This window comes from Pleurodeles waltl, chromosome 6 (assembly GCF_031143425.1).
Source record: "Pleurodeles waltl isolate 20211129_DDA chromosome 6, aPleWal1.hap1.20221129, whole genome shotgun sequence".
NCBI lineage: Eukaryota > Metazoa > Chordata > Amphibia > Caudata > Salamandridae > Pleurodeles > Pleurodeles waltl.
Genome location: NC_090445.1, coordinates 586331144 through 586475322, shown reverse-complemented (window position 1 = coordinate 586475322; position 144179 = coordinate 586331144). Strand labels below are relative to the sequence as shown.

The following is a 144179-nucleotide window of genomic DNA, read 5'->3' as shown; positions in this document are numbered from 1 at the left end:
CATAGACGTTAGACATAGACAGTGGTACACTTACCAATGAGCCAGGCCCTCTCTGTAGTCGCAACATCATTTGTGGGACACAGCTGTTCCTCAAGATGTAAGATTCATGTGCAGATCCCAGAAACTTTGCTGTCACATGGGATATGTATTGGCTGGCAGGACACACCACCTGCACATTGATTGAATAGTGATTCTTCCTGTTCCTGTATACTTGCTCACTGGCCATGGGAGGAACCAAAGCGATGTCGGTGCCATCAATGGCCCCTATTACATGTGGAACATGTGCAGTGTCATAAAAGGCAGACTTCACAGTGTATAGATCATCATGTTGTGGAAACCCTGATGTAGCTGTTCAAGTGCTTGAGTAAGGCATCCAGTACATCCTGTAAAACAAAACTGAACATCGGCTGTGACATTCCTGCAGCCAGTCCCACTGTCACCTGAAAACATTCTGAGGCGAGGTAATGCAGGACAGATAACACCTGTACTGTTGGTGGGATGGCATAGGGATTACATATGGCTGGCAGGAGATCCGGCTCCAACTGGGTACACAGTTCCCTGATGGTCTAACAGTTCAGACGATACGTCTGTATAATGTGTCTTTCTTCCATGGTAGCAAGGTCAACTAGGAGCTGGTAGACCAGTGCATTTCTCAATCGCCACATTGAACGGTATTTAGGCATAGGACAGAACAAATTTCAGGTCATCTGTTACACTGTCACGACTAAAGTACACCATGGAAGTAGACAACAGGACAAATCATGTAAGGTATTCGAAACCTGACACAGGGAAACAGCTATTTACAAACTACACAGCTGAGACATCCTGGCTGTCAATTCCATTGCTTGTCACAAGGGGCTGTACAGAGATGGAAGTCAGACATAGTAAACTCATGCCTAAGTCGGATACAGTTATCAATTGTCCACACATTGAACAGACAATACATCATACATATTGGCAGGTGACATTCACTTCACTGGTGAGTATACATCAAGCAACTTGTGATTAACACCAAGCTATGACGCACCACGATGACATAGATATCTTAATAATATGTAAAATGGCAGCCATCTGTCCTGCATGCAGAGGACAGATGGAAGAGGCCTCATTCTGCCGGCGTTAGTCGTCTTGGCGAGAGGCGGTCGGAACATTCGTGCAACTCCTCATTGGTTAACATTGATGTCTATGGGAAACTGGGGCCAATGATCATCACTGACAGCGGTGACGGTCATGACCGGCGCGGCCGTGATAACACTTTCTATACCCCAGCTCACTTGACTCCTGACACTCAAGCAAGCACGACCTCCACTGCATGAGCTGCTATGTTCTGTATCTGGAAGCCACAATGGCACGTCCTACAGGAGATAGGGCCCCAGCCTTCATCCCAGAGGAACGTGAGAAACTGGTGGAAGGGGTCCTACCCCTGTATGGACAGTTGAATGGGGCTCCATATAAACAGGCCAGTACAATGTGGAATACTTATCTGCTAGGATGGTGTTTGACGGAGAAAGTGTGTGAATATTGATATGGAATGATTGTTGGGGTTGTGTTGTGGACTCTGTATGAGCAGTTGCTGTGCATGCTCTATGTAGGCCACTACTGTAGGTGTACTGTAACTACATAAATATCTCCTTTTGTCTGTGTCTCCCATGCAGGTCAGCGCCCATAAGAAAAAGAGGTTACGGAGAGCCATCGCCAAGCAACGGTAGACCCTGGGGGTCCATAGCCAGTGGAGCACCCACTGCAGAAAGCAGCAGGAGGAGCTGAGGCGCTGGGCCCAGAGGACCGCAGATGCCCCGCTGGGGGGAAATCTTCCCAACGAGGGAGGGGGTGCCCGTCAGACCCTGACCCCCCCTATTGGCCAGCATATTGGCTGTAGCCTACCTGGAGATAGATGGGTGCTTGAGGGCAGTACAGCAGCCACAAGGAGGTGAGTACAGACTATTTAATATCCATTGTATGGGCTTCTATTGTGTCAGTTAGATTACTTAGGTACTAATGAGGTGTGTGTAAAGTAAATAAGATTTTAGTCCTGGCTATTACTTCCACTGTTTAGAAGTAATGTAAGTTACTTGTTAAACACCATGCAAGCAGTAATATGTTGGTGCTATACCTCCTTGTCCAGTTACATTTAGACACACTCCTATGTTGAGTGATTTCCAAACCTTAATTCCCTATCCCTGAGTCTGCATCAGATAGCCAATGTCATCTAGTTAGGGCTGATATTGGGTAATGAGTCCTGTGAGTAGGGAACTTCTACTGTGAAATCATTGCATTGTGAATGGACTTGTGTACATCATGAGTCCTTTACTAACCTGTTCTATATTTTGTGTGCATTGTACTTATCCAGGACATTTGAAAAACAATGTGTCAAAAGAGTCAGATTGGTAAGTATATGTGGGTAGATGGTAGTTTTTGCCATTCTAGACCGACTCATGACAGACTGCAGCATTTCCAAAATAGTCATTTTGTAGGAATGAGGAGGTAGCAGCTTGATTATTAGGTATGTCTTCATGACCAATATTTGGGGACAATGTATCAGCCATTCCTTGCCACGCCAGAGGAGGAGTAGATTACTTGTTGGTATGTGTACTAGATGGGTAGGTATTGACCCTCTCCTCCCTTTCTTTCTCTCAAACCCTCTCTCCCTGACCTCTTCTATCCCTGTGTGCATCAGCATCATAAGGAGAAGGGGCACCGGCGAGTGGGGAAGTTACAGCCCACGAGACCTAGGAGGTAGAGTCCACCAATGCCAAAGGGACCAGTGGGACGGAGGGCGAGGCGAGCACCACTGGGGAGACTAGTACACCTACATCATCTTCAGATTCCTCCTCTGGTTGAAGCTCCCTGGCGGTGGCGGACTCACCTGGGTCCATCCCAGCACCATCCTTGTCCGCCACCACCTTACCAGCACCGCCCTGACTGTAGCTCCCCACCCAGTTGCCCGTACCCGCTCACCCAGGAGGGTGAGCGTCTCCTTCATCGCAAGCACCTCTGCCCTGCTCCAGTCAACCCATCTGCCCTCAATGGGGAGGCTATTGACCTCCTCATAGCCATCTTTGTGGGGCAACGATTGTGAATGCCATCCAGGGACTGGCATCCCAGATGCAACAAAGTATTGCCTACCTGGAAGGCACTCAGTGTGTCTTGGCTGGCCTGCAGAGATCGTTTCAGCCTCTGGCCTCCCCTTTGATGGCAACGAGTGTCCCTTCATCTTCCGTCCCCCCTCCAGCTAGCTGTGCCCAATACAAAACCTCTCCCCTCACCCATCCAGAGCACATATACAAACCAGCATTCACGCACTACAACAGATAAGTTGCTCACAGACAAACGCAGGCACCACAGGACACACCACAAGCAAACACAGTCAACACACACCTGCACACACAACAGCCACTCCCTACACTGTCTCCTCCACCACCTACCCATCACAGTCACATCACCACTCACATCTGCTATCATTACATCAGCACTCCCTGATCCTGCCACCAGTCATGTCATACCCACAGACACCACAAGAGCAGATCCCCAGACATTTATCCCACACACCACATTCACACTCACGACAACCTTCACGGCCACATGCAGCACATCCACCTTACTTGCAGCCACCACCCCAACATACACTCACACAACTTGCATACAATCTCCCTGCATCTCTTCCCCTCCCAAAAAACATAAACGCCCTCACTTGCCCACTCAACATACACCCACCACACACAAGCACACACTATACACACCTGCATCCACGTAGATCACACCAGCACCTCCTACAACCACTTTCTCTATCTTCATATCTAAACCTTTTACCCATGACCGCCCTGTGTACCTAAAAACGTTTTCCTTGCCAGTCTTGACCTGCTCCCCTGCTCCTGTCCCACCCAGTGAAGCTCCTAAGTGCCATGGCTCCCTGCCTCATCACAGACCTTCCACCTCCCAGTCCTCCCATGGCCCCCCTAGTAGTGCCCATGTCCCTCCCCCTGGAAAGAAACCACCCTCTCCAAAGCCTAAGGTCCCTAATCCTACTCCAAAATCCAAATCCCCTTCCCCATAATCAAAATCTAAGCCTAAACTTCCCACTCCCAAATCTAAACCCAAGAACCCCCCTTCCTAGCCCAAGCACCCACCACCACCACTCCACCCCCTGCCCCCCCCCCTTCCCCCCTGAGGTGCCTGCCTGCCCCATTGATTCCCCTGCCATGTGGAGGCCAATTTGCAGTCAGAAGTCAAGTTGGGGCATATGACTGTGCCTAACGTGCTGGACTGGACTGGTCAGTAGGTCTCTCTTGTACATAGTTTTTACTTTTTCATTTTTTATTCAATACATCTGCCACATAGATGTGGATGTCAAGGTTGAGAAATTGTCCTGGATTTCCTTCAACATGGTTCTGTTATATCTGTATACTTTGATATTTGTGTTGTATGTCTATGGGATGTGTCTGTGTTACTGCATGTGCTGTGTTGATGACTTGTGCCATGTGCTTTTTGTGATGTGTTGTTATGGTTGTTTGTGGCATTGTTTAGTTGTGGTGTGTGTGTGTCCATGTGCATAGTGATGCATCTGTGATTTACTTTGTATGTTGGTTGGATGTGGCGTGTCATCTGAGGCCTTGTTTAGATGTCTGTACTATTTATAAGATTGTGTGTTGTTGCTACGTATTGCTGGCAATATGTGTTGTCGGGTGGAGTTGTTCGATGTGCCTTTCTGACAATGCGTTGTGTGTTTTTGTTGTTGTTGTCATTGTGTGATTGTGGGGTGTTGTGTATGGATGTGTTTGAGAGTTGCGGTGGTGTGCTTTGTGAATGGCACATGTCTGTTGGCTGTGGTGTGTGTTTAGCATATGAGTTTGTGTAGTTAGTGTGTGCATGTGTGTCTGTAGATGTGTGTGTTGATACAGGCATTTGCATGTGTGTGGCCGTCATTGTCCGTGTCGGGTGTGTGTGTTGTGTGTGGGTGTATAATACTGCCCTTCCCTCCAGTGTGTGCTAGGTGTGGGTACTTACAGTTGTCATCTTAGTGGTCATTGCTGGTCCTGGAGGTGTATGGCAAGATATAGCAGTGGGAAGACTTCCAGTTTGGGTTCTATGGCGGGCGCAGACATGTGTGTGTGTGTACCTGGAGGTGAGTGTCTCCTTTTATACTGGCAGTTTCTGCCAAGCTTTTCGTGGCGAGCAGACCGCCCCCAAAATCTTGGTGGTCTGCTGACTCTTAATATGGTGGGTGGTGAATTGGCCTCCGCCGGTCTGGAGATGGCTACAGTCGGCTGCAGCAGTCCGACCGCACTGGAAGTATTGGCGGATACTTGGCTGTGCTGCAGTGGGATCACCGCCATGGTCATAATATGGCGGTCTACTCTGCCGGGCCCGCGGCGGTCCGGTGACCTCCAAACTCGTAATGAGCACCAGAGTGTGTAAGGTATAACACATTTCCTTTTCTTTTAAATTGGAGATAAATTCATTACTTTTTCTATTGTTTAGTTTTAATTGTTTTTATTTTTCTCAGTATTTTGTTTTTTAAAGATTTATATATTTTTTAATGTATTTTTAAGTTACATTTTTATAATAATTTTATTGATCTAATTAATTGCCAAAAATGTTTACTATGTTTTTTTAAATATTTTGTTTTGTTACTGTTAATTTTTTTAAATTGGTTTGATATAAATATTGTTTTTATTTTAAAATATGTATATGTTATTTGTAAATATAAACGAGGTTAGATATTTTTGTTGTATAAATGTTTGTTAATTTTAATTTTATTTTGCTCTTAATATATTACATTCAATGTATTAAAAAATGTAGTTTAATTTGTGTTCTATATTTTTTAAATTGTGTGTGTGTGTGTGTGTGTGTGTGTGTGTGTATGTGTGTGTGTAATTATATTATATGAATCTCCCTGTAACCTAAGATATGCAGACAGCACCATCTTCCCTATTACGAAGAGGGTACTGGAGCCTAAGAGAGTGATCAGTAAGAAATATTTCACCTACCCTGTCCTGAGGCACTTCGCAGAAAAACACAACTCCAAAAGTAATTTGTTGTCATTCATTAGTATGGATAGAGCCATGCTATCAAGACGAGGATGTGATAGAGTTAAACAAATGAGAACCTTGGGGTCCCGAGGCATTCCAGAACTGAGTAGTAAACACCCGACAGGATTGAACATGGAGGAGGAACTTGTGGTCCACACTGGGTAAGACACAACTGAGGAGCAATTTTAGTTTGTGCTATACAGAGGAGGAAGATAGCTAACTAATTTGCTTATTGTTAAAACATTATTTTAGGACACACAATAAGACCTTCTATAAGGAATATGCTTTGGACCTTAGGAGCATGATTACCAATATAGGCCAGGCCAGTTTGTAAAGTTATTGGGACATTTGATGCATGGATATACCGCCCTATTGCCTGTCATCTGATATAATTGAGTGAATAAGGGAGAGGTTTTGCCAGGCCATTAGGTTGCTCCTAGTAGTCTTCATAGGGGCATAAGGTTAAGTGTATGAGTATACTTTGGGTAGTGTGGTAATGTGGGTCCGTAGGAACTTGTAGCTAAGACAGAGAATGGGGATATCCTCCCGCCAGGCACTCAATGTCATAACAGGACTGGCAGCAACTTCTCCTTATTCAAGCAGAAAACAGAAGCTTCCTCGAATAGATGAAGAAGCTCAAGGGCACGTGGATCAGAAGTATCCGGGTCCGCAAAATACAGGACAACATCGTCCATGTACAATGCGATTCTGTCTTCAGGGGCCCTTTCCCACCTCCAGCCTCCCATCTGTGCGTCACTTCTGCGTCACACCTGATCATGTGTTCTAGGGGCGCAATGGCGAGGGCAAATAGGCAAGGGGTGCCCTGACGGGTGCCACACTCCATTGGAAATGGAAATAACACCCCGCTAATCACAACCTGAGTTGTCAGGTTGGACTACAGGAGAGATGATTGCTCGTAAGCAAGCACCAAACCCCATTAATTCAAGCACTGTCTGCAGATAGTCCCAGTGGACTGTGTCAAAATCCTTTTCAAAATCGACTAAAAGGAGGGCAACATCTGTATGGAGTTTATCCATGTGAGGGACAGCAACCTGTAGGCCACATATGCAGTGGTGCGTACTGCAGCCAGGCATAAAGCTCCATTGGTCTGGGTCGATTAAGAATCCAATGACTGTCTGGAGTTGTGCTGCTAAGATGTTTGGAAAGAGTTTAACATCAGTGTTAGTTAAAGAAATAGGGCGGCAGTGGACAGTTGGTTGGTCTTGGTAATGACGACGATAGTCACCATTAGAGATCCTGTGGGAAAGACCCTGTTTGTAGCGCTTCTGTATACAGTTGAAACAGGTGAGGGGATGCTATATTGCTGAAGTCCTTTGAAGTGCACCCAAAATGTCATATGTAAACTAGCCAGACCTGTCAAACAGGCTTTGACCCATTAATGTCTAAAAGAGGCCCACTGTGATTGGGGCCTGTCTGGCTGGGATGTGGGGGACTAAAAAGGGCCCTGTCCAAGTGTCAGCTAACATTTGCCTGTGACAGGGGAGGCCTCTGTGAAGTGCAACCAATTGTCATATGAAAAAAGAAAAACGGTAGCCCTGGCAAGCAGGATGTGACATTCAAGCAGGATTAACACCTTTATGTCAAAAAAGGATCCTCACAGCCCCACCTGCATATTCTGACATTCAGAAGGATCATCTCTGCCCAGTAAGGTCAGCCTATTGTTTGCTTCTGGGAGCAATCTCACATCTCACATCTCATCCCTATTCAAATGCTAATTACTGACTGGCAGAAGTAGGAGAATAAATTGCAGACCAAGCTACAGGGCCTTTAGGCAGGGCAAAGTACCAAAATCCATGGTATTCCCCAGAAACTCAAAATATGTGCTATTTATCACATCCACTACATAACGTACCCCATGTATCATTATTTATGTTTTGTGATAAAGGTAACTTTCTGAAAGTCATCTTTCCAAATTATTTATTACAAATCTGACTTCACCAGTCAAGTGGCCTTGTAATAACTATTTTTTTTAAATCAGATTTGTAGTGATTTTCTTGCTGGAGATAACATCTATTCAGGGGCAGCTCCTCCCTTAGGGCGGAGGAGAGTTTCCACCCCTTTCCCCCACACCAGCAGAGTTATGTGCAAACCTGTTAACAAAAAATTATAATAGTCTGTGTTTATTATTGTAGTTTTTTGGTAAAAGGGGCTGGGCCACAGGCAATGAGGGGGAGTGAATAGCACTCCCTCTCAGTGCGCATGTATGTTTGGCCGGCCGTCTCGTGCCGGCCAAACACACTTGCGCAATAAGCTTTCTCCAGCCCAGCAATATAATTGCCGGGCTGGCGACAGCCTGCACAGTAGTTTAACATTTAATCTATTTTAAGATGCCAGGATACAGCAAGTGAATGTAGAAGAGTTTAATTAGCTCAGCACAACAACTTCTGACACACATGCTCTCTTCTCAGCAACTGCCTGCTTTCTGCACTTTAGAATCCAGTAAAGAAGCATCCAGTTGCTAAGATACAAAATATTATATGCAACTATTCTGCTTTTTTATTGCAAGGGGTGTTTTTCACTTCATTTTGTGAAGCAACCAGTTTCTATTTCTTTACATCTCACTGAAAAACGTGCACATCTCAGTTTTTTTTCTGTGAAATATGTGTGCCCCGGAAATGTTGTGCTCCTCCAGGTACATGAACTGTAAGACCATGGCAGCGGGCAGCGCAGCAAGTCACTTTGTTGTGCTGCCCTATGCCAAAGTAAAAGGGCAGGAAGGCACTGTATTTATCCAATGCAGTGCATTCATGTCTTTTGCGCCTGCGCTGGTGCCATTTCGGCAGCCTAGTGCCAATGCAGGCACCACTGCACCATGTTACAAGGGAGCCTGTGTTGTCAACATGATTGCTTTTGTGGAGGAAAGGCACCTTCCTGCACAAAAGCAATCAGGAGAGGCGTTTTCCTCTTTCCATGTGTGCTGAAGGATGCCCCTGGGGCCCCCCTGCACCCGTTCTCCACCAGCCTTTTTATCGTGATGTTACTGCCATGAAATTGCTGGTGGAGAACGAGGTCCTAATCCCTGGGGCAGCACTGCTGGCGGATTAGGACTGCCACAACCGGCAGACGGTGCAGACTGTGGCATGACCGCTGTGGTCATAATGTGGCGCTCGGACCGCCACCACGATTCTGGCGGTCAAGTGACCGCCAGACTCGTAATGACTCCCTTAGTCGTTAAACATCAATACTATTAAACACTCAAAAAAAATATCATTATTTAGCAAAACCACAATATACACATTAATTTCAGATTTCGAAGAAGATGATGGTGACATCAGTAAATTATCCAAATTTCAGATAAAAACATTCAGATTTCAGGGCTGGGCTGTTCCTATCGATAACACAAATTTGGACTTGCATTTGTGGGAACAGGCTAACACAAGTGGGCAAAAGCAAAAGAACAGACAAAATAATTTGGGACAATCATCTAACAGGTTATTCTCTTTGAAAACATGCTGGTGTAACTATCTAATCTGAAAAGGAAACTATAAACCACATTTAGTTATACCTTTCCTCATGGGATAGCAGACAGAAATACTTAATCAGATAGAGTGTTCACCTTCTCATGACATCAGTAGACAGCAGCATCAAGACAGCAGAACACGGGCTGCACTCACGACAGGTCAGCTGTTCAGAATTAGCTAGGCATATTAGTAAATGAACAAATGGGGCACTTAAGACTAGAAGAAACTCCTAATACAAGGATTAAATATAGCAGAAGACTTTGAGAGGGACAAGAGGTGGAAGTGACAGCAACAGTTTTCACCAGACATCAGCAGACACTGACAGAAACGTATCAGACTCGAGGCAGAAGTAGACTAACTTAAAGTTTCAAGGTCCCTCACTAATTAGAAATATCGATAGTCCTTTGACTGGTCCTTCAGGTGGGCTCATCTTATGCACAATATCCAGCGTCCAATGGTGACACAAATATGCAACTTTTCTGGATTTTCTCAAAGAAAGCATGTAGTAATTTCAAAGATTTCACACAGTTCCAACACAATATTAAGTTTTCTAGTTGTTTGTTACTTCAGAATTCTTTCTCACAATACACTGGATGGACTAAACATTTCTCACATGAAAATAATATGTTTCCTGTGTTTTTCGACAGCTAGAACAAATATTGTTACATAGTTAACACTGAAACATGTTTGTCTTCTTCAATACAAAAGGACATTCAATATCACTTCAGCAACTTAGGGAAATAATTCAGGTCAGAGAGAACAGAATAAGCAAATCATTTTCCTTTACTCCTGCAAAATGAATCTTTCAGGCCTAGTCAAGCTAAGAAAGCCTGAATGCACATTAATACAATTAATACATTTATAAAACCTATTGCACACCTTGCAAACATTATTTACAATGTTGGGACAGTTTAAACGTGCGTTTGTTTTTCTGTACACGTAAATCTCACTTTAAATAAAATCCATTAAAATCAATATAAGTACGATAAATTCACATTCATGTAATACTTCACTTCTATTATTCATCTAGTAAAATACTTTTTGCATTATTTCATGTCAGTAGCTTGTTCAAATATAAGTGCACTATATCTTCATGTTAAAATGTAATGTCAAAATACAAATGGAGGCCACGTGGTCCACCATAATTCAAACATGCATATTTTTCATTTAACATTAATGTTCTCTTTTAGGCCCTCTAAATAAAGGTTAATTAGTCACCATAAGCTACCAGAGAAACTGCTCTTTAATCTTATGTTCCTTTACCTTGAGGATCGCTTACAACTCTATCCTTGCTTTTGATAATCAGGGCTTTTGCAAAAAGAGACATGAGTTACACTTTGGAAAGCTGCTTCCTCAATTGTTTTTATGGTGTTAAGTCGTGCATGGGAGGAGTGTAGGAGAATGGCAGGGGGAGTGTTGAAATAGGAGGATCTAGACACAGCCATGTAGAACAAATCAAATTTTATTACATTTAAGATAGAACAAAGCTAGGACATGTCTCCCTGACAGAGAGCTGGTTACTCACCATCCATCTCTGCCATTCTAATAATCATGCCAGGCTAGAAAAACACAGTTGAGCACATGTATGTATATATGTATGTATATGGTATTTCTATAGCGCAAACCCAGCTAAATAGCTACGGATCACTGTACATGGTGAGAGACAAGCATAAAGTCAATTAGTAATAGGAGAGGAAGCTGGGTTGTATATGGTTAATGCTTTGTCATGTAGTGTTCTTTGAAAGTGGTGAATCTTCACCTCTTTCCTAAATTGGAGCAGCATTGGGGCAGCCTTGATGGATGCGGGGATGTTGTTCCAGATCCTGGATGCATAGATTGAAAGGCTTGCTGTCCTGTGTGTTTTATTTTCCCATTTCTGATCGTGTCCTAGTTGCAGATGTGTGGAGATTTACCAGGGATAGTGAGCTTGTCTGCAACATAAGCAGGTTTGCTGTACGTGGTAACTTTGTGAATGATGCAGCTTGTTTTGAAGATTGTGCCAGCCGGCAATGGACGCTAATGGAGTTCCTTTTAAATGGAGGTGATGTGATCATATTTCTTCACGCCCTTGATGAGATGTGCTGCAACATGTAGGATCCCCCTAAGGGTTGCCAGTGTGGCATCTGGGAGGCCACAGGCATTACCACCATCTAGATGCGAGAACACAAGGGCTTGAATATGAGGTCTGATGTTGATTCTGGAAACAAATATTTGACTTTCTTTAGACGAGAGAGATGGTATCAAGCCGTTTTTGTGTGTTTTTTGGCAATGTGTTCCTTGAGGGTGAGGTTGGTGTTCACGATGAATCCAAATGACTTGGCATTCGGTGAAAGTGGGATTTGAAGCTGACAAGGTTCATGTCACTGAGCCAGGTTTGTACTCTATCTTTTTTATTGTTCGTGGCAAATGATACAGATTCTTTCTTGGTTCAGTTGAACTTCAGAAAGGCACTGGACATCCAGGTCTGGGTGATGTGCAAGCGGTGTTGGGTGTCTGAAGCAGAGGAGACGTTTATGCAGAGTTGTGTATCATCTTGATTCTGATATCAGTGAGTAGTGCACCAAACTACTCCATAAACAGGTTGAAGTTGACCAGAGACAGTATGGAATCCTTGGGGACCCCACAGGTGATCGGGATCTTTTGTGACCTGGACTTGTTCATGTGAACAAACTGGGGTCATATGTAAAGGTAGGAGAAGAACAAGAGAAGGGCTTTGCCGGTGAACCCAATTCGAGACTCCAGGGCCAATATGAGGGTGGGATGTTCGACTGTGGCAAAATCAGTTAAGAGGTCCAATAATGTCTGAAGGCAGGGATCATCTTCATCTTTGGTGAAGAAGGCATCATCTGTGATGTGTGCTGCAGCATTATTTGAAGCCAGGCTGGTAGTTGAACCGGAGATGGTTAGCATTGATGTGTTCTTGCAGTTGAACATAACTGTTTTTCCAATGATTTTTGCCAATGATCGGTATGTGAGTGATGGGCCAGAAGTTGACAAAGTCATTAGGGTCCAGGAGAGAAACTGGCATCACATCATATCGCACAAAGGTACTTATACATAAATTGGCCCAAATTAAACACTCCAGTGAATGTCCAATATTGCACCACCACTTCCCCTAAACAGGTTGAATGAAAATAAAGTAGAACTAATAGCAGACAAAATCACACAAACTACTCAGCACTCCTCTTACTCTGGATCAGAGGTCTTCAAACTGGGGGACGGGCCCCCTAGTAGGGCCTCAAGTGATCCCAGGGGGAGCACCAGGCTCTGGACAAAAGAAACATTTTACAGAGAACAGGGCTTTGTTTTAAGCAGAAGCATGTTATTGCATTGTTAAAAAGGTAACAGTACTTAACTGCAATATTTAAATATGTCTAGACATTTAAACATTGCAATCTTTATAAAATAAGTGCGAAGAATTCTGGGGGGGGGCAAAGATTTTTATTTTTCAACCGGGGGAGAGGGGGGGGGGTTTGGGGGATGGATGGGGGAGGGGAGCAGCATTAAACAGTTTGGAGACCACTGCTCTAGATTGTTTAATCTCCTCAGCACTTCAAACTTAATTATTTGTTACTGAGGTACTGTAATCACCATCAGGTGTCTCATTCGCACCAACATCAGAACATAAAACCCCTTTACGGGATAAAATCATATGAACTTTGACTCTCAAGGACAACCCATTAGTAAATTGTACACTGTCCACGGTGCACACATCATCTACATCCATCCTATCAGAATCCAAAGCAGAGTCATTATGAACCGCAGTAATATCATCAGCCATAGTATCTACTAGACTCCCCCATAGCATGAGCACTCGCACTAGCAAGACCCCCATTCTTCACCAACACCATATTACTCTTGCTCAACTAATATCCTCCTTCTACCCACTTGTACTGACTCTTTAGATACTAAGACCACTTTTGCTTATGATCAAAACATAAACAAAACTTTCCTTACTTTTCCAGGACATTTGCAGCATTCCACATACGGTGAGCACGAACCTAAAATAAACTTGTCCACCAGTAGAATAATTCAAATTTCTTCTTTGTGGACGTCAACCCCGGAAGTCCAGAATGAGCTAATGATTCTAATCTTTGCCTTACTCCTATCTGAGGTATAAACTTGTCTCCATTCAACTTCAGATATCTCCTAATGTTCAAAACATCTGTAGGCTAACTCTATACTCTCTCAGCACCCTTTTTTTTTATTCTGGCTAACCTTAGCCTATCATGTCCTCCACACATCTCCATATTTTGGGGCATATTTATCACTATTTCACCCAACACAGCAAGACAACTTGCTGTGCTGCATTGTGTGAAATGGTGAGGGCAGGAATGTTCCATATTTATTAAGAAATGGCACGTGCCTGCTCTCTGTCTGCGTTGACACACAAACTGCCATGGTGCAGGGGTGCCTGTGTTGCAGACAGGATTGTTTTTGTGCAGGAAGGAACACCTTTCTGCACAAAAACAATCCTTTGAGGCTTTTTGTCTCTTTCTACATGTGCTGCAGAATGCAACACGGAGAGAAAGAGAAACCAACAAGGAGAAATCAAGATATTTAGGGCCATATTTATACTTTTTGACGCAAAACTGCGCCGACGCAGTTTTGCGTCAAAAAAATTACCGCCGGCTAACGGTTGTGAGCCATTTTTTTTTTTTACTCAAACCAATGCGTCACGTCGTAAAGGAAAACGCCGTTAATGCGGGGAAAATGACTGTGAGACGGTTTACGACATCACAAACCGGATACGCGCCGTTTTTTGATGCAATTGCGTCAAAAAGCAGCGCAAACACAGCAAAATGTGCATAGGTGAGCCACAATGGATCCCAGATGCTTGCACGGACCACAGGAAGATGACAACAGACCAGGAACCAGCCAGGAGGACCCACAGAAGACCCAGGACAGGGAGAAAAAGAACAGAAAGTGTTGCCTCAGTGCAGAGGAGCAGGAAATTCTGGTTAAAGAGGAGACTGAACACCAGCACCAACTGTTTGTCACCTCAAAGTTGCCAATCAGTAGGAGAGAGGCAATATGGCAACAAATTGTTGACAAGATAAACAGTGTGGCAGAAGTACGGAGAACAGTCATCGAGTGCAAGAAACGCTGGCATGACTGCAAGCGCAGGACCAAGGAAAAGATGGCCAGGAACAGGAAGGCAGCACTGCAGACTGGAGGTGGGAGTCCAGCACTGCAGGAGGCCCTGGACCTCATGGAGGAGATGGTCACAGCCGTCATCCCTGAGGAGATCGTCACAGGGATTCAAGGACAGGACAGCGCAGACTACCAGAAGACAACACATATGCAGGGTAAGTGCATGGGGAATTAAATTGCACAAATGTTAACTGTAAGCGGGGGTGTACATACCTACTACCCAATGCATGTAAGTCATGATATTCGGGGAGTGAAATGGGTAAAGGGGCACGGCAGGGGGACATGGGCCGTTCAGAGGAAACCTGGGGCACACTACTACACAACACCAACAACCTTTGCATGGGGGTATGCTGCCATGCAAAGGTAAAGCCAGGCCAGGAGGGCAGGGTACAACATAAAATTGGCAGCCCGACACACATCAGCCAGTATTCTCCCTACAGTAACTAGGGTCTTATTAACAACCTCTGGCCATACCTACTAGTGGGATGTAACATTGACAACAGTTGCCACTACCACCTCTGCTGTGTGTGCAGGTCAAGTAGCTAATGGCAGTAACATCCCCATGGATCAAACACACGCAAATTAGAGGGTTCAGGATGACAACGTTAGCAATCCCCTGAAATCAATACAAATGTTCCATTCCAGTCAAATGTGATTGTCCAAAGTTGCTACAAACATCAGCCACTGTCATTAACATTAGGAGGTACACAGCACTAATGCCATAGCCATGCTGCATATGTCAGGGTTCACCCTGTGCCTGGTTCACAATAGCTCCAATGCCACCATGCAACATTCCAAATGTCATACTGCTCAGACAACAGCATTGAGGGGGAGGACACATGTAATTGGTTACAGAAATACACCTGCACAGTCAGAGGATGAAATGGAACACTTCTAGGACTATCAGTTCAATCCAATGTACCACACATTCCCCAACATCAGCAGTACACATTACCAATGCTGACATCCATATTGTGCCATTACAAAGCTATACATAGTATATGCTAGATCTCAACTATATATAGGTGGATGTGAAAGATCAGAGACTGGGGCAGGTCCAGATTGTTAAGCGTGGTGCTAGTGCCATCAGAGCACCCACAGCCAATGAAAGGCCTCACCATGAGAATGGAAGTATACAGAGGGTTGAGTAGGACAAGAAATGGCAATTCACAATTTGGCCTGAATCAACACCTAGAGGATGTGATGCTGACAAGTCCACAAACTGACCACAATACATGTGACATGCAGGTGGGGCATAGGCCTGGGAGAATGCTTATATTATAGACATGAACAATGAACAGGAACCAAGATCACAATGTGAAAATAATCGGAAGGCAGGCATGTCACATTACAAAGCCCACAACACAGACACACTAATTGTACCATATCTCATTGCAGAGGACGATGGCTCTCCTGCGGATATGCCTGTCCAGGACTACCCTGATGACATGGATGACGAGCTGACAAACATCAGCCAGCAGACCCTCCAAGATGTCCTTGGAACCCTCCAGACCCCACCTTCAGTCACAAGGATCAGCACAGAACTAGCAGCCATCGCAGAGGACCCACCCACCACCCCAATTGTACGACCTGCCAGCTCCAACACAGTTGATGACTCGGACGACCCTGGCACCAGCTTTGAGAGAACTGTAGTTGGAGTACAGCTGGAGCTGGCCAAGGAGGTGCGGGTGGGGATGCAAACTATGGCAGCAAGCCTAGAGGGGGTGCGTTTGTGCATGATGTCAACTGAAGAACAGGCAGCAGCTATGCAAGGGCGAACAATAATCTTGCAGGAACTTGAAAAAAGGTTGAAGGAAATCAGCACAGCTGTAATAGAGTTAACACCTACAACAACAATCCTGTCAACACGTGCACGGATGCAATATTGAACCCCTAAGGGCCGACCTGGCTGCCGTATAACTGTGATGTGGCTGCTATTCTTAAGAACCAGCAGCTCCTCCTTGCTGCAGTACTGCCCTTAAGAGCCCCACAGTTAGCAGCTACCGGGATGTCTGACTCCACGTCTTCAAACACTGAGGTGTGTGTTGCCCCTTCACAACCACCACCACCAAGGGCAGAGGAGACAACACACACATCAGAAGATGAAGACCTGGAATAGATCACCTCCACCCGTAAGAGCACCCGGTAGCACTAGGCCCTGCCACATGGTCACCTATTACCAAGGTCCTGTGCTTTGTAACTTGCCAGTCTTGCAACAACTGTACTCAAGCACTGTTATTCAGCCCACTGTTTATCTTGTCACCCTGCCCTGTGATTGTCTCTCACTAACTCATTGGCAAATCCTGTCCCTCTGCACTGTCTGGCACTTCACCCCAGCATGTCCAATGACATGTCCTTTTGCACTTGTGTAGGATCACAATGGAAGATGTCACACTAATGGACTCGCAATCATGGACAATGTTCATATAACACTACAGCACTTTTAAATAAATGGCACTTACACAACCACTTTGTCTGTGTAATGTGATACATCAACCGTGATGGCCATCAGTGATGTTTACCTCAGGTCAATGATCATTGATTGTCAATACTCCTGACCTGAATGAATCTTGGCTGATAGCTATGCACAGTGGCCTGGATTGTACCATAATCAGCCCTCCCTGAGGGTTATTTCCTAGGAAAATATAAACTATACACCATAATGCTGTGTTGCACAGAATAACGCTTCCTCGAGGGATGTCTTAGCCAGGAAATAATGCCTTAAATTTGTACTGAAAGTCAATATCTACGTATGTGAAATTTGCCCCAATTTTTTAGCTAACACACACCAAACAGCATGAATGGATGTGTATGAGTTTGCATACAAATAAGTCACTAGGCTGAACATTGTAACAAATGATAGGTGTGAGTTATGTATACCATACTACATGAGAGCATACTACCACTCACCTTAAAAGGATTTGCTTGGACATCATGCTGCAGGCAGACTTAACACAGTGTCCCCAATACCAAATCTGTCAGTAAAGTATGTGACATTGAAAACACATCACAAAATAACCACACTTTGGGATCCATAGTAACCGTGAGTGGTGGGTGCAATGGATGGCTGAATCTTAGCTAAGTAGCTTTGGTGTAGCTGTCAATGTAACAGCTCAGTTGGGATATGGTTGCAGCATGGGACACAAAAGCTAATACAAAATAGACACTGTTCACTCATGGCAAGGCCCTGATCTACAAGCTTTTGACACATACTGTAAAGGGTTACCTAGATATTTATTAAACAGTAAAAATAGAAGCTAAAACCAGGGGAAACACCTTACCTAACCTAAACTACTCTAACTACACATTACCCACAACTGTCCCTAACTAAGTTAAGCTAAACTTACTTATCACATTTAACTAAACGATCTAAACATCAACTCCCCACCCCCCTTATGAGACGGGACACATGGAGGACAACATTTACTAACCTAAACACATACGATCTTCTACTAAACAAATATATTTTTTTTGTATTTTTTTTTTTAAACACCAAAACCCCAACATCGTCCCCCACCCACCCACACACATAATAAAAAAACAGTTGTAAAAAGTATAATACCCCTACCCACTACTACTAACTAAACTAACAGCCTATACTAACCTAACACTAAGCCCCCTAAACCCACTAATTTAAAGAACCAGGAAAGAGGAGGGATGGGAGGGAATCATGGCTGAGTTTAAGTCTACAAGTTGGCCCTCCGCAAGGTCTTTTTGATGGCACACACCCTCCGATTCACTTGTGCCACCTCCTGCTGCAGTCTCGTCATTTTACATAACACACGGTCCAACTTCGGTTGCATCTGGTCAAAAGCTGCAGGGTCTATGACTGCAGCAGGGGTGGTCTGGGTGCCAGTGGAGGAAGTATGGGCCCTTGTCGGTGCCATGTCTGTAGGCTGAGGTGCAGGTGGTGCTGTGACAGGTCCTGGAGCTGTCGATGTTGATGGTCCAGCAAAGGTCCCTGCTACTGTTGGTGCCACCTGGGTAGTAGTGGTGGTGCTGGCGGCTATGGTGGACATGGATGGGCCCCCTTGGGAAAATGCCCTCCAAACTCCGGAGGCTCTTTCATGGCGATAACGTCTTGCCATGTTGCGGTACCTAGACTCCACATCCAGAATGTGTCGGTAACGCATTGCCCTGCGCTGAAACTCTTGAATCTGGATGGGAGTCATATTGGCAGCTGTTAAGACAAATAGAAAACCAAACTTTAAGGTACTTCATTGTGTGAAATGGCTCAAGAAGTAAATCAGACCATACATCTAATGTACCTGAAACAGTCCATATCATCATACAGATCACTGATTGTCCCTGAGGAAGTACATGCCAAGCCAGGCTACACATGTCCTATCATCAAACAGCACATCAAAACCCTAAAAGATGGGTAACAACTGGAATGACTTTGGCATTATTGTTCAGCCGCTTGTCAGGTAAAAATCATGCTGCAAATCCTCCACCACTGACAGGCCAACACATTTCTATGTTCTTGATGGCAATCTAGGGCCACAAGATTTGCAAGTTGTAAATGGAATTGCCAGTATAGAATACAGGTGATAATCATACGTGGGTATCCCAGGTTTGGACAAGTGATTTACATGTCTGTGTACCAAACTTGGATCATCAGTCCTAGGTACACCATTCACAACTCTATGCCTGTGCCTGGGGGGGGGAGGAGGGAGGGTGGACAAGCAACTAATCATTTCTAACAACAAGGACACCCGGGAAGCTTTGGAAAGCTGTACATGGGTTTGGCCAGCACACCACAGGTAAGGAGGTGTTAGGGTTTGTGCACAGCAAAGAGCATGTCCCCTCTCACTGCACTAGTGGGTTCTGTAATAGCTCCCTTTTAAACTTACTATTGAAAGCCTTTCTTGTTATCTCACCTTCCCCCGCCCCCTAGGCTTCTGTGTATGTTGTTTAATGTGCTGTTTTGTTTACACATTGGGCCTTGCTTTTACCAAGGCTTCTTTAAAACACTCCTCTCTAGGCCATGTGTTAATTTAACTCATTTGCATAATAACTGAAACTCTGCACACCTTTCAAGAACATGTGCAGCATGTGAGGACCACACCCAGCTCTTCAAACCACACCCAGCTCTGCACACCTTTCAAGAACATGTGCAGCATGTGAGGACCACACCCAGCCCTGTCTATAAAAGGCAGCCCTCGAGCCTCGCCCAGTGCTTGTGCTCGTCTACCTCCCGCTTACCTGAGGACAGATCCCTCGGCGCTGGCACTCCTGCTCTCTACAGACTTTCATTGGCTTCAATGGGCGCAGCTGCTGGCTCTTCCTTCTTCCGGTTTCCGGTTCCTCCTTGCCTCAGCCTCTCTCCTACAAGCAACCTGCAAAAGAGAAAGAAGACAAGGTTAGACTGATCAGTATCTCTTGCCAGCAACAAGTAAGTGCAAAACTTTTATTACCTGAAAGAACTTTGACAACAATTTCTGGATTCGTGTATAGACAATTTGAAACAAGATACCTTCCACGAACATTGTGATTCAAACTCTTTGTTACAACAATACTTTGCGGAACTTTGTGAAGCAAACATTTTTTTATGGAACTTTTAAGAATCGAACCGTGGACATCATTAACAGCAAGGCAAACAGTAAATCAAGGACTTGCACAAATTACATGCTGTATTTTGACGTAAAAGTACAGTATTTGTTTTATAAAAGATTCTGGAAATATGGGAAAAGTGAGTCTGCTATTGGCAATTTAGGCTTTAGTTATATTAAGATGAATGTTTGATATTGATAATTCTGATAACGGTATTTGTTTAATGTTTTAGAAGCTTTAGAGTAATAGAAAGCACATCCCAGAGCAGTAACACATTCCAAACCTGGAAACTAGAGACCAGGATCCAAGAGGTACTTTTAGAAGAAAATTTCTAATAAATAAAGGGATAGTCAGGGACCCAGTTAGGAATAGGATGTACTTATCTGTTCTTTGTTTATGTTTCATTAGGCACCAGTTTCTACAGAAGTCAGAGAGGGCCGCAGATTTGTGCAGCACTTCAACAGTGGAAACGCAAGAACGCTGTTGTCTCTTTATTTTATTTTATCCACTTCCCCCCTTCCATTGAGCTTCTGTTCTTAGTGCACTGTTTTAAAAACTAGTGTGCTGGAACAAGCAGTTTCAGGGTGGGGTCGGATTGTCTTCAACCTCCATCAGAACTGAACAAGGACTCAGGTGAGCTGGGCTTTGACAGGAGGAACTCCAAATAGGATACACCCAAACCTTGGACAATCCCATCACCACTTATCTTTGGAAATGCAGACCATTGTCAACATCATTTCCTACCAGTAACCCATTACGTACAACAAACAGATAGATGCAAGAACACCTCTGGCCATGAGCTGCATGCACACCGAGGCCATTGTACTCAAGTGCCTCATACTTGTAGCACAACATGTGGAGCTACATGCTGCTAGGAAGTTAAACATACAGTCAAACATGTTCATTAGTGAATAGGGAAGCTGAAATCTGTGGGTAAGACTTTGGCATCCCTATTCTGGGAGAATCAGGGTCTGACTGGCTGACTAAATTACTAATATGGTCCATGCTACATTTTCTGATTTCAAGTTTTATCCACATAACTCATCCCTATTTACATTGCCGTGCCTACAGGACTGACCTAGAATCCCAAAATATGACAATACGATAAGGATTGGCCAACTCAAAGATGGGGAAAAAAATGATACTCCACTCAAGGAACAAAACGGATCATTGACCAGCGCATCACACCTTGCTATGTGTCCAACACACAGGAGTCAATCACACATCATCAGCAAACACAACACAGAACCGAAATATCAACACTTACTTGAGATGTCTGGGTCAACAAATCGAGCCACCTCTCCGAAGTGTAGTGTGCAGGTCCACCTGTAAGGCATGGAAGGGAGAAATGTGCTCCATGTCTGTGCACAGTACAACACTTCAAAATACAAATACCATGTGTAATATCTGTATCTCAGAAAGTAAAGCCTCTCAGACAGGATGATACTGCATCCTACACACCACTGCAAACAAGTACAGACCCGGGGACTCCAGTGAGTGATACACACATATCTGCACACATGCAGTGGCCCTAACTATCATGTCGTAGCAAACATGCTCCTTCATTAGTGAGCAGACAAATTCATGGAGTGTATTCCTCTCATCATGTGTATCCATGAGAGACATGCAAAGCCTCTTTCCGTGTGGACTGCAATACCAGTCACCCAGACATTGTGACTAAGACCAATTTTAGACACACAGGTACAATGTACAGAGGGCTAGGGACAGTTGTTAGCCCTCAATTTGTATCATTTTCTTCATTTTATGTGCCACAGCTATGGTGAGTTGCACCAACCATTGAGATATGAACCTATGTGCATACCTTTTGCCAGCCATCCCTAATTTAAATGTGGCACTACAAACTCAAAATATCAGTCTAAGATGTTACCTGAGGTAAGCTATAACTTGTTACATATGTGTCAGAATCCAGTTCAGACATGTATCCGAAAACAATTGAGGGACACATTATTTCTTGAAAAATTCTGGATATCCAAGATATGTTTCCTGATACACTCACAGACCACACATGAAACATATGTTGGGGCCACATTGCCATCATCAATTGACGTGTAGGCAGCACTAATTTACAGGCTCCTGTTGTGTTTTGAAAGTTAGTCTAGCTGTTGCGTCAACAAATGACGGTAATGTGTAGGAAATATTGTATACCTCACAGGCAACTGTGGCCCATATCTATACATATTTTGCACCGCATTTGTGTTGCTGTTTGACACCAAGGCAGCGCAAACTTCCAAAATACAATTGTATTTTGTAAGTTTGTAAGTTTGCGCCGCTCTTGCTTCAATACAGATCGCAATTGCGGTGCTAACAAAGTAGAAATATGACCCTGTATGTTTCACTAGCATTCCACATGTTCAAAAATATTGCTGGCAGCATATGAACAAATCAGCTACTGTCACTACAGAGCATTTAAACGTGCACATTACTCTGATTTGTACTCCCAACAGGGCCACCAATCACAATCCCCAGGTGGTCCAGTAGGTCTTGCTCCCTGGCAACAAGGTGAGCCCAGTGGTGCTTCAGCTGGTGGTCATTGCGCGGTGTGTTGTATATTCTCTGCAGATGGTACAACACCTTTGCCCACCGGAGCCTCCTTGCCTCTGTGTGATAGCCTTGGATCACACGACCACCTGCCTCTATCATTAAGGGTAGGAAGTGGCACACCAGCCAAATAAACCCACCCAGCTCCTCCCCTCCCATCCTGCCAAGACGAGGCCTACCCAACATTATTGCACCAAAGAAAAGAGGGGATAAAGGGGTACAAAGGCGAATAGAGGGAAAGTAGGACAGGAAAACTCAAAACACAGCCCAACTGTACCCAAACTACCAGTACCCACAACAGACTGCTAACACAACAAAGACAAATGTTGACAACACAAATGACCAAAAAAACACTCACACAGGATACCACAGACAGTTGTTATTAAACACAAAAAGACAATTTAAAGACCACACTGGAGACAAAATCACAAAATGCACAGAGAGACAAGTCTAAACACAGCCACACAGTCAGGAAATATCACAGACTGCAAAGTGAAAGTGAAAGTACACCCACTGTACCAATTCTGTAAACAGGATATCCTATTACATCACTTCCTGCCTCAAATGCGGTGCGTTTTTCTTGTTATGCGTCAAAGTATTATAACGCTTACAGTCTGTGCAGCATTTTTTTTTAACGCACATGATTAGAAATAACTCCGCATACAAAATTTCTGTCATTAACTTGGTTTGGGTCATTTCTTATTTGTAATGGTACACAACAGTTGTGACAATACAGAGATAGGCAGATTGCCCCCACATTGGGCATTATGGTGTATGGGCACATGTGACAGATCATACTACTGCGGACCATGATCTTCTACTTGTTGTGCTGGATTTTCACTCTTCACTGACGCAATAGATGGCCAAACGTGTGGGATACAATTATGTATTACCCAGTTTGGGCATGTTTTGCGTCGAGAGGATAGCAAGGTGACGCAACTCAATACAGTAACTCAATGCCTATGGGTCAATGTGTGTGATTTGGCTACTAATATTGTTGTTGTTGTCCCACTGTGTGACCATCACAAGATGCATTTTTGCAAATCTGCTTGTATGTATGTGGAGTCAATGTGTCCAACCCTCAGATGCAAGTCAGTGTGGAAATGAGGGAGGACATGTGTTAGTCATACACATAGCAACAACTGCTGTGTGCACTTCCTAGGTTTTTTGGAACATAAACACCACCAATGACAAAGCAAGCACTGGATAGATAGCAGACGGTTGTTCATGGCAATGTTCCAAAACTTAGCCATCACATGTCCTGGAATGTTGGCTGCTACTTCCTAGGCACTTGTTTGTTTACCCACCATGAGTCAGGCATTGGATCATACTATGTGGGTACCGTGTTTGTGACACGGAGTCCCAATGATAATAGACAATTGTAATGCTACGCCACAGTTGGAGTCATATAACTGAGTCATGTCTCTCCTGTGGCAGTGAAGGACCAGCAGACCAAGCAGCATGTGTTCACATATTTCCAGTGGTAAAATGCACAGAGATGCCTGGTTCATGTGTGTGGGACAATGTTTAGCCTGTATAATTATTGGGGTCTATGTTGTCACAGTTACGTGCAGGTCTAGTCAGGAGTCTGTGGAGCCATTTCCTGTATCTACAAAGTATCCTTCGCAGATCAATGGAAGGAAAGCCAATGAGGGATTGAGAACACACATGGGGATGGTCCAACCCTGTCACTGCAGACGTGTTATGAGACTGTCAACAGGGCAACCTTGGTGTAATGACAAAGTTAATGTCTCAGGATTCTTATACTGGCAGGTGTCCTCACAACATTTGTACACAGGTTGGCCTCTAAAATTCCCACTGCATCTGGGAACATTAGTGCTTCTGTGCTGATTAATCTCACAGCTATTCACCACACAAGCCACATCAATATGTTGGGAGCAATGTGAATCAGCGTGTGGACTGTCAGGGTCCTAACATGTGTAGACATTTCATGCACATTATCTGACGTTGTATGTTGTGCTGGAGGCACCATACCCAGTCCATGCATACAGCCATGGTACATTGTCACTATTTGTCACTCATGCATACATGAAACCCAGACATGATTTGGCTATTTGGAGACAAGTTCCCCCCCATGGTACGATAAATAAACTGATTATGCTATACAATGTATTTGAGTATGCATTGTAGACCCACCTGACACAATACCCCAGGAGGAATATGAGGGTTGGGAAAGCAACTATGATACAAATGTAGGCACAAGGAACCTTTAGGTTAACGCAAAAACAGGAGCCAGTCAGGCTAACAAGAGGCAGGGTCAATCAGGATCCAAACATTTCACAAGGTAAATACACAGTGGTCGGACAAATACAAGGTGGAACAAGACTGTGGAAATGGAAAACTGTTTGTCCTGTGTGTTGGAATGTAACACATTAACCCAAGGGCTGTGTTACACAGCTGATTTATACGGCAATGCATAACAGTGTTATAGATAAAATGGATGCTTCTATGCTGTTCCAAGCAGCTGTAAGGGCAGTGCATGTTCAAATGGCTGGTCTCCATGGAGATGCTCACAGGTGTGTGCAGCATCAGTCTCTCACAAGTCCTGTAGGTGAGATTCAAGTTCAAAGGGCCAACAGTATCTTTCACATGGGAAGCAATGTACAGGTGATTACAGGTCCTACAGACTACAAGCCAGTGCATTATTTAACCTGATGTCCATGTAGACAGAAGTACAATGACTATGGCCTACCATACTAAAGAGGGAAGCACACTGTATTTACATTGAGAGTCTGGGTGTGTGTAGAGGAGGGATTATCTGGAGACACATTCCCATTCCAGGGACCTCTGAATAAGGGTGGGCTGAGACGGGGAACATGGGTGTGGCTGGACGTAGGACATGGGTGCCATGTGCAGGGGATGTCATGTGAGCAATGGTAGTCATACCTGTGGCACTTGTGGTATAAAGTTTCTGCTTATATGGAAATCTTGTCACACAAAGTCCTTGCAAAGATGGTGATGTAAGACTTACTGCTGTCAAGGGTCTGGTCATACATTCCTGTTACCAATGCAATAGCACATCCACTGCCTCATGTATGAGGCATTTTTTTTCCCTTATTGACTGATGGTGTCTTAGTTGTGTGCCATATGCTGTGATGTACCATGTTGCCAACATGTATGTGTGAAATAGGTGTGGTCCTCTGCTATTGCCCTTCAAATGTGAAATGTACATGATATATGTCATTTACAGTGTGAGTGAATGTGGATGTACATTCATACGCATCAAACTAGTTTTGGAATTTTCTGTGTCCTAATCAGTATTTCAGCAATGCTCCTCTGATTCTGATAGTTAGAGAACATGTTATGCAAAAATGATTATCCAGACCATGATATAGTGATTAGTATAGGTGTTTATTTACATATGGTAAGACAGTGGTGATGGATGAGTAGAAGACTATGGTGCGTGTCCTCCTATGTGCCTCATTATAGGCACGCTCTGCTGCAGTGCTTGGGTTTGCAAATGGGGTCATGATCCATGGCAGGATCCCATACACCCTGATCAGCTGAAAGAGAAAATGAGTGAGAACATGTTGATGTACCTTGCACCATAAAGATCACTTTGCATGGCAGTTATTCTCTTGTGTTTGTCTGTGACTCATCGGTGTTTGTGTTATTGTGTGGAATCTTAGGCTTCTAGGATTTACCATCAGCATTGGGTTGTTTCCTTATCTGAACGGGTGTTTGGCTGTTGACCGGATGTCAGCAGTATTTTTGTGGAGTTGCAGTACAGTGTGTACTCCCTTGCATTGGGACTTGTGAAATAGGTGTCCCTGTGTCTTAACTGGGGGTGACATCATACTTCCATACACAGAATCAATTCGACAGTGGTGGTAACACGGTTGCATCTATATACCCTGGACATCCCATACAATTTCACATATGCAATAGAATTATTTCACCATCAGTGTGACCCTTAGATTTTGCGAGGCAACAATGTGCAGAACATCTCCGTACGTTGTGAGCACTGACGTGTTAACAATTGACTATGCACTAATTTCACTGCAGACCTATTTCTCCGCCCTTGCCAAGTCGACTCAGGTTGTAACGTGTACCTATACTATTGAACATGTTCTAGTTCAGATGGCTAACTTGGTTGGGAGGTTGTCATTTAGAGTTTCAGAAGGTCCGTATGCCAGTACATCTGTTGTGTGTGTGTGTTAATTTGTCGCAATGCGTATGTGTAGGAATGTGCACTTTCAATATTGTCCCATCAATATGTGTTTTTCGTACAGTCCACTTGCTTATTGGTAGTGGGCAATGTGAAAGCAGGAGTGATGTGAGATATTGGTACAGCCTCAATGATTGCACGTGACCTTCATTGGAGCCATCATCATGCTATGTGTGTCATGGTGTTTGACCTGCAGCAAAAAACATTACACACACCTTACACAGTACGTATTGGTTTGAAGGGTGTTGGATTGAGTGTTATTGATGTGATATTGAAAGATTAATCTTCCAAATTGTACTGCCAGTTAGGGCCATGTCTTTGTCATTGTGTCTGTGGAGTGGCATCTGTTGTTATTTGGAACTGTCATTTGGCCCTAGGTGTGTCTCCCATTGGGTGAGTATATCAAACATGCCTAGCGGTGTCACAACCTAAGTGTGTTCCTGTCCACGTGTCAATGTCGTGGTATATGTGTTGTGTGTCCTAGAGGGTTGCTGTGCAGCGTGTTTATAACTGGGTTTCTGTACTTACCAACAAGTAGTCCATTTCCATATCGTCCATCCTGGAAGTGTTGATTGATGGTGCAGTGATGGAAGATGAATGAATCATGTACACTCCCAGGATACTTTGCCACGATGTTGGTGATCAAACCCCGGTGATCGACAATGGGCTGCACATTGATGGAGTGTGTGTGCTTCCTGTTGCGGTATAGATGTTCGGTTGCAGCAGGTGGCACAATGCGGACATGTGTGCAGTCAATGGCACCAAGGATGTGTGGTAAGCCATTAATTTGGTAAAACCCCTGTTTTGTCTCCTGCTGCTTCGCCTGTGTGTTGGAGAAGCTGATGTGGCGGGGTGTGAGGGAGATGATGGCATCCAGTACCTTGGGTAGGAAGGCGGAGAATGATGGCTGTGAGATTCCAGCAACCAGGGCACCAGTGGTTTGAAAGGAGCCACTTGCCAACATGTGGAGTACAGTTAGCAGCTTGGTTTCTGGTGGAATGGTGCAGGATGTCTGCAAGATGGGTGCCAACTGTGGCTTAATGTTGCGTAGCAGTTGCTGAATGGCTTGCCAATTAAACTGTACCTCTGAATGATGTCTTGTTGGCGGAGTCCCAGAAGGGTTGTCCTGGTGGGGTGTATCCTCTCCTGCCTTCTGCGTTGCCTTTGGGGTCCCTGCTGGTGTTGTGGGAGCTGCTGTTGGTCCTGTGCTCTGCGTCTGTGTGCATGCTGGATAAAAAGCACCTCCATGTCTTCCTTTTGGAGCTCTGCTGTTGCTTCTGTGTGTTTTCATTAAGTACAGGTGTGTTTGCCCCATTTTAACGCCTGCCCTGACCCAGGCGTGATTTTTTTTTTAGCAAATCGGGCTGAGCGTCATTTTCCACCTCCCGGCCTTGCGTCATTTTATGCACGGTAGCATAAATAAGGCGCAAAGGTGTTTAAGTCATTTTTTGGACGGGAACCCCTACCTTGCATGTCATTAACGCAAGGCGGTTTCCCGCATCCAGAAAATGACGCACACGGCAGAATTTTGGCGTTCGCTGGCTTGGGCGTCAAAGTTTAAATATGGTGCACCGTTTGCACCAAATGTGCGTCAAATTTTTTTACGCACATTCGCTGCAAACAGAATATAAATATGCCCCTTATTTTCACTATGCTGCTCCTTGGAAGTCGTAGCTTTATGACACAGGCTAACCCCGTCTTGCTAAATCTGGAACTCCACTAAAATCCATGGGTGAATGCATGGGAACACCAATCCTCCACCCATGGAATGTCTCCCTGGGCGGGAGGGCGACACAAAACCTTGATAACTATACCTCTTCATCCTCAGAAGCATCTTAGAACCACTCTTCTTTACTTACTGACTCCCATTCTGTTCTATTGCATTCACTGACCCGACTACACATTCACTCAATCTCTCATCACCTTTATCTTCTGGACTGGAAACTGTGACCAAAAAAACTTTGCTGTGAAACTCTTACCCCTGATATGTGACAAATCTCAAAACTGAATTCTTGTAAACACAATAAGCGTGTTATCCTTAGTCCAGCATTGCCCATACCTTTCTCTTCCAGAAGGAAAAAGAAACGTTTATGATATGTAATCAACTTCAACCTTGTGCCACACAATAAAGTTTTAAAATATTCAACAGCCCAAACACTGGCCAAAGCTTCATTTTAATCGTACTATAGTGAAGTTGTATTTCTTTCAGGCAATGCAAAGCAAATTCTACTGTCTGGTAACAGTCCATCAGTTTCCATGTTTCTTGCATGCAGTCACTATCCAGTCCACTTCTAGGCTCAAAGATCTGAGAGCTGGTTCACGCACAATCATCTTTCTTTTGAAATCAACTGCCTTATCTGGACTCCAAGAACGATTTTACTTTTTACTTTATTTGATTTCCGAGCATCTCTTATGGCACATAAACTTTTTCTTGGCTTACTACCTTCTTGAGAGATCATGTGGCAAAATACTCAGAGGTGCATTAAAATGAGCTACATTTCTCCTTCCTTACAGTCATCCCCTTGCAGCTAATAATACTCAAACTCTGTCAAACAGCACATAATGTGCCTCTTTAATTTTAGAAAAGACCAAAATGTAATTTAGGTACTCTACAAAACTGTATCCATTAATTGTTTAAACAACCATTGGCAAAGCCAATAAGTCTAGCTATTGGGCGAGCTATTGCCTTTGGCAATCAGGTAGGGGGTGGTGAACAGAAGAGTGGGTTGTGGGGCTCAAAGTGTTAAAAATACAGGAGTGTAAGCAAGCACCGGATAAAATAACATTTTCCCTGGCTAAACTGGTCTCATTCCATTCCGTGTGGAGTAAACACCATTCGACATTCTAAGCAATTGTCTGGCTTACTGAGAGGAGCTCTAGGTGGTGATATTTGTGGTGATCTACAGATCGGGCCCCAACCTCTGGAGAGGCCTAGTGACGAGCTACGCGGCAGCGACAGGTATGAGGAAGGCAGCGGAGAGAGAAAGTCCAGCTGGGAGTAGAGGTCGCTGAATGGAGTGCAGCCGTGGCACCCGCTTCTGTGGTGTGATGGGAAAAGCAGACCAGAGAGAGGAGTAGTCTGATACAGCCCACCATGGGGCGTAAAGTAAGGAGAAGGCCGGGGGAAGGGGAGAGGTTCCCTGTTTGGGTGGAAGAGACTGCAAGAAAGGATCTGACGGGAAAGACATATACAGCCTTGGTGACGAGCACCGTGGCAGCAGCAGAGAAGAGGGAGGCCGTGGGGAGGTCTGGCTGAGGGCAGAGGACGCAGAGTGCAGAACAGCCGGGACATCCGCTCCTGAGGGGGGCTAAGGAAAGTGAACCGGAGGAAATTGCAGTTGGCTACGGCCTCAACGAGGGCGTGAGAGAGGGAGAGGTTTTCCGGCAAGGCAACGGCCATACCGAAGAGATGGCAAGGAAGGAGCTGAAGGGAATCACTTCTGCAATGTGGGGGGGGGAATAAGAATATCCGAGAGGAGAAATGGGGGACCTGAACAAGGGCTATAAACAACCCATCCCGGTGGTGGTGGGGGGGGGGAGGGGAGAACAGTGAAACCCTGGAGGTGAGAGTGTGAGGGAGCAGTCTGGAGCTAAGGGGGTGTGACCCCCCCTTTCCCGACACCAATCCTTAGTGAGTGAAGGGGGGCCTTGAACCCACGGCAAGAGGCGGGAGCGCAACAGGAGCTAACCAGCCCCAGGTGCAACTCAACAAAATGAACAACTAAGCAGTTCCAAAGATGCAGGCTGCATCTGGAAACTTAGGGCCATATGTACAAACACATTTTCCCATTGACACAGAATGGGAAAAACCCTTTGCTACATCTGGCCCCAGGCCTCAGATACCACTAATGCACCTGAGCCCTCATTAAACACTATTATAGCAGCCATCTCCGAACAGACACTGGAACCAAAACTCCACGCAGTGACAATCGATATCTCTCTTCTGAGAACAGATCTTCAAAAGATGACGGGCAAAGTCAATAAAGCTGAAACGAATATCTAGGCCTTACAGTCCACATCTAAACGTTTAGAGGAACAAGTCCAATTACTCACCAAGCAACAGCACATCATGGAGGCCAGACTCGAAGACCAAGAGGGAAGAGCAAGAAGAAACAACATCAGAGTAATCGGGGTGTCGGAAGGGGCAGAGGGCCCCAGTGTTGATCTTTTTCTCGAGGATCTTATTCTTAATAAACTCCAACCAAAGCACCTATTCAATTTCTTCTTGGTGGAAAGGGCTCACTTGGCACCGATTCCGCCACCGAAACCAGGGCTCCACCAAGAACAATTATAGCATGGATCCTCAATTATAGAGAAAGGGACGCTATCCTTCAAGCAGCACGGACTCACAGGGACCTACTCCACAAAGATGCACAAATTAGAATCTTCCCAAACTTCACACACCAGGTCCAAAATCTGTGACGTAGCTTCAAGGAAGTTAAGGAAGACCTGCGCAAAAAATAAATCAAACACATGATTCTGTTTCCAGCGAGGCTGAAGTTCATCACAGATGGCAAATCCTGGTTCTTCACCCGACCTGAGGAGGTGTGGGACTGGATAGAGGGCTGGCAGAAAGTAGGACAGACCCAATGGAGAGATGTGGGGAGAAGTGAACTAGACACTAGAAGAGAGGATGATCCCCCACCACACCATGTAAAAGATACAGACACAGCAAAGGGCTGAGAGTCACCATGAGGGATCACATAACACAGATAAGACTGGATGGAACCGGCGGGGGGTATTGGGGGAGTGAAAATGGGTATACTGCAAATAACGGGAATGCCCCTAGGGCAAAGACATTGTAATTCCTTGATTACTCAACATACCAGTTCAGTACACATGTAATGATCTATAATAGGGAGCCAGCCAACAGCCATAACTAAGGGGTTCATATATGGTAGCTATTCCATAGTTACCAAAGGCGAAGCTAACCCTAAATATAGATTGATGTTAATTAATGGGCGACGGGCACTCTGCAAGTTGTTGGGGTGGGTAGTTCTGAACCTACTAAGCAGGGTGGCAGGGAGGGGGGAGTATTATGGGAAATAGTTCTTTTTTGTTACTGTACACTGTTTTTTGCTCACACTAACTTTGCTAGAGGGAGGGAAAAAGTCAGGGATGGGAGGGAGGAGATGATGATGATGATACCCAGTTGTCATATCAGTGGGGGACTCGGTACAGAGACACCAGGGAAATGCAGACGACTAACAAAGGGCAACTAACGGTAATGGCCTGGGCGTCAAACGTACGCTGGTACTGCATTTTATTAAACATCATGCCCCTGATATAGTCCTATTGCAGGAATCCCACTTAAAAAGGAAAAACCACAAGGCAATAAATTGAATGGGACATACGCTACTGGCACACGCTGGGTTTACCACTAACTCCCGGGGAGTGGGAATTCTACTCAGAACTTCCATACCATTCACTCCAGGTCGGGTCTGGACCAATCCTCTGGGTCGACATGTGGCACAGGAGGGTACCTGGAATGGCCAGACATTAAACATTTGCTCTGTGTATGTGCCACCCACGCTGAGGAGCGAAACGCTTCAGGAGCTGTGATTGGTGCTGCTAGAACTGCTAATAGGCATCTTACTATTGGGGGGTGGGTGGGGGGGACGGACATGAATGACACCATAAACCCAGAATAGGATAGACTGACCAGAGCTAGGCCTGGGGCTGTTGAGAGTCAGCGGAGATCCTTTGTGGACTCCAGGGGATTGATAGACCTGTGGAGGGACCATAAACCCCAAGCCTGACAATTTACACACCTCTCGGCATCTCACGGAGGCTTATCCCATTTAGATTACTTATTCACACATGGGGTGGATGCAGGTAGATTCAGTGAGGCACAACACTTAGCTCGAGGGGTATCAGATCATTCCCTAGTAGTGGTTGTGCTCAGGAGCTCCTCGAGAACCACGACCCTACCTCCCAGAATTGCTACGTGGCACCTCAGCAACAACACATTGCAGGGGAAAATCAGAGAGGGGGCATAAAACTACTTCAAAGAAATATAGGATCAGTAGACTCAGTGGGCACTCTCTGGGAAGCATTTAAGGTCGTCTTGAGGAGGAAACACACAGGCAGTGATCGGGGGAGTGAATAAGGAGAATCGACTTAAGTATGACACATTAGAGAGAGGGATCGTAGATTTTGAAATTCTGATGACAGAGGACAGAACCGACCATATAAGACTGTCACAGGCTCCGGCTCAAACAAAAGAGTTTAAAGACTTGGCTGAAAATACTCTGGCAGTGCAGAGACGACTGTATGTTGTAGGGGACAACGCTGGTAAATTGATAGTCTGGCTGGAAAAGAGGGATAGGGGTCGCAACTGTGTGGAGAAGATACAGGGGGGAGGGGAAGGGGAAGAGAGGTACACCTCAGGCCCAGAAATAGCAGAGGCATTTGCCGCATACTACGAGCAGCTCTACGCCACCAGGATGGTCCATGCAGAGAGGGACTGTGGGGAGCTCCTAGGAGACATCCAGCTTCAGATTTTGTCGGAGGAGGAGGATAGAGCGACACTGGACTAGGACCTGACAATTGAGGAAGTACAGGAGGCTATAGCGGGGCTGCAGTCAGGCAAGGTGGCGGGCCCAAACAGCCTACCAGCTGAACTATATAAATGTATTGCAAGCATAGTGGCCCCACACATGCTGGCTATGTTCCAAGAAGCCAAAACAGTAGGATACCTCCCACCAGATCTGCGGGACGCCACAATTGTAGTGATACATAAAAAAGGCAAATTGCAAACGACATGTAGCTCCTACCGACCTACATCAATAATTAATCTGGAAGCAAAAGGTCTGGCGAAAATCTTGAGTAAGAGACTTCAGCTAGTTAAAACAAGGTTGGTGCACCTGGACCAGACGGGCTTTATGCCACACAGGAGCACCAGACTTAATCTTAGGCGACTATATGGGATTCTACATGAGACACAGGTAGCTGAGGCAGAGGCTGACATGGTGCTATCACTAGACGCGAAAATGGTTTTTGATAGCATAGAATGGCCTTTCCTTTTTGCAGTTCTTACTAGCCTGGGTTTTGGCGCCGAGTTCCGCTCATGGGTCAAACTACTATACCAGGACCCCAGGGCCAGGGTTAAGACTAATGCAGCAGTTTTGCGTTCCTTCAGGCTTCATAGGGGCACGCGGCAGGGATGTCCACTGTCCCTACTCCTGTTTGCCTTGGTCCTGGAGCCAATGGCTGAATGAATATGGTAGGACCCGTTAGTGTGGGGCATCAGGGAAGGGGGTAACTGGGAAGCCCAGATCTCCCTATATGCGGACGATGTCCCACTATACATCACAAAACCATATTGTTCAGTGGACAGGCTACTGCACATCATACACACCTTTGGACAATACTCGGGATATAAAATAAATTGGGAGAAGTCCTGGACCTTCCTGCGAAGTGGAGGAGAGAGCATTTTGCCACCCAGATGTGCGATCCCCCTGATGGACGGATTTACTTACCTGGGAATATATATCACAAGAAGACCTGAGGCATTTTACAGGAGAAACCTATGCCCACAATTAGATAGTCTGCGTGACGATGTGGGGCATTGGCGAGCACTCCAGATATCCCTAATGGGCCGCGCGGCCCTGCTCAAAATCATGACCCTCCCTGGACTATTGTATGTGGTTCAAAACACTCCTTATCCAGTGCCCAGAGAATTCTTAGGCAAAGTCAACAGGGAGCTGCGTGCCCTTCTATGGGACGGGGACAGCTCACGTATTGCATTACATAAGCTTCAGGAAGGGGTTTACGAAGGAGGATTTGCGATCCCGGATACCCTGGCCTATTATTGGGCAGCCCAATTGGTCACAGTGAGCGAGTGGGTATATGCTTGGTGTGATGAACCAGCATACAGGGTAGACAGAGCGGCAATGAGGGAGAGTGAATACACAGCAGTGTTGTATATGAGAGAAGAGGGAGGCGGGGCTTCCCCCGCATACCAGAGCCACAGTGTGAGCATGGAGAGAGGCAACAAAGATCATGGGATGGGGGGGGAACACACTGACAAACGCAACTCAACTGTGGACTAGTGACCAATGGTGTGATGTGGGAAGATTGAAGGGCTTTAAATGATGGAATCTTATAGGTATAGAACGGCTGGGGGATGTGTGGAGAAACGGCAAATGTATTACCTTTGAAGAGCTCAGTACTGAGTTCTCCATGCCAGACACAGAGAAATATAAATATCTCCAGATGAGACACACACTTCCACATTACATAAAAGAAGGGGAATCCCCCCTGATGCCTCCCCGTTAGAAGACAGACTACCACTTGAGCCGCTTCCAGACAAGGCAGTATCACTGAGCTATAACAAGATACTGAATAGCACTTTAGACGCTCTGCGCACAGTTCGAGAGGCCTGGGAAGAGACGTAGGTCCTCTTAGTGAGGAGGACTGGCAGGAAGCCCTACAGAGCCCCCAGGAAGTGGGAATACGGGCACGATTTTGCCTGATACAGTTAAGGCTTATGCGTAGGTCACATTACTCCAGATCCTTACTACACCGCATTAGCTGTAGTGATTCTGATTTATGTGGTAGGGAGTGTGGCCTAGTAGGGACCTTTTTCCATATCCTATTGAGTTGTCCGATCATTCAAGGTCTTTGGGCCTAGATAACAGGGGTGCTGATACGAATGACAGGCCTGATGGTACCGATGGAGGCCAGCTGACACATTCTCAATATCACGGGTGAGGAAAGATGGCCCAGATATCAAACAACATGGTTGAGGCTAGCAGTGGGAGTGGCCAAAAGAGACATTGCAAAGGCATGGGGTGCGAGTGAGCCTCCTTCCATTAGAGACTGGAAATATAACATGGATTGGTGCCACCAAGTAGAACAGGCGATCTACAAGAGTCGGGGTTGTAGCAAGAAATACGACAAATCTGGTCCTCATGGCATAATTATAGAGGCATATGAACATATATGTGACATGGTATATGGCAAAATACCTTATGGGTGGGGGGCAGTGAACACTGGGGCTACTGTTTCACTTTTACTGAGAGACTACAGGCTAAATAGTAAATGAACTAAGTTATGGATATGTTGGATGGCAATACTGTACTTTTTCTACTCTCAAAGCAAAATGAAAACCATATAAGGATGAAGATCTTTGGTGTATTCTGAGCATATGTGTATTTAAATAAATAAAAAAAGAGTTTAAAAAAAAAAAAAAAAAAAAAAAGGGGGGTGGGGGGTAGTCCACAACAGTCCCTGGGAATTATAGGGTAATCGGGCTCCTGGACACAGAAGGGAAGTGCTTTGCCAGCATCCTAAACTCAGAGCTTTAAGCCTGGGCTGAAAACATAATGAAAATGTCACTTACCCAGTGTACATCTGTTCGTGGCATCAGTCGCAGTAGATTCGCATGTTTTGCAATAGCTCGCCATCTGGTGTTGGGCCGGAGTGTTACAAGTTGTTTTTCTTCGAAGAAGTCTTTCGAGTCACGGGACCGAGTGACTCCTCCTTTTGTCTCCATTGCGCATGGGCGTCGACTCCATCTTCGATTGTTTTTCCCCGCAGAGGGTGAGGTAGGAGTTGAATTGTAGTAATAGTGCCCATGCAATGGAGTGACTAAGTATGCACCTATTTAAGGTTGAGATGATACATATACAAATAGTTGAAGGTAACTTCCAAACTGCTACAGGCTCCCGGGGAGGCGGGTGGGCACATGCGAATCTACTGCGACTGATGCCACGAACAGATGTACACTGGGTAAGTGACATTTTCAGTTCGATGGCATCGGTCGCTGTAGATATGCATGTTTTGCATAGACTAGTAAGCAGTTATCTCCCCAAAAGCGGTGGATCAGCCTGTAGGAGTGGAAGTAGTCTGAAATAATGTTCTTAATACGGCTTGACCTACTGTGGCTTGTTGTGCGGATAACACGTCTACACAGTAGTGCTTGGTGAATGTGTGAGGCGTAGACCATGTGGCTGCCTTACATATTTCTTGCATTGGGATGTTTCCTAGAAAGGCCATGGTAGCACCTTTCTTTCTGGTTGAGTGTGCCCTTGGTGTAATGGGCAGCTGTCGTTTAGCTTTAAGGTAGCAGATTTGGATGCATTTAACTATCCATCTGGCTATACCTTGTTTTGATATTGGGTTTCCTGCATGAGGTTTTTGAAATGCAATAAATAGTTGTTTAGTCTTTCTGATGTTCTTTGTTCTGTCAATGTAATACATCAATGCTCTTTTAACATCTAATGTATGTAGTGCCCTTTCAGCTACGGTATCTGGCTGTGGAAAGAACACTGGAAGTTCCACTGTTTGATTTAGATGGAACGGTGAAATAACCTTTGGCAAAAATTTAGGATTGGTCCTTAGGACGACCTTATTCTTGTGTAGTTGTATAAAAGGTTCCTGTATTGTAAACGCCTGAATCTCGCTTACTCTTCTTAGGGAAGTAATGGCGATGAGAAATGCCACCTTCCAGGTTAGGAACTGTATTTCGCAGGAGTGCATGGGTTCAAAAGGTGGACCCATAAGTCTAGTTAGGACAACATTTAGGTTCCATGAAGGAACAGGTGGTGTTCTTGGTGGTATAATTCTCTAAGGCCCTCCATGAATGCTTTAATGACTGGTATCTTATATAGGGAAGTTGAATAGGTAGTCTGCAGGTATGCAGATATTGCTGCAAGGTGTATTTTAATGGAAGAGAAAGCCAGGTTAGATTTTTGTAAGTGAAGCAAGTAACCCACTACATGTTCTGGAGTTGTGTGTAATGGTTGTATTTGATTAATATGGCAGTAGCAAACAAACCTCTTCCATTTACTTGCATAGCAGTGCCTGGTGGATGGCCTTCTGGCTTGTTTTATGACTTCCATACATTCTTGGGTAAGTTGTAAGTGCCCGAATTCTAGGATTTCAGGAGCCAGATTGCTAGATTCAGCGATGCTGGATCTGGGTGTCTGATCTTTTGGTTGTGTTGTGTCAACAGATCTGGCCTGTTGGGCAATTTGATGCAGGGTACTACTGATAGGTCTAGCAGCGTTGTGTACCAAGGTTGTCTTGCCCAAGTTGGTGCTATTAATATGAGTTTGAGTTTGTTTTGACTGAGTTTGTTTACCAGGTAAGGAAGGAGAGGGAGAGGAGGAAAAGCGTAAGCAAATATCCCTGACCAGTTCATCCATAGGGCATTGCCTTGGGACTGTTTGTGTGGGTATCTGGATGCCAAGTTTTGGCATTTTGCGTTCTCCTTTGTCGCAAACAAGTCTATCTGAGTTGTTCCCCAGAGTTTGAAATAAGTGTTCAGAATTTGGGGGTGAATTTCACATTCGTGGACCTGTTGGTGATCTCGAGAGAGATTGTCTGCGAGCTGATTTTGGATCCCTGGTATAAATTGTGCTATTAGGCGAATTTGGTTGTGAATTGCCCAACGCCAAATCTTTTGTGCTAGCAGGCTTAACTGCGTGGAGTGCGTCCCCCCTTGCTTGTTTAGATAATACATTGTTGTCATGTTGTCTGTTTTGACGAGAATGTATTTGTGAACTATTATTGGTTGGAAAGCTTTTAGTGCTTGAAAAACTGCTAGAAGTTCTAGGTGATTTATATGCAGTTTTGTTTGATGTACGTTCCATTGTCCTTGTATGCTGTGTTGATCGAGGTGTGCTCCCCACCCTGTCATGGAAGCATCTGTTGTAATTACGTATTGTGGCACTGGGTCTTGGAAAGGCCGCCCTTTGTTTAAATTTATGTTGTTCCACCACAGAAGCAAGAGGTAAGTTTGGCGGTCTATTAACACCAGATCTAGAAGATGACCCTGTGCTTGAGACCACTGTGATGCTAGGCACTGTTGTAAGGGCCTCATGTGCAGTCTTGCGTTTGGGCCAATGGCTATGCATGAAGACATCATGCCTAGGAGTTGTAGTACCATCTTTGCTTGTATCCTTTGTGTTGGATACATGCGTTGTATGATGGTGTTGAAATTTTGAATTCTTTGTGGACTTGGAGTGGCTACTCCTTTTGATGTGTCTATTATGGCTCCTAGGTATTGTTGTACCTTGCGCGGCAGAATTTGGGATTTTGTGAAGTTGACGGTGAACCCTAGTTTGAAGAGGGTTTGTATGATATGATTTGTGTGATTTGAGCACTCTATTAACGAATGGGCCTTGATTAGCCAGTCGTCTAGATATGGGAACACATGTATTTGCTGCCTTCGTATGTGTGCAGCGACTACCGCTAGACATTTGGTAAAGACTCTTGGTGCGGTTGTTAATCCGAAAGGCAGTACCTTGAATTGGTAATGTATTCCCTTGAATACAAACCTTAGGTATTTCCTGTGCGATGGGTGTATTGGTATATGGAAATAAGCATCCTTGAGGTCTAAAGTTGCCATGTAGTCGTGTAGTTTTAGCAATGGCAATACTTCTTGTAGTGTGACCATGTGAAAGTGGTCTGATTTGATGAAAGTGTTCACTACTCTGAGGTCTAGGATTGGTCTCAGCGTTTTGTCCTTCTTTGGTATCAGAAAGTACAGTGAGTAAACTCCTGTGTTTATTTGTGTGTTTGGCACTAATTCGATTGCATTCTTTTGCAATAGTGCCTGTACTTCTATCTCCAGGAGATTGGAATGATGTTTTGTCAAATTTTGTGCTTTTGGTGGTATGTTTGGAGGGAATTGTAGAAATTCTATGCAATAACCATGTTGGATAATTGCTAGAACCCAAGTGTCTGTAGTGATTTCCTCCCATGCTTTGTAATAATGACTTATTCTTCCCCCCACTGGTGTGTGGAGGGGGTGAGTGACATGTGAGTCACTGTTTAGTAGTAGGGGTTTTGGGGCTCTGAAATCTTCCTCTATTCCTAGGGAATTGCCCTCCTCTATATTGTCCCCGAAAACCTCCTCTATACTGTCCCTGGTAACTGGACGGTGTTGCTTGTTAGGTGCTGGCTTGTGTGCTCTGACCCCGAAACCCCCCTCTAAAGGGTGTTTTACGGAATGTGCTGTAATTCCCTCTGCTCTGCGGGGAGTAGAGTGCGCCCATGGCTTTGGCAGTGTCCGTGTCTTTTTTGAGTTTCTCAATCGCTGTGTCCACTTCTGGACCGAACAGTTCTTTTTCGTTAAAAGGCATATTGAGAACTGCTTGCTGAATCTCTGGTTTAAATCCAGACGTTCGGAGCCATGCATGTCTTCTGATAGTTACAGATGTATTAATTGTCCGTGCAGCTGTATCTGCAGCGTCCATGGAGGAGCGGATCTGGTTGTTGGAAATGGTCTGTCCCTCCTCAACCACTTGTTTTGCCCTATTTTGTAGGTCCTTGGGCAGATGTTCAATGAGATGTTGCATCTCATCCCAATGGGCCCTGTCATAGCGCGCAAGTAGTGCCTGGGAGTTAGCGATGCGCCACTGGTTTGCAGCTTGTGCTGCGACTCTCTTACCAGCTGCATCGAACTTGCGGCTTTCTTTATCTGGGGGTGGTGCATCTCCAGATGTGTGGGAGTTGGCCCTTTTCCTAGCTGCTCCTACAACGACAGAGTCTGGTGGCAGCTGTGTAGTGATGAAAACCGGGTCTGTAGGAGGCGCCTTATACTTTTTTTCCACCCTTGGTGTGATTGCCCTACTTTTGACCGGCTCCTTAAAGATTTCTTTTGCGTGCCGGAGCATACCAGGGAGCATAGGCAGGCTTTGGTATGAGCTGTGGGTGGAGGAGAGTGTGTTGAATAAAAAATCATCCTCGACCTGTTCTGAGTGGAGGCTTACATTGTGAAATTGTGCTGCTCTAGCCACCACTTGAGAATACGCGGTGCTGTCCTCTGGTGGAGATGGCTTCGTAGGGTATGCCTCCGGACTGTTATCTGACACTGGGGCGTCGTAGAGGTCCCATGCGTCTTGATCTTGGTCACCCTGGCTCATGGTGGTGTGAGCTGGGGAGTGTGATGGAGTTTGTGCTGGTGAGACGTTAATCACGGGCGGAGGAGAGGGTGGTGGGGTAACTCTTTTCACCACTTTCGGTTGTGGTGTCTGTTCAGTTTGGAACTCCAACCTTCTCTTTCTTCTAATAGGGGGAAGGGTGCTTATTTTTCCTGTCCCCTGCTGTATGAAAATACGCTTTTGCTTATGGTCCACATCAGTTGATTGTAGCTCTTCCTCAAACCTATGCTTTTGCATTTGGGAGGTTAGCGAGTGCTCTTCTGTATAAGAGCCTGAAGCTGGGTCGGTTGCAGTTTGTTTCGGGCCCGAAACTTTGTCTACGTCCTTTTTCGGCTCCGAGGTGACTTTTTTATTTTTTGGGGCCGAAACCTGTCGGCGCCGATCTTCTTCGGGGCCGCTGTCTCGGCGTCGAGCCGTGTCTACACCGGCATCTCGGTGTCGATGCTTGTCTCCAGCACTTTCTCGGTCCCGAGAAGGCTGCGTGCCGGTGTCTCGACCGGAGTCGGACGATCTCGGCACTGTTTGGGCCTTTTTCGGTGCCGACGGTCGGTCACCGAATTTATGGGTGGAGCCATGGCCTGGTGGCAGTGGCGTCCCCTGGGCCTTGTAAATCTTCCTCTGAGTGGTTTTCGACGTCTTACTCACGGTTTGTGTATCGTCGAATCCTTCGGAGTCTGAGTCTTGGATCGAGAAGGTACCTTCCTCTTCTTGTTCCTCAAACTCTCGGTGGGCTGTCGGCGCGGACGCCATCTGGAGTCTTCTGGCTCGACGGTCTCGGAGTGTTTTTCGGGACCGGAACGCACGACAGGCCTCGCAGGTGTCTTCACTGTGCTCAGGTGACAGGCACAGGTTGCAGACCAAGTGTTGGTCTGTATAGGGGTATTTATTGTGGCATTTGGGGCAGAAACGGAACGGGGTCCGTTCCATCGGCGTTCTTCAGCACGCGGTCGGGCTGACCAGGCCCCGACGGGGGATCGAAAAACTACCCCGAAGGGCACCGGAGCTCTTCGATCCTTCGACGCGGTGTTGAATCTAACTACGCCGATCCCGAACGCAACAATACCGTCGAAAATCTTCCGAAATTAGCTATCTTTCCGTTCCGAAACTCGGAGCGACAGGAACACGTCCGAACCCGATGGCGGAAAAAAAACAATCGAAGATGGAGTCGACGCCCATGCGCAATGGAGACAAAAGGAGGAGTCACTCGGTCCGTGACTCGAAAGACTTCTTCGAAGAAAAACAACTTGTAACACTCCGGCCCAACACCAGATGGCGAGCTATTGCAAAACATGCGTATCTACAGCGACAGATGCCATCGAACATATAATTCCTCCAAGCCAGATGGGCTTTCAAAGGGGATGCCACATTGAGGACAATCTTTTATTCCTCTCACACGTGAGTGAATCAACCATGGTCACAAAGGGTAAGGCCCTCCTGTAGGAGGCTGGCCTGGCTTGTAGTGGGTACCAGAGGTACTTACACCTTGTGCCAGGTCCAGTTATCCCTTATTAGTGTAGAAGAGGTGTTTCTAGCAGCTAAGGCTGATAGAAGATAGCTATGGCAAAGCAGCTTAGGCTGAACTAGGAGACATGTAAAGCTCCTACTATACCACTGGTGTCATATGCACAATATCATAAGAAAAACACAATACACAGAAGTACTAAAAATAAAGGTACTTTATTTTTATGACAATATGTCAAAAGTATCTCAGTGAGTACCCACAGTATGAGGATAAGATATATACACAAGATATATGTACACAAACCAAAATAATGCAGGTAATAGCAAGAAAAGTAATGCAAGCAATGTAAAGTTACAGTAGATTGCAATAGGTGCACATAGGTATAGGGGCAACACAAACCATATACTCCAAAAGTGGAATGCGAACAACGAATGGACCCCAAACCTATGTGACCTTGTAGAGGGTCGCTGGGACTGTAAGAAAACAGTGAGGGTTAGAAAAATAGCCCACCCCAAGACCCTGAAAGGTAGGTGTAAAGTGCACCTATATTCCCCAGAGAGCACAGAAGTCGTGATAGGGGGATTCTGCAGGAAGAACAAACACCAGCAATGCAACAACAGTGGATTTCCAGACCTGAGTACCTGTAAGACAAGGGGACCAAGTCCAATAGTCGCGACAGGGGCAGGAGCCCAGGAAATGCCAGCTGAGGGTGCAGGGAAGCTGCCACCTGTTGGAAGAAGCTTGGAGTTCTGCAAGAAAGAAGAGGACTAGGAACTTCCCCTTTGGAGGATGGATGTCCCACGTCGCAATGAAGCTTGCAAAGGTGTTCCCACGGAGAAAGATCGCAAACAAGCCGTGCTAGCTGCAAGGGTCGCAGTTAGGGTTTTTGGATGCTGCTGTGGCCCAGGAGGGACCAGGATGTCGCCACTTGGATGAGGAGACAGAGGGGGCGCCCAGCAAGTCAGGGAGCCCTCACAGAAGCAGGCAGCACTCGCAGAAATACCTGAACAGGCACTTGGAAGAAGAGTGAACCGGAGTCCATGCGAAGTCCCAAAAGGGAGTCCCACGACGCCGGAGGACAACTCAGAAGGTTGTGCACTGCAGGTTAGAGTGTCGGGGACCCAGGCTTGGCTGCGCACAAAGGAAATCCTGGAACAGTGCACAGGAGTCGGAGCAGCTGCAAATCACGCGGTACCCAGCAATGCAGTCTAGAGGGGGGAGGCAAGGACTTACCTCCACCAAACATGGACTGAAGAGTCACTGGACTGTGGGAGTCACTTGGACAGAGTTGCTGAGTTCCAGGGACCACGCTCGTCGTGCTGAGAGGGGACCCAGAGGACCGGTGATGCAGTCTTTTGTTGCCTGCGGTTGCAGGGGGAAGATTCCGTCGACCCACGGGAGATTTCTTCAGAGCTCCTGGTGCAGAGAGGAGGCAGGCTACCCCCAGAGCATGCACCACCTGGAAACAGTCGAGAAAGCCAGCAGGATGAAGCGATACAAGTTTGCTAATAGTCGTCTTGCTACTTTGTTGCGGTTTTGCAGGCGTCCTGAGCAGTCAGCAGTCGATCCTTTGGCAGAAGGTGAAGAGGGAGATGCAGAGGAACTCTGATGAGCTCTTGCATTCGTTATCTGGTGAGATCCCCAAAGCATAGACCCTAAATAGCCAGAAAAGGAGGTTTGGCTACCTAGGAAGGAGGATTGGCTACCAAGAGGTAAGAGCCTATCAGAAGGAGCCTCTGACGTCACCTGCTGGCACTGGCCACTCAGAGCAGTCCAGTGTGCCACAGACACCCCTGTTTCCAAGATGGCAGAGGTCTGGGACACACTGGAGGAGCTCTGGGTACCTCCCCTGGGAGGTGCAGGTCAGGGGAGTGGTCACTCCCCTTTCCTTTGTCCATTTTCACGCCAGAGCAGGGCTGGGGGATCCCTGAACCGGTGTAGACTGGCTTATGCAGAGATGAGCACCATCTGTGCCCATCAAAGCATTTCCAGAGGCTAGGGGAGGCTACTCCTCCCCAGCCTTCACACCTATTTCCAAAGGGAGAGGGTGTTACACCCTCTCTCAGAGGAGGTCCTTTGTTCTGCCTTCCTGGGCCAGGGCTGCCTGGACTCCAGGAGGGCAGAAACCTGTCTGAGGGGTTGGCAGCAGCAGCAGCTGCAGTGGAGACCCTGGAAAGGCAGTTTGGCAGTACCCGGGTTCTGTGCTAGAGACCCGGGGGATCATGGAATTGTCCCCCCAATGCCAGAATGGCATTGGGGGGACAATTCCATGATCTTAGACATGTTACATGGCCATGTTCGGAGTTACCATTGTGACGCTGTACATAGGTAGTGACCTATGTACAGTGCATGCGTGTAATGGTGTCGCCGCACTCACAAAGTCCGGGGAATTTGCCCTGAACGATGTGGGGGCACCTTGGCTAGTGCCAGGGTGCCCACACACTGAGTAACTTAGCACCCAACCTTCACCAGGTAAAGGTTAGACATATAGGTGACTTATAAGTTACTTAAGTGCAGTGGTAAATGGCTGTGAAATAACGTTGACATTATTTCACTCCGGCTGCAGTGGCAGGCCTGTGTAAGAATTGTCAGAGCTCCCTATGGGTGGCAAAAGAAATGCTGCAGCCCATAGGGATCTCCTGGAACCCCAATACCCTGGGTACCTCAGTACCATATACTAGGGAATTATATGGGTGTACCAGTATGCCAATGTGAATTGGTAAATTTAGTCACTAGCCTGGCAGGGTCCCAGTGACACATAGACTAAAACAACATATATACAGTGAAATATGGGGGTAATATGCCAGGCAAGATGGTACTTTCCTACACCTCCATGCAGGCTTTATTGATTTTCAAACTGCCTTCGAGAAGTGTTTCAGGATCAAGGCTTTGGCAAAAAATGTAAGGCCTGAGCAATTCCAATTAACTTACTGAATGCTTTATTGTTCTGCACACAGATACATGGGTAAAAATAAAGGTCTGCGCCAAATGGGCCACTACAGCAAAAATTAGGACTGAAAAGGGCCTAAAACAAGGATGCATATAGGCACCATTGTTATTCAGTCTTTATCTGGCAGACCTGCCAATTCACCTAGAGAGGGTGAGGGCATTCCCCCAAAAAATGGCAGGCACCAGAATACAATCTTTACAATATGCAGACAGCACAGTGCTCTTGGACCAGACACCGATTGACTTCAGCGACTTCTCAATGCTCTTGTGACTTACTGCCAAGAAAACAGCTTGAAAATAAATGTCACTAAAACAAACGTTATGGCAATTTCATCCAAATTGAAAAAGCATGGGGCATCGTTTATTGAGGGGAGGCCCGTAGAAACAGTGGAAACATACAATTATGTAGGGGTCTGGCTGGACCATATGTGCCGCACCATATTGTATATTCAGGCCCAACAATCAGCTGCAAACTCATTGGAGTGGGCTTTTTTGCAAGCTTTGGAAGTCATTGACGTACCCGCTTAACTCTCCTGCTAAAAGCGATGGGCTGTAAACTACAGTGCAATTATATACAGACAGAAATAGGCAAATTGGTTTGATAGGGCACAATCAGCCGGTTACCGCTGAGTATTCGCTCTACCTAATTGCATTGCACATGCTAAAATTCTCCAAGAGTATGGGATCTGAAAGCCAAATTCTTAATATATTGTTCTAAAGCCAAGCAAGCAAAAGAAGGAACACTAAAAAACTTAATTTGGGAAATAATAAAAAAAAGCAATTCAATTGGCACAAGTATTTTAACCAAGCACTGGACACTCTTGAGGCCGGGGGCGATCTGGGCAAGAGGTCTCCCAGGACCATTGATCTACATATTATTGAATAAGCAGGCAAAGCTAATCTTGAGGGAGCAGGGCTGTAAGACAATTAAAAAACGTGCCCATGGCAGCTAAGCAGCCACTCTTTACGAACCAGGGATCGTGCTTATGTACCTCTCCTTGCCGTTTAATGTGGCCCTTAAACAGGAGCTAATAAGAGCACGTCTTGGGCTTGTCCCATTAAAAACAGATGGATATGGTCGGAGTTACTTTGAAGACCAGGACAGGCAGTGCATATTCTGTTCAAGGTACAATCCTTAACCCTACATATCCGTAGCTGCAGTGCCGCCATGGATGCATGTCTGAAAGGTGAGTGCACACAGTTGGCAGCAAGATTCACAAAGTTCTTGAGAGCAGTCTGGGCACTCCCAACAAATTCATCAGACGTTATATCACAAACCTCCACTTAGCATCTTGCAGACATTTTGGATCCAACAGGGGCCCTGAGCCCAGCCCGAGACAAGCCCGTAATTTAGTCTTTTTTGTTTTCATATTTCCTAATTTTAATTGCCAATAATTTAGATAAAGTATTTATTTTTCAATGTTGAAACATGAATGAAACTTAACAAGGTATACTTGTTTTCAATTGTATAATGATTTTAAATAATTGTGCAATAAAGTATCTATCTGAAGATCTTTGGGTATATGTTATTATGCACAACCTATTGCAAACATTTTGTATTACAGATATCTAAGATGTCTCACATCAGGCAGGCACCTAATCTAATCTTTGTTCTGTCTGTGCCTTCTGGTGCTTGTAGTTTTATCATAAAGGCCTAACTAAAAATGGAAGGAGGCAACAGCAAGGAAATTGACTGCATCAACTGTAGTTATTCTCCTGCTGGATTCTTACAATGTCTGAATAAAGCAAAGCAAAAAGTACACCCTACCCTCTTCCAGCATATGTTGATGCCCTATAATGCGAATAGGGACCTGAGGTCCAATAAGCAAGAGCTGTTAGTTGTTCCCAAAATCCAAACAGCAAGAAGCAGGGGGAGGCCATTTACATACCTGGCACCTAAAATTCGTAATGCGTTACCCAGAAATCTGCGAGGAAAACAACCACTTGAGTTTCAGGAGGTAAAAAAACTAAAGACCTTCCTTTTCCCCTGAATCCTCTGGTTAGACTTCCCACTCCATCGCTTCATACAGCACTGGAAAACCCGAAGCCCGAAATGCGCTCTACAAATGATTTAGAATTGGAATTTGAAATAATTTTCTAATCGGGGAGGAGGGTGGTTCGCATGTGAATAAATATATAAAATACCAACACTGAAGCTACAGGTAAGTAGCAAATTTCTTCTCCAGCATTGGGCCTTTCATATATTCACATGCTTGAATCTCATGGATAAACAGTCCATAAGAATTTATTGGAACACTGGGAGTTCCACAAGTCAGCTGGTTAATGACTGGTATAAGCCTTCTGCTCCAACATTTCAACATTTGTTTTTCCGTTTCTCCCCTTTTAATTTAGAACATTCTACTCTCAGTGGGTGGAATGTTCTAATGTCCTTATAGCCCTTCTGCCTCAGGCTAAACTGATTTTTAAAGGCCCTCGCTTGGAGCTCAGGCCTATCAATTGGGTTCAGGGCTTTTAACTACTGGTAAAGCCCTCAGCAGGGGGAGGGGAGAGGGTGTATTAATTGATTCAAGGAAGCAGGCTCATCTTTATTGAAACAGAGGACTGCTTGTCTCACTGCCGAGTCGGCTTCAGCATTCACATAAAGACAATAAAATAGTGCTTTGTGAACATGTGCCTGCTCCTCCAGACAGCTGTGCATCAGTTGCCTAGCAAGTGTAAACTAGCAGAGAATGTAGCCGTAGCAATGCTTCTGCTGGAGTGCACCCTTACTCTTCCCTTGCTGGATGCTTGGATTTGCTATGGCAGAATGTGATGCAGGTTGACAGCCACTATGCTCTCCCCTGTTTGGGTAGGGGTCAACCCATTCGTGGTCTGCTGAAAGACACCCATCAGTTGAATAAACAGATGTATTTCTTCTTATTTATATAGAATACCAATGCATTTGCATTTGTTTAAAGAGTGTAATGATGTTTCTGCTGACATTATTTGGGAAGAATGGGTGTAGTACGACGGGTTCTTTCAGATGGAAGTCAGTAATGACTTTAGGTATGAATCTAAGGTTAATTTGCAAGATGGCTTCGTCCCTTGTGAATCAGAGAAAGGGTTCTTTGACAATGAATACTTTCAATTCTCCTACTCTCCTAGCTGATGCAAGTGATAGAAGGATAAGTTACTTACCTGTAAATTCTAGTTCTCTTCCAGGGGTATCCTCATCAAAGTCATCAACATTGAATATTCCCGCCCTCGTGTGGGGACCCCGGAGCATACATAAAATACACACATAAAAGTATGAAATATGCACAAAAAAAAATATTTATAGCATTTTTAGTAGACAAATTTTCATACCAAACTCATATATGCGTGTGTAAACAAACAGGCTAAAATGCTTTATTTCTATGGAGTTTTATTTTTTATTTTTTTTTAAATAGTCCTTTTTCAAAATTACAATGAGAAAAAAAAAAACAAAAAAAAAAACTTTCCAAAGCCCCATGAAAAAAGAGAAAAAAACTACATTGAAAACAATGGAGCATTATTAGCCAATAGGCTGCATGCAGGTTAACACAGGAGAACCATAAAAACTCTGGCACCGTGCCTTTAAGACCCTGAGCACCTCCAGTATCCCACCATGCCTCAGGGGTGAAGGAGAGGTGACAGTTGGTTCAGTTAGGTCAGTACTTTTTTACGGTGACAACTTGTGTAGCAGATTCGAAAGATAGTGTATCCTGCACTTCTGGGAGACTTGCGTACGGGGAGGAGGGTGGGTTGTTTGTGACTTTGATGAGGATACCCCTGGAAGAGAAGTAGGATTTACAGGTAAGTAACTTATCCTTCTCTTCCAGAGGATCCTCATCAATAGTCATAAACATTGAATAGATTGGCAAGCCCATCCCTTAACTCTGCGGACTCTCTAATAGAAGTGCAGGAAGAGATATGTATTATGCAAACAAATTTCTCAGAGATGCTTGCCCAACTTGGGCATCTGCTCTGGCATCTGAGTCCAAACAGTAATGCCTAGTAAATGTATGTACAGACTTCCATGTAGCAGCCTTACAAATTTCAGAGATTGGAACATTATTAAGGAGGGCAGCCGTAGCCGCCTTTCCTCTTGTCGAATGCGCCTTCGGCCTAGCAAGCAGTTGTTTGTTAGCCAATTGATACGCAGTAACAATACATGAAACTATCCATCAAGATGTGGTTCGTTTTGAGGCTGCCTCGCCTGTTCTCAAATGACCGTAATTTACAAATAAGTGGTGAGATTGTCTAATTAGTTTGGTTTTATCCAAGTAAAATTTTAGTACTCTTTTCAAATCCAGGGAGTGCAAAGCTTTCTCCGCCGGAGTATCCCGATTGGGGAAAAAAGTTGGTAGTGAAATAGTCTGATTGATGTGAAAATCTGACACCACCTTCGGTAAGAATGATGGATGAGTTCGTAGAACCACTCTATTCTCGTGGAAGACTGTGTATGGTTCTTTGGAGGACAAAGCCTGAATTTCACTGACCCTCCTCGTGGAAGTAATGGCTACCAGAAAAGCCATCTTCCATGTAAGATGTTGCAAGGAGGCTTTGTGTATAGGTTCGAAAGGAGGGCCCATGAGTTTCGATAGTACTATGTTTAGTTCCCATGGAGGGGAGGGTTTTCGGATGGGTGGAAAAACTTTTTTCAAACCTTCTAAGAAATCCTTGACTACTGGCCTTGTAAAAAAGGATTCCTGAGAAGGTGACTTACGATAGGCTGTAATGGCAGATAAATGTACCTTAATTGATGACACTCGCAGACCCGATTTTGCCAAATGGAGTAGGTAAGACAGTATGACCTCCTCCTGAGCCAGTATAGAATTCTGACCTTCCTGACGACACCATATGTAGAACCTCTTCCACTTGAACGTGTAAAAATGTCACGTGGAAGGTCGTCTGGACTCCTTTAAGATGTTCATGCACTCCTGCGAGAGGCCAAGGTGCCCATACTGCAGGAATTCAGGAGCTATGCTGTCAAGCTCAGAGAGGGAAGGTTGGGGTGAAGTATCCTGCCTCCCAGCCTGCAAAGGAGATCCGGTCTGCACGGGAGCCTCCTGTGAGGCTGTTCTGATAGGTTGAGGGGATCTGTGTACCAGAACTGACAAGGCCATTGCGGAGCTATGAGAATCATTCTGGTGCTGGATCTGTAGAGTTTGTTGATCACCGCAGGTATGAGGGGAAATCGGTGGAAAAGCGTAGAGAAATATCCCTGACCAGTCGATCCACAGGGCATTCCCTCGAGACCCCGGACGGTAAAATTGGACGCGAAGTCTGGGCATTTCTTGTTTTCCTCGTCTGCGAAGAGATCTAATTGAGGCCGACCCCATTGAGCGAAGATGTTTTCGACGACCTTGTCGTGAAGAACCCAATCGTGGGCGTCCTCGAGATTTCTGCTCAGGAAGTCCGCCTCCACATTTTGTTGCCCTGGTAGGTGGACTGCTGTAAGAGACATTCCCCTCGCTAAGAGCCAATGCCAGATGGCCTGAGACTCCCGGGATAGGGGAAGGGATCTCGTTCCCCCTTGTCTGTTCAGATAATACATTGTTGTCGTATTGTCCTTTTGCACTAGAAGAGATTTCCCCTGAATCGATGGAGCAAAAGACTTGAGAGCCAGATGAACTGCTCTGAGCTCCAGCAGGTTGATGTGGTACTCTCTTTCGTTGTCGGTCCATAGGCCCTGAGCTTGAAGGGAACCCAGATGAGCTCCCCATCCCTGAAGCGACGCATCCGTTACCAGAGTGTCGGGCGGGATTCGCTGGTGAAACGGAACTCCCACTGACAGGTGAGGTCTGTGCATCCACCATCGTAACGATTGTCGTGCTCCTATCGGAATACGCATTCTGTCCTCCCAGCGGCCTGTGCTCTGGTTCCAGTTGTTTTCCAGCGCCTCTTGAAGAGGCCTCATATGTAGCCTGGCATTCAGGACAATAAAAATGCACGAGGCCATGGAACCCAGTAGAGATGTCACCTGACGGGCCGTAGGTGCGTCGTACTTCAGAAGGTCTCGACACTTTCTCTTTATTGATAATAGTCGTTCCTCCGAAGGATACACTCTTGCGACCTCTGTACTCAGTATAGCTCCCAGGTAGTGGAGATTTTGCGTTGGAATTAGTGTGGACTTTTGGTAGTTGACTTGTAGACCTAGAGATCTGAAAACACTGAGCACAATGTTCCGATGGCTTCTCGCCTGCTCCGGAGAGGAGGCTTTCAGTAGCCAGTCGTCTAGGTAAGGGTAAATGAAGATTTTTTGCTTCCTTAGATGCGCCGCTACGCATTTTGAGAAAACGCGAGGGGCAGATTTTAGGCCGAACGGAAGCACCTTGAACTGATAGTGCTGGGAGGCTATCCGGAAGCGTAGGAATTTCCGATGCTTGGGAATGATCGGGATATGAAAGTACGCGTCTTGCAGGTCTATGGAGCACATCCAGTTTCCTCAATGTAGCTGAGGGAAAATCTGGTGGAGAGCCAGCATCCTGAACTTTTGCTTTTTTATGTACTTGTTCAGTAGTCGTAAGTCCAGAATCGGTCTGAAAATCCTTCTCGATCTTTTTTTGCTACCAGAAAATAGCAGGAGTATACTCCTTTCCCTCTGTGCGCGACTGGGACTTTTTCTATTGCTTTTTTCCGTAAAAGGGCGTGAGCCTCTTTGCGTAATAGGCTCATGTGAGCCGGATTGCATTTGGTTGGTGGCAAGTGAGGAGGAGGTTGTCGGAAAAGAAGAGAGTACCCATTCTCTACAATGTTGAGCACCCATTTGTCTTTTGTTATGCCACGCCACTCGTGAATGAACGCTGTGATACTTCCCCCCCACCGGAGTGGTGCACGGTGTTAAGGGAAGCGAGTCCTCGTTGCTTTGCAGGAGCTTTGGGTGTGGACTGCTGCGGTCTGCTTGACCCTCGGTCTCTCGTGGTCTTACGAGATTGGAAAAGTGGACGCCCTTGTCTCTGTTGTGGCCTCTGGGACCAATGAGGGGTTTCAACCCTCTGCTGAAAAGGGCACCTGTCGTAAGGTCTATACCTTCGCCTGAAGTCCTTTTTTCTCTCCAGGCCCACTGCTCTCATGGTGTCCACTTCCGTCTTCATACGCGCCATCTCCTCATCTGTATGGGTTCCAAAAAGCGAGTTTCCATTCAACGGAAGGTTTAGGATACGCTGCTGCGCTTCCTGCTTCAATCCTGTCAGTCTCTGCCAGGAAGACCTTCTCGCACAGACCCCATGCGCGTAACCATGTGCTGCTAAGTCTGCCCCATCTACTGCTGCACTGATGACCTGATTGGAGACCAGACACCCCTCCTGAAGGATCTCCTGAAAATCCTGCCTGTCCTCCCTAGGCAGTTTCTCTGTGAACCTGCTCAGTGAGTCCCAGAGTGATCAGTCGTATCTGTCTAGGAGTGCGGAGGCACTGGAGACCTTCATCATGGAAGCCGCCGTGCCACACATCTTCCTCCCCAGAGAGTCCAGGTGCCTACTCTCCTTGTCCGGTGGAACCATGGAGGATGATGCCACTGAGTGCGTCTTCCGGGCTGCGGCCAATATGACCGAGTCCGGCGGTGGATCAGTCCTGAGAAGCAAAGGATCTTGCTCAGGTGCCCTATATTTCTTCAAGATCCTAGCAGGAGCTGATCTGAGGGTGGCTGGTGCTAAAAAGGTGTCCATGGTTGGTTGTAAAAGACCAGGCACCAGTGGTAGCACTTTCTTTGAAACCGCTCTATGTTGCAGGGTTTCAAATATCACGGATGAGGAGGTTGAAGGTTCCGGGACCTCTATATTCAGCTTTTGTGCTCCCCTGAGAAGCACCTCGTTAAAGATTGTGATATCGTCCACCGGGGAAACTAGCTGGTGGAGAATCCGTTAGTGTAGGGGAGTACTCTCTAACTGAGGATCGCGACGATGACCAAGGAGGAGACCTTCTGTGATGGCGTGACTGTGATGTAGATCTTCTCTGGGAGCGTGACCTGCTCAGAGATGTTGTAGCGGCGCGTCGAGGCCTAGTGGTCGACTGGCGAGACGCAGAACGAGCCCGTCCCACCCGCGCTGTTGGTGATGGTGTTCTCGGGAGAGAAGCTGAAGGTGAGTACATCCTCGAGTATTGAGAGTCTGGGGAGGCAGTCGTTCTATTAAGGCTCACCAACCATCTTGGCGACAAGTTTATGGGCGAGACATGCCCAGACGATGCGGCTCTCGACCGCCCAGATGAACCACTCCTTATAGAGACCACCGGAGATGTTTGGGTGGCCTTATCCGCCAGCGGTAGCCGACGCTCTTGCCCTTGTAAGACAGGCAAAACCTGTGTCGACGTCGACAGTTGCAACGACGAAGGGAGTTACGTGGGTTGCACTGGTCTCAACGTTGAGCGCCTCGACGGTGACCGGCGATCCCTTGACCGCGACCTGCTCGACGTCGTGTGCCTCACCGTCGAGTGATGGGCCGTCGACGGCGGATGTCTTTGCTCTCGCCGTTGAGGCGATTTCGATGTCGTCTTTCGTGCCGTCGAGGGGTGCGAGGCCTTCGACGCCGAATGGGCACGCCGGTGCTGGCTCGACTTCGATCGGTGTGTTGCCGTCGACGGAGATCTGCCCCTGTGGTGGCCATGTTCCTTCGACGTGATATCCTTCGACGTCGGTCGGGTCGCCGTCGATGGTGATCTATGGCGATGTGACGGTGGCAGCGATGACGTCGACGGGGAACAAACAGGTACCTTCCTACCTGCTGACGTCGATCTGGCCTGTCTCTCCAGGAGAATGGCTTGCTGGCTGCCTGGGAGGTGAAGAGGACGAGGTCTTCTGCCTCTCATGAAGACCAAGAAGTCTGATCTTCTCCCTGTCCTTCAGAGTCCTCTTTGACATGTTCTTGCAGTGTCTGCAATTGTCAGGGCAGTGACTCTGAGGCAAACACACAATGCAGAGAGTGTGTGGGTCTGACTGGGCCTTCTTTTTCCCACAAGAAGGGCACTTCACAAAAAGAAAAGGCATTTTTCAGTCAGAAAAAAGTCTCTTTACTCAGACAAAGGTGTAAAATGTCGAGTGAAAGCAGAAAAAACGCTGTTTTGAAGTATTTTTCTTAGAAAAACTCAGAAAAACTGAGGGCTCAATGCTCCAGGATCCTCTCAGAAGAAGCCGGAAAAAAGAACTGACCTAACTGTGAACCAACTGTCACCTCTCCTTCACCCGAGGCATGGTGGGATACTGGAGGTGCTCAGGGTCTTAAAGGCACCGTGCCAGAGTTTTTATGGTTCTCCTGTGTTAACCTGCATGCAGCCTATTGCTAATAATGCTCCATTGTTTTCAATGTAGTTTTTTCTCTTTTTTCACTGATGTTGCTACTGCTGCTTTCCCTGGGCCCAGCTATGGGGCTTTGGAAAGATTTTTATTTTTTTTCTCTTATTGTGATTTTGAGAAGGACGGTTTAAAAAAATAAAAAAAAATAAAAAACCTCCATAGAAATAAAGCATTTTAGCCTGTTTATGAATATAGTCTGCATTGCTGTTTACACACACGTATATATCGGCTCGAAGAGAGATAGGATCAGTTGACCCAGAACAGTGTTAAGTTCCTATGACACTGGAAGGTGTTGCACAAGCAGAAATCCTTTAAATAGTCCTTTCATAAACTGTATTATGATTCTGTTCATGAGCACCATATATTCATCTGCACTATTTTTAACATGAGAAATGTGGATTCTGCTTATTGATTCTAATGCCTTCATAATAACAATTTGAATATAAACATGCATACGGGTCCTCCGCTGTGGTAGCCTGAATTACTGAGGTTTTTTTTTTAAGTCTCTGGTCATTAACAGTACCCATTGAGACATTGTTACAGACATTAGCTTACACCAGGGTCTCTACTGGGTTTCGGGCATCCCCTGTGGTGGTTCTCTCTAGGTCTGAGAAATGCAGCAACTGGCGCTAGACACTTTGTAAATATCCATGGCACTGATTTGAACCCAAATGTAAGAGTCTTGAATTGAAAGTGCTGCCTGCCACTGCAAAGCAGAGGTATTTTCTGTGCTTCCAGTGTATTGAGATGTGTGAATATACATCTTTAAAATCTAGGGATGTTAGGTAATCATTTGTTTGCAGCATCAGGAGGACATCTTGGAGCGTTACTGCACAATTAAGTAAGACTACATATTAAGTCAACTGAAACGTCAAGTTATAGGGACCTGGTCCCTATATCTTGAAGTTGTCCCACAATTCCTAGCTAGCTCACAGTGCCCCATCTGAACCCCTAACCTTACCTGGGTAACCGCAACCTCGAACATGACCACTCTTGTTACCACGGAAGTTGTGGAAACAGATCTACCCTTTCGTCATTAATCTGCATGCCCAAGGTAAACAAAAGGAAGATATAAAAATGGCTTTTCAAACATTGCATTCTTGTATAGAGAGAATAAGCTGCGATTATTAGGCAGAGGAAACAAAGCATTGTTACCAGCATTATAAGAATGGTGAAAAAGATAAACAATTCAACCATGGTAATGTTGCTATGTTGTTACATGCCTATCTGCTGCATCCTGTTGCGTGCTGTGGTGGTAACTAATGATTCTAGTGGTAGCTGTCCTTTAATGTAAATAAGGTCAGTTGGTGCAGGTTTATATTTTTTTTACCTACCCTGGGTGTCGCAGCCCTAGCCCTAATAGGAATGTTAAGTAGGTCATTGGTATGCCAAAGCATACCTTTTAACATGGGTAGGTACTGTGTAGCCCTAAGTGTTGTGGACAGTGGGTTGAAGAGAAAGTCATCCTCTAAGGACTCTTTATGTAGTTATACAGTGTGAAAAGCAGCAGCCCTGGCTATAAGCACTTGATAAGAGATAGCATCCTCAGTGGTGAGGGGCGTTCATGATAGAGGTCAGGATCTGTGTCAGCAAGGGGATTGGTGTCATAGGAATCCAAGGAATCATCTCCTTGTGGCTCTCCAGCCCACCAGTATCTGATTGTGGTGGTCCCTGTGGTGAAATATCTAGTGAGTCTCATTGAGGAGGTGGTGGTGGTGAAGGAGAGTCTGGTAATGGTAGAGGTGAAGATAGTGAGGGACGTGGAAGGGGTGCAGGGCTGGTAGCTTTGCAGATAGTCTCCCTCTTGGCTGTGACTGGCATGTTCAAGTCATCTTCAGAGGTAAGCTTCCTTTTCGGTGGTGGTGGAGAGGAGGCTCTACCAAGGACTCATCCATTCCCAATTCAGATGTGGATCTTTTTCTTGCAAGTGTGTAATTTTTCCTATAGCTTGTGCAGGATTAGCTCCTTCTGTGGATCACGAGCAGGCTTGGAGCTCGATTTCGATGTTATCGGCTCTGAAATCTTTGTCTCTGAAGCTTTCAGTTTGGAGGTGAAAGGTGCAGTAGGTGTCAAGGTGAGTCGACTGCTGGCCGGGCACCAAAGGTCGAGACAATGCCAACTGCTGGTTTCGGTCCAAGGAGGTCGATGCAGAAGATTTGAGCTTCAAATGTGCTTTCGGCACAGAGCTGAAGGGCGGGGCTATCTGTAGCAGTTTTCCGATGCTGATCATAGCTAGACAGCAGCGGTGGGCCAGGAACCTCAGGTTATGCAACCAGAAGTGCAGTTATTTTGGTCGGCTTGGGCTGGAGGGCACGGGGTGCCATATTCACAGGTGGAGCTTGTGTAATGCCCTCCATTTCAAGATCAACCTTGAGCTCAGGGCCAGAACTTTTGTTGAGAGAGAAGGCCTCCACTTGTTCTACGGATAACTGTTCATGGGTGTGCTCATCCCTGAAAATGTTGTATCGTTGGTGGCTCTGTAAGACATCTCGAGGTGACATGCTCTACGATCCCAAAGTGTTTTTTTGATCAGAAAGACTTGCATGCGTTGCAGTCGGCTTCTTAGTGCTCTGGGGACAAGTACAAGTTGCATGCCGAGTGTTGGTCATTATGTGGGTATTTCGCGTGGCTATGTGGGCAGAACCGTAATTGCGTGTGTCCTATCACCAGTTGGGTATTGTTGGAAACTGAGATGGAGTTTAAGATGGGCCCCGAAGGTCGGTGCCTCGAAGGGCTTCAGTCGAACTAAGTCGAACCGGCAAGGTTGTTCATCGATGAACAAATGGGAAACCATGAACGTAAACAATACAGATGGAAGGGATTGGAAGAGGAACTGAAGAATGAACCGAAACGGAATTGAAAACAGAGTGAAGGCACACATGTCTAAACCCAATGGCAGACAGAAAACAAACTAACAATGGAGTCAATGCCCTCCGCATTATCTCCAAGAGGAGGGGTCACTCTACCTTGTGACTTGAAAGACTTCTTCAAAGAAAAACAACTTGCACAACTCAGGACCCAACATTTGAAGGCCGGTTCAGAGCATGTGTATTTAGAGCCACATATGCCTCGAGCAATAGATTTTTTGCTTCAGTTCTACATGTTTTTGAAACCTGGGAGGATTGTGACTTTAGCACAGCAAACCTTTCATTGATGACATTTCTAGGAAATAAAAAAAAGAACAGATACTTTTCTGTGGACCACTTTTTTTCCCAAAAAAAACAAAAAAAAAACATAATGTAGTTACATGTTCGCTAATTTCTCAATTCCTGGGGAATTCACAAGCTCTGGGTACCTTTTGAGTCCCCAGGATATTGAAAAAAAAAGGGCACAAATTTAGTATGGATACTTCATGTGGAAAAAAAAAGTTATGGAGGCCTATGAGCAAACTACCCCAAAAACCGAAAAAAGTACTTAGAATTCTAGAAGGAAAAGGCCTAAAAGTGAAAGGGTTAACATGGTTTACTACTATATAATGTGATAAGTGAATATATGAAAGATCCAATGCTGGAGAATCCCAAAATGACACCATGTTGCGTAGTTAAGCCCTATTTGCAGTAAATATTTACACCAAATGCAACAGAACAGAGGCGAGTAGTTGTTGTTTGTATTGCTTTTGTTATTCCGCACAATTTTTTTTTTAAGAGCAAAATTAGCCCTCCCATCAAAAATTGATGCCCAGCTGCATTTCACACTAAAATATAGCACAATAAGAAAGATATGCATTTAGCATAATTTTGCAGAAATGTTGCACAATTACAAGAGTACAAATCTAGATGCAATGGAGATCAGATCACATTCTAGTCTAACTAATGGCGCAAATGTTCAGACTACCCCTCCGTTAAACTATTTGCTTAAACTATACGACTTAATAAACTGAAAGTACAACATAAATTAATACTCATCTTTCCAACGCTTTTCATTACTATAAAAAATAAACTTTAAAAACGTTCCTTTTCTGTAAGCAAAAATCCGAAATTGGTCTTCATGTTAGCACTTAGTCACTCCTTTGTAGTTTTTTGTGCTATATAAAATTGAAATTCAATTAAAAAAAAGTATAAATCTGAAATGAAATTCATAACAAAAAAAACAAAGAGAAATGAAAAGATTGAGACCCGAATGGTGATAAAAAAGGCAGAACATATGGAAAAGAGCTAGACAACTGGAACTAAAAACAACGAAAAGAGAAATCTGCAAGAAATGAATTGAGTGAACATGGAAAAAATACTAGTGACATGCCGGCTTTGTATGATTAAATTTAAGTGTAATCCATAGGTCAGTGGGTAAATATACTAAGTGTGGGGAGCTTTGTATTAACTTCAAGTCACAGGTTCTAATCACAATCTCAAAACCCATTGGCTCAATGCCCCAGTTGCATGTCTGTCTGTATCCTACAAGCAGCAGATTCCAAATGCAGTGACTCAAAGGACTGCACGCTATGGGTTAATAAACCTACTGCAGCAATGCGAGTGTAATGTAATGATGCATCCAACCCTCATATCAGTGCGCTTACAAAGTGGAACTATCCGTGAATCAAAAGTGCAAGCATTCCGTGTTTAAATGCCAACGGTCCATGCTTCAGAAATCACATATAAGCACGTATTAGTTTAGTGTTTATTTGTACCAAATAATTGCGGCAGCAACCATGATCCCAGTTTCATTTTTTTTTCCTTTTAAACCTCGGCCACTGCCTGCATCTATGAAAAGTTGGATTTTCAGCAGTTTCCTGTATATCCTACCAGACAACTAGGAGGAGCTCATTTCACAGTATAGGTGGGTGTTCTGCAACATGTTTACTCTTCAGAAGTCCAACACAGATCAGGGGATCAATGTATGTAACTGTGGGCCCTAGATCCGCTACGTTTGGATATGTTGGTGCTATGGAAATACCACAAACATATAGCTTGCATATCCTACAGCCTCTTACTGCTGTTTCAGTACACATTTCACCTTGTACCACACAACTTTAACGGTGTCCCTCGGCTCCAGGCCCCAAGTGCACTGCTAAAGAATATCCCCATTACGCTACCCACTAAGGCTAGATCCATGGTACCAAATCATTTTGCCTGCCAATGCTTCATACTGCCCTCAAGTGTGAATCAAACCTACAATTAAGATTCTTGGGCGGAGTTTAGAGTTCATAGCTAGTCGTAGGCTTCCACTGAGGTGGCAGTCTATGGGAACATTGTGATTTTCGTTTTTAGAGAAAGTTGACAGTCATCCCATGTCCATTTTCATTACATTATCTACCTTAGTCTTTCTTTCCTCTAACTAGAATTCTATCCTTCCCTTCCTCACCTCTACTTTTCTTTATTTTCCTTGTAGCAGATCCCTGTCATGCCCTCTACTCTGCCTAGCTCTTAACTCCATCTAGATAGCTGCTAGATCTGTCAATCAAGATTACAACTAGTGGGTCGCAAAGCCCTTGCACCCCACTTGCACCTCTAGTACGCGTCTGCAGGCACTCGTTTCCTCATCATTGTTAGATTTTATAAAGTACTGTACTACTCACGTGGGCGCTGTAGCTTGTCTATACGCACTGTTCGGGAAAGACTGAGGATTTCTTGACCAAAGTTCCATGAATATTAACACCAAGTCCCCCAGTGGAAAATAACTTTACATCTCATGGCAATCACATGCACACAAGCTCCATGCTGGACTTTACAAAAATAAAAATAAAAAAAATGCATATTAAGCAGGAGCCGCTGCTTTGTGCAAATCTGAAATTAGCATATCGCTCCTTTCAGGATGAAGTTTTAACTATCTGGCAAAGGTTTCGTGGCACTTTTAAAATCCTGTGCTTTCTCAATATTTACATCAAAATCCCGGAAATCAGTAACTTTGTTTTTATTTTAGTCATCAAAACAATAAGTTCTTGAACAATAGTTTAATGTAAATCAGTGCAATGAGTGTGAATTCTGCTCCATTCCAACCTCCCGCTGCCAAGGGAGCAGGTTTAGTCTGAACAGTTAATGATGCCAAAGGACGAGGACGGTGGTAACAAAATGCCAGGAGGTACAGGGGCGAGTAGTGCATGATTTTCAGGTATAATGTACATCGCTGAACCCCTCCTCTTAACCTTTCTGTCATTGCCGCCTGTGGGAAGCAACGCCTACCGATTTGTTATCAACTCCCCATTTCACTCTTATCTGCTTCAGTACACCGGTCCCACAGGAGGATCGCCCTCATGTGACATCAGAACAGGTAGTCTCTACAGGTCTTTGCAGGTTGCTTTCTTTACCACAAGCATGGTACCCTCTGAAGAGGCTCGCCAATCCACTCTAACTGAAGAGCATTTTCTTGTACTTAGAATTTGGTATCTGTGCCCGAGCCTTCAACCTGCGGACGGCTTCTCGCATATGCTTGGGCTGCAGCGGCGGCGTCTCTCCCCACTTCTCACAAACGTCCAGGGCTAGGAGAAAACAGAGAACTGGATCAAACCACAACCGTTTAAAAAGTGTCTTCTTAAACTGTGCAATGGGTAGATTACTCATCTCTTAAAAAAGAAATCACCACACGCGTGGATCAGCAAGCAAGATGTAAATACATGAATATGACTGTGTTGAAGCATATATGCGAAGCAAGAGGGTTTGGTGCCAGTGGTTGTCCAACCACTAGATGGTGGAATAATACACAAATATTCATCTAAAATAGGGTCACACTGCAACACTGTTGCGAGCACACACTAGAGTAGCAGCTTTCGTTGAACTGACTACTACTAAAGGCACTAGTTTTGTTAATTTTGTCAATGACTCCAAAAAGAACAAAAATGTTAACAAAAGGGAGGTCAGGATACTCGGCATGGTCAAGACGATACATCCAGCATATCGTAGATTTGTGGCGGTGCACTGCTGTTGGCAACATGTGGAGTAGCTATGCACTGGGGCAAGTGGTCAGGCCCTAAACAATGGCTTCTTGACCTGACATACTTTAAAGAACAGTACGCAGAGGAATTAAAATGTCACTTACCCAGTGTACATCTGTTCCTGGCATCAGTCGCTGGAGATTCACATGTTCTGCATAGCTCGCCATCTGGTGTTGGGTCGGAGTGTTACAAGTTGTTTTTCTTCGAAGAAGTCTTTCGAGTCACGGGACCGAGTGACTCCTCCTTCTGTCTCCATTGCGCATGGGCGTCGACTCCATCTTCGGTTGTTTTCCCCGCAGAGGGTGAGGTAGGAGTTGTGTTGTAGTAATAGTGCCCATGCAATGGAGTGACTAAGTATGTACCTATTTAAGGTTAAAATAATATATATACAAATGTACAAAGTTGAAGCTAACTTCCAAACTGCTACAGGCTCCCGGGGAGGTGGGTGGGCACATGTGAATCTCCAGCGACTGATGCCACGAACAGATGTACACTGGGTAAGTGACATTTTCAGTTCGATGGCATCTGTCGCTGTAGATACACATGTTCTGCATAGACTAGTACGCAGTTATCTCCCAAAAGCGGTGGCTCAGCCTGTAGGAATGGAAGTGGTTTGAAATAATGTTCTTAACACGGCTTGACCTACTGTGGCTTGCTGTGCGGATAACACGTCTACACAGTAGTGCTTGGTGAACGTGTGTGGCGTAGACCATGTGGCTGCCTTACATATTTCTTGCATTGGGATGTTTCCTAGAAAGGCCATGGTAGCACCTTTTTTTCTGGTTGAGTGTGCCCTTGGTGTAATGGGCATTTGTCGTTTTGCTTTAAGGTAGCAGATTTGGATGCATTTAACTATCCATCTTGCTATACCTTGTTTTGATATTGGGTTTCCTGCATGAGGTTTTTGGAATGCAATAAATAGTTGTTTAGTCTTTCTGATGTTTTTCGTTCTGTCAATGTAGTACATTAATGCTCTTTTGACATCAAATGTATGTAGTGCCCTCTCAGCTACGGAATCTGGCTGTGGGAAGAACACTGGTAGTTCCACTGTTTGATTTAGGTGGAACGGTGAAATAACCTTTGGTAAAAATTTAGGATTAGTCCTTAGGACGACTTTATTTTTGTGTAGTTGTATAAAAGGTTCTTGTATTGTAAACGCCTGAATTTCGCTTACTCTTCTTAGAGATGTAATAGCGATGAGAAATGCAACCTTCCAGGTTAGGAACTGTATTTCGCAAGAGTGCATGGGTTCAAAAGGGGGACCCATGAGTCTTGTTAAGACAACATTTAAGTTCCATGAAGGAACAGGTGGTGTTCTTGGTGGTATAATTCTTTTAAGGCCTTCCATGAATGCTTTAATGACTGGTATCCTATATAGGGAAGTTGAATAGGTAGTCTGCAGGTATGCAGATATTGCCGCAAGGTGTATTTTAATGGAAGAGAAGGCTAGGTTAGATTTTTGTAAGTGAAGCAAGTAACCCACTACGTCCTTTGGAGTTGCGTGTAAAGGTTGGATCTGATTATGATGGCAGTAGCAGACAAACCTCTTCCATTTACTTGCATAGCAGTGCCTAGTGGACGGCCGTCTGGCTTGCTTTATGACGTCCATACATTCTTGGGTAAGTTGTAAGTGTCCGAATTCTAGGATTTCAGGAGCCAGATTGCTAGATTCAGCGATGCTGGATCTGGATGTCTGATCTGTTGGTTGTGTTGTGTTAACAGATCCGGCCTGTTGGGCAATTTGATGTGGGGCACTACTGATAGGTCTAGCAGTGTTGTGTACCAGGGTTGCCTTGCCCAAGTTGGTGCTATTAAAATGAGTTTGAGTTTGTTTTGACTCAATTTGTTTACCAGATAAGGAAGGAGAGGGAGAGGAGGAAAAGCGTAGGCAAATATCCCTGACCAGTTCATCCATAGGGCATTGCCTTGGGACTGCCTGTGTGGGTATCTGGATGCGAAGTTTTGGCATTTTGCGTTCTCTCTTGTTGCAAACAAGTCTATTTGAGGTGTTCCCCAGAGTCTGAAGTAAGTGTTTAGAATTTGGGGGTGAATTTCCCATTCGTGGACCTGTTGGTGATCTCGAGAGAGATTGTCTGCAAGTTGATTCTGGATCCCTGGAATAAACTGCGCTATTAGGCGAATGTGGTTGTGAATTGCCCATCGCCATATCTTCTGTGCTAGAAGGCTCAACTGCGTTGAGTGTGTGTCCCCCTGTTTGTTTAGATAATACATTGTTGTCATGTTGTCTGTTTTGACAAGAATGTATTTGTGAGTTATAATTGGTTGGAAAGCTCTTAATGCTTGAAAAACTGCTAGCATTTCTAGGTGATTTATATGCAGTTTTGTTTGATGTACGTTCCATTGTCCTTGTATGCTGTGTTGATCGAGGTGTGCTCCCCACCCTGTCATGGAAGCATCTATTGTTATTACGCATTGTGGCACTGGGTCTTGGAATGGCCGCCCTTTGTTTAAATTTATACTGTTCCACCATAGAAGCGAGAGGTAAGTTTGGCGGTCTATTAACACCAGATCTAGAAGGTGACCCTGTGCTTGTGACCATTGTGATGCTAGGCACTGTTGTAAGGGCCTCATGTGTAGTCTTGCGTTCGGGACAATGGCTATGCATGAAAACATCATACCTAGGAGTTGTAATATCATCTTTGCTTGTATTGTTTGTGTTGGATACATGCGTTGTATGATCTTGTTGAAATTTTGAATTCTTTGTGGACTTGGAGTGGCTACTCCTTTTGTTGTGTCTATTATGGCTCCCAGGTATTGTTGTACTTTGCACGGCAAAATGTTGGATTTTGCAAAGTTGACGGTGAAACCTAGTTTGTAGAGGGTTTGTATGATTTGATTTGTGTGTTGTAAGCACTTTGTTAGTGAATTGGTTTTGATTAGCCAGTCGTCTAGATACGGGAATACATGTATTTGCTGCCTTCTGATGTGTGCAGCCACTACTGCTAGACATTTTGTAAAGACTCTTGGTGCGGTTGTTAAACCAAAAGGCAATACTTTGAATTGGTAATGTATTCCTTTGAATACGAACTGTAGATATTTCCTGTGCGACGGATGTATTGGTATATGGAAATACACGTCTTTGAGGTCTAAGGTTGTCATGTAGTCCTGTAGTTTTAGCAATGGTAACACTTCTTGTAGCGTGACCATGTGAAAGTGGTCTGATTTGATGTAGGTGTTTAGTATTCTGAGGTCTAGGATTGGTCTCAGTGTTTGGTCCTTTTTTGGTATTAAGAAGTACAGTGAATAGACTCCTGTGTTTGTTTGTGTGTTTGGTACTAATTCGATTGCATTCTTTTGCAATAGTGCTTGAACTTCTATTTCTAGAAGTTCGGAATGTTGTTTTGATAAATTCTGTGCTTTTGGTGGTATGTTTGGAGGGAATTGCTAAGACCCAAGTGTCTGTAGTTATTTCCTCCCATGCTTTGTAATAATGACCTATTCTTCCCCCCACTGGTGTTGTGTGGAGGGGGTGAGTGACATCTGAGTCACTGCTTGGTTGTAGGGGTTTTGGGGCTTTGAAATTTTCCTCTATTCCTAGGGAATTGCCCTCCTCTGTATTGGCCCCGAAAGCCTCCCCTGTACTGTCCCTGGTAGCTGGACGGTGTTGCCTGCGAGGTGCTGGCTTGTGTGGCCTGACCCCGAAACCCCCCTCTAAAGGGTGTCTTGCGGAAGGTGCTGTAGGTTCCTCTGCTCTGCGGGGAGTAGAGTGCGCCCATGGCTTTAGCAGTGTCAGTGTCTTTTTTAAGTTTTTCGATTGCCGTGTCCACTTCTGGTCCGAACAGTTGTTTTTCGTTGAATGGCATATTGAGCACTGCCTGCTGTATCTCTGGTTTGAACCCAGACGTTCTTAGCCATGCGTGCCTTCTAATGGTCACAGATGTATTAATTGTTCTTGCAGCTGTGTCTGCAGCGTCCATAGAAGATCGTATCTGGTTATTTGATATGTTCTGTCCTTCCTCAACCACCCGCTTTGCCCTCTTTTGTAGTTCCTTGGGAAGATGATCGATGAGGTGTTGCATCTCATCCCAATGGGCTCTGTCATAGCGCGCAAGTAGTGCTTGAGAGTTAGCGATGCGCCACTGGTTTGCAGCTTGTACTGCGACTCTTTTCCCAGCTGCATCGAACTTGCGGCTCTCTTTATCTGGGGGTGGTGCATCCCCAGATGTGTGGGAGTTGGCTCTTTTCCGAGCTGCTCCTACTACGACGGAATCTGGTGGCAGTTGTGTGGTGATGAAAACAGGGTCTGTAGGAGGTGCCTTATACTTCTTTTCCACCTTTGGCGTTATTGCCCTACTTTTGACCGGCTCCTTGAATATTTCCTTTGCGTGCCGAAGCATACCTGGCAGCATAGGCAGGCTTTGGTAGGAGCTGTGGGTGGAGGAGAGGGTGTTGAATAAAAAGTCATCCTAGACTTGTTCCGAGTGGAGGTTTACGTTGTGGAATTGTGCTGCTCTAGCCACCACTTGAGAGTATGCTGAGCTGTCTTCTGGTGGTGAGGGCTTCGTTGGATATGCCTCCGGACTGTTGTCCGACACTGGGGCGTCATATAAGTCCCAAGCGTCTTGATCCTGGTCACCTTGGCTCATGGTGGTGTGAGCCGGGGAATGTGACGGAGTTTGCGCTGGTGAGACGTTAATTACAGGTGGAGGAGAGGGTGGCGGAGTCACCTTTTTCACCATTTTTGTTTGTGGCGCCTGGTCTGTTTGAAACTCCAGTCTCCTTTTTCTCCTAATAGGGGGAAGGGTGCTTATTCTTCCTGTTCCCTGCTGTATGAAAATACGTTTTTGCGTATGGTCCACTTCGGTGGATTGCAGCTCTTCCTCAAACCTATGCTTTCGCATCTGAGAGGGCAGTGATTGTTCCTCTGTATAAGAGCCTGGACCTGGGTCGGTTACGGGTTGTTTCGGCACCGAAACCCTGCCTGTATCTCTTTTCGGCTCCGAGGTGGCTTTTTTCTTTTTTGGAGTCGAAACCTCTCGGCGTCGATCTTCGTCGGTGCCGCTGTCTCGGCGTCGAGCCGCTTCTACACCGCTATCTCGGTGTCGTTGCTTTTCTCCAGCACTTTCTCGATCCCGAGAAGGCTGCGTGCCGGTGTCTCGACCGGAGTCGGACGATCTCGGCACTGTTTTGGCCTTTTTCGGTGCCGATGGTCGGTCACCGAATTTATGGGTGGAGCCATGGCCTGGTGGCAGTGGCGTCCCCTGGGCCTTGTCACTTTTCTTCTGTGTTGTTTTCGACGTCTTACTCACGGTTCTTTGATCGTCGAATTCCTCGGAGTCCGATTCGTGGATCGAAAAGGTTTCTTCTTCCTCTTGTTCCTCGAACTCTCGGTGCGCTGTCGGCGTGGACGCCATCTGAAGTCTCCTTGCTCGACAGTCACGGAGTGTCTTTCGGGACCGGAACGCACGACAGGCCTCGCAAGTCTCTTCACTGTGCTCAGGCGACAGGCACAGGTTACAGACCAAATGTTGGTCTGTATACGGGTATTTGTTGTGGCATTTGGGACAAAAACGGAACGGGGTCCGTTCCATCGACGTTGTTCGACACGCGGTCGGGCCGACCAGGCCCCGACGGGGGATCGAAAACTACCCCGAAGGGCACCGGAGCGCTTCGATCTTCGATGCGGTGTTGACTCTAACTACGCCGATCCCGAACGCAACAATACCGACGAAAATCTTCCGATATTAACTAACTTTCCGTTCCGAAACTCGGAGCGACAGGAACACGTCCGAACCCGATGGCGGAAAGAAAACAATCGAAGATGGAGTCGACGCCCATGCGCAATGGAGACAGAAGGAGGAGTCACTCGGTCCCGTGACTCGAAAGACTTCTTCGAAGAAAAACAACTTGTAACACTCCGACCCAACACCAGATGGCGAGCTATGCAGAACATGTGTATCTACAGCGACAGATGCCATCGAACCTGCCAATATCGCAGTGCCCTAAAGATATTTGGAGCCCATTAATTACAAATCTAATGCCCGTCCCCCCCAACTGTGAAAATTTGTGATATGAATATGACGCTACTTTGGAGACAACGAGAAAAACAACAAAAAGGATGTACGGGCATAATGCTTTTCTGTACCACATGCATGCTGTATTTCATTGCATAAGGCTACAAATGTCTTATTGATTGCATACTTTTTTTTGTATATGCTGAAAAATCTTAATTAAAAATAAAAATATAAAAATAAAAAGAGGCTGTCAATTTAGTTGTCACCAGCTCTACAGGGGTATTCATTCCCAACACAGACTGAATTAAGTATTTGATTAACATTAATTTGAAGCGGGTGTGGCCAGCAAGATGGTAGAGTAGACATGCAACCTCAGATCTCCGCTAGGTCCTAACCTTATCCTACAGGAATCTGCTACTCCTGAGCCACATCAAACTCACCCAAAAAATCCCAGTTAATCCCAGAAACAGTATTACACCCCTGACCTTCCCAGCAGCACAGGGGTGCGTCCTGACTGTAAAGTCGTCAGAGAGACGAAAGCAAGGCAGCCATAAAATGGCAGTCACCACAAACTGAAGCTGGAGGGGCGAGTGAGGGGCTTGCATCTGAGCTGCTGCTGAAGGAGACGCTGGCAGGGCATTACGCAACTGCGCCCTGCAGTGTATGCAGACGGGGGACTCCAACAGGAGACAAGGAGTCCAGAGCAGGTGACGATGCCCAGAATGAGAGCCGCAGCAGTTACAAGGCCTAATAAGATAAGGAGAGTTGGTGGCGGCGTCTCCCCGCTACACTGAAGTGGCGGTAAGCGCAATAGGACCTGGGCAGGTCAGATGGCAAGCAGTCAAAAGTCCCCCTCACCTTGGCGCAGCCCCATGATGGCCTGTAGAAGAGTTGGAGGAGAGGATGATGAACATCAAGGGGAAGGGTCCGGCTGAGACCCGGTAAGGCCCCAGGAGAGCTCAGAGTCCATCTTGCCTCCCAACGAATCTCCCCACCTCCCCCCTGGAGCCACACAGCAACGTTTGCGGTGACTACTGGCGGTGGGGATCTGCGCCATGGCCTAGTTGCAAAGCAACCAGCCCGCAAACACCTTTGTACCCAGGGACCCCTTAGCTCCAGCAGTGTGGGTGGTGATGAGGAAACCAACGAGGGTCTAATTCGAACATTTACGTGGGTATGGTGCGAGTCACTAGGAAAGACCCCACTGGGGGAAGAACTCAATAACAGAGGGCCCGATTGATGGCAGTGGCACGGTACCCAGGAAGTCAGTGCCGCGAGTAACCAAACAGACCGGCAAAGGTTGGGGGGGGGGGGGGGGAGGTTAAAACAGGTGAGATTAAGATAAAAATGCTAAGTAGTTGAGACACTTGACCTAAAGAGATTACCGCAAGGGATTGTGGAAGACAATAATGTGGCAGTGAACAGAAGGACATGGTGAAAGATAGAGATCTTATAACTCATCGCCAAGAGAAATTAGACAAATATACTAAGGTGGTAGAGACCGTACCAGAACCTGATGTGCCGCCTACAATGCCCGATAATGTGACCCTCCTCAATGCAATCCAACTAACGAGATCAGCATTGGAAACAATGATTAGAGAGGTCTGATCCAAAATATCGCTGCTTAGACAAGACCTTCATAACACAGCTGATTGAGCGACCGAACCAGAGGGACGAGTGACAGAAATGGAGGACACGACAGGCCATGAGACATGAAAGAACTCCAAGCTGTAACCAAAGATTTATTATGGAGAGTCGATGATGCAGAGAACAGGGCAAGACAAAACAATATTAGAATGGTAGGCTTCCCAGAGGGAGTTGAGAAATCCAACATGGTGGACTTCCTGGAGAATTAACCTCAGTCCACCTCCAGCTGCTTTGTAATACAGAGAGCTGACAGGGCACTGGCTTCTGGACCTACACTGAGAAGCCCCACACGAGTTGTAATTGCCCAACTTGAACTTTCAGGACAGAGACACAATCCTCAGGGAAGGTGGAGGAAATCAAATATGAATCATCAGCCATAATGATATTTTTGCCAGTCAGCAAGACAGAGATCTGGAGGGCTTTGTCCATGATGAATCTTGGGAAGGGGGGGTGGGGGCGGGCAGAATGACAAAGAGGAGAACTGATGAGGAACTCAAAGGAAAAGCAATGTGATTTTGGCCCAGTGGGGCCAAACAAGGGGTGGACGATCCCAGCAACAAAGGACCTGCTCGCCATCCTCCTATTTCCCCCAAGCTGGAGAGACGCACATTGGTGCTGTGAGTGTCGAGTGAGTGTGGGTAACAGCTGGAGTGCTAGGATCTGAAGATCGGAAGTGAGTTGAATGGATAACAATGAAGAGAGAGAGCGAGTGAACGGGGTACTTGTGTGAGTGAAGGGCATACGAGTGAACAGAATTACTGCCCTGAATGTGTGCGGAACCAGTGAAGTTGGAGTGAGTAAGTGGAAGTCAGGCGTGACTTGTTCAGGTTTAAGTTACATTGTTGGGATATAGTTTGAAAATGGGAGGGGAGGGGACAGACCTCTCAGGCCTAACCTGCAACACAGTCGTCTTGTTGACACGGAGGACACATAGTGCTGGAGAGGGAGGGGAGGCGGGAAGGAAAAGGAGTTATTGGGGTTTATTAGTTGCATGGGGGGACTGAATTAACACAGGAGGACTGGAATAGGTACAAGTCTAGAAACCAATATGAAGTTCAGTAAACAAAGCAGTCAGACAAAGTTCTGAAATCCAAATAGGAGGGGATAAGACACAGGATTGCCAAGGGAAATCCATAATGACCTAGAACATGAACGGACTGGGTCACAAAGTAAAGCGAGGGCTGGTGACAATGTACATTAGGAGACATAAACCAGATGTGGTTCTGCGGCAAAAGACCCACTTGTGGGGCTTCCAATGTAGACTTTTAGGTGGGGAGGCTTACACAATGCTGGCCCATGCTGAATTAACCACAGGATCCCGGGAGATAATCATGCTGATCAGGACCCCTCTCCCCTGTTTAAAATAGATATATCCTGGATAGATCCCAACAGGATATATGTGGCAGTTCAGGGACAATGGGGATGATTAGACATCACCCTTATTAGCGTGTATGCCCCTCCAAGACTGCACAGACAAACCCTAGATAAAGTTACCAAAATACTGTTAGAAACTGGATCTACTCTCCACATCGTAAGGGGCCGTGGGGGGGAGATTTCAACGATGTTTTGAATCCCGTTCAGGCCCTGCCCCAGCAATACCTAGAGACGCGCCAGTGGCAGGTTTTGTGATGACCTTGGTGCTATCAGACCTCTGGGAAGCTGCCATCTAGAAGACCGCAAATACTCTTACTTCGCAGGCACAAAGATTATTCCTTAGACTAGATTACATCTTTGCCCCGGGAGGAGAGCTAGACAGGATGTCTAGAGGCCCGTCAGACCACTCACCCCCTCTGGCTCACACCTCAAAGCCTCGGGACGGGATGGAGGGATGGAGATTGAATGCTTAAGAGCTGAGAGATCGAGACTGTCTCCCAAGAACTGAAAATAGATACAGAATTATATATTATAGAAAACAAAGACTCAGTAACAGCAGCGATCATACTCTGGGAAGCCCACAGAACAGTAGTTTGAGACAGAGCACAGAACATTATTGCCCATACAAAAGGAGAAAGGTATGGTAAACAGTCACTAGAACAATGTCTAGTAGAATCAGAAGGGCGAACTGGGGTAGAATCAGATACTTCCTTTCACAGTAGGATAGCAGACCTCCACGAAGAATACCAATTACTGGAACAGAACGAAGTGAAAACTCAGATTCAAGTGCAGCAACACCGTCTCTACGATATGGCTGATGAGGCCAGAAAGCTACTAGCATAGCTAGGGAGAAGGAAGGCCGAAGTGCACTAAGCCCACAGTATCAGGGGAGATAATGAAGAAGTGCATAATACAGATCAGGAGACAGCCAATGTGTTTGCACCATACTTTGAAGACTTTTACAGAGCACGACCACTGGCAGACACGCCACAAATAGAGGAATACCTAGAAAGAGTGACGGTCCCAACCCTAACACAGGAGGATTGGTTAGCCCTATAGGAAGAAATAACTCTATATAATAAGTGATCTGCAACCTAAAACCGGTTAAGACCCCCTGTCCAAATGGAATACCGTCTGAGTTTTTCAAAAAGAATGCTAGGGCACTAGGTCCATACCTGCTCAAAATGTACATAGAGGCTAGAGATGAGGCAACCCAACTGCCCGATCTCTGTCGCTCCACAAAAGTGGTGCTTCATAAGCTAGGGAAACCCGCCACAAATTGTAGTTCATACCGCCCGATCTCACTTGTTAAAATTGAAATTAAAATACTGGTGATGGTGCTGGTCAAACAGCTCACTATGGTCAAACCCTCCCTGCTCCACAAGAATCAATCCAGCTTCATGCCAAAGAGACTGACTAGGTTCAACCTCCGAAAACTCCATAATTGGCTGGCAAAAGTTCAAGCGAGAGACAAACCCCACATATTCCTGTCCCTTGATGCCAAGGAGGCCTTTGATGCGGTTCATTGGCCCTTCTTGGCACAGGCCCTGAAGAGGTTTGGATTTGGTCCCAGGTTCCTGGCCTGGGCAGCCCTGCTATATGAGAATCTGGTGGCAGCAGTCAAAGTGAATGAGAAGCTATTACTGGAATTTCCCATCAGACGGGAAACGAGACAAGGATGACTCTTTTTTCCCCTCCCATTTGCTATTGCACTTGAGCCGTTGGCCTGCATAGTACGGACTTATTAAAGAGGAGTCCATGCAGGATGAGAGGATTTCACTTTATGCAGATGAAATCCTACTCTGTTACACGCCCAACCAAGACACTGCCGGGAGAGTTTAGGACCTTTGAGCAGTATGGAGCCCACGTGGGCTACACAATAAATTTGTGAAAAATCTTGCCTATACACTGTGGACAGAAAACTAGAATCACTGGACCTGCCATGGAAACTGCGTAGAGATAGGGAGGGATTTAAATACCTCTGGATATATGTGACCTCAGACAGAGCGCAGCCTTCAACGAAATCTTCGTTGACAAGATTTCCACAGAAATGTAGAACGCTAGAGAACACTGCCATTAACACTGTTAGGAAAGGCAGCTATGTTCAAGATGATAACCTTACCAAAACTCTTATATGTCCTTCAGAACACATATCAGTAAGTCCCGAAAAAGATCTTCACCAGAATAGATGGGGAGGTCTGGAAACGCCTGTGGAACGACGGGCATCCAAGAGTGGCACTGAGGACACTGCAGCGCAACCAGTACAATGGAGACATAGCCTTCCTGGACAATCGGTCATACTATTGGGCGGCACACTTGATAGCTGTAAATGACTGGGGGTATTCACCCAGAGACCATCCCACTTACATACTAGAGAGAAGCCAATTTCACTCTAAATCCTATTTACACTACCTGTACAGAGGGAGGGGGTGAGAAAGTTATTACCAGAAATCCAGATGACAACTGACGCCTGGAAAGGGATGGGGAAATGCATGGGATCGGCAGTGAAGATCACCTGAGAAACCCCCTTATGAGAAGGAGCCCACCCAAAAGAAATCAGGAACCTGTGGGGTTTGGGGCATGGGACACAATTGGAATCTCAAAGCTGGGAGGATGAGGATCTGACTCATTTCAGCTCCCTCCAGCGAGGCTACAAGCTCAATAACACAATATTATAAATGCGTACAGCTCAAACACTCCTGGAATGCAGAGACTTGATTTAGAAGATATTCCGGGATACATACCCCCAGAGGTGAGACTCCTTCAGGGGAAGTTAGGTGAAAAAGTGGTTTCCTGGATGTACAAGACGATTAATAATAATATGCCTGACTCATTAAAGAAACTGACAGAACGTTGGGAAAGAAGATAGGAGAACTGGATGACACAGACTGGGTGGCGGCAACAAAATCTAGACTCAGATGGATAAATTTTAAGGTACTGCAAAGGATGACAGTGTACTACGACAAAGTCCGCCTACACAAATTTGGGACAGCAGGGTCCTCGTACTATCTTAGATGTAGAGCAGGGGAGGGGTTGTATTCACACACACACACTTTCACCGTCCCAGCATACAAACATATTGGACTGAAATCATGAGAGTTTAGAACAATACTGGGGCTCACATCCCGCCAGACCCAAAATACGTTCTCCTGGGTATACCACAAGATGGTGGCATCCCACAAGCAAAACTCCTTATCAGTAACTTGGGCCTAGTGGTGACCTAAAGAAACATGAGAAAATACTGGGGAGCCCTGGGACTGCCATGAATGGAAAAGAGGAATGGACTTATACAAGGCAGCTGAAATGGTCATGTACAAAGCTACAGGGTGCCTGAGGTAGGTCCGTAAGTTATGGGGTCCCTGGAGATCAGACTATGGCATGGATGCGGAAGAAAGTGAGGGAGGGCTACGATCGCTACAGTCACAATGGATAACAGACCCAAGTGTTCTCCTACCTGGCAGTCGTTTGAACACATGAACACACTGAATATGTACTGTACCTTCAAAAGAATTTTAAGACTGCATTTCCACTCCAATGCACTTGTTGTATGTGCATCGTTATGCCCCATGTACTGTTCATTGAAAATCAAATAAAAACATTAAAAAGAAACATTTGTGTTTTGTTTTTAGGGATGGGCCATCTTAAGAAAAGAACAGAGAGCAGTAATGGTTAAACAGATTAACATTTTAGGTATTTGATTTAGAATGCAGCAACTACACCCTCCATTCTAGCAAAACCCCAAGCCTTACCTGCACCCTAACTTGGTGGAAAGAGGATAAAGCTCATAGCGGCATTGGTTTCATAGGCAATGCCAACTTTTCTCAAAACACAGACTACCCTTGGGGTATGCATCTTCCAGAAGTCCACATATGTGCTTGTCTAACTTGGCTCTTGTAGACTGAATCTTTCTGTCTCCTGGCTTAATTCACTCAACAAACAATGGAAAGGAACACTGTGATCATTATGCAATGAAACGGACTAGGACTTACTGGGTACCTTTGCTAAACTCTCTGCAAATCCGTTTCTTTCCCCTTATGGATGTAACTTCTCCACATTTCATCCTTTCCATGCGTACATTAGCAACACCTATTAATGCTTTGTCCCTGCACACTATGACCTTCAGACACAACCAGGCCTAACTTTCTCCTGTCAAAATTAAGGGCTCAAAATGTAACATTTTAAAGGTATTGCCTACAAACTGCTTTAAGCTGTTTGTTGTCAAAGAGACCTATTGTGGCTAATACCAATGCTTATAGTAGGCTTTAAGTCGACCCATTGCTTACAATTTGTTGAATTTCTTGTCAGTCGTATTTCCTTGTTCCTCAGTTGGTTTTATTTCCTCTTCTTGTGTTTTCCCTCCCCTGGAACATAGCTTCTTTATCAACATTTAGAATGGATGACTTGTATCCTTTCACTGCTCACAATCATGGCCCTTCTTTTTTCGTTTTTTCTGCATGCCCTATGAATGCATGTATTTTCTTGCTCTTTCCCTTATGAACTTACTCCCCCCCCGTTCTACTTTGAATATGCACTCCAAATTGCTTGCAAATCTGAGGAGATGACAGTTACCTTAATGTTTTTTATTGATGTTTCTGGTTAATGGAAATTAATCTCCAGAGAAAAACCCAATGTAGACAACAAACATTTTAGTAAGAACTGCGTGGGGCAATACATTTTGCTTCTGTGCTGGACACCCCCTTCTGGTCAAACATTAGGAAAAATGCTGCTTGCCCTTTAAGCTTCTCTTCATACCATGTAGTACTGCAGATTCACATGTTCTGCTATGAAAATATTTCCTAGTAATGCCACCGTTGTGGCCTTTTGTGAGTAGAGTGAGCCCTGGGTAAGACTTTGTGATAGGTCAAAGCCCTGAAAACGTGCTATCAATGTAGTACAACAGTGTGCTTGACATCTAAGATGGGGAAGGCTCACTATGCTACAGAGTCGGGTTACGAGAAAAAGACTGGGATCTCTACAGTCTGTTTGAAGTGAAAAGGTGAGACCACCATAGGGTGGAAATTAGGGTCAGTTCTAAGTACCACTCTATCTTTAAGAACCTGAACCTGAATGAAGTGTTTGTGTATTGAGAGGCCTTGTAACTCAGTAATATGTCACATAAGTTATGGCCACGAGGAACAACACCTTCCACAAGAGATACTGGAGAGGACAAGAGTGAAGGGCTCCGACGGGGTGGCACATGAGTCTGGTAAGGACAATATTTAAGACTTCACACTGGAGCAGGGGGAACTATGGAATGAACAACCCTTTTGAGGTCTTCCATGAAGACTTTAATGACCTGTTATCTGAAAGAGAGCGAGAAACGTACCCTGTTTTGCATGTAAGCTGCTATGGCAGCTAAATGGAGCTGTATGGAGGTGGAGGTTACGTCCGACTTTTGTAGACAGAAAAGATAGAAGATAATATCCTGGACTGCAGGTATTACGAGTTCTGCATGTTTTTGTTGATGCAGCTAGGAACCAATTTCTTCCACTTTCCTGTAAAACGGGCCTGTGGAGTCATAGAGGCACCCACAAGGTCACTGTCACTCCCAGAAAGTACCCTACCCTCGGTGGAAGTGGAGTGCCCAATGCCAGGTGTTCTGTGCCAACAGGGAGAGGTTTAGTGAGTGGGTGCCACCCTCTTTCTGTAGGCAGGCCATGGAAGTCATTTTGTCCTCACAGAAAGGAAAACTTTGCCCTGATCGAGCGCTAGGAGGGATTTGAGGGTCAAATGTATGGTGAGGAGCTTGTTACAGTTGATGTGGAGCCCCTGTTGATAAGTAGCCCACACTCCTTGTACAGAGGTATGGTTGAGATGCACCATTCAACTTGCTTGAGAGGCTTTCGTGGTAATGGTAACTTGAGGAATGGGGTATAAGAAAGGCCAACCCAGCAACAGATTGTTGTTGTTCCACCACTGCAGAGAGTGGTGTAACACTGGCCTTTACCAACACTAGATCTTCTGTTTAACACTTTGCTTGTGACCACTAGGCCAAATGGCACTACTGTCGCATTGTGTAGCAGGCTGAAGAACTGTGGCGATGCATGAGGCCATCATACCTATGAGGCTCATGAAGGTTTTGACTGAAAGATGACGATTTGGCTGATAAATAGTTAAGTGCTGCTGGAATGCCAGGACCCTCTGTGGGCTGGGGTAGGCTTTGCCTGTGACTGAGTTCAGTGCTGCCCCTAAGAAAGGTTGGATTTGTAAAGGTCGTAAGCGAGGCTTAGTGGCACTTATAGTGAACTAGAGGCTGGAGCGGAGTGAGATGTGAATGCACTGGTGCTTGTCAGTGCTCTTGATCAGCCAACTGTCGAGGTACGGGAAAACATGGATGGCTCCCTCCATAAGTGGGCAGCCACCACTGTTTGGCACTTGGTGAAAACCTTTGGTGCAGTGGTGACAGCAACTGGAAGCTTTTTGTACTGATGACCACTTACCACAAAGCATAGGTAGTGTCAGTGGGCAGTCCAAATAAGGATGTGAAAGTAGGGATCATTGAGGTCTAATGCAATAATTGTACTCACCTTGTTGAAGTAGAGGGCTGACATCCTGTAGTGTTGCCATATGGAAGAGTTTGGCATGGCTATACAAGTTGAGGGACATGAGGTCCAGAACAGGCTTGAAGGAACTGTGGATCAGAAAGCAGAGAGAGATGGACCCCTTGCCTGGGGAATTGGGCGAACACTGATTCTATGGCCACTTTTTGAAGAAGTACTTATACCTCTTTCTGCAGAAGGTTTAGAAGATGTTCTCTGCTGAGAGTCTGGTTGCAGGGTGGGGTGTTGGGAGGGGTGCAAGAAATTCTAGCCAGTATTCATTGTAAACCACTACTAATAACCACTTGTCTGATGTCATTTCCTGCCAGTAAGGAAGGAAATCCTGTAGTCTTCCCCCAACAGGAGTTGCGTCATCAGAGGTCAGGGGAGGGGGAGGTTTTGGGGAGTCAGTGTTCTGAGGAGAAAACACTGGATGGAACTTCCTTTGCTATTGCCTATTGTGGTTGTCCCTAAATGCAACCCTGGTGTATCCTGGTGGTGTACTGGTGTCTCCAAAAGGAACCTCTAGAAAATGAAGTCTGGAGGGCACTCATGGCGTTGGCAGCATCAGTGTCCTCCTTGTTTTTTGTAAACATCTGATCATGATGTTCGCCACTGAAGGGCAGGTTGAGTGGATTTTGTTGAACGTCTATTTTAAAGCCCGGGAAATGGAACCATACTCGAAGTCTGATAAAGATGCTAATGTTAGCCTCTCAAGATACTGTGTCAGCAATGGAGATGGTCTTCCCTACTGCCACCAACTCTTCCCCTTTGTTTTTAAACCCCTTTCGGAGATGCTTATCTAACCTCTGCATCTTGTTCCATTGAGCAATCTCATACTGGGAAAAAAGATAACCGAGTTGGCAGTCCTCCAGTGTGTGGTGGCTCCTAAAGCTACCCTCTTCCCAGGATCATCAAGCTTCTTGCTCTTTTTGTCAGATGGGGAGCACTGCCTGTGGCCTGAGCAGAAGCCCCCTTGCATGCAGCATGGATTACAAGGAGTCAGAAGGGACATGATCTCTGATGTAAGGTGTGTCTTTGGAGGATGGCTTATATTTTTTCTCAACCAAAGCATTACCACCCTCCCCTTGACGGGTTCTTTGAAGACATCTGTGGCTGATCTTAGCATGCCCTTCAGAATGGGGAGGAAATGAGCCATCCTCTCTGACCCAGACAGTGTCTCCACAAATAATTTATCTTCTTTCTGGAGGACAAGCATATCTACATTGTGCAAGGTGGCTGCCCTTTGGATCACATCATGTTTTTTTTTTTTTTTTTTTTTTAAGGGGGTGGGGGTGATGCCCTTACTGGATAGTCATCCAGGTCTGGCTCTCTTGGGAGATCAACATCATAATTGTATGACAGGGCACTGGTGGGCACCAGGTCTAACAGCACGTCATAAAGGTCAGTGGAATGGAAAAAGAGTGTGGGGAACCCTCTGGAAAAAGCAGGGGTGGGAATGTAGGATGTAGCGGAAGGGGTGTCGAGGAAGTGGTGCTGAAGGTGGTGGAAGAGGAAGCGGAAGGCAATGGGGTGGGGTGGGGGGTGCGAATGTTGCTGCCCTTGGGTCTTTTTGCCAGGGAGATAGGAGGAGCTCCGAACCAAGCTCTTCCTCGAAATTTAGTGTCCTCTTCAGATGCAAAGTCTCTGTAGTATTGGGTGGACAACTTTGAGATTTTCCCCATTTGGGGCTGTATGAACAGTGACTTCTACCTTGCAGGATGGGCTGCTCCGAGTTCGTTGCAGCCTGCTTTTAAAAAGGAGCATTTTGCACCGATGAGTCTTCATGGCCAAAGGGTGTCAACACTGATAATGTTTTCGGCACTGATGGCTTTGAGGCTGGTTTTGGTGTAGGTGCCAACATGGTCTTTGACCTCTAAGAGGGTGGAGGCCTTGGTCTGGTATCTTCGGGCTCAACGATCGCGAGGGGTTAATTCCTGGACGTGGGAGTGTTGTGGGCTTCCGAGGCATTTAGCTGGTGCAGATCAGAGCTCAAGGGTGGTAGAGGTCCAGAAGCCTCTCCAGTAGTTGGAGAGCTTGAAAACCCGAACCCCTTGAGGGTGGTGCTCTGCCTCAACTTGGGGCTTTTAGAAGGTCTGGTGTATTTTCCTATGCTGACCACACTTGCGGTCCTTGTCGAGGTCTTTGTCCAGGGAGCGAAGGGCATGAGACGAAGGAAGCCTCCTGAACTTTAGGCTCTTGATCAGAGTAGGAGAAAGAAATTGCATCTAGGCTTGGCGATGGATGGTGTTTTGGAATTCCTGAGGGGACAGCTTCTTAACTCTTCGATGTCAGGTGAAGCAAAACAACATTTCGAATTGCCTGAAAATCCACAATTCCTGCTGGCTCGACTTTTATAGTCTCACATCTATATATGTTCGATGGCATGTGCAGCTGTAAATACACATGCTTTCAAAAAGTCTGCCACGTAGGGGTGAACTCTGAGTGTTACAAGTTGTTTTTCTTCAAAGAAGGTTTTCGAGTCACTGTTTAGTGACACGAAAACCTTTTAAAATTAATCTTATTTGTGGACAATTTGCTTTACTACTAATTCAAAGTCCTCAAACCCAGCTCTTATCCAAGAATTTGGCTAGCCGCTGGTGAAGATGGCGGCAGGCTAAGGGAGCTCCGCCATCGCCCTTGTATAATCCCCTTCAATCTGCACAATATCCTGCTCGTGCCCGCTGGCCGTGACAAGGATTTTGTGCTGGGGGCCCAAAGACACAAATGTACGGCATCAACTATGATGGCATAACGGGGCACTGCGAGAAATGACATCGGCCCAGTGCATGATTCCGCAGAACATAGCAGACGGACCCAGGAAGGGGTGATGGTGCAGCGGAGACAGCAAGTTGGCTCCGAGTCACTGGACGCATAAGATTGTCTGCCCCGCTCACCTCAGCTGGACTTGGTGGCAGCAGGCGAGGGACTCGTGCCACTGATACCATGTGAGGAGGAGTGCAACTGGAGCAGCAGAGGCCTGCTGGGCCGGGAAGACGCAGTGCCCGAATCCATCCAAGGTACACGGGTAGAGCGCCATGTCGGGAGGGATGGAAGGTGATCTTGGTAGAGTGCTACAGATCCCGGTGGTGAGGAGATAAGAGTTCCCTTCCGGATTGTTGTCTCGGAGCGGGAGGGGCATGTTCTCAGCTGCTATCTGCACCCGCTCTGGGGAACCTGAAGCTGGAGGAGGTGAAGAGAAGGGAGTCCATCGGAGCAGTGGATGTTTGAAGGAGCTGGATGTGGGCCTCTGGGGTGGTTTGAGCTACTTCTCGGCCATACAGATCCTGCCACACTCTGACTGGGTCTGCCTGGGGAAGACCAGGAAGTCCTGCGGTTGGGGGCCCCACTTAAGGAATGCAAACAATTAACTTCCCTCGAGCCTGTCCAACTGTACTGGGGTGTCAGAGGTGGCCCACGAACAAGGAGGAGAGAGACCACTGCTTCAGCCGTGCGTGTCCCGGAGGCCTGCTTGCTTGTCCCCTTACTTGTGAGCCTCACTGTGAAGAGGAGACAAGTTCCTGCGTACCCATGCCACGGCCAAGGGCCGCGCGCAGAAATCAGTGTAAATCAACAACATTGACAAATACACAAGGCACAAGAGAGATTGCCAAGTGAAACCGATAATGGAGGAGAAGCAAAGGACCACCTAAGGGGGAGCCAACCCTCCTTGCACTCCATATTGGTGGCTATTCAAGACCTCTGGGGTTCCATAAAGCCTACGAGTCCAAGCTGGATGCAATAACAATAGAGGTAACTCTACTAAGGACGGACTTTGGCAAAATTGCGTCGAAAGTAGAGGCGGCAGAGACACACATCGAGGGATTGCAGTCCACCACAAAGCATCTTGAGGAACAAGTACAGGCGCTCACCACTTAGGGGGCAGTAATGGCAGCCCAGTTGGAAGATCAGGAAGGAAGGGCCTGGAGAAATAACTTAAGAGAGGAGGGTGTGCCAGAAGTTATGGAGGGCCGAAGTACGGATCTTTTCCTGGAGGATCAAGTCCTCAATAAACTCAAGCCAAAGAGATTGTCTAACTTTTTCTTGGTGGAGAGGGCGCTTAGGGAGGCGGGCCCAACCCAGAGGCCGCCCACTCCCCCCCTGCGCACAATAATTGCTAGGATCCTGAATGACAGACATCAAGATGCTATTCTGCAAGCAGCTAGGTCTCACAGTGACCAGCACATCGACAAAGCAGCAATTCGCTTTTTCCCCAGATTTCACCCTACAACTGTAGCACCAATGGAAAAACTTTTAGGAAGTTAAAAAAGCGCCAAGGGCAAAATAAGTTTAATATATGATGCTGTACCCTGCCCAAGCTATTCGTATTAGCACTAGAAGAAGCATAGGACTGGATGGAGGGCTGGAAAGTAGTGGGCAAGAAATCGATGGAGACTTAAAAGCGCACTGGCCAATTGAAAAGGTGATACACGTCTAACGGAAAGCAGCAGTCACGGCACTCCTCATCGGACACATGAGCGGGGGTCCCTTGAGTTCTCCACTGGCCGATACAGTGGCTCTAAATGGAACTGCATTCAGACACTTTCATGTGCGATTTGTATAGGCAGCGGGGGTCTACCCTAATCACAAGATGTTACATTTGGGCAACAGGCTCTCTGTGAGTTGGGGTGATGGGTAGTTCGGGGGCGGGGGGGCTGAGTTGGTGGACAATGTTCTAATGGTTTTATTCATAATGAGTTTGTTCATACACAGGACCTGTTTTATGACAGAGAGGGCTCTCGCTGAGGACTCAATGTATGGTTTCAGATACAGATTTATGTGGGGACGGGCAGTATGAGGGCTCGACATAATGGTACTAGATTTCTCTGGCACACATGACACACAATATAACTCGGAACCTGGCCATCTGGTGGTGGAATGTAAATGGCTTAGGTAGTAAAATAAAGCATACATTGGTCTTGCAATACCTGAACACCATGCATCAGACATTGCATTGTTACAGGAGAAACACCTCAAGGGTACTTATTATAAGGCGCTGGATCGATTTAGGTAAGCTTCATATGACGAAGGGCACCTTAGAGGATCAGGCCACCTTAATGGTCCTGGATGCTAGGATGGGGTTTGACTCCATAGAACGGCCATACATATGTGCTACCCTATAGAAGCTTGGGTTCAGGCCACAGTTTAACGCTTGGGTTGGACTACTTTATGGTTCCCTCAGAGGCCGAATGAAGGTCAATGGGGTGGTCTCCCGCAACTTTGAATTACGGAGGGGAACCTGTCAGTTCCCCATGCTCTTCGCGTTGGTGCTGGAACAATTAGCGGCGTGGATTCGTATGGATCCTTTGGTGTGGGGGATACGGGCCCCTGGGAGATGTGAGGAGCAGATCTCCTTGTCCGTGGATGATGTACTTCTGTATGTCAAGCAACCCTCCCTCTCCATTGCTAGACTGATGCAGATATTTGGCATATTCAAGGAGCATTCAGGGTACACAATTGGTCCAAATTGTTGGTCTGTCCTCTCTCGGGCGCGAGTCCTAGACTGCCCTGGTGTTGTGAGGGACTGCTGGCCATGGATGGCTTTAGGTATCTGTGATTCCCCACATGTTCCTAAGTAGGAATGTAACTACCCAACTGGAGAAACTTCACAGTGATGTTTTGAACTGGCGGGCTCCCACTGCCCCTAATGGTAGGAGCAGCTTTGTATAAGATGATCAGCCTGCCGTTATGTCTATATGCAATCAAAAATCCATCCTATCCTTCCAGAGGATTTCAGACATACTGAGAGAGAAGTCCACTTGCGCCTGTGGAACGGCGGTGCACCCTAAATAGGCTTACCTAAATTACAGAAAGGAATATACCACGTATAAAATGACGCAAGAAGGGAGCTTCTGCTGCATACACAGGTGGTAGTCAGGGCCTAGAGGGATGCAAATAGTTCCCTGGGCTGGAAAGGGAGGCTTACGGGCCTAGTCCTGCCTTGGCACAGTGATTTACTAAAGGACGTGAGGAACTGAAAGGGTTCCTAAAATGGGAACTGCTTGGGATTGAGCACCTGAGCGATGTTTGGAGAGGAAAGGCCATGATTAGCTTTGGCAATCTACATTGGGAATACGACCAAGCTGCGACGGAACATTAAAGATACCTGCAGCTGGGCCATGCACTCTGGGAACATATAAGGGAGGTTGAGGAGATACCTGAGGCTTCCCACCATACTGACAGAGCCTATACCGGAAAAAGGGATTTGGCTAATCTACAGGAAAATGGTTAATAATTCAACTGACCAGTTGGGCCGACTAAGGGCAGCGTGGGAGGATGATGTGGGATTCCTCAAGGATGAGGAATGGGAGGAGGCCCTCCAGGGTCCCCGGGAGATAGCAATATGGGCTTGTTTCTGACTAGTGCAATTCAAAATATTGCATAGAACATACTACTCTCGGACAATGCTATACAGAATTGGCAAAGTTCCCATAATATTGTGCCTTAGAGGGTGCAGCGAGGAGGGCACATTGATCCACACACTTTGGGGGTGTCCAACGGTAAAAGAATACTGGTCCAGGGTCGTCCAGGTGATGTCCAAGGTTTTCAAGTTAGAGAGCCCACTTGACGCCAAGTGGCTTATATTGGGTGTTTCAGGGGACTCAGCCAGGCCTAGATATTAAGAGATTTGGCTACAATTATCAGCTGGGGCTGCTAAACGAAACCTGGCCAGAGCTTGGGGTAAAGTACTGACTCTGACCTTAACAGACTGGTAATCGGACCTGCACTGGTGCCAGAGCGCCAAGCGAGTGATATATAAAGGCAGGGGTTGCCCCAATAAAGGAAGGAAAGTGTGGGGAGCATGGGAGGAGTATAGGGGAGCTAGTTTGGAGAAGTATAGTGGAAATGTATACCATAACAAAACATTCACATTGCATGCTGGCCGTAAAAGCACTGACTGTGCTTCACTTGTCACTTGTGTCATTCCATGCTGCAATACAATAAACCACTGGACTGGTTAAGTCTGGTGATTCTATGCTATTGTAATTCTGCTGTATGAACTTTTCCTGCTCAATAAAAAGAATTTCCAAAAATAATAAAATTAATGATTTCCTTATTGACAAAATTCGGAATTCCACATATGCCCTACACATCGTCAGCTATGGTGTGGAAGATGGTGCAAAGAGTAGACTGACTCACTCTTTGGAGTACTTGGGAACCTACTCAGGGCGAAAAGGTAGCGTTTAAATGCAGGCAATGCCCCCCCCCTCCTTTTGGAAATTATTTTCAAAGACTTATAAGTATGGAGGAAGCTGCAGATATATTGGTTTGGAAGAATAGCACTTCATTCCCAGACTGGTCTTTGTCACCCAGACTTACATGTAAGGGCAAAACCCCAAAGGTATCTAGGCACATTTTACATAGAGGAAAATATGATGGGGGGGGGGGCTTGTGCTTCCCTCAGATTGAGAGATAAATTGAAGCAGCTCATTGTCAGCCATTGGTTTACCTCACTACCATAGGAAGCACAAAATTGTAGTTAAAAAATGTGATGTAAGCCAAACCAGTGTACGTATTACTGTGGTTTCCACCCTAAGTGAGAAACGATTTTGATTTACTGAAGTCCACACAATTTACACTAGTGTACCGGAATGCCAGAAAACAAAAGTGACTTCTAACACTCCAAGTATCGAACAACCCTCACTTTCTACTGGGTTTATTAAAACAAGGGATTTTGCATATGGTTCTGAAGCTAATATGCCACTTTGGATGACTTATTCTTGAAGAGTAGATCTCTTGCTCCTACTGATATAGGTCAGTGATAAAATATCGAAGGACAGAATACCTTTTGTTGGAAACAATTATTCCACTGAACTATTACTGAGACCAGAAGGACAGTCGCCACTAGAGCTCTTACACATATTTACCTAGTTTCATGACACCTCATGTAAACCTTTCTAGAGATTATGTAATGCTAATTGATACTGGGTTTGATTATACAATAAGTTTGAAAAATGCAATAAAAATATTTTCAAAATAGATCTTCCAGAAGCTATCAATATCTGGATGCTCCTATGCCCTATGCTGCAAAGACAAGAGAACTCACCTCACTCCCTGTTTTAAGAAAAAGATCTTGCTCCAGCAAAGCTCCCAAAATCAGGGGCACCCTCTATTTTCAAGCTCCTCAAAATGTTAAATCCCTTCTTAAGAACAAGGTCCTGGGGAGACATCTGCACTGTCATTTATTCTCAGGACTCATGTGTAACCATGCAGCCCTGTAAACCAACTCTTGGGTAGTCCTAGTCATCTGACACACTTCTTTCAGTCTTTTAGACCCCTTACTCACTCTATATTTATCACTCTGTCTGCAAAGGTGCATGGTTTGTCTTCTACTCAGTTATGACCCTTAACTAGATCTACATTACTTTCAACCCTGCTTCACACTCTCTACTTGTATTTAGCTTGACAATAACGTTAGCCCCAACATGTGCTTATGTCTGTTTTGGAACACCTTGCATGGGTGGTCTGCCACAACTTGCAACCAAAATTAGGTTTCTGGTGGTGCTGTTCTCAAGTCATGCTGTATAATACTTTAATACCCGTTTTTTCAAATTGTCAAATGCTACTATTGTTAGCCTGTATGTTTTATTTTAACTAAATCCTGCAGGCTGCCCAATCTTGCACTCGGCTGGGCATTTGTATTGCTTCATAACAGTAGAGAGTTCTGAAAACCAGTTGAGTTTAGGCTGTGCTCTATAAGGCAATCTATTTAAAAAAGCCACAAGTATATCAAATTAAATGCATTAATATTGTTACAGTGTTTCCCTAACATGTCTACAGTACTGACTTGCTAATGGAATATTACAAGCCCTCTCAATTTCAACATTTAGGCCACCTGAAAGTTAGACTTCCACCAAACGATCAACATCTATTCAGACCTAAACCGCGCAATTATGAGCAAACAGTAAAAACCTTGTATTTCAAGTAGTTTTAGCAGTTATCATCAACAGATAGGACTGTAATGCTTCAAGCCTGGTGTTTATAAAACAATACATACTACAATAATCTACCTACGTTGCATCATTTTACATAGAAGGTACAATAGGTTCTCTCTAAAAGCTTTTTTCTTAACCCTAAATTTAAATTTTCCAAACTGTCTTCTGGCCCCAGTTTTTGTGCGCTGGGAGTTAGTGAGAGCTATATGGATCACTAAATATGGAGATTACATTTTGGGGGAAAACAAAGATTAAGGGAATATTTCACTGTTAAGTGACTAAAAGTAATTGCTGTTATAAAGTAAACAATACCCCTTACACAGCGACTAGCACATCTGCAAAGCCTGTAGCAGAGCTGTTATCGCCCAAAAGACACAAAGCACCTGTTATCAACCCCAAAAGGTTGAAAGGCCAAATTAAATAACATTATCAGCAGCACTTAAGAGTGAGAGGACAGCCTATTCTAAAGTAGTGCTGTTTAATATGTATCAGCCAAACTTTGTTAACAAACAAGTTGTACGTGCTCTTAAAAAGGATTTGACGATACCAAGTGTTAATGGTGGAGGTGTGGGGGGGTGTGATGGGAGGGAGATACTTTATTATTTCGCTGGACTAGCTGAATAACCATAATTACAAGATCACCCCTCGTTCAATGCGTTATTCGATCAATTCAGCCCAATCTCATTTCACAAAATTCTCTCTCCCTTCAAAAGCTATGACAGTACTACCTCTGCAAATTATGTGCATGGGAATGTCAGTCACTCACCTTCCTCCACGACTTCTCCCACAAAGACCTTGGAGATGCCAGACATTGCAATGACCACATTCTGAGAGACGGAGCAGCCGGTGATAGACTGAATCAGCTTAAAAGAAGACAGAAATAATTCAGCAGACCATGCTGGATCCAGATGCTTGCAAACATACAACCATCCCATAAACAGTTTCAAGAGGCACGGACAGAGCCACAGATGTCTGCCAGATGGTAGTTATCACAGGCATGTAGTGGTGGTGGTTGTGCCAGGCATGTGGTTGGAGGAATACAGTACCATATTTAGCTCACAGTGTGGTGCTCATACATTGCATCCTATGCTAATCTCTGGCATATGATGTAGCCCCAAGGGCATGTGAGACAGAACATGCCAATGGGAGGTAAAATCAGAGCAAAGATTGTGATAAAGAGGTATAAGAGGATGTAAATGGGAATGTGTGGCGATAGTGTACTTAATACAAATGAAAACTATTATCTGAGGGCAAGCTTTGCACATTTAAGAATCACATAGTAAGTTGATTTACCTGCCTCTACATTCTATGGTTCAGCCAATTTTATGAGGGGCCAAGCAGTCCACAAATGTGCTTTGTCGTCTAGCCAGAGGTATGTAGCATTATGTAGACACATATACAGTACAATATTATGTTGTAAAACCTGGTACTTGGCCACAATGGTTTATCAATTTCTAGGGGAGGGGAGCATTTGGTAGAGATCAACCTTTCTCGCAAACACTTATGGTGCAGGTGACACATACTCCTTCGAAATAACAATCAAAACATGTGGCTTTTAAAACCAAATTCTTTACGATATGCACTGGAAACTGCAGCATCTGTTACCAATTTTTAAATAAGTGACCTCAAGGAGTGACAATCCCAACTTTTAACACACCTATGAAGCTTTAGCCTTAATTATCTGCAACCACATATAAGTGCTCTAGAACTGAGTATATGGAATGTGTTCAAGATGGCAACAGCGTAGGTACTTTTGCTACCTGCTCTGTGCTGCACCAAAGAAAGTTCACCCTTGTGTCTCCCCACCCAGGCGCTCAGAGCAGCAGTGGTGGTGGTTCTCAAGCTCCAAACATCTGATGAGCCCCAGAGCGAGCACTCCCATAGTCTGTGCCGCTTGAACCCACCCTGGAAGTGTAAAGGGAGTGGCGGCGGGCAGTGAAGGAGGAGCCAGTGCCAGGCCAGGCCCTGTGGCTCCAGGGCAGAGACAGAGGTGCTCTGGGACTGATAGCTTCAGAGTCAAAGACTTGTTCCTTGGCCCGAGGGAGAGCAGCAGGGGCCCGCTACAGGCCCTGTGTGCTCCCACCTACATACATTATGGGTTAAAGAGGTGGTATGAATCGGCTTGGATGCACCATGTCGCCCTGGAAGTGAAGGAGACGGGGCTACAGGCGCACTATCAAGGACTGAAGCCACACACACCTGAGTCCCCCATTGCCAGCAGATGGAGTAAGGTAGAAAGCCGGGATTAGACTGCTGGAATGCGACATGGGACACTCAAAAGCACCCAGCCTACTGCGCAGAGAGGGACATTATTTGGCGATTTAGCCCTGAATTGCTCACCCACTTCCAGGACCATAGGGCAGAAGATCACCCTGGGATCCTGAACTGCTGCCCTGTCGCTTACTGGGTCGGCAGGGGCGATGTCCACAGAATCTGGGCAGACCCCTGTGGACTGAGAGCAAAACAATAAAACGGCTCTCCAGGAGAAGTGGGGACATTAAGCCCTGCTCCAGGGAGGAGCGACTATGACCAACACCACCACACAAGCAGCAGAGAGTGGCACAGAGACGGCAGACCGCAGGACATAGTGAGAATGGCATCCTCCAGAAATAAGAAAGATGCTAACCTGAAGGATATCCTTCAAAAGCAGCCACAAAAAAGATGGAGCACGGGAGGGACTGCACGAGTGAGGGGTACCGTAGCGGAGACCCCTCTCCCATCAGACAGTCACAGGTGGTGGCCAGAGGCGCCACTCACTGGTACCTTAATGGAGGACTTATTCAGCAAGCTACACAAAGACATTGCAGCCCTGCAAGACAACTTCTTCAAAGACTTAAAAGAGATGAAACACGAGCAGGGGGATTTGGGACAGCAAATCTGCACACTGGAAACCGCTGGGACTCCAGGGAACAGAAAGTGAAGTGCTTTGGCAGGCAGTCCTTGAACTACGAGACCAGAATATAGTCCTCCAAAGCCACTTGGAATAACTGGCAAACAGATCCTGGTGATTCAAAGTTCAGATACGTCGGGCCCCCAGCAACATAGAAGAGTTCGCCCTCAAGTATACGGTTTACTGTTGTTGTGTGGTTACTGGGGGAGGGAAGCTGGATCCACGACTATCACCACTGTACTCTTGTACTCTTAACATACACATTCAAGCACGGGCACAAATAACACTCTAGGACGCTCATAGGACGAGGCTCTACCTCTTTGAGCTTACGATGGTGAAGGTCCTAAGCTTTAATGTGAGAGGAGTAAATGTCCCAGCTGAGCGGTTAGCCTTGCTTTCTTTCTAGCAGGACACAGATAGCAGCCTCTGCCTCCTTCAGGAAAAAACATTTTAGCAAACTGGACTGGCCGATGCTCCAATTGTGCTGGTTTAATGATGTACAGTTACTATCCTCTGGAACCCAAAAATTTGAGGGAGTGCCAATCTTGTTGGCTAACAAATTTCACGGTAAAGTGATGGACACAATAACTGACATACACAGACGTCTCCTGGTGATACGTATACTGCTTGGACCCACCACCCTCATGTTAGGCTCAATAAAGGCCCCAAACTAGAATCGGGAATCATTCCTCAAATCCGCCCTCACTCAAGTCCCAGTTTTCTCAGTTAGGGACATACTGATTAGAAGGGACATCAACATAGTTAAGGACTCAGAACCTGGACAAGTACACCCAAATGGTGGGGCAAACCAGAACGCTCTGGAACGTGAGCCTTAAATGGCTGAGGGAAATGGGAGCAGTTGACATATGGCAAGACGCGCACCCAATGCAACCCTACCCTACGCTGAATTATTTTCTGGGAATTGCGTATATCCCCGCAAAGACCATGAGACCCAACATTTAAACATCAACCCTTTCCAAACACTTGCCTAGCACAATCGAATTACATATAGCATCAATAGACACTCCTATATGAACAAAGAAATGTAACGACAATCTACTGAAACACAACCCATTGATAAACGTAGCATCCTAGATTACTGCAACATTAGTGGCACCCCTGGCACGACCACCCTGATACTGTGGGAAGGGGGCAGACGTAGAAAGGGCTCATAAACTAACGGCGTCCAAACACATGTGATGCCAACTCACATTAGTGAGCCAACAACTCAAGGCACTAGATACTGACAAGGCAGAACTGGCACTAATAAGGCTAAAACAACGCTAGCACTCAGGGAGCAATAGGACAGGCCGCTTACTGGCCTGCAAGTCACAAGCCAAATGACAAGAAAGCACCATAAAGCTTATAACTACATAAACTGGAGGGACATTACTAGTATGGCAGACATCATTTATAGCTTTGCGGAAAGGCTAAACACAGCAGATCACCTACCCCCATCAGACACCTACACATACCTAACTGACATCTTGCTACCAACCGTAATGCCAGAACAGGAGCGTGCACTAGACGCATATATTATGGTGGCAGAAGTCATGTCATTGATCACATGGGGTAAGTGCCCGGCCCCAATGGTCTTACGATGACTGTCTATAGAACATTCTGCTCCTTGCTGGCCCCACTTCTGATGTGGTCTAGAACACCTTTGAAAGGAAGGGTGCTTTGGCTCCATCTAAGCTGTCAAATCCAAGTCCGGGAAGGACACTGCTCCTCCTACAGGCCCATATCACTACTAAACATCATCATGAAGAGTTTTACCGGAATGTTAGCCTTACATACAGAGGCCTATAGACCCAGACCAAACAGGCTTATTTCTGAACAGGGGTGGAGGGCAGTGACAAGTTTAAACACCTCCTAGATAAAGTGAAGCGAATAGGCCACTCCAGGTTCCTACTTTCCATTGATGCCAAAAAGGTATTTGGACAAGTACTTTGGACATTACTAGCAGCAACCCTGGAAAAAGTGGGCCTGGGGCCCCAATTCAGGAAGCAGCTAAGTAGCTGCTATGTGGACCCACAGCCAGAGTTAAGATCAATGGCCTCTTTTCAACAACCTTTGCAGTGGAACGGGAGACGAGACAAGGCTGCCCTCTGTCTCCCATCTTTTTTGAACTGTATATGGAGCAGTTGGCCAAAAAGATACAGCTCCATGTAAGTAAAAATGGGTTTATTTCGGAGGGCACCAACAAAAAATAGCCCACCAACTATGTCATGTTTATGCTGGCAAATCACTGGCCCTTCATCCGGCCCTGCATTCTGAACTGGAAGAGTTTAGTAAAGCTTCTGGGTTTAAAATGAACACTTCTAAATTCCTAAATATGAGGATTAAAGCAACTCAAGACCTTAAAGACACCATCGCGCACAAGTAATCACTACTTTGGACACAAAACACAAGTTGTGTCTGCTTTGTGCACTTGACAATGTAAGAAATATCAATAAAACAGTTTTAAACCATAAAAATGAATGTATGAAGTGAAGCAGTAGATTTAATGAAATTGTATAATGCTTTATGATTTTATATAGCATATACATCAAGGCACTGTACAGAGAATAGCATGTTACACACAATACAAACTAGAGAAAAAGAAGGGGCAGCACAAAAGCCTATGATATCTGCGGTCTGACACGAAAAATACTGCCCAAACTAGAGGGCCTAAAAATTACAATTTGCAAAAAATCTTTTACACATATCTAATGCAGGTTATAGATCTTTAAGACTACAACAGAAAATCCCTTGTTCTAAATGTAAGGTTATATGGTGCCAAAGTGCATTCTTGGTATCCTCCATTTAATACTGTTAAGAACTGATTTTGAGGCTTCATTTTCAATGATATATCAAGGGGAGATATTGGTGTTTCTCAATTTATCCATCTCCTGAACCTGGCAGTAGGCCAAGTATACAGGTCAGTAAAGGAAGTAGACAGACAGAAACATAAATCTGTTCTGAAAAGTGAACAACAACAAGGATTTCTTGTTTGACATCCAAAATATATTTATTACTCCTGTGGCTGAAAATGAATAGATGGAGACCGTTCTTCTGAGCTTAATCCACTGCAAAAATGTGTGAGGGGTCTTCCAAATATATTAGTTATTTTATCTTGAATTTAACAATGAGTGTATGATCCACTGAGGTTATGGGCTAATGGGCATGAGATACCATGTGCTGAGCCAATATGCCTCTTATGTATCTCTGTACCTCAAATCATAGTTCACGTTTCTTTTATTGTGTCATAAACTACTACTTCTTAACAATTGTTAAAAAAAAAAAAAAAAAGGTAAGCTAAGAGCATGATAAGAGACATTAGATGTTGTATATTGGCTGGACTGGTTAAGATAGTTGATGTTAAGGAGAAATCCAATCTATAAAATGGACCAATTACGCTGCAGGACAGTCTGAGCTCCAATATGGCTGCTTCTGATTTGGGCTCTGGCCAAGCTGCAGTGCCTCCAACACCCCACCAGAACCTTACACTGAGGTGTAGGGTGGTGGTGGGTCCTGTTGAGGGGCCTAGCCAAATTCTCTGCATTAGCAGCCCATAAATCCCAGAACATGTCACGCACCACAACTGTATAGTGGCCCCTTTGCCTAGAAGATGATGGTGCTCATCAAGCTTTCTCAGAACTAAAGAGCTGAATGCACGGTGGACACCCACACCCGAGCAGACCTGAGATGCAGTAGAGGTGCAAGAGAACCCTCAGTAGGACTGGATTCCAGAGGGAATCACCAGTGATATGGCAGCAGGAGTGGCCCAAGTGTGCAGTAGGGAAGTATTTTGGGCACAATCGCGGAAGGGCTACCTTGGACAACTAAAACAGGTGGGCCCTCCTCTGTGGGCGGTGTACTAAAGTAACACCCCAAACCTTTGAGATGATTTGATTTGCCCTGCTATCCTTAATTCACAAGTAGAACAGAGGTAAATGTTTTTTTTTTAATCCCAGAGGGCTCCAGGTCTAATGAATTGATAGGAAAAAAGGCCTACCACCTGAAAAGAAGACACCTCACCTACCACCCTTATTTTTTTTTTATATGGGGTGAGACAATGAGCACATCTTTAATATGGCAGATTTACACTGTGTTTGTGTTCCCTTTCAATGTTAGTTATACATTGTCTCTGATGTGCGCTTACTAAACTATAAAACAGATGAATACTTGTGTGACAAAAACGTAAAATGAAACTAATAATTTAAAATAAATTTCACTTTGCAATTCAGCGTGTTTTACATTGCACTGCAGCAAGAGAACGGAAAAGAACTCAGTACAACACCAAGTGGGAGACAGAAGTCACAGTATGACGCAAGGGAAACAGTGTCCGGGAGATCTAAATATGGTACGGAAAGAGGGAAGAATGAGCTTAGTAGAGGATCAAGGTCATCAAAAGATTTCAATCCGGCAGCATAAAACATGTCATGTAACTAGGAGGGACAGAGAAAATTAGGCATGTCCTTGTGGTGCTGGAAATTTAAGTAGTTAGTAGTTCTTCCTGAGGAGGACCAAGAAAGAGCCAAGCGTGTCATCAAGTTGGTCACTAGAACATTTCATAGCAGTTGGAAAGACATAAGGTCTACATAACACAGGAAAGAATGTTAGAGTCAAACATAACAAAAAATGCAAGGGTACAGAGAGCTCAACATATGAGCATAAGAGAATATCAACAAACTCAAAGTAGAGATAAGAAACCTACGCATTGATGAGGGGACAAGATAGAGCTCAGCACACTGGGAGATGGAACACACAGAGACCATTCATTACACAGATTACAACAATTATTTAAAACTTTACCCTTTTGATGGCTGCTTTAGGGAAGGCAGATCGTCGGTACATCTCATAGCGGTTCAGCTGTTCCTCTGAAAACGAAGACACCAATATCCTGATAAAAAAAAGTTTTGACATATTACATAAAAATAGTGTGTGTGAAATTAAGTTATTTAAATTGCTAAATTAATTTAGTGAGTGGTGTGGCTAAGACCATAAGGCTATATTAAGTTGGTAAAGGATTTGGAGTCATTTACAAAAAGAGATGCAGAAGTGTAAAAGTGCTCTTGAAGACACAGGTTTCCCTTTAAATACGTCTTTGTGGCCCTTCTGAACGCATCATAACTACATTCACAACTTTTCATACAGCTTGCAAATAAGCACTTCTAGAATGGGAACATTAGACTATTTTTGTGACGGTGGGTTTTTAAAACTGCATGTGTATGTCCCCTTGTTTATTGGGCACTAATGTCATGCTATTCCTGTCACAAATATACCCAATATAGCCATCTAACACGCTGGTCCTTGCTTGAGCAGAAGGCGCTCCATTAGTGAGATGGTGCGGCAGAGGACCAAGCCGTCAAAATGATCTCCAAATACTTCCCAAAGAGGAAAGTAAGTCACAGTCCCAAATCAGACTGAGTGCACTTAATTAAAAAAAATGGCAGTCTAATGCACCCTACATGTTTCAGTCATTCTTGACCTTTCCCACAGGTGATATATATATATGGCAGCCCCCTCCCTGTTTTCAACCACTCAGAAATTTGCTTCATATTAGTGACTCCCTTCAGTGGGCTGCCCCAGTGGCTTTTTCTTCCTGAGAATTATGAAGAGAGTAGTGTAAACAGTCAATACTGGCCCTCCAGTGGGTGGGTGGGGGGCAGGGGGGTCACCATGTGCCGATGCACTGATTGTTTTTACCAGCCCTTTCCTTCTGTTGTATCTGCACTTTCACCAGCTCACACACCCTCTGTACCGCAGTTAATCTGCAGCGGCATCCATGCCCTTAAAGTGCTCAAAACACATCCAATACTCATGTCCTTGTTTGGGCAGAGGATGCTCCATTAGTGAGGTGGTGCAAACAGTGCAGCAGAACCAAGCTGCTAAAATTATCCCCAAACACTTTCCCAAGAGGAAAGTAGGTCACACTCCCAAATCAGGCTGAGTTCAGTTTATGAAAAAAAGGCAGTCTAATGCACCCTACGTGCATTGACCTCTCTCACGGGTGATACACACACACACACACACACACATTTTACATACTGGCGGTCACCAGCAGGTAGTTATATGTTGAGTCTGTAACTAATACTTACATGTATTTAGAAGCTTATGGTGTCATATAGAATGTTATGAGGTAAGAGTGAAGGCTCCTGCCTGGTTAGAATGTTATCACTTGAAAGTGGTAGTTGCCAGACAGAGGGAGAGAGAGAGCGAGAGATCAGTTGTGTTGGCCATATTAATGGATACTTATAAATAAAGAAGATTTTGCCACTACCAACTCGTGTCTACATAAGATTTTGGCGACGAGTTGTGGAAGGTACAGTGCTAGCGGTGAAGTGTTGCAGATGTGACTTTATTAAGGATCGTGGAGAAGGCACTGCAGCCGAGAGTGTGGAATTTATACTTAGGTGTGTGTGAGTACTCTGTTTCCCTGTCCCTGGCCAACACACATCACGGTCTCTCGCCTCAACACTTTATGGATATTTAATTTGTTCTATGCTGCCAGTCGTTCACTGCCTAGCACTGTAACAGTTTGTTCAGTGAATGCTGATTCTGGGTCCCCGTGTACAATAACTGATAGGAAGCAATGGGAAGAAGAATTTGCAAATGTATTAGGTGCATCTTTGAGTACCTCAGATGTCTCTCCTGCACATTTTACTGGTGAATCCATACCTATAATTGGTTATAGGAAAGTTATGCTTGAATTTTAAGGGGGGGGAAGCATTAGGAAGATTTTATGTGGCTGAAGAAGGTCCAGCTGTACTTGGATGGATGGATCAAAGAACATAAAAAAATTATACTGGACCCCAATAGTGAAGAACAAGTACTAGTAATGAGTGAAAGTGAGAGGAATGGTGCCGAATTAAGAACTACTTTTCCAGAAGTTTCCTTTGAAAAAAATAAAAAATAAAAATAGTTACACTCAAGGGTTATTCCCATAAAATTGTATTAAAAAAACATGCTGTACCTAAAGTACACAATTCTAGAAATATACCTTAGGTACTGAGAAAGGACGTTAACAAGGAATTGGAATCTCTTTTAGAAAAAGGAATTATTGAGGAAATGGAGACAACTGAGTTGATTTCGCCATTGGTGATAGTTCGCAAGGCCAATGGAAAAATACGCGTGTGTATTGATATGAGAGAGTTAAATAATAACATTGTGGTGGAAAAATTTCCTCTACCAAAAATTAATGAAATGCTTGCTATGACCAAAGGTATGGAATGGTTCACATCTGTAGACTTATCTGCATATCATCAGATAAATGTGCATGATGATAGGAGGGATTTGACAGCGTTTATGACCTCTCAAGGGTGTTACTGATATATTTGTATGCCATTTGGTCTTGCCTTGGTGGCAGCTATTTTTCAGAATGGTCTTGCCTCGGTGGCAGCTGTTTTCAGAAGTTAATGCATAAACTGTTTAAGCATATGGCAGGAGTAATATATTTACAGGACAATATTTTAATCATGGGGAGGATAAAGAACAACAAGATGCTAGAGTGGAGAATGTTTTAACCAAATTATCAGAGAATGGGTTAACAGCAGAGTATTCAAAGTGTAAGTTTGGTGTACAAGATTTAAATTACTTGGGGCACAAAACAGCAGCAGAAGGGATTAAACCAAAAAACAGGACTTATGTCAGCTATAAAACAGTCTCCAGCCCCGTGTAGTAAGGACGACTGGAGATCATTCCTTGGATTAGTGGAATTTTATGCTAAATTTGTAAAGAATTTTTCAGAAAATACATTTAATATGAGACAATTATTAAAAGACAAGTCTAAATTTGTTTGGACAGAAATTTTGCAGGAGGATTTTGAAACTATAAAGGATAAAATATGCAAAGCAAGACCTTTGTTTGGATTGTATACTAAACTCCCTTCTGTGTTAACCACTGATGCAAGTAATAAAGGCATTGGTGCTGTTATTTCAGAAAAACATTCAAGGCAAGGAAAACACAATAGCATTTGCTTCAAGGGCATTATTACTTGCAGAAGAAAGGCATTCTATTACAGAAAAGGAAACCCTTGCAGTAATTTGGGGATTAGAACACTTCAAAAACATTTTGTGGGGTTTAAATGTAGAGGTTAGATGTGATCATAAACCTTTATTAAAATTGACTACAGAAGGTCTACAAAAAGCCACATATAGGATAGGAAGGATGTCCGTAAAATTGTTAGATGTTAAATATAAATTGGTGTATTTACCTGGAGTAAAAAACAAAACTGCAGATTGTTTGAGTAGGATGCCATTATTCCTAGAAGAGAATTTTGAAGATGACGAAGAGATAAGTATAGCATGGGCAGGGAGTAAGAAGGGTGATGTCATTAGTAGTGAAGATTGGATAGACGCCACATTACATGACAAATTGTTAATATCCTTAAGAAATTATTTTCAGAATGGATGGCCAGACAAAACAGCAATGAATCCTGAATTGATTAGTCATTTTGAGGTACATAATGAGTTATCAGTAATAGGAAATTATATTTTAAGAGATGGCAAGATCATGCCACCAAAAAAGTTATGGGAATCCATAATTAAAATAGGCCATGAAGGTAATCTAAGGACAGTAAAGACAATGAAGAGGATTAAGGAAAGCTATTGGTGGCCAGGAATGGATATAGAAATTGAAAGAATAATTAGGCAATGTGACCTATGTTGGAATGCTGATAAGTCTCAAGTGACGTTAAAACCAATGCTACATCTCATTCCTTGCCCAGATATGCCATGGGAAATGATTGGTGTAGATAATATGGGACCTATTGTTAACGGCAATGAAGAACGGTATGTAATGGTTGCCACGAATTACTTTTCTAAATGGCCAGAGGTTACATTTGTTAACAAGGCTAGTGCTGGAAATGTATTGGTATTTTTTAATGAACTTTTTGAAAGAGAGGGGCTACTGACAAAAACATATTAGGGACAATGGTGTACAATTTAGAAGTGAAGAGGTTGATAATTTTTTGAATTGGAATGCTATTGAACATATATTGATTTTAGTGTATCACCCTAGTGGAAATGGAGAAGTGGAGAGATTTAATCATGTGATTAAAGACTCCTTATAGTTGGCCAAGTATAAAAATGTTAATTGGAAATCTAGTTTTAAGAAAATGATATGGATGTACTGGACCACACCAACCATCACTGGATACAGTCCATTTACCATCATGAGAGGTAGGGTTCCCTTCACTATGGACAATCAGGGGTGGTTGATTAGCACCAGGTTAAAGGATTGGTCACCTTCTGGAGTAAAAAACACATTTAGAAAACACAAAGTGAATGTAAGGACTATATGGATAAAAAGAAAGGAGCAAAGGAAGTTGAACTGAAGAAGGGTGAAGTGTGCGTGTCAAATTACCTGTTACGGTTAAGAAGGGAGAAAGCAAATATTATGAGCCAAGGATGGTGGTGGTGCGAAGCTAAGTGATGGACAAGTTTGGCACATGAGTCATTTTGTAAAGCTTAAAGACAGTAATAGAAAGGGAAGTGAAGATATAGGGAAGCAAAAAATATTTCTGGTTGGATTGAAGTCAAAATAATTAACTTGACGTCATCCAGGGTGGATACTAGGGTGAGTGAAGAAGAGGAAATTCAAGAAAATGTGGCTTTTCCACATGGAAGTCATCAAACGACCCATGTATTTGCCAGATTTCATTACAAATTAGTTTATTATAGTTTATGTTTTTATTATGCAGGTCAGGTAAATGATTATATTATGTATATATGTTTATTTTGTATATCTTATTATTTAAGAGAGGAGATGTGTTGTGTCTGTAATTAATGTTTACATGTATTTAGAAGCGTATGGTGTCCTATAGAATGTTATGAGGTAAGAGTGAAGGCTCCTGCCTGGCTAGAATGTTATCACTTTAAAATGGCAGTTGCCAGACAGAAAGAGACAGATCAGTTGTATTGGCCATATTAATGGATACTTACGAATAAAGAAGATTTTACCACTACCAACTTGTGTCTACATATATATAACATTATAGTTAGGACCTAGTTTCCATAGAAAAAGTGTCTTTTGACTTAGCTATATGTTTGGCACTGTTTGCAGAATCTTCATGAAATTTTCCAAAAAAGTGCCCTCTCGGGTCTTGTTGTGCATGTAAAGTTTCAGGGGGATCTGTCAAGCAGGGGCCGGGAAAAAAAAGGGGGAGGGGAGTTTTGTTTGTTTGTTTTTTAAGTGTGTTTTCCGGGGGGCGTGGCCAGGGCGTCAAGATGGTGGCTGCACTTTTATACTGCTCAGGACCCCTCCGTCATCCGCCTCTCATAAAATCACTATCCGTGCACATCAACACCGTGAACGCTTCATCGGGGTTCCTTTATCCTACCCCGTCCTATGTGGTGAGTTCCCAGCCCTCCCGGCCCCGTGGGACTGAGATTTTGGCTGCCCGGTGTTCGACCGCTGCTTCCCCGATCAAGATGGCGGCTGAGGGACGGACCTGAGGCGTGGCCCGCTGCGGCGGAAAGGTGGCGGCAGCCCAGACGGCCTGGAGGCAGGGCTGCGGACCCCGAGGCAGAGGAGGTGCGGGTCGCGGCCGGGGCCGCTGGGCCTAGAAGAAATCAAGGTAGGCCCCGGGCCAGCGGCGCCGAGATTCTCTGGTCTCCCTGATTTCCCCCCCTTCCTGTGGTGACCGAGGGCCGGGAAGGGGGTCGGGGGCGCTCCGTGGGCCGGAGGCCGGCGTGCACGGCCGCCGATTGTGCGGGGGGCCTGGCAGGCCCAGAGCCCGATATTAGGAGGAAGACCTGCGGACCGCTGTGAGGACCGCCGGAGTGGACGGGTGCTCGCCGGGGCACGGAAACCCCTGCTGACGCTGCTATAGGCCGGGATGGAGTGCCTACCAGGGGTGTGATCGGCCGGGAGAAGGTTTTGGAGCCCGGGGCTGGCTGCAGTCCGGGGCTTAGACAATACATCGCCTCGAGGTGCTGCCAACTTGGGACCATGTCGCAGTGACACGCTCCCCACTGGTCTCCCTGGGAGTGGGGAAAGGAAGAAATCAAGTAACAGTAAACAAGCAGCAACTACAAACGTGAGCTGGGACAAACACTGGGACACTGAGAGGTGAATCAGGACCTTCAGGGCCCTTGAGCAGAGAGGAGCCCCATCTCCGTCCTTCGGACCACGGTGGGGTGCGGTCTGGAGGTGACACATTAGAGACTACAAGGAGTGTCTCCTTTTTCACCCTTTCCTTATCTGCTGACCGCCCCTCATCCGGACGCCAGGCATCCTTACCGGCTGGACAAGGGAGAAGTCCCAGGACCATATCGAGTGAATAAAAACGCCGCCAGGGTAAGGGACATAGAAGGGGACAAGACAATTACATAACAAAACAGTAAGATGAAATAAACTCTGCAACACCGTGTTCCCCCCAGTACCCCTGGAACTATCTAATAGATTCATAAACTAGGATATACCACAGGGGGAATCAGATTAGATCCCCAGGGATCTCCCATTGGGCCCTACAGTAGGGCAGAACGAAATTGACCGATCACTGCAACCCTAGAGAGGGTAGAACCACACCCAACATCATGGGCAAAGACAAAGTGATCAAACAAACAACGGCACAAACTCGTATGGATCAATTCACCACAGGTACAGTGGGACCACGGTCGGAAGACCCAACCACAAATGGTGGTAATAACCCACAAACATCGTCCAGCGACCTGGCGGTGATTCTTCAGGCGATTCAGGCCTCCCAGACAGCAGTTGAATCAAAAATAGGGGAGGTCGCAGTGGATGTCGCCCTGATCCGCCAAGATCTCCGCAATGCAGTATCCCGAATCACAGAGGCCGAGTCCAGAAACTCCACGGCAGAAGATGAAATAACAACTCTAAAAACCCAAATCTCAATGCTGAACAAACACACCTCAGATCTACACAGGAGGGCTGAAGACGCCGAAAACAGATCTCGACGTAACAATCTTCGCCTAGTGGGTCTTCCCGAGGCCACTGGAGAATCATCGTTGGATACGTTCCTAAAGGAGTGGTTCCCATCCTGGTTGCCGGCAGACCACCTCACGCCATGGTTCACAATCGAACAAGCCCATAGGTCGCCGCGCACAAGGCCTCCGCCTGGCTCCCCACCCAGGCCAGTAATAATCCGCCTCTTCAACTTCAAAGACAGAGACCTGGTCCTGCGGGAGGCTCGCTCCGGAGGAGACCTCCTCTGCAATGGAACGAAAGTACTCCTTTTCCCAGATTACACATTAGAGGTACAGCAACAACGCCGCTCGTTCATGGAAGTGAAACAAAAGTTTCGATCAATGGACATCCAGTATCGTCTCCTGTTTCCAGCCAGACTCCGGGTGATCTATAATAACAAAACCTACTTCTTTGAACAGCCGACCGCGGCATGGACCTGGCTAACGGAAGAAATCCCACTAGACATGCATAGAACAGGATCGTGGCCACCGCTTAAGATGACGCCAGCTCACCCAAGGGGGCAACAACCGATGCGCAGTCAGCGAACACGCTCTGGGAAACGAAGAGGAAGACATAGATCCAGCTCGGACTCCCCTCCCAGGGCTCATCGGTCGGAACCCAGACACCCACAATCAAAAGAATTCCAGAGCCACCCTGACAAGCCTGAAACCACAGGACACAATCAAGGTGCAGCCGGAGACACAAGAAGACTCTGACTTGTCCCGTAGTCCAATCCTGTGACTGCATAGGTGGAACCTATTCTGGGAAAGACTTAAAACAATGAACACAGAAATAGAAGCGTTATGCCTAACTTGATCACACATCGAGTAATATACATTTATGCATGATCCGATACTAGGGAGGGGTCCACCGCCACCAATACCACAGCCTTACCACTCGAAAGCCACCTCACCAGTTTTAGAAGTGAGGGGCTATGTATATGGGCGACAGATGCTTCTGGGGGGAGGAGTTTGGGGTGGGAGGGAGTTGGGGGGCAAGGGGGTTCCGGCCTCGTTCTAAAGGGCAATATTAGAATTTGCATGCGAAGGCAAGGTTCATATTTTTTTAATTCAGGCACAGGCAGGATGCTTAATGACTCGATAGATATAATAGAGTCTGAGGATCGGCAGCAGGATGATCGAAAGATAAGTCCTTCAGAGTCGCACAAACTAGTAACTAAAGGTTGGCTCAACAACAGTAAAATTCCACCTTCAATCACACACCCCCCATGAATCAAGTACAAATTATGTCATGGAACATCAACGGGCTCCTAGACAAAATTAAATGTACTGCAGTATTCACCTTCATAGATACCATCCAGAAGTACTCATGTTGCAGGAAACCCACCTGTTGGGGGATAAATGCCCATTCCTGACTCGTCCGGGATTTGATAGAGTGTACCATGCGGGATACACATGTGGATCTCGAGGAGTAGCCATATTATTGCATCGTACCTTCCCTATGACACACATCCAAGTACGGAGAGACCAACAAGGGCGGTTTGTAGCCATTACCAGTAAGGCAGAAGAGATCACATTTAGTATAATAAGTATCTACGCCCCTCCCTCCCTGGTCAGCTCAACCCTCCAGGGACTCACAAAACTTCACTCTGACCTACCCCCTGGGCACACTATACTAGGCGGCAACTTCAACGCAACCCCGGACCCGACCTTAGATGTAGACGGCCCACTCACCACATATAGACGTACACTGGCAACCGAAATTAAAGGGTGGTTATCTGCCACGGGTCTATGTGACGCCTGGCGGATTTGGCATCCGAGGCAGAGACAATTCACCCACACCTCAGCAGCCCATGGCTCCCAATCCAGAATAGACCTGATGCTTCTTCCGAGCACAGATTGTACAACCCTCTCACACATCGAGATTTTAGCCATAGGAATCTCTGACCATGCCCCTCTCTGGCTCATACTAGGCCAGGGCCGCCCCCGGCGTCACCCCATGTGGCGGCTAAACGCATGGTATCTCCAAGATGAACACTTTAAGGAACAATTACATCAGGGACAAGCAGAATACTTCCACCTAAACGAAGGCTCTATAACCTCGGAGGGCACTCTATGGGCAGCAGGGAAGGCAGTATTACAAGGTATGGCTAAAAATCTGATACGTAATCAGGAACGTGCCAAAACGCTACATATCACACAGCTAGAGCTCCGAGCAATAAACCTCGAAAGAGACAACGTAATAAACCCAAGCGAGAAACTGACTTGACAACTCCTCCTAATCCGAGAGGAGATACGGGGTCAATCCCTGGAAGCCGCAAAACATTTATGGAGGGCCAGCACTGGAAGGATCTATGGGTGGGGGGACAAGACCGGGAAGATGCTGTATTGGTTGATCTCCCGCGATCAGGCCTCCAAGATCGTCCCTGATATTTATGACGGGGATGGGGCCCTGGTTATGGGTCATACCGAAATTGCGAATGCTTTTGCCAACTATTATCATACACTGTACCAAGCATCTACACAAATAGATTTACATTAAACACGTCAACTACTTGACGAGATTCCCCTCCCACAGTTACCTATGGTAGAATCACAGCTTTTAAAAGGAACCCATTAGAGAGGAAGAAATTGGGACGGTGATCTCGACATTAAACGCTGGCAAGACGCCTGGTCCCGATGGGTTCCCCCAGAATATTATAAGGCGTTTAGAGAAGACCTGACCCCACGTCTCCTACGCCTTTTCGCAGAAATAGAAAAAGATGGATCCTTTCCTCCTGAACTAGATACGGCCATGATCGTGGTGCTCCCCAAAACCCAGCCCCCTTCGCCCCACTGCGCGGATTACAGAACAATATCATTGATTAACACAGAAATTAAAATTTTCGCCTCTATCCTTGCCACTCGCATCAAAAGGGTCCTACCGCAGCTAATCCATCCTGACCAATGTGGGTTTATGGCAACTCGCAGTACACGACACTGTATCCGCCGGCTACATGTAGCCTTGGCGGAAAGACGCTGGTTGCCCCGAAGCCTGGCCCTCTTGCTCATAGATTTTGAAAAGGCTTTTGATTCGGTTGACTGGGGATTCCTTCTACTGGTGCTCCGACGGGCAGGCATAGGAAAACAATGTTGCCACCTAATTAAAGCATTATACACTAACCCTACGGCCTGTGTACAGGTTAATGGGACCATATCCCACAGGTTCGGCATCCGCAGAGGTACTTGACAGGGATGTCCCCTCTTTTGTTTACCCTGGCTATTGAGCCTCTAGCCCAGATGATTAGAGCGGACTCAGTATACTGAGGATGGAAATGGGGTCCATCTCATAAAGACAGGATAGCTCTGTACGCAGATGATGTTCTGCTATATATGGAGGAACCGAGTATAACTGGTCCGAGGAGCCTTTGCCTTCTAAGGAAATACGAACTAATTTCTGGTCTCAGGATGAACTCCACCAAATCAATCCTGATCCCGCTAGCAAACAAATGTGAGTGCTTCGATTGGTAAAATACCATACCCATATGCAAATTAAGTTTGAAATATCTAGGGATCTGGGTAACCCTTCTGCCTGAATTAACATGGGCCAAAAATCTATCTAGTCTGCTAACAAGAATCAAAACGGACATGCAGAGATGGCAAACCCTCCCCTTGAATGTGATGGGGCGGGTGGCCCTATACAAAATGATGATCTTGCCAAGACTCCTATACATATTATAAAATGTTCCCATCCTCATCCCCCACTCCTGGTTCAAAAATCTCGAAAGCATTACGGGAAGATTTTTATGGAGCGGTAATAGACATCGAGTAGCGATACAACATTGCCGGAGAGGAATGTATGACGGAGGTTTGGGTGCGTCAGACCCCAATCTATATTACCTGGCTACCCAATTGATAGTGGTTCATGACTGGTTTAATGGGGGCTGGAAAGACCCGGCGTATAAGACAGAATTGACACTCCTGGGGTTTCCACAGGTTCTTGACATGCTGTACGGAGCATCGCTTCCTCTTGACATGGAAGAAACAACCAAAGTGGTCTTCCTGGCATGGCGAGCCGCGTTACGCCACACTCACTGGAATACCGTTATCACCCTCCAGACTCCGCTATGGAGAGGGAAATGGATGTATGCCTCGGTCACGCTGGAGGGATTCGCAACATGGGACCTAATAGGCATTTCCCTGGTTGGGGACATATGGAAAGGGAGGGCCATGAAATCGTTCCAAGACCTACAAGCAGAATTTCAATTAAACCAGACACAGTTCTTTAGATACCTTCAACTAAGACATGCACTGCAAACCCATCTGCCCACCGCAAGCCCCATACCGGACTTTAACCCACTGGAAGCCAAAATACTCATGGGAAATATGGAGGGGAAAGGCATTTCCCAACTTTACAAAACACTAATCAACAACACTCCTGATAACTTAGCCATTTTTAGGACTAAGTGGGTATCATGGGTCGTACCCTTAGAAGAAACGGAATGGAGGGAAGCCTTGATGGCGCCCAAGGTATTGGCAATATCGGCAAGGTTCCGCATGATACAATTCTATTATTTATATGGGCCTATCTGACACAATCCAAACTACACAAAATGGGAGCCCACCCTTCTGCCAAATGCCCAAGATGCCTGAATTAACCAACAGACTTCTTTCATATGGTATGGACCTGTCAAAAAATACAAAAGTACTGGGAAGGGGTGATCCGAGAGATAGGAAGGGCACTGGGTCAAGAAATACAAAAATCAGCTAAGCTAATCCTATTGGGGGTAATGGAAGAAATGGGAGGAACACTTGCTAAACGAGCACTGACAGCTACGGCATTATTAGTCGGTAAGAGAGATATCGCTGCAGCGTGGACGTCCCCAGAAGGCCCGTCGATCCAGAAATGGAGAAAGGGGGTGGATTGGTGTGCCAATCAGGAGAAACTGGTATTTGAGTCTAGAGGGTGCCCACACAAATTCTAAAAGATATGGAGACGATGGCTAGAATTGATGACATAAACCAGATACGTAATAAGATACTTAATGTTTCACAGGGACACTGCGGTGGATAGATCTGCTGATAGCACCACAACCCATTATTGTTGATGGCTAACAACGATACTAAAGCAATGATAAGATGTACAAATTCCATGCGTCCTTGCCTTGTGCTTGAACCTGTTTTTTCCTTCCTTTTCTGTATATGTCTGAAAAACAATAAAAATGTGTTTATAAAAAAAATTTAAATAAATAAATAAAAAAGGTGTGTTTTCCATTATAAAATTTGATTAGAGATTTTAGACATGACTAAAGCTCGAATCACTGAACAGAATTACACCAAATCTGGTAGAAAGGTAGCTATTGGTCCAGAAAGTGCCCTTTTTGTTATTTGGTGTAAATCCATTCAGTAGTTTCTGAGATTTTTAAAGAAAACCAAATTTGTGTATCTGGGCGAAGCCTACGCACAGATCTCATGGTGAGATGTAATTGGCTTCAACCAGAAAGTGCTGGCAGCTATCTTGGGACAAATATACATGATAGAACTCCATTGAAATGCATTGTAGTTAATGGCAGGTTTTGAGGTTCACAAAAAAGGAAACATATAAAGGGTGATAACAGTTTTTAGTTACACTATAAATCATTTGTTGATGGCACTATACTAATTTTAGGAATTGTGGTGATTTCTAAGGTGATTTACCCTGCTGGGATTTCGTGAATAATGTTTAAGGGAAAACTGTTTTCTAATGATTTTCCCACAGATGTTATGGAAGGTGCTCCAGAAGCTAAAATTAGAGCTTATTTTTTGTAAATACACACTATCTTTCTCAGTCATAGGAGAATGAAGTCTGACAGTTTCAGTAAACCATGTACTTCCAACAGGAGCAGCCTGTCAGTTGATTTCCTTGTGTTCTCCTGCAGCCTCCCAGGGTGTTCTAAAGAACTAAAGAACTAAAGCGCTAACAGTCTTACTTATGAGAAAAGTGTGGCTCACCTGAAGCCCCCTTGATTGAATCAAACTGGTAAAACATTTAATTTAGAAAGGAGCAAAATGAAGGAGTTCATTTTGTCATAGAAATTATGGTTAGTGCTGTAGAAAGAAAATTAGGAAGTTTTAAGTGAGTTCTCAAATATCTTTCTCTTCTATTTCATTTTAACATTCTGACATGTGGAATGAAACATGCACTTTCAACACCAGCAACAGACTGATAGTTAGCACTCTAGTTGCTCATTAGAACATTGTAAACTGCTGAGCACCAGGGAGTTAACATGCTGAAGTTATGCCAAAAATGTTTCACATCGGAACACCATTTTGATAGAAACGAAGTGGAAAGCTGAAAGCATTTTCTACTGAGGATACTGCAGTAAATAAGGAAATTAGGGAGCTTCATAACAAATAAGTTGACTGACGTGTGCAAAACACTTCTTTCTTTTTCTTTGAGGTTTTAAACAGCACAGATTTGCTCTAAAGGTATTGGAGTGTTTTACATGAGCATCTGTTACATTACACGAGGACACATTAATTTTGCTACATAAAGATAACAAATAATTTAAAAGCGCGTTGTCACTATATGAGAACAAGTTGAGCATGCTGGGCAGATGGGAGGGGCAGTGGCAGCACAACGGACAGAAAATGGCAGACGCAACAAACCAACCATGCAGGACAGGCAAAAGAGGCTATGGCAGTATAACAGAGCATTGAGGGCAGAAGAGACAGGCAGTGGCAGTACAACCATACATGCCAACAGACCCGATTCAGGCAAGAGATTCCCAATGTTTGTGAGCCCAAAAGGCTTTATTTTATTTGTCTCCTGCCTAAACTCTCCTCTTTTTCAATGTTAGTCAGTGGTGAAAATCAATTCCCCTGTTTTTTCAAATTCTCCCTTTTACCAAATTCATAATGTTGGCAAGTACGGTACACTGGATCACTGAGGGCTGGATTAATGGGGTAGGGACATGGCCTTGGATAACTGAGGGCAGGAAGGAGATGGGGAGGGGCACCAAACTGACCTCATAGGAAAGGCATCAGGGGTTGCAGCAGCACAATACATCACACAGGGCAAGGGGGGGCAGCAGTGCAGCACAACAGACCACGGAAAGCAATAGGGAGGGTGCAGGGCCATGCAAATGGACAACAGAGAGCAGAGGGGAAAGGGGCAAGAGCAGGACGCCGACCATACCAGACAGACAGGAGGGACAGTTGCAACATAATAGACCATGAAGGGCAGGGGCATGAAAATGAACCAGACAAAGCAGGACGGAGGGGGTTTGGGGTCTGTTGCAGAGGGTAATGATAAGGCCATGATCTGACTGAAGAATAAAAATGCTGAGACAGCAGGTGAATATGGAGTCAAACGTGGAGCTGGCGGTGTAGTTGCAGCTGTTAAAAGATTTTGTGGCGTGGCAGTGACTGTGTCCGAATATGGTGAGACTGTCAGTGGTGCTGTACCTGTTGGCATAGGTGATGGCGCAGGCGCACAATTACATATGGCAGCTTTGAGGATAGGTAGCCATGTGGCACTGCAGAACGCCTGATTTACTTGGATCAGTCAAACGGCTTCCCAGATAGATATCGACAAGTAGAATAGCTGGAGCTTCTTGCAGAATGTCCAGCATAACTATTTCATAGTAGGTCAAGTACAAAATTACAGGTCTGACTCAAGGAACTTGCAATTTGTGAAAAGATAGAGTTCAATTCTCAATTAGATTAGCATGCCATTCTCTAAAATAGATGCCGTAGCTTTACAATACTGACATTCAGTCGGGAAAGATACATCCTCACCTCATTTATGTGTCTATCGATGCTAACTTTTACTTCATTAGAAGAAAAAAAATTGCGGACCCGACTATAAAAATGTAGTTGATAACACACCAAGCAGATTCAAAAATAAACAGCTGAAGAAAACACAGATGAATCCCAAAACGGTCTTAAAGCGAGTCAACAAGTCAGATCAAATGGTTTTTTTTAAATGGAGAATGCCAGAGATATTTGAAGCATGAAATATAGTGTGCAACAGATCAGTGAAATAAGTCTGTAAATGGGTCTTCAAAAATTCTAAGATGCACACAGGGACATTTGCAGGTTGCATGCTTCTGCTGCAGACGTTAAATAAAAAGGTACCTTTTTCCCCAGGATAAAAGTACAGTGAGATTTATTTAATTTATCAAGTTGTATATTTATCACGTTTATTTTTGGCCAGGAAACCCTTTCAAACATCTTAGTAATATCACAATATTTTACTGTTTTTTGAACATTTGACACTAATACAAAACCAGGGTTCAATCTACAACAGGATTCATTTGGTTGAGTTATGTATGAACTGTTACCTAGAGGTATTTGACTGGAAGGATTAAATACCCAGGTGCTATGAGGAAATGACAAGTGAGGCCAGACTTAAATGAGTTTAAAGTGCTGTGAATAGTGATAAAATCACTAAGTGTCCTAGTGGATTGATGCATGCAGATATATCTTTTGGACAACAATTATACTTGAAAAGGAAATTCCAAATTTGTTTTAGGAAAGTGTTGTGTATGCGTTTGTACCATCTTGAATGTTTGTAATGTTCAATTTAATTGTGTTAATGCTGTCATTTAAACTTGCCCCTCTTATAAAGAATTCAAGTTACCTTTTAAAAGACTGAAAGCAGAGGAGGTAATAGTGTAAATGAGTTGGGGAAAAAGTCTGAAAGGAGGGTGCATTAGTTCTTTATCAGTTTCCCCCAAGTCTTTCTGCAGCTTCCCTTTCAGAATATGACCCTTTTATGACAACATAAATTAGGGTACACCCAAACCTAATGGCCTCTACCCGCTCAGCCCCAGAAAAACATTACTTAAGCCCAGATCTATCATTACTGAGCTTTGACAGGTTTTTATTTACATCAGTCAAGCGAGGGACAGTCACTTTTGACACAACTTCCCTACACTATAAATAGTTGTAGTTTGCGAAAACCTAGAGTCCAGTCTACTTGCTAACTAACTAGCAGCTTCAGAAAGTCATACAAGTGAAAGTAGGCAATGTGCATAGAAAGTACTCCGTAGTGGAAAAAGGTGTGCTTTCAGTCTGTTAAATCAAGAGAAGGCTGCATGACGAGTCCTTTTTAGAGATAATTTTCTGTCTTGTTGTGAGATTATAATAAAATGAGGAAAGATGGTGGGATTATCAGTGACCGCTCACTTCATGCTCCTTAACTGCTTGTATTGCGCAAATGAACTACACCAGTCCACATATGAGTTTTTCCATCGTACAAAAAAATCAACTCTTTCAAAGGTTTAAAGCGGAGGAGGTGACAGCAGAAACTGAATAGATGTGCTTAGAAAGTCTGAAAGCCATGGTTTAGAACTTTTAAAGCAGTTGTCTGTATTTCTCGAACTTCTTCCCTATTTTGTTCTGCAGCTGCTCTCCCAGAGTATGCCAGTTCTTCTTGTATGATGCCAAAAACAATGGCAAGCCCAACCTAGTAAACCAGGAAACTGTAGACTCATTCATAACTCAATTTTCTTTTTATAGTTTTGCTGTAAATGCGGTCCCTATGCACAAGAGATAAAAATTGAAGAAAAAAAAAATATATACACACACAGCTTTGGTCATTCAATGACTTGAGTAAAGAATAAAAAAAATATCCAGGAAAAGCAATACAATTAATTTTCATCTTTTCAAATTGCAATAATTATGAGTACTCAAGTTCTACCCCAACGTGAACAAAGTGCCTTTGTGTATAAAAAGTGAAAGAGTGCATCACAAATAAAAAGATATACGACTCTTAAACTCTTTAATTATTTCTGTGCTTGGGGTCAAAGGGCAAAGTCTGTACACATCTGTAGTCTACAGCATTTAGGGCCATATGTATGAACACATTTTCCCATAGACACAAAATGGGTAAAACCGTTTGATACATCTGGCCCTTGAACCTTTGGTGGTCTCCCTTACCGATAGTGTTTAGGTTGAGCCTAGGCAGCGCACATGCGCGGTCTCTTCGAGACCTGCTGTATTCAGTTTGTGGAGTTACAGCCCGTCCATCTCTTGTGATCGGTAACTTTTATTGTGGTTTACAAAGGGCTTGCTTGTGTGGGGTTGTTTTTGCTTCTATGTCCCTCTGTTTGCCGTGTTGTTGCCGCCCATGAAGCAAGCCCACATTATTTGTCTCCTTTCACTTGAGTGTATTTATGTTTGTTGTGCACACTATTTATTTTTTTTAGATTCTGCTTGTGTTCTCAGTAGGGATTGCTGATGTTGTGCTCAGTGTCCAATGGTTTATTTCAGCTCACTTGGCTCGTGTCCGCGCAAAATGATGTAGTGCAAACAAATTTTGATTCATGATAGCGCCTGGAACTCTGAGGGACTACATATCCCAGACTGCTTTGTGGCCCCAGGAGGCAGCCATCTTGTGAGCACCTGCATCCACTTGACCACACCAACAAGCGCTATATAGCCCATGGGCCACCTCCCTAACATTTTTCTTTAAATAGGCACCACTCACTACTGCCACCACTGTATCTTCTTCCGGGTCTATTATTGAGCAGCTATCCATTAACTATAAGCAAATAAGAAAATGGGCAAAAGGAAGGCAATAGAGAGTGGGGCAGGGGTGGTGCCAAAAACCAAATGGAAAAGAAAGAAGCATGTAGTCAACAACTGTGTTATGGACAGAATTAACAACCTTCTTGACGAACGTGAAGGAATTTTAAACTCCCCCAAGGACAGCAGCCCCACTGGAATCAAGGGAGAGTGCTCGCCTGTTAGGAAGGACGCTGGCCATAAGAAAATTGCTGACATATTTGTAAAGTGCGGCCAACAGGCCATAACCTCCACAGGCCAGGGTAGGGTAGCGATGTCATCAGCCACACCCCCCCCCCCCAATATCGGCAGAAAAGCCTCCAGCTAACCCTAGCGACTGTTTTGCTTTCCTTATCTTATGACCGACCTGACAAAACTTCTCTGGAATGCACTTCTTAGTTTAACCCCTTCGCTGCCAGGCCTTTTCCCCCTCCTGTGCCGAGCCTTTTTTTGGCTATTTGGTGCAGTTCGCGCTTAGGCCCTCATAACTTTTTGTTCACATAAGCTACCCACGCCAAATTTGCGTCCTTTTTTTCCAACATCCTAGGGATTCTAGAGGTACCCAGACTTTGTGGGTTCCCCAGAAGGAGGCCAAGAAATTAGCCAAAATACAGTGAAAATTTCATTTTTTAAAAAAAAAATAGTGAAAAGGGGCTGCAGAAGAAGGCTTGTGGTTTTTTCCCTCAAAATGGCATCAACAAAGGGTTTGCGGTGCAAAAATCACCAGCTTCCCAGCTTTCAGGAACAGGCAGAGTTGAATCAGAAAACCCAATTTTTCAACACACTTTTGGCATTTTACTGGGACATACCCCATTTTTACGATTTTTTGTGCTTTCAGCCTCCTTCCAGTCAGTGACAGAAATGGGCATAAAACCAATGCTGGATCCCAGAAACCGCAACATTTCTGAAAAGTAGACAAAATTCTGAATTCAGCAAGGGGTAATTTGTGTAGATCCTACAAGGGTTTCCTACGGAAAATAACAACTGAAAAAGAAAAATATTGAAATCGAGGTGAAAAAAACAGCAATTTTTCTCTACATTTTACTTTGTAACTTTTTCCTGCAATGTCAGATTTTTTAAAGTAATATACCGTTAAGGCAAAGATGGCCTAAAATAAATTCGCCCCCAACCCCCTCCGGGAGTGACCCTTGTCTACGGGGTCGCTCCCCCTGCGTGACATTGGCGCCAATAAAAAAATCCCCGGTGCCTAGTGGTTTCTGCCCCCTTGGGGGAGATTGACCTACAATCGGCCAATCTGCCCCCAAGGGGGGCAGAAATGGTCTAAATACAATTTGGCCCCCACGGGAGCGACCCTTGCCTAATGGGTCGCTCCCCATCTCTAAAAAAACAAACAGGCAAAAAAAAAAAAAAAAACACAAAAAAACAATTTGCCCTGGCGCCTAGAGGTTTCTGCCCCCCCCCCCGGGGGCAGATCGGCCTAATACCAATAGGCCGATCAGCCCCCAGGGGGGGCAGAAATGGCCTAAAATAAATTCCCCCACCTCCCCTCCCCACCCCCAGAGCGACCCTTGCCTACAAGGTCGCTCCCCTTGCGTGACGGCGCAAAAAAAAGATCCCTGGTGCCTTCTGCCCCCCTTGGGGGAATATTGACCTAAAAATCGGCCGATCTGCCCCCAAAGCGGGCAGAAATGGCCTAAATACAATTTGCCCCTCCAGGGGAGCGACCCTTTCCTAAGGGGACGCTCCCCATCTGTAAAACACAACAACAACAACAAAAATCCCTGGTGCCTAGTGGTTTCTGCCCCTAATATAAATAGGCTGATCTGCCCCCATGGGGGGCAGAAATGGCCTAAAATAAAAATGCCCCCCCCCCCCCCCCTGGGAGCGACCCTTGCCCAAGGGGTCGCTCCCTTGTGTCACTTTCATAAAAATAAAAATAAAAAAAATAAATAAAAAAGACATCCCTGGTGTCTAGTGGGCGTTTTGACAGCCGGATTGCTTTACAATCCGGCTGCCAAAACGCAGAGAGAGACTTCAAAGGGAAGGAAATACATTTCCTTCCCTTTGAAGCCTCTCTGCCTCCTTCCCGTGATCGGAAGAGAAATGCTTTGAATTTCTCTTCCGATCATCGTGCTGGAAGCTGAGCTTCCAGCACGAAGGAGGAGGCATTGTGATCGTCACTGACGTCACAGGGGGGGGGGGGGGGGGAAATCGGGGGTGGAAGGGGAAGGGCTTCCCCTTCCATCCCTGACTGGGGAGGGGGGGGGGGAAACCCACAGAGGGAGCGCTAGCGCTCCCTCTGGGCTGGGTGCCCAGGACGTAATGGCTACGTCCTGGGCACAGCAGCACTGTGCCGCAGGACGTAACCATTACGTCCTCGCCACAGAAGGGGATAAAGAAGACATTTATTATTATAACTTCACCACAAGGTTCCTGAAAGACGAGATTAGTAGGTTGGAAGCACACGTTTTAAAAGTACAGGGCTGTCCATTCAACCACTGGGGTACGAATTGTCTCGCGGAATGTGGCAGGCCTGAGATCTATCCTTCAACTCCCAGCCTTCACCTCCTTTACTGATGAGCACGACATATGTCTTTTTCAAGAGACATGGTCAACCGATCCACTCTTTCGAACTGGCCACTCCAGTTTTTATGTTCCTGCGCTGGCCAGCACCAGGGGGAGGCCCTCTGGGGGTCTTGCCATCTGGACCAGAACGTCATTAAACTGCTGTATAGTACCGCTATCTATTGATTCCCCCGATTTGCTAGGTCTTCGACTATCATTCAGGGCTGATGCAGTTGTGATTTTATTTAACATCTATGCCAGAGGGTTTTTTCTTGGGAGGGGGGTAGGGGAAACGGGTTTTCAAAACCCTCTCCACCCTGGACACTTTACTGCAAAACTGTCTCCAACATTACAAAATCATTGTGGCAGGCGACTTTAATGTTACATTTGAACCTCTCGACTGGGATGATCTTGGGTCCACTCACGAGGAGGACCAGGCATGGTCTATCCCTGCCCTGGATATCCCGCCCATCAAAAGGTGGTCTCAACTGGCTGTTCAAGTAAAATCATTGACCATGGAATTTGGACTCAGGGCACTAAATGGTAGGACCAAATCAGATGCAAAAGGCTATCACACGTACAACAAAGTTAACCATGCCAGTAGAATCGACTATTATCTAGTCGATGTAAGATTATGGCCTTTGGTGATTGACATAATGGTTGTCGAGAGATCAGAAAGTGACCATAATCTTCTTTCAGCCCACTTGTTAGCTTTGAGCAGCCATCTGCCCATAATTAACAACTCAGCTAAAGCACCAAATGGGATTAGTTTGGTCAATGACAAACACCACTTAAAGTGGAACCAGGTTCTGGCTCGACCAACTCTCATTGACGTTGCCAATGACACCTTAAGGACCGCACTGACTGGCCTAGAGGGGGGGGGAATCTATACACACTAATGAGGAAGTAAGCATAACTCACATAAAATTTTTCAAGGGTATCGTGGCCCTCTTCTCGGCTGACGCTTGCTGGTTTAATAAAGAGTGTCGCTCGTCAAGCAAGCACTTAATCCGAGCTATCAAATCCAAGGATGTAAAAGCAATTAGTCTTGACAGAAAGTCTTATAAATCTGCCATTAACAAAGCTAAAATGTGATCAAGACGAGAAGTGGTGGGTTGCACTTAGTGACGCTGCCAAAGAGAGGAACTGCAGCACATTTTGGTCACTGGCAGCGCGCGGCCCTGCAAACAGCGATCTGCACATCACAACTAATATCGCACCAAAGGACTGGGTAGATCATTTTAGTGGGTTATATTCTTACAACCATGATAGTTCTACCACTCGACAGAAGGACACTTGCTCATCTATCACTCTAACACCTACCCCTCCAGTGTCGCAACTATTTTCCCAAGCAGACACTGCATACTCTTTAGGCTCCCTAAAGCATGGAAGGGCACCTGGTGCGGATGGTGTCCAGCAGACCTATTCTTAACTGATATAGCTATCTGGTCAAGATATATCGCCATCATAGCTAATGCAATAGCATCTGGGGCACCAATCCCTGAGTCTTGGAAGGGGGCCTTCATTATCCCCATTTTTAAAATAGGGCGACAGAAGCCTCCCCAGCAATTATAGGCTTATTAACTTAATAGACTGTGTGCAGAAAGCGTTCTGTCATTGCCTTCTGGGTAAAATTCAAGACTGGATGGAAGAACGTGAAATTCTTAGTCCACTCTAGGTAGGTTTTCGCAAAACATATCTACCATTGAGCAAGCCCTTTGGTTCCTGCTCTTATACTGGAAAACTGTTTTTATTGGCAAAGGGAACCTGTACGTTGCTTTTGTGGACTTAAAATCCGCATTCGATTTAGTACCCCGTAACAAGCTGTGGGAAGTTCTTTCCCTAATGGGAATCCCTGACCACATTCTTGTTTTTACTAACTCGCCTCCACGAGGGTAATTATGCACGTGTCAGGTGGGACGACAGGGAGCAGTTAACCGACAGAATTCAGTCGTCAAGGGGTGTGCGGCAAGGGTGTGTCCTTGCCCCCACCCTGTTCTCCCTGTACATAAATGATATCGTCCCCTCTTTAATTAGACTGGATGCAGATGCAACATCATTAGTCACACAGAAAATTCCGGTCCTGCTCTTCGCAGACAATACATATCCAAGACCCCAAGAGGATTACGTAAACTCCTCACGTGTTTTGAGGAATTTTCCTCCACAAGGGGCTTGAAATCAATGCCTCTAAGACGAAACTGATGACACTCAATCCACACAGATCATTTAGAGGAAAGTTCACTCTTGAGGGAACTCCACTTGAAAAGGTTGACACTTTTAGCTACCTGGGCATAATGCTAATGGAAAAAACGCTCTGGAATTCTCATATTGCAAAGAAGCACTCACGCTAAAGCAAACAACGGGGGTCTTAATAAAGGACTTTAACCTTTCATACACCAAACCAATACGCCTGCGATCCGGATATATGAAACCAAGGCAGTAAGCTCAGCCCTTTATGGGGCTGAACTCTGGGGCTATGCCAAAGCCCAAGAAATAAAGGTGTCTGAAAATAATTTCTAACGGAATTTAGTGTCCCTCCTGTCGAGTCCTCCACTGTTTCCTCTCTTTAAAGACCTAGGCAAGAAACGCATTGACCACAAACTCAGTCTATGTCCCCTCTTGTATTGGCGGCGCCTTTGGAACACCCCGGAGCTCGTCGCCTTCACTACAGCCCTGCAGGTCATCCTAGAAGTTGACCATTCCCATAGTATCCCCTGGCTTAGACACATCAAGGTGTTACTTTACTCGCTTGGGCTCAGAGAACTGTGGGAATTCCCCAACCACCACTTAGTTTCCTTCCAAAAAGTGATCTTTAAAAAATGTATTGGCACATGGTAGACTCTGAAGACACGAGGGTCGCTCTTCACTCTACACTATCATGTGACTTCACCAACCTAACAGAGACGTGCAAATATGAGGCTTTCTGGGACATAATCACTGTGCCAAGAGAGAGGAAGTTCTACTTTCAGTTCCATATGGGCACCCTTCCATTAAGACTATTCACTAGTCACTGGTCACATGACGAAACAATCTGGCCAGCTTGTAAAGCACCCATTGAAAACCTCCCCCACGTCCTATTCTTTGCCCTGCATTCACTGCTCCATGCAGGAAATGGTTGACCCCGGCGTCTAGACTGCTGTGAGTTTGCGGGTCCGACTTAGCTCTTCGAATTCTTAGATCAGACACTCGACCTATGCTCGTGATTGCTGTTGCCAAATTCCTTGGGGCAACCTGGACTGTCAGAGGGAATTTTTTACCAATGTAATGGTGTTAGCGAGAATGTTAGACTCACCCCAGGGGTGCATTCAATCTTTATTTTTATTCAAACTCTTATTCCAATTTTATTTTATTCATATACATGTATTGTACATATTTTATACACATATTTTATTTATTCTGTGTAATTATTTATTGTTGCTGTGCTTTTGTGGCTCTTGTAGCCGAAATAAAGTTCTTTAACTGGCAATTCATGATAGCTATTATCTGCTCCTTGGATTGAAACTAATTTAAATAGTTTTTTTTTAATCTTTCTAACACGGGAGAGCAGATACGAAGACTCGAACCTGGCTTCCCAGGTTCGAAAGTCAGCAGCTCTTAATGTTATGCCACACCCTCTCTCCAAGACAACTGGCATTTCTTTAAGGTTTTATCTCAATTTCCCTCACTGAGTCACCACCCACTGCTGTTAAAAAGCCTTGTTTCGTTCTTGTACCCCCTTTTATCAGTGCCTCATTATTTACAAACTAATTTTGTGTGTGTGTGGGGGGGGCGTGCTACTACAGCAGTGAAAAACTTATGCAGCTACAAGCTGGCAACACATTTGTTGTAAAACATTCATTAAAGCAAGGAGACATTCCGGGTTGCCAAGGAGTAACTGAGGGAGGGGAACAAGCTGCTAAATTATGCAACTTGTAACCTTTAATGTTTTTCCCCCGTTATGTTTGCTGACCGTTTCCACTATGTTCGCGAATTAACGGTCTGTTTGAACTTATTTGCCAAGCATACGGCATCTTGTTTGAAGACAAATACCTGTTTTGTGCACTGAGAGCTTGTGACGTATCAGCAGAAGACCTGTTGAGATTAAAAAGTCAGTAATTAAGTCATGTATTTTTATTGGTAGGCACAAGGCGATTAAGTGATCTGCACAATCACTGGATGTTGAGCTGACGCAGAGACTTAAACCTGATTCCCCAACTCCAAAGTCCGCAGCTCTCAGTGTTACGTCATACCCTCGCCCCTCCTTTTTCTGAATCTCCCTCTCGAGTCCTTCTTTTTCTATTTAATGTGCCTCGGTAATGACTGTGGTCCTTCCTTTGTTTCTGCGGCCACTTCCTACAAAATGCAACGGTTTGCTGCATTTCGTTTTCCAGGTGCAGTGCAGGACTCTGTGTGGGACGCGGACACTGGCGCAGTCCAGGTAGGAGAGGAAGAAGGTAAATGTAAAGTGCTTTAATTATATAAAGAGACACTGAAATTATGTGGCCTAAAAGACCAAAGTATGCGGTAGGGTTTACTAATTTATGTGGCAAAAAAGTCAAGTTATGCATTTACAACGCCAGTAGTTTTAACTCTCCAAAAAGTGAGACCTATTGCGTTGCAAATGCTTGTTACGCACTTGTCATAAACTGAACGATTATTTTTAGGAGAAGCAAATGTCTAGACATGTAAGCTAATTGAGCGTGGCTACACCACAGGATTAGTGAGAAGCTCTTTGAAAATGGCCTTGTACTCCCATATTGCTGTTTTACTCACAAAAATTCCTGACAACCCTTTAAGAACATTACATGTGTCACATTATGGCACACAAGTAAAATTACTGTAAAAGCATCAAATGGAATGTACTAAGTACAGGTGATTTATCACTAGAGATGTTTTCTTTTAAAGGAGGGTGCAATTTGAAAGATCATTCGGTAAGGGCTTACAAGTCAAAGCACAATACGAGTACCATCCAGTGCCTATGTAAACTTCCATCTGGTCAGGGACATTATAAATGTGGCAACTGCATGGGTTGTAACTATATCTTTCAGCATCAGCATACACAACACAATTTGGATTTCTTTTTTAACTGTAATTCAATCAACGTGGTTTATTGCATTCACTCTCCATGCAATTTATCGTACATTGGTTAGACCACACAAAAAGATAAGGCTTGTATTTGTCAACACAGAAGCAGAATTTGCTGTAAAGTAGCTAATACACCACTGGTTGAGCACTTTCTACCTAGCACAGTGAGAATGATTTAATGTTATCAAATTACAGACATAGAAGCAACCAAGAGACAGCGATAGTAAACTGGGGTTAAATAGACTGGAATGTAAATTGATCTTTCAATGTCAATCAACCATCAAGGGTTTTAACACAATGTAAGAATGGAATGCAATACTCTCATGTCTGTATTATAAACCCGAGCTTGAGCCTGAGCTCTTCACTTCTTGTTAGAACTCAGACCCAGGAGCACGTGCAACTGCTATGCTGCGCTCTGTGCTTTCCACGAGTATCATTCTGGATGGACATAAAACTGCCATACTTTCTTTTGACAGCCAATTCCCGGAGCCTCATTTTAGGTTAGGCGGGCATCCTTCCAATACCATACTCCATACACCAGCAGTCATTAGCCATTGATTTATTCGAGCTAATCATCATAAGCTTGGATTTCCTGTTTGCTACAGACACCATCAGTGATTCTTTCACTGGAACAATAGTTAGGTAGGTCCTTTGTCCTTAGCACTATTTACATTTCTTCCCTCTCCCCCAAACCATCCTTCATATGCAGAGCATTTCCTGTTTTAAAATTCACAGGGCCCTACTAATTAGGAGTCTCCTGTTTGTTTTGGATTGTCTCTTTACCTCTATAAGCTTGACTTAAACAAAGCAAGTTCCTTTAAAATAGATGTACCATCCAGTAGTCTCCCGTGATCAACCTCTTTAGTATTGTTATAATTGTTTATCTTTTAGACAATTGGTGCTCACAACTCATCCCACTATCCTGATGATGACCTATCATTGACCAGAGGTCAAAATGCTGTTCACTACAAACTTTGCCCATTGACTCCAAGCCCAGAATATTCAAGGTGTCAAGAGTCACATGACGTTTTATTTGTGATGCGCCTTTTCACTTTTAATTCACAATGGCGCTCTCTTCACACGTGTGAGCACTTGATCGCTCATAATCATTACAATTTAAAAAGATGAAAAAAAACTGCATTGATTTTCATGGATGTGGTTGGGGTTTTGAATTATTTACCGAAGTTGTTAAAATACCAACACTGTGCATATATTGTTTTGATATTATTGGCGGGTATCGCTTGTGGATAGCAACTGCATCTACAACAATAATCATTAATTGGATTTATAAATGAGCCTCCAGTCAATGTTGCTTAATATAACATGTTATTCTTTTATACTGTTACACCACCATAAATCATGTTAGCTATAATCCTTTTATTCTTTACTGAATGTGGTATTAAAAAAAAAAAAAAATTTAATCCATATTTTAATCTTATTTTGACATAAATTTCTTTACATTCTGCAAGCTAGATGGCCAGCCATCTTTGAGACAACTTTCCCACACTCTAAGTAGTTACTGCGATTTGGAAAAATGTGTTATACTTAGTGTATGGTCCACTTGCTAATGGATCACTAGCTTCAGAAAGAAACCTACAGATTCACATATCTGTTAGCTATCAGCAGGGCCACTGGAATTATGGGATTGTGCAGCCACAACGATTTTTCCATAATTATAGATTTGCTGCATAATCCATCATCTGCCACATAATCTGCAGATTTTAACAAAAAAAAATTGTTTCTAGCTCAAAAGTTACCAAACGTTCAGCAACATGTGTTGCCATGCAGTGAAAAGCCCTTTGCAAAACTGGACTGATCACCTTTTTAGATTGAGCGTAAGCGTTCGACCTGGTCTATATTTAAGTATGCTTATACTGTGGGTTAAAGCAATTTCATTTGTTGGTTGCAGTGTCTTTTACAAATTATTTCTCGCTAGTGGTCAGTTCTGCTTTTATCTCCCTCCTTTTTCTGTTTCAGAGCAGTGACTAACTACTGTGTTGTTACTCTTTGGTTTCTTTATCTGTTGCTTTGACAGAACATTTTTTTTTACATTCCTTTGGTGGTCCCCTTTCACTATGAGTGTTTTAGGCTGGTGGATCCCTACATTTTACTGCAGCATTCCTTTCCTTCCATTTCCTCCCATGTTGCTGACATTTGTTTTGGTTTTATTTCAGTGCTGTCCTCATTTTACCCAGCTCCTAAAATAAGCTTATTTTACTAAACAAACAGCATATGCCCTTGCATCACAGAGATTCTCTCTCTCTAGGCCACCTCTCTCCCCATGTCAGCACTCATGACATCGCACACAGGGCATTTCTTATCTCCTTTTTTATGGCCATAAATCTTCTCAGGCTGCTCTGCTAACTTCATTAGAGCTTTGTTGAAATGCCAGGCAAAAATGCTTGCAAGACTTTTCATTCTGTTAACATACAACACTGTACCCGGCCCGAAGGGTGAAATTCCCTTTCTGTTCATATTTATGTGCCAAGAAACGTTCTGTTAGGAATTTACAACGCTAATAGCTCTAACTCGTTTAGGCATATGCTTGCAATAAAGCATTTATCTCACAACCTTGCCAGGTTTAAGACTGTCTGGCTTTGTCATCCCTACATTCAAAAACTGATACTTAATTTTGCTTTCTCTATTGAAAAGGCAGGAACTTTATAAGCACACAAACTGAATTTACCAACAACAGCACTGGTGAAAAATGCACCCGGCTGTCACTGTCAGCACTGCGGTGGAGAGACTTGCCTGCCTCTTCTAATAGAAGGTGACCGCGTAAAAGCTGTTTCAGGTTAGAAGTACTTTCAGCTGCTCTAGGAATTTGTTGGGAAAGAGCTATATTTATGAGCGGATTGACTTCTTAATAGCATATTACAATTACTATATTCAGATGGAACTGTATATTTAATTAAAAGATGATCATATTAAACAGCTCAACTGTGTTACTGTCAGGGCCAGCGTTAGCGGCGCACTGTTTGACAATGCAATCGCCTCCTTCTTAACGGATTTCCCCATGACCACCCTGCGATGGTGCCCCTCATCTCTACTTAGCCACTCTTTCACAGTTACTTATTTTATAGCTTTAGTTAGCTTAGTGTAGTGTCAAAGCGCCTTACAGCACAACCATATAAAACGGACACATTGAATCAAACAAGTGTGTAAAATAATGTACAGCAAATGTTACTTATGACAAAGAGGAGTACAAGGTGTTTTAGTCACATGTCAACCATACTGGAAAGCATCAAATGTTAAGAGCTTGGTCTGGAGAAAAGAAGGGACAGATCTAAGTTTTAACGCAGTGTAGTAACCAAAGTTGCTGTGCTGCGTTTCATGAAGATATAAAGATGTATCTACTAAGATATGGTGCTATTGCTCTCTACTCTAGTGCTGGCATACCTTAGGCTGCCTTTTGCCAATGCATACACTCTTGCACCATAGTGCAGGGGTGTGTGCCTGATGTTACTTATAGGTTTTATTATGGAACGTAACCATTCAACCACAAAATGATATGCTTTGACAAAGTTTAACTTTTTACCACTTTATAGGTGTATACTTTGAAATATACTTATACTGTGGGTTTTAAATCGATTTCATTTGTTGGTTGCAGTTTCCTTTAAAAATCCTTGCTCGTTAGTGGTCAGTTCTGCCTCTTTGTCCCTCCTTTTTCTCTTTTAGAGCAGGGACCAACTACTGTCTACCTACACTTTGTTTTGTTTGCCTCTTTTGTAGGGGACTTTTTTTTGTCAGTTTTTGCCTGCTAATCTTACACTGTGGGTGGGTGTTTCAGAGCAGCCACACTTCCGCAGGCAAGTCCTCCAGCAGGTCTCCCTGACACCCCCCTCACACAAGCTCCCTCTGCAAACATAAAACAGCAGCAGAGGGAGGCGTTTCGAGAGCCAGCTCACCCTCGCTCTCTTTGTCAGTCCAAACTTGACGTTTCACGCTTACTGCTCGTTCTTTTTTAAATTGAAATAATGAAGTAAAGTTATTACGCAATGTGCTGCATTCTGCAGCATAATTTGCCATTTCCTGCAGCATAATGTACTAAACCCTGCCGCACAATTTGGCCCTCTCAGGCTGCATAATTCCAGTGGCCCTGGCTAGAAGACTATACATCCGAATGAAATAAAGTTACAATGTTCAATTCTGCACCATTTCATTTAAATCCCTATCAGTGGCATATTCTTTCCATTTCCAACCGCTTACCTGTCAAATCAAATTTTGCAATTGATGGTGTTTTTCGATCTCTAAGAAATTCAAAGCCCATGCATGTTGTTGACTCTACAGTCTTATTTAAAAATATAATTTCTCTAAGAATCATGCATATCCTCAATAAATCAATGCCCAGAATTTGCCAAAATGTAGTTCCGCAATCACTTTTCTCACTCAAATATGCATAATCGTGTGCTACAAACAGACAATAAAAAACTTTAATTAACAGATAAATGTGTGCTTAGTAATTTTTCTGCTTTTTATGTTATTGAAAATAATTAAATGCAAATAAGTATGATCTGCTACCACTATTAAAATAAGAACATTTTAGGACTCTTAGTCAAGAGGTTTGTGGGGGCAGGGAGGTGGCTTGCATTGAGTGAAAGCTATTTATTTCCCTCTGGCTGTTACATCCATGAATGTAGTGATGCACATTATGATGCAAACAAATAATATCTGATGATTTTGAATTGTAGAGATACAGCTCTTCATTGTCCAGTAAAAAATAAGAACCCAATTCTATCTTTAGTCGTTATCAGTATTTATTTCCCACAAACTTGGAAATAGACCTGTGGGGATAATGCCTTCCAAAATATTTTTAAAACACAAGGAAGCTGGATAATGTCTGCAGGGCCCAAAATATGATAAGGATATTGTTCCCAAACACCACCATCAAGCACAGGATCCACAATGATATCAACGGCATGATAATCCTTTTTGGCCTGGAGTGAAGACGAATGAGGTTGCAATTCTTGAGCCACAGGAGACCGTGTAAATTTTTTAAGGAACACAATTACCAAATTCTAATAACAAACTTATGATCAACATTACAATTCACAAAAAGATTGATATCGTAGATATTACTGCGGTAGAGATCCAGATGTATGACCATAGTAGAAAAATGACAACCAGTGCCCAGCAAGTAGCCATCTGCCACGCGGATTAACTGGAGAGGTTGGTTTCTTGTGTTTTTTGTACTTCTGCAGTTTCAAGATCTTGATCATACTAAATTTCTTATAATGCAGTTATAGCAACGTAATAATTTCAATTCAGGAGGTTCTATTGGTGGTGCACTGTGGATTATAGAGCCATAGGTGACATTTGCTTTCTTTTGGGGAGTCACCCATGAACAGCTTTGTCTTCACTAATGAAGGAGTATTTAATACTGGATTGTTTTTTTTTTCTAATTTCTGGAATGATCTAGAAACAAATTCAATTGGGATTAGGTTTCGACTGAACCACCCTTCCAGGGAGACCAAGATCAGACAAATACATTACTACAGCAAAGAGTACCTCATATGGGGTGCTACAACTTGAAACTCCACTACTTATGTAGTAGTAATCTTTAGTGTTTAGTTAATAAAAACCATAACAATCAACGTATTGTATACAATATATAAAATTCTGTAAAAAGAAGGCCAAACAAAAAGAGAGAATTCTGTAAAATCTTTGAGATAAAAAACCTGTCATACATGAATCTATTACCATATATATATACACAACTAAAGTGTGATGTGCCTGATTTTTTGATAGCTTACAATTCTAAAGCAGTCGAGGGACTCGACCGACCAGTAATCTAACTTTGCAAACACTTCATGTCCGTGGTGCGGTTGATGTTACATTATAACTCAATGTGTACAGCCCAGGGACCTGCTGTTATGCCTACGGGCTGCTCTACCAGGTTAGAAGTGCGCCTCTTTTACCTTATTGACTGAGTCATCTTAAAATATGTCCTTCCACGTGCTAGAACATTGTCAAAACTTTGATACGCGACTAATAAAATAACTGAGAGCTTAAAAGTGAGCCAACTGTCAGCTAAGGTGTTCCCTAAATAGCAATTTTACGTTTGTGGTGTGGACAGTCAAACATTTGATGAATCTGCAGATTGACGGCGGATCGTGAGGGGCAAACATTGACATCACTGCTGGCCGACAAGAACGAGTTCCATTCCTCTAAAAAAAACTGGTTTTAACAGTTGTCGTCATGCTTCTTTTAAGGCCGGGCAAATACAAATCAGGTGGACCATGTCTTCCTTGGGGCCTTCACATAACCTACAGGAAGATTCTCCTCCATTCTTCCAAGACGGTTGGTGCGCTCTAGATGGTAGAGCTCCTAGACGAAGAGCCAGCAAGCGACGCTTGATGTGTAGTGCGAAAGTTGAGATCAGATATTGTGATGGCGCCAAGGTGGTATAAGTGTGCATAAGAAGCCAGGCATGCGAGCGTTGTGCAAATTTAGATTTGTCACCTAGAAAGGACTGCAATCCTATTTCCTTTTTTAGCGCTCGACACAACAGCGCTTATGTTATGTAGTGCTCTCTGGACCCCATAAAGGCTATGCAGCCACGATAATCCTATATCTAATACCTTAGCTATCAAAGCATGTTTAAGTGAGCCACTTGCTTTTTCTGCAACAGCATTTGATTCTTGACAGAACAGGTGTAAATATAGCAGTCATACTCCCAGAGCAGATACATCATCCATAAATGCCTTATCAGTGAACTCAAGACCACTGCCTGAATGAAAGATATGATTTTCTCAGATAGTTACAAGGTACTGCACATCTAATTTTTTTTGTGGCCAAGCCCAAAGGATTCTATAGAGCAAAAATTAATTACAATCAATATGCAGTTATGCTGATTGACACTCAAAATTGGCCTGATATGACGGAGGAAAATTACACCTAACAGTTTGTCGGATATGGTGACACGAGTAGGTACCGGTCTAACTAACACCGAATGTTTTATATTCACTAACAAAGGTTACATTGCTGTACATATTGTTTTGCATTCTTCAGTAAATATGGCCACCAATACTGTTGCTGTAGCACTAATACAATAGCACTTATGCCAGCATGAGTAGAAGTTATCTGGTCATGAACTGCACCGATTGGATCTAATCTTGCTTGCTCATTAGGTATATACATACCCCCGAACCCAGGTACTAAAACCATCCAAACATTGCTGGTGGGGCTAGAAGAATTATTTTTGAGAAAAAATGTCAACAGGTTTTTCACTTTTAAATGTTGCTTGTATTGACACCATAATCTCTCCATCAATCTTGGTGTGCAAAAGTGACCATAACGGTTTGTACTGCTGCCTTTGCAGCTAAATCAGTAGCTCAGTTCCCTTGAGAATAAATTTGTTATCTTTTATGGGCCATTCTGTGTTGTACAACGAGCAAAGTAAACTTGTTGGTTTACTTTTTAATGATTAAGCTTTTGAATCACACTGAATTAATTTAGGCACCAATGTGGCAAGTCCACATTGTAACCCTTTATACAGGAGGCGCTTTCTGACCCAGTAAGTGTGGAAACTGACAAGTCAGCTTTCTGAAGAGCAAGTAACGAGGCATGAAGGTCTGCAGTTTGTACAGTCGAATCACCTAAAACTTTAAATTGCATATGTAGCAACTTGGGAGTTGCCATCTTAAAAAATTCCCTATATTGCAGCACAGCCTGTAGAATATTTTTATTTTGTGCCAATCGTAGGCTGAGCAGAGCCACCTGTATAGTACACGTTTTAATACTCATGTAAGGGCAAAATATTTGGAGTTTGTGGAACATTCTGTGTATATTGTAGACATTTTTGAGTCTGAATAGTCAGTTATACTGAAGCTTTATGTCAGTCGTATTAAAAGACGCAGGCCACTGCACCCAAAAAAAAAAAAAAAAAAAAAAGAAGATGTAAACCATCCATAATGGGGGATACTAGCTTTAATACTGCTTCTAACTTAGGTGTAGGGGGGACTAGGATTGTTTATTTTCCTTGTGCAAGAGGCCACCCCTTCAATAAGGTTGTCTGAACTGCAGTAATTTTTGTAATAGAAGTTACATGTTCTTCTGCAGTAGAATATAAATGAGATCTATATGCTATGGGGCTAGTTTGTAAACTACATGTCTGTAGCCTACAGTGCTAGGAACAACCCTAATTATTAGGTCTAGCTTGATTTCCCCCAGTCTCTAACATGTATACCTGCAGTCTGCAAAAGATAGCTGTGTGTGTTATTTTCATTCAATTCTCTTCAGAAAACATTGGAGGAATTTATGAGCTAAACTCACTCAGCATAATATGAAAAATAAGCTCTTTTAAAGTTTGAAAACTACTTCATATTTGAGTGCTTGCAGGTTGTAAAGTAGCACACTTTTGTAGGAAGTCAGATGCCACACTTTACTGTCAGTGGATATTCCATGTCCAAGGAAAAATCACATGTTGGGCTAAGAGTGTCACTATTCAGCCTACCTTTTTTAGGTGTTCACTCAAGTCAACTTCTGTAACTTGCCATCAATGTTTAACAACACCTCTGGATATTCTTGTGAGATTTGCATTATTCTTGCTGCAAAGTGCCCAGACCTACTTTTATACCCCTGAGGGAGGAAATCCTGTGTACGCGTACTGAAATCTGCCAAATAATTGTGGTTAGATACTCGGATTCAGGCACTATATTTGGAATTAAGAATCCATTTGAAATATCTAATGCTGCTTTACTTTCTTAAGTTTGTCATTGGCTAAGCACTGTAAGCATTTTACAGCGCATGTGTGCATTTAAATATCTATAACCTTAAACTATTCTATATAAACTGTATGGTTTTAACACCAGAAAATGGGATAGCCTGTATATCACACGTACTTTCTGGTTTTAATGGGTACCGAGCCTGAACCTAGGGCTCAATTCCTTAAGGGAATCAACAATGGCACAGAGTCTCTGTCTCAACCGGCTCGGTTTCTATACATCTCAAGACACTGCTGTAAAGCCTATTTGTTTGCATTTTTTTTCCTGTGTTGCTCAGGTAAAAGTTGGGAAATGCTGCTATTATTACTGCCCTCTTTGAAGTGTATCCCTTGTAAATATTGATTGCCAATTATCATCTGTGAGAATAATGTTGTAGGCGTCCGACAAATGAGACCAGAATAGGACTTCAATTTTCCACAATTTTTCCACTTCTACTCTATAAACCCTATCTGGAGATTTCACAGAGTTTCTACCTGTACGTGCTCCTTAATTGGATTCATTACCCGATAATTCAAGAGCCTGACAAACTATATTTACTTCCATTGCGCTGTCAAAAAATGCAACTACCTTAACTCCCATTCTGCAGACGTATGTGCAGTATCAGAGCAATGTTTCTTGTTAACCCAGCTACCACCTTTTTCTTAAAAGGAGCTTCCGAGTCTGAACCGTTCTATTCTTTTTTCTTCTCATTGTTTGTTGGCTTTCTTTCACTCTTGTGAGGGATATATTTACCCTTTCTGTGCCACTCAGTCCACCGGGTCCCTTATAATTTCTTAATCTACCTAGAGTCCTGCAAAGAACAGGAAGAACGGCCATCAGAATACTGATATTGATCTGGCTTTTTAATTTTATCACAGTCCCTCAAATTATATCCACCCCTACTGGACTCCTGCTACGGCAGTGCTCCAGTCCTGGTTTCTTGTTTAGCCTTCTGCTTTTTCTTAGTTTACGCTGCAACCTTTTCTTTCTAAAAAACATCAAACTTGTTTTCAGTTGCAGTTTTGCGACTCGGGAACCTAAAGTATCCCAGCCCACGAAGTGTGTACTTCTGAAATAATTTTAGGAAGCGTCTGTTCACAATCTTGAACAGAAACAGCAGTAAAGCACCAACTCAAATGTGACCAAGACCTATTGAAGAAACAGTTTCAAAATGACTTCTAAATTTCATGCCTGGATCAACAGCTAGTGAAACTACATGTGCATTTTGCATTTCTTTTGAAACCTCTGGTAACAAAACCACTGAGGTGTGCCACTCAGAGTACAATAAAATACTTGAAAATATTTTTTGCCATGTAGGAAACTTTTCTCCAGGTGGTGCCATACTAAGAGTAATGCACAAAGTTAACATTCTATGTTTATCTTGGGGTGTTGCATGAGGATAGACCGCTTCCAGCTGATTGATTTTGCAAGTAATTCAAAATAGAATCTTATCTTTCTTTGTAGGTGCTTTGTTCATGCTAGCATTATTAGTATGTGAACTGAATCCCTCACTGCAGTATGCACTTATTGTGCAGGGTCAGGAACAACTGCTTCAGTTACAGTTGACTGTAAAATATACTGTCGAAGTTCCTTATAAATGGCCACTAACTGATATAACACATTTGTTACATGTGGTGCAAGTAGATTTGCTGCCTGTAGATGTGGCATATACTTAGCCAAAGCAAGACTAGGTAGCCCCTTCTTTACTTAAGGGAGCCTTTCTAATATTCTGAACTACATGAGACAATTGACCACCAAACAATGCGCTGAGTTCCTGATGATACAGCATGATTTCTAAGACAAATAAAGGTTGATAATTAGCAGGTATTGCAGCAGCTTTGTATGTATGAAACTCCCCAGTGTTTGGTTCTACAGAGGCAAACTCCACTCATGAGTATAATATATCAAAGGGGTAGAACAAACGTTACCCCACCTCCATGTTAGGGGGGACCCCTTGCTATGAGATGTGGCGTTAGTGGTGCTCTGAAGTTTACTCCCATTGAAACGGATTGTGCGATTGTAAAAGAGATTCAGAATGAGATTCACAGCAGAACTCAAAATGGAGAATATCTTTTACTAGTCAATCACTTGATAAACCCACAGCAGAGATTCAAAGAAGTACTTCTTGCTAGCAGATTCCAAACATCATTTCATCGCGTAAACACACTCAATAACACACATCAAGAATATATCTTAATGACTTGTTAAAATCAAAATCCTACTCGAATGTATATTATGTGTATAGCTGTAACTGTATTTTACAGTTTCCTAATATTTGTTCTCAAAAACTTCCCTTTTTTGCCTCTAACTAAACTATCTTAGGTGGCTTTGCCTTTCACCAGCATTCCTTTGTGGAACCACGGAGTCACAGTGCCATAAGAAGACCGCTGTGTCCCAGCAAGCCAATAAGTCAGGTCTGATAGCCTTCGAAAAGGTGTTTGCGGCTCCTGTCTGGATGAACTCAATCCCTCAGCTCCCTGGAAGTATGAAAATTCTTCTGTAACACTTGTTTATATTTAGCTTAAATACTTGGTTCAAATTGTTTTGAAAAGAGCCTCTTATTGAATGTAATAAAAAAAATAACAATTAACGTGTACCTTAAATACCTCTGCTTCTATGAAACATTAAGACCATTTGAATTTCATATATGAATAATTGATTAAACAAACATTAAACAGAGTGTATATCATTGTTTGAATTACATATATAATACATTTTTATCTATAAAAGTGTACTGAGACAATGAACAATATATTCATGCTAAAACCACTAAATACAATATGCATTTATAATTGAAAAGGTGCATATAAATTCAAATATGGAATGCAGTAGGGGATACATTAACAGGAAAAATGTCAAGATTATGTCATACTGTCTCCACGGTGGAGAAGCCTGCCCTAAATCCACCTTGTACTAGTGAGTGTACTCGTTCCACCCCTGCTCTGGTTGACTTACTCCAATGTGATTGCCGTGAAGAAACTTGCAACCATGTCTATAAGGCTTATGGGTTATAAGGGTTGTGGGTTATAAACATCTCTTTTTATATTGTTCAAGCAACTTTGAATGCTAGCTGCCTGAACATCCATTCTTCGACTAAGTTGATAATGCCTAATTGCAGTGTGTTGGTCGTAGCAAGTTTGTTTTCATCTGGCTGCCAAGGATTTACTGTTCATTTTTTCTTTCAAAGGGTTAATCTCCAGTTTCCATAAACATTTTGCTAAATCCAGCCTTTTCACGTTAGCCACCGCAGTCTTGTCCTGTTTCCGATTTTGAGGCTGTTTGCATGCACCATCTCCTCTTCAGACAATGGCCTGTCCCCTAGCATATAAATTATATACAGGGGACCATGGTCACTTTTTCATCTACAGATTGTAAGCATGCACTTCGTTTTCCTGAAGTCTATATTCATGCCTTCCACTCCTGTGAATCTTTGGAAGCTATGGAGAAGGTGACAGGTGCACTCCCTGAAGTAAAATTCTGACAAAATAGTCCTCTGCCTGAACTCCAGGACTGTTGGAAGGATTGTAACAAAGGTCTAAGCAGCAGAAAGTGGCCCACTCTTTTGGAGGCCCCATTCAGCCTAAGGCTGAAGGATTTTTGTGAGCTATTGCTATCTCAAGGACCCCTTCACCAACCATTTTGTGACCGACTTCAGGTCATCTTACTTGGGCCCTGTTCCCTCTGGTTGGGATGGCTAAGAACCTAAGGGCACTGTAGATGTTTCTGCCACCAACTCCATAATTAACCAAAAGGTAGGCAATGCGGTTTTTTACCTACCTGAAATCATTTTAACAGGTAAAAGTTTAGTAATTATTTGTGAGTTGGCCCACTGTACTTATCTTGCCCCAAGTTAATGTCTTCAGTTTTGTTCTTCTCGTATTTCTGCTTTAATACCTTTCTGCTCCAGTGTCCTTTCCTTTGACTTCTACCCCAGTGTGTCCCTATCGACAACTTTCTCATACCCATGTCAGTCTCACCATGTCCTAGAGTACATAAATCCAAGTATATCTCGCCGTTAAAGCCTTTGACCCACGCTGTTCCTCTGTTTGGGTTTTACTGTTCCATTATCAATTTGTCCTGCCCCAGCACACTGGTATTCTTGTTCCGGTGTATCCTACCACACCGCCAAATCCTTCTGTCTCCCACGTACCAGTGTTCAGGCCTCACTGGCGCAATTTCAGCATCCATCCTCTATTGTGTATTTTACAGCACTAGTGTCAATATCACTATCTCATCATTAGTGTCCCCAGTGTCTTGTCCAGGAAGTACAGTCCTAGAATCGGTTACTCTCAAAATCAGTGCCATGGGTAAAGAGTGTTGTCATGGTGTCTGGGTCTCCATATCACATTCTCCATTTCTTATGCTCAAGTATTCATGCTTCCTTGGTCCAGCTTAAGCTTTTGATCCTAAATGTCCCAGTTTCTCTATTTAGTGTCTGAGTTTTTATGCGCCAGGGTTCACCTACTGACCTGAATATTTGTGAGACCCCATCTCACTGTCAATTTCCTTGCCCTGCTGTCCTTTTTCCCTGTCCCAGTGCCCTGGTTTCTTTGACCTAGAGTGTGCATTTCCTTATCCTAGGGTCCCTGTTTTTTTTCCCTTCCCAGTGTTCATGTTTCCTTCTTACTCCCTTCGTGGTTCTCTTGGTTTCTAGTCCAGTCTACGTTACCCAGTTTTAATGGCTTTCCGTTCCTGTGTCAAGTGTCTACCTGTCCCAGTAACAATGTCGGACTTATCCCAGTATCCAAGTCAGGCTTGTGTCAGAGTATCAGCATTGGTGCCTCTTTATACATGTCTCCTAGTTCAATGTCATTGACCGTGTTTCCGTCTGTAGTCTATTGTCAGGTATTCTTTGTTCTACTATCAAAAACTTGCAGTCATACTTTTCTATTTGTTGTGATTACAAGATTTGGATTATTAATTTGTGTGGGTAATGTAGCTGGGAGAGACACATGCATTGCTTTCAAAAGTCAACCTTACCTTGCCATTAGTGCAAGCTACACTCACACACACAGAATACGTAGATTATGTGAAGTTGCACTACAATCTTTCTTCATACACACAATACACAGATCACAGACTCCTAAATGGAAAAAATCTGTTTCATTTGCTGCAATATCTGAAAGGAATGCTTCACTTGATTAAACACGTCTCAGTGGACATTACTAGTTACACTTTTTGTTAAAACTGTCCTGGTCAATGGGAGCTTATTTTTTTGTCTGCCTTTTCTGCAAAGTATGCTTTCCTCAGCAGATGTGTGTCTTGAAATAAGCAAAGCCACATACTGGTTACATGGCAGTTGTGACAGCCTCTTTATTGGATCTCTCCTCAGCAGCCTACCACAGAGAATACTCTTGGAACTCATCCTTAACATCTACTGCCGACGTTACAGATCACGTAGAAACATTTGTTTTAAACTCATCAAGAATAAACCAGAATAAAAGAGCTGAAAAGTAAAATAGAATAAAGTTGCTGAAAAATGAACAAAAACATTCAAGATAAATTTGCAGCAGAAAATTAATTTTTTGTTTACTAACTTGCACTGGATTATAAATGTTTTTTTGATTTGATTGCAGATTCCCATAGCAAGCGAGTAATATCCCAATTAAATAAGTTAGCAAACCAGAATAGAAAAAGTGGTGGAAAGTCTAAGATCAGAGATAAATGTCACTTACTGCATCTTCTGGATCTCATCCTCGTCCACTTTCTGCTTTCGCTCCTTCTTCTCTTTTACTTCCAACTTTATCTTCTTTGCATCAGGCAGCTTCTCTGATGAGTCATCATCCCTTTCTTCACCTTCTACTGAGGTTTCTGCTGCTGCAGAGCTGGCAGCAGGCGGGACCACGTCTTCTGACGGAGTGGCATGAGAGGGTGGAGCTTCAAACGATAACAGTGGCTTTACCTACAAGGAACGAACATCAAGGCTGCACCCTTATTCTGCTCACAGCAAAGATTGGAGTGATCCACTAAGTTAAGGAAAAGCAAAGGCAGGGATAACTAAGTGATGCAACATCTAGGTAGGCTACAGCTTGCTGGAGAAAAAGTTTCAGAAATGCCAAAATAATATTATGCTAACTCTTTATAAAGAGAATGCCACAATTGTTCTATCTTTAAACAGTTCAGAATGAACCACATTTTTAGAGCTTAGGGGCCAAAGGCATTCTGTCTAACTCTCATGGCTTTATGTCACATAAAAAAGCAGAACAATGATGCAATGGAAAACTCAAAGACGAACCAATGTAACTGATGAACCCCTGCAGTAATTGTACCACCCCATTCCTTTATTTAAATAATAAAAAAGTACATTATTTGATTAGCCAAAGTGCCTTAAAAGTTACTTTGTCCCAGCAAAGAGCGAGACCATGGCAAGACCTAACACTCAGAAGGCTGATCCCTGAAAATGCGGTACATAGGCAACTTAGGAAAACAAAAAAAAGCAAATGTAACACGGTTAAATGGCATACAAGTGTGTTACTCTGCCCGAGTGCCCACTGGCAAGTCAGTCCTTTCACAAACAGAGAGATGAGAGGTCAACCCTCCACACTTTCTACCAAAATCACCACAGTAAACACTACAGGTGTGGATGAGATAAGATAAAACTATCAACCACAACCACTTTGGCTGTGAGCCTACACGTATCATCTAGAGTTTTATTGAAGACCGTAAAGTTGGGACATGTGTTGGGGATTCCTCCTTAAGGAACAGATGGTCTCACACACATAATAGTGTCATGCTTCATCATCGGACACCTGTCCCCACCCTGGTAGGACAATGCCACCCGGGCAGATTGAACCTCGTGGTTAGATACACCCAGAGGGAGTTCTTAGATAAAGTTATTCTGGATAATACATAGATCCGGTCGTATTCAAAAATACCTAACAGACGACTAGTGTTTTTCACACTTTTAATAGTGGTGTCTGTTGTTAAGGATAAAACATAATTTGACTGTGTGTGTGAGTAGGATGACTCACTCCATCAAAAAAAGAAATTAGGCCCACGTTTCTGCCCTCACATTAAGACACAACTGGTCAGGGGCATTCTTCAGGGCCAAAGATCCCTAGATGAACATCAGTAAGATGGATCCTATTCTGTCCTATTATGGGAAGTTATACTTCACATCCAAACACTCAAGGCCTACCTAGTGATAATGAAAGATTGCAGTTACCTATACGTAAAGGGAAGCATAATGCATTAAAACTGCACCTTCCAAGGAAAGTGTTCTATTTTTAGCATACACTAGAGACTCATTAAATGAGCATGCCTTGTGATAAAACACACAAACGCAGGTGCCAAGTTACGTGCTGAAAAGTATATAACAGAACAAGCAGGTCTTCCTGCTTTAAATGTGGTGCCTATTGTTGTTACTCACTACTCCCACTCATACCCCCTACTATAGGGATGTTCACACTTCTACTCTAAACTTTAGGGATACAGGTCCCTGGTCTGGGGGGGGGGGGCGGATGATGCCTCTTGTTGTCACACACTGCAGAGAGTATAAAATGCTTAAGAGGTAATCCTTGATGTCTGTAACCCCAAAACACTTCCTGTTCAAACCAGGGGTGAACAATGAACTCAATGCTTTCAAATATACAATTTGGTTGTGGTTGACAGTTTTATCTTTTCTTCAAGTCAGTTTTGTATCCTGGCTTTTATATTCGCCCAAGCTGGTGAGGTAGGAGCGACCCATCTGACAGAGGGTTTTCCGACTCTCAACCATCCACCCCCAAAGTCCCCTGTGGGAACATCTAAAAGCTGTGTCTACTATTGGTGCAGGTGACTTGTGGAAATGCCGTAGACACTGCTGGTCCAATCAAGGCTGCAGCCTTATTCACCCCAGGCCAGCTTCACCACTATGATCCAAGGAAACCAATGTGGCTAGGTCTGCACCTGTCGCAGAGCATCTCAGCAGTAAGTGAGACTGGCATTTAGTAAGACGAGGACCATGCCTCGTCTACCTGGAAGCATTGGGAGATCCTTGCCCACTGAAGCCCCCGCATGAGGTGCACGGCCACCTACATTGCTCAAGGGTAGTGATAATCAGTGACCCACCCAATATACCAAAAAGGGGGTGGGGGAGGAAATGGCAGGCAGGGGAGAGACTTGTAAACAATCAAACTATCTGGACATTTGACTACGGTAAACATGTAAACCCAGTTGGATTGTTTAGTTTTTAAGAATCACGCCTGGAAAAGCATGAACTTGAGCATGTCTCTCGCTTGCAAGACACTGTTGTTCACAAAAGGGGCTTGGAGCCCACCCGTTGGTAATCATTTGTTGACTTGTGTGGCACTCTTTTTTTACAGCTTCGTAATTAATTACTGCAGGCCAGGCATTATTTCCGTTCCTCTCTGTGGAGCAGGAACCAAGCACTGATTGATTAAAATTAATCAGTGCCCCTCCACTTCTCCCGACGTAACCGAGGTTCTATTTTGTTCTTTTAAACTTCTAATGCCCTGCAAACACAAGGATTGTGACTGACGAAAAAAACTTACCCAGGGGGACAAACAAAAACTCAAAAATGTATTTTCTATAGTTTCACTTTGCCAAGTCTTCTTTTCGCACTTTGTACTCATGTTTTATTTTGTTTTTGCTCGTGGTGTTGTTCTCAAAAGATTATGATAATCTTGTTCTAAATATTGCAAAGTTACATTGTTTCATTCTTATGTGTAATTTATGAAATTATGCTTTAACACATAACCGTGCAGTACCACTCCAACACAATCTGCCCCACTTCAATCCACGCCACCTCACCCTACACCAACCCACTCAATCCAATCCTCCCTAATCCAATGCACCACACTCAAATACTCCCAACCCACCTCACTCCCACCTGCCCCTCTCTAAACCAAAACAATCTGCCCTGCTCCAATCCAAAACAGTTTGCCTCACTTCAATCCTTTAATCCAAAACAATCTTCCCCACCGCAATTCAAAACAATCTGTCCCAATCAAATCTGACCACTCCAATCCAAAACAATCTGCCCTGCCCCAACCCAAAACAATCAGTCACACTCCAATCTGCCCTACTCCAAAACAATCTGTTGCACTCCAATACAAAACAATCTGCCCAATCTACCCACTCATTCCCAGCTCACTACACTCAAGTTCACCCCACTCCATCCCACTCCAATCTACCCCCACTTAAATCCGATCCACTATAATACATCACACTCCAGTCCAAAACAATCTGCCCGCCCCAACCCAAAACAATCTGCTTCACTCCAATCTGCCCTGCTCCAAAACAATCTGTTGCACTCCAATCCAAAATAATTTGTCCAACTCAAATCGAAAACAATCTATCCACGCTCCAATATGTCCCACTCCAATCCAAAACAATTTGTCCAACTCCAATCCAAAACAATTTATCTTACTCCAACCCAAAACAATCTGCCCCACTCCAACCCAAAACAATCGACCCACTCAAATCTTCCCCACTTCATTCCAAAACAATCCACCTCACTCCAATCTAAAACAACCTGCCCACTCCAATCCAACTGACCCCACCCCAATTCAATCCACACTACTCCATTCCACCTGCCTCCAATCCACCCCATACCAATCTACTCCACCCCAATCCACCACTCAAGCCCATTTCAATCCACCCCCTCCAATCTAATCCACCCGCTCCCAGGCCACCCCACTGTATTCCAATTCACCCCACTATACCCCAGTCCAATTGACACCACCGAAGTTCAGCCCACCCCACTCAATCCAATTCATCCAGCCCAGCACACTCCAATCCAGCCCACTTCAATCTATCTCACTCCAATCCACCTCAACCCATTGTAATCCACTCCATTACAATCCAATTCACCCTATCCAGTCCACCTGCTCCAATCCACCCACTCAATCCAACCCACTCTACCCCAGTCCACCCACCACCTCAATCCACTCCACGTTCTGCCACTAAACACTACTATCCTCTATGACACTCTACTCTCCCATGCTCCAACAAATCCAGTCTACGACACTCTACTACTTCACTTCAGGATACTTTCAGCCATGCTGAACCGCAGCCACACTGGTATACAACATAGCAAAAATACATTGCAGAAGCCACGAGCTCTGGTATAGGTGAGACCTATAAGTTTTGATAATGCTTGTTAGTTTTGTTGTGTGACTATAAATACTTTATTTCCTTTATACTCTAACACTGAGCTTCACACTGAATTTATTCTGTCTGCTGGTTGGCTCAGACCTGCCAACTCACACTGCCACACAATACCGACTTCCTTTACAGGGTCACCCCGTTGAGAAGCCGAAATTACACAGTGACAGGAAAAAGCGAACCGAAAACCAGTCACAGTGGTTTCCCAGCTCATTTTTTGAGGGTCTGGACTGCTGTTATCCATAAAGGGGTTAACACCCCATGGCATCGGCAAGCTTTTGTTTTACATTTTGTGGAAGGTAAGTGTTTTGGGGGAGGGAGAGTGCCTTTTAGGTAGCTCATGGTATGAAGTCACACCCCCTTTTCACACAGTGAAATAGTTTTGTAAGTTCGCAGGTCTGTTGAGTGCCGAGCTTGGACAGCCGACACTACCTCCCTGAGATGCCTGTGACTCACCATGACAATCAAGTAGAAAAGTATTATACTTAGCCTAATTTACAGTCATAGTAGGACTGACCTTGGGACACCGGTAGCAAATTATGTCACCCACCACAATTGAGTCTTAGCAGTTCCGGTCTTCCCATTCCCCCTGAATCAATGTTTAGGGACATGAGGAAAATGAGGCTCCCCGACTATAATTAAAAATGCCTGCCATTATAGGCTTGTGTCCCGGTCAAATTATAATGCTATAATAATATGAAAACACACAAAAAAGCAAGTACTAACATCGTTTTCTTCTTCGTTTTCCTCGCGCTTGATGGGCAGCATAGCAGGAGAGTTCTCCTCTTTTACGACGACTGTCAGAACGATATCCTCAGTGGTACTCGAGTCACCATTGGAAGTAATCTTTGCAGGTTCTGTGGGACTAGATATCTCCGTTTTTTTCACGTCTTCCTTTGAATCTTCCATCGTGTATTACCTACGTAATTAAACACCAACTGTGAGGACTCCTCAGGACTTTGAAATAACAGGCTGCATGATTCTCGCCAAAAAGACATTTAATGCGAACTAATTTTATACAATGAAACAGTCTGAAACGAAACATGTACAAGTGGGCTTTCTTGTCTCTAGAAAACGAGCTATATTCGCACATACTACATCCCCCTACAATACACCGCTAAACTAAACAACACTGTAGTGGTTGTAAAGAGAGTCAATTTCGCAGCAAGCACCAGGATTGCTTAGGATCGCACAGATAATAGGATCTAACAAAATTAAACGACAGAAGAACTGTCGCTCTTATCCACCATCCAGAGCTAAACAGTACCGTTCAGATAAATGTATTTCGTTTACCTCAATAAACAGGTCTCCCAAGCAGCCTCAGCCTTGTAACCGATCCCAAAACCCTCCGATCCAGGGGACAGAAACCGAAACCAAATTGACGTCACACATAAAACCGTGATCTCGCGATGCCCGAGATGTGTCCAAGTCACGTTTCCCAGGCACCTATTTCAACATTAACCCCTTCGCTGCCAGGCCTTTTCCCCCTCCTGTGCCGGGCCTTTTTTTGCCTATTTGGGGCAGTTCGCGCTTAGGCCCTCATAACTTTTTGTCCACATAAGCTAACCAAGCCAAATTTGCGTCCTTTTTTTCCAACATCCTAGGGATTCTAGAGGTACCCAGACTTTGTGGGTTCCCCTGAAGGAGGCCAAGAAATTGGCCAAAATACAGTGAAAATTTCGTTTTTTTCAAAAAAATTGGAAAAAGTGGCTGCAGAAGAAGGCTTGTGGTTTTTCCCCTGAAAATGGCATCAACAAAGGGTTTGCAGTGCTAAACTCAGCAGCTTCCCAGCTTTCAGGAACAGGCAGACTTGAATCAGAAAACCCATTTTTTCAACACAATTTTGGCATTTTACTGGGGCATACCCCATTTGTGCAATTTTTTGTGCTTTCAGCCTCCTTCCAGTCAGTGACAGGAATGGTCATGAAACCAATGCTGGATCCCAGAAACCTAAACATTTCTGAAAAGTAGACAAAATTCTGAATTCAGCAAGGGGTCATTTGTGTAGATCCTACAAGGGTTTCCTACAGAAAATAACAGCTGAAAAAGAAAAATATTGAAATTGAGGTGAAAAAACCATCAATTTTTCTCTACGTTTTACTCTGTAACTTTTCCCTGCAATGTCAGATTATCGAAAGCAATATACCGTTACGTCTGCTGGACTCTTCTGGTTGCGGGGATATATAGGGTTTGTAGGTTCATCAAGAACCCGAGGAACCCAGAGCCAATAAATGAGCTGCACCCTGCAGTGCGTTTTCATTCTATACCGGGTATACAGCAATTCATTTGCTGAAATATAAGGAGTAAAAAATTTCTATCAAGAAAACCTTTGCATTTCCAAAAAGGGCACAAGATAAGGTGTTGAGGAGCAGTGGTTATTTGCACATCTCTGAATTCCGGGGTGACCATAGTAGCACGTGAATTACAGGGAATTTCTCAAATAGATGTCTTTTTTACACACACTCCTATATTTGGAAGGAAAAAATTTAGAGAAAGACAAGGGGCAATAGTACTTGTTTTGCTAATCTATGTTCCCCCAAGTCTCCCGATAAAAATGGTACCTCACTTGTGTGGGTAGGCTTAGCACCCGCGACAGGATATGCCCCAAAACACAACGTGGACACATCACAGAAAACAGAGCTGTTTTTAGCAAAGTGACTACCTGTAGATTTTGGCCTCTAGCTCAGCCGCCACCTAGGGAAACCTACCAAACCTGTGCATTTCTGAAAACTAGAGACCTAGGGGAATCCAAGGAGGGGTGACTTGTGTGGCTCGGACCAGGTTCTGTTACCCAGAATCCGTTGCAAACCTCAAAATTTGGCTAAAAAAACACATGTTCCTCACATTTCTGTGGCAGAAAGTTCTGGAATCTGAGAGGAGCCACAAATTTCCTTCCACCCAGCGTTCCCCCACGTCTCCCGATAAAAATGATACCTCACTTGTGTGGGTAGGCCTAGCACCCGCGACAGGATATGCCCCAAAACACAACGTGGACATATCACAGAAAACAGAGCTGTTTTTAGCAAAGTGACTACCTGTAGATTTTGGCCTCTAGCTCAGCCGCCACCTAGGGAAACCTACCAAACCTGTGCATTTCTGAAAACTAGAGACCTAGGGGAATCCAAGGAGGGGTGACTTGTGTGGCTCGGACCAGGTTCCGTTACCCAGAATCCTTTGCAAACCTCAAAATTTGGCTAAAAAAACACATGTTCCTCACATTTCTGTGGCAGAAAGTTCTGGAATCTGAGAGGAGCCACAAATTTCCTTCCACCCAGCGTTCCCCCACGTCTCCCGATAAAAATGATACCTCACTTGTGTGGGTAGGCCTAGCGCCCGCGACAGGATATGCCCCAAAACACAACGTGGACATATCACAGAAAACAGAGCTGTTTTTAGCAAAGTGACTACCTGTAGATTTTGGCCTCTAGCTCAGCCGCCACCTAGGGAAACCTACCAAACCTGTGCATTTCTGAAAACTAGAGACCTAGGGGAATCCAAGGAGGGGTGACTTGCGGGGCTCGGACCAGGTTCTGTTACCCAGAATCCTTTGCAAACCTCAAAATTTGGCTAAAAAAACACATGTTCCTCACATTTCTGTGGCAGAAAGTTCTGGAATCTGAGAGGAGCCACAAATTTCCTTCCACCCAGCGTTCCCCCACGTCTCCCGATAAAAATGATACCTCACTTGTGTGGGTAGGCCTAGCGCCCGCGACAGGATATGCCCCAAAACACAACGTGGACATATCACAGAAAACAGAGCTGTTTTTAGCAAAGTGACTACCTGTAGATTTTGGCCTCTAGCTCAGCCGCCACCTAGGGAAACCTACCAAACCTGTGCATTTCTGAAAACTAGAGACCTAGGGGAATCCAAGGAGGGGTGACTTGCGGGGCTCGGACCAGGTTCTGTTACCCAGAATCCTTTGCAAATCTCAAAATTTGGCTAAAAAAACACATGTTCCTCACATTTCTGTGGCAGAAAGTTCTGGAATCTGAGAGGAGCCACAAATTTCCTTCCACCCAGCGTTCCCCCACGTCTCCCGATAAAAATGATACCTCACTTGTGTGGGTAGGCCTAGCGCCCGCGACAGGATATGCCCCAAAACACAACGTGGACATATCACAGAAAACAGAGCTGTTTTTAGCAAAGTGACTACCTGTAGATTTTGGCCTCTAGCTCAGCCGCCACCTAGGGAAACCTACCAAACCTGTGCATTTCTGAAAACTAGAGACCTAGGGGAATCCAAGGAGGGGTGACTTGCGGGGCTCGGACCAGGTTCTGTTACCCAGAATCCTTTGCAAACCTCAAAATTTGGCTAAAAAAACACATGTTCCTCACATTTCTGTGGCAGAAAGTTCTGGAATCTGAGAGGAGCCACAAATTTCCTTCCACCCAGCGTTCCCCCACGTCTCCCGATAAAAATGATACCTCACTTGTGTGGGTAGGCCTAGCGCCCGCGACAGGATATGCCCCAAAACACAACGTGGACATATCACAGAAAACAGAGCTGTTTTTAGCAAAGTGACTACCTGTAGATTTTGGCCTCTAGCTCAGCCGCCACCTAGGGAAACCTACCAAACCTGTGCATTTCTGAAAACTAGAGACCTAGGGGAATCCAAGGAGGTGTGACTTGTGTGGCTCGGACCAGGTTCTGTTACCCAGAATCCTTTGCAAACCTCAAAATTTGGCTAAAAAAACACATGTTCCTCACATTTCTGTGGCAGAAAGTTCTGGAATCTGAGAGGAGCCACAAATTTCCTTCCACCCAGCGTTCCCCCACGTCTCCCGATAAAAATGATACCTCACTTGTGTGGGTAGGCCTAGCGCCCGCGACAGGATATGCCCCAAAACACAACGTGGACACATCACAGAAAACAGAGCTGTTTTTAGCAAAGTGACTACCTGGAGATTTTGGCCTCTAGCTCAGCCGCCACCTAGGGAAACCTACCAAACCTGTACATTTCTGAAAACTAGAGACCTAGGGGAATCCAAGGAGGGGTGACTTGTGTGGCTCGGACCAGGTTCTGTTACCCAGAATCCTTTGCAAACCTCAAAATTTGGCTAAAAAAACACATGTCCCTCACATTTCTGTGGCAGAAAGTTCTGGAATCTGAGAGGAGCTACAAATTTCCTTCCACCCAGCGTTCCCCCAAGTCTCCCGATAAAAATGATACCTCACTTGCGTGGGTAGGCCTAGCGCCGGCGACAGGAAACACCCCAAAGTGCAACGTGGACACATCCTAAATTTTGGAAAAAAACAGAGGTGTTTTTTGCGAAGTGCCTACCTGTAGATTTTGGCCTCTAGCTCAGCCGGCACCTAGGGAAACCTACCAAACCTGTGCATTTCTGAAAACTAGAGACCTAGGGGAATCCAAGGAGGGGTGACTTGCGGGGCTCGGACCAGGTTCTGTTACCCAGAATCCTTTGCAAACCTCAAAATTTGGCTAAAAATACACATGTTACTCACATTTCTGTGGCAGAAAGTTCTGGAATCTGAGAGGAGCCACAAATTTCCTTCTACCCAGCGTTCCCCCAAGTCTCCCGATAAAAATGATACCTCACTTGCGTGGGTAGGCCTAGCGCCGGCGACAGGAAACACCCCAAAGCGCAACGTGGACACATCCTAAATTTTGGAAAAAAACAGAGGTGTTTTTTGCGAAGTGCCTACCTGTAGATTTTGGCCTCTAGCTCAGCCGGCACCTAGGGAAACCTACCAAACCTGTGCATTTCGGAAAACTAGAGACCTAAGGGAATCCAAGGAGGGGTGACTTGCGGGGCTCGGACCAGGTTCTGTTACCCAGAATCCTTTGCAAACCTCAAAATTTGGCTAAAAATACACATGTTACTCACATTTCTGTGGCAGAAAGTTCTGGAATCTGAGAGGAGCCACAAATTTCCTTCTACCCAGCGTTCCCCCAAGTCTCCCGATAAAAATGATACCTCACTTGCGTGGGTAGGCCTAGCGCCGGCGACAGGAAACACCCCAAAGCGCAACGTGGACACATCCTAAATTTTTGAAAAAAACAGAGGTGTTTTTTGCGAAGTGCCTACCTGTAGATTTTGGCCTCTAGCTCAGCCGGCTCCTAGGGAAACCTACCAAACCTGTGCATTTCTGAAAACTAGAGACCTAGGGGAATCCAAGGAGGGGTGACTTGCGGGGCTCGGACCAGGTTCTGTTACCCAGAATCCTTTGCAAACCTCAAAATTTGGCTAAAAAAACACATGTCCCTCACATTTCTGTGGCAGAAAGTTCTGGAATCTGAGAGGAGCTACAAATTTCCTTCCACCCAGCGTTCCCCCAAGTCTCCCGATAAAAATGATACCTCACTTGCGTGGGTAGGCCTAGCGCCGGCGACAGGAAACACCCCAAAGCGCAACGTGGACACATCCTAAATTTTGGAAAAAAACAGAGGTGTTTTTTGCGAAGTGCCTACCTGTAGATTTTGGCCTCTAGCTCAGCCGGCACCTAGGGAAACCTACCAAACCTGTGCATTTCTGAAAACTAGAGACCTAGGGGAATCCAAGGAGGGGTGACTTGCGGGGCTCGGACCAGGTTCTGTTACCCAGAATCCTTTGCAAACCTCAAAATTTGGCTAAAAAAACACATGTCCCTCACATTTCT

General features: G+C 44.7%; 1 protein-coding gene across 2 annotated transcripts; it reads right to left on the bottom strand.

Moving 5' to 3' along the window:
* Nucleotides 1–59125: 59125 nt before the first annotated feature.
* TAF11 (TATA-box binding protein associated factor 11) lies at nucleotides 59126–138962 on the bottom strand. Of its 2 annotated transcripts, XM_069238823.1 has the most exons (7): nucleotides 138853–138962; nucleotides 138286–138478; nucleotides 133128–133354; nucleotides 105771–105812; nucleotides 93549–93636; nucleotides 86628–86724; nucleotides 59126–60937 (listed from the first exon to the last, which is right to left on the bottom strand). In XM_069238823.1, exons 2-7 carry the CDS (start codon nucleotides 138466–138468, stop codon nucleotides 60807–60809), a joined length of 768 nt encoding a protein of 255 aa, XP_069094924.1. In that variant the 5' UTR covers nucleotides 138469–138478; nucleotides 138853–138962; the 3' UTR covers nucleotides 59126–60806. The 2 variants fall into 2 exon arrangements, with proteins under 2 accessions (XP_069094924.1, XP_069094925.1); XM_069238824.1 differs by lacking the exon at nucleotides 105771–105812.
* Between the last annotated feature and the right edge of the window lie 5217 nt (nucleotides 138963–144179).

Excerpts from the sequence above, each read along its gene's own strand:
- TAF11 (XM_069238823.1), bottom strand. The coding sequence starts at position 138,468 with ATGGAAGATTCAAAGGAAGACGTGAAAAAAACGGAGATATCTAGTCCC. Across the intron at positions 105,813-133,127 it reads GATGAGATCCAGAAGATGCA|ACATATACAGAAAAGGAAGG; the intron begins GTAAGTGACATT and ends ATTGTTTTTCAG. Across the intron at positions 60,938-86,627 it reads GGGAGAAGTCGTGGAGGAAG|CCCTGGACGTTTGTGAGAAG; the intron begins GTGAGTGACTGA and ends GTTTTCTCCTAG.